The 137,070-nt window shown below is 31.9% G+C and overlaps 14 protein-coding genes across 21 annotated transcripts; 10 read left to right on the top strand and 4 right to left on the bottom strand.

The window, feature by feature from the left end:
- Positions 1–6,618: 6,618 nt before the first annotated feature.
- On the bottom strand, positions 6,619–7,809 carry LOC105767344 (putative F-box protein At3g25460). Its single transcript, XM_012586839.1, has one exon. It carries the CDS (start codon positions 7,807–7,809, stop codon positions 6,619–6,621), a length of 1,191 nt encoding a protein of 396 aa, XP_012442293.1.
- Positions 7,810–20,020: 12,211 nt separating this feature from the next.
- LOC105768598 (NDR1/HIN1-like protein 10) lies at positions 20,021–20,993 on the top strand. The gene has a single exon (XM_012588607.2). It carries the CDS (start codon positions 20,065–20,067, stop codon positions 20,881–20,883), a length of 819 nt encoding a protein of 272 aa, XP_012444061.1. The 5' UTR covers positions 20,021–20,064; the 3' UTR covers positions 20,884–20,993.
- A 5,466-nt stretch (positions 20,994–26,459) lies between these two features.
- LOC105768597 (uridine kinase-like protein 3) lies at positions 26,460–31,458 on the bottom strand. 2 transcript variants are annotated; one of them, XM_012588605.2, is made up of 15 exons: positions 31,368–31,458; positions 30,675–30,835; positions 29,902–29,993; positions 29,622–29,691; positions 29,291–29,409; positions 29,080–29,176; positions 28,791–28,870; positions 28,459–28,653; positions 28,280–28,363; positions 28,139–28,199; positions 27,882–27,942; positions 27,429–27,522; positions 27,256–27,328; positions 27,063–27,145; positions 26,460–26,971 (listed from the first exon to the last, which is right to left on the bottom strand). In XM_012588605.2, the coding sequence occupies exons 2-15, from the start codon at positions 30,823–30,825 to the stop codon at positions 26,783–26,785; spliced, it is 1,449 nt and encodes a 482-aa protein (XP_012444059.1). In that variant the 5' UTR covers positions 30,826–30,835; positions 31,368–31,458; the 3' UTR covers positions 26,460–26,782. The 2 variants fall into 2 exon arrangements, with proteins under 2 accessions (XP_012444059.1, XP_052486633.1); XM_052630673.1 differs by lacking the exon at positions 31,368–31,458 and having other exon boundaries at positions 30,675–31,237.
- A 16,635-nt stretch (positions 31,459–48,093) lies between these two features.
- LOC105768594 (kinesin-like protein KIN-14F) lies at positions 48,094–54,999 on the top strand. The gene is made up of 17 exons (XM_052630672.1): positions 48,094–48,315; positions 48,480–48,685; positions 50,087–50,250; positions 50,361–50,504; positions 50,751–51,110; positions 51,208–51,276; positions 51,435–51,659; positions 51,776–51,857; positions 51,946–52,041; positions 52,129–52,308; positions 52,394–52,500; positions 52,597–52,777; positions 52,867–53,283; positions 53,370–53,533; positions 53,619–53,795; positions 53,894–54,582; positions 54,677–54,999. Exons 2-17 carry the CDS (start codon positions 48,532–48,534, stop codon positions 54,807–54,809), a joined length of 3,342 nt encoding a protein of 1,113 aa, XP_052486632.1. The 5' UTR covers positions 48,094–48,315; positions 48,480–48,531; the 3' UTR covers positions 54,810–54,999.
- A 285-nt stretch (positions 55,000–55,284) lies between these two features.
- LOC105768595 (uncharacterized) lies at positions 55,285–56,588 on the top strand. Its single transcript, XM_012588603.2, has one exon. It carries the CDS (start codon positions 55,648–55,650, stop codon positions 56,533–56,535), a length of 888 nt encoding a protein of 295 aa, XP_012444057.1. The 5' UTR covers positions 55,285–55,647; the 3' UTR covers positions 56,536–56,588.
- Positions 56,589–57,331: 743 nt separating this feature from the next.
- On the top strand, positions 57,332–58,966 carry LOC105768592 (UDP-glucose iridoid glucosyltransferase-like). 2 transcript variants are annotated; one of them, XM_012588600.2, is made up of 2 exons: positions 57,332–57,852; positions 57,951–58,966. In XM_012588600.2, exons 1-2 carry the CDS (start codon positions 57,369–57,371, stop codon positions 58,823–58,825), a joined length of 1,359 nt encoding a protein of 452 aa, XP_012444054.1. In that variant the 5' UTR covers positions 57,332–57,368; the 3' UTR covers positions 58,826–58,966. The 2 variants fall into 2 exon arrangements, with proteins under 2 accessions (XP_012444054.1, XP_012444052.1); XM_012588598.2 differs by having other exon boundaries at positions 57,332–57,861.
- A 9,494-nt stretch (positions 58,967–68,460) lies between these two features.
- On the top strand, positions 68,461–70,134 carry LOC105767342 (UDP-glucose iridoid glucosyltransferase-like). 2 transcript variants are annotated; one of them, XM_052630671.1, is made up of 2 exons: positions 68,461–68,999; positions 69,098–70,134. In XM_052630671.1, exons 1-2 carry the CDS (start codon positions 68,516–68,518, stop codon positions 69,970–69,972), a joined length of 1,359 nt encoding a protein of 452 aa, XP_052486631.1. In that variant the 5' UTR covers positions 68,461–68,515; the 3' UTR covers positions 69,973–70,134. The 2 variants fall into 2 exon arrangements, with proteins under 2 accessions (XP_052486631.1, XP_052486630.1); XM_052630670.1 differs by having other exon boundaries at positions 68,461–69,008.
- Positions 70,135–72,332: 2,198 nt separating this feature from the next.
- On the top strand, positions 72,333–74,376 carry LOC105768593 (UDP-glucose iridoid glucosyltransferase-like). Of its 2 annotated transcripts, none has more exons than XM_052630669.1 (2): positions 72,333–72,884; positions 73,399–74,376. In XM_052630669.1, exons 1-2 carry the CDS (start codon positions 72,401–72,403, stop codon positions 74,271–74,273), a joined length of 1,359 nt encoding a protein of 452 aa, XP_052486629.1. In that variant the 5' UTR covers positions 72,333–72,400; the 3' UTR covers positions 74,274–74,376. The 2 variants fall into 2 exon arrangements, with proteins under 2 accessions (XP_052486629.1, XP_012444055.1); XM_012588601.2 differs by having other exon boundaries at positions 72,334–72,893.
- A 3,643-nt stretch (positions 74,377–78,019) lies between these two features.
- Positions 78,020–82,297, top strand: LOC105768591 (uncharacterized). The gene is made up of 6 exons (XM_012588594.2): positions 78,020–78,148; positions 78,488–78,762; positions 79,398–79,536; positions 80,025–80,117; positions 80,279–80,366; positions 81,269–82,297. Exons 1-6 carry the CDS (start codon positions 78,075–78,077, stop codon positions 81,554–81,556), a joined length of 957 nt encoding a protein of 318 aa, XP_012444048.1. The 5' UTR covers positions 78,020–78,074; the 3' UTR covers positions 81,557–82,297.
- A 283-nt stretch (positions 82,298–82,580) lies between these two features.
- LOC105768590 (leucine-rich repeat receptor-like serine/threonine-protein kinase RGI4) lies at positions 82,581–86,219 on the bottom strand. The gene is made up of 2 exons (XM_012588593.2): positions 83,275–86,219; positions 82,581–83,188 (listed from the first exon to the last, which is right to left on the bottom strand). The coding sequence occupies exons 1-2, from the start codon at positions 86,072–86,074 to the stop codon at positions 82,737–82,739; spliced, it is 3,252 nt and encodes a 1,083-aa protein (XP_012444047.1). The 5' UTR covers positions 86,075–86,219; the 3' UTR covers positions 82,581–82,736.
- An 11,664-nt stretch (positions 86,220–97,883) lies between these two features.
- LOC105768589 (protein transport protein SFT2) lies at positions 97,884–100,778 on the bottom strand. Its single transcript, XM_012588592.2, has 4 exons — positions 100,436–100,778; positions 98,522–98,789; positions 98,340–98,444; positions 97,884–98,189 (listed from the first exon to the last, which is right to left on the bottom strand). The coding sequence occupies exons 1-4, from the start codon at positions 100,618–100,620 to the stop codon at positions 98,079–98,081; spliced, it is 669 nt and encodes a 222-aa protein (XP_012444046.1). The 5' UTR covers positions 100,621–100,778; the 3' UTR covers positions 97,884–98,078.
- Positions 100,779–109,158: 8,380 nt separating this feature from the next.
- Positions 109,159–111,647, top strand: LOC105768588 (protein NOI4). The gene is made up of 3 exons (XM_012588591.2): positions 109,159–109,326; positions 111,064–111,249; positions 111,331–111,647. The coding sequence occupies exons 1-3, from the start codon at positions 109,321–109,323 to the stop codon at positions 111,373–111,375; spliced, it is 237 nt and encodes a 78-aa protein (XP_012444045.1). The 5' UTR covers positions 109,159–109,320; the 3' UTR covers positions 111,376–111,647.
- A 6,499-nt stretch (positions 111,648–118,146) lies between these two features.
- LOC105768587 (nodulin homeobox) lies at positions 118,147–125,770 on the top strand. Of its 3 annotated transcripts, none has more exons than XM_012588589.2 (17): positions 118,147–118,338; positions 119,142–119,193; positions 119,353–119,478; positions 119,567–119,725; positions 120,557–120,640; positions 120,720–120,848; positions 121,070–121,288; positions 121,687–121,815; positions 121,937–122,032; positions 122,145–122,306; positions 122,612–122,906; positions 122,994–123,119; positions 123,201–123,270; positions 123,691–123,754; positions 124,268–124,780; positions 124,868–124,902; positions 125,228–125,770. In XM_012588589.2, the coding sequence occupies exons 2-17, from the start codon at positions 119,152–119,154 to the stop codon at positions 125,751–125,753; spliced, it is 2,775 nt and encodes a 924-aa protein (XP_012444043.1). In that variant the 5' UTR covers positions 118,147–118,338; positions 119,142–119,151; the 3' UTR covers positions 125,754–125,770. The 3 variants fall into 3 exon arrangements, with proteins under 3 accessions (XP_012444043.1, XP_012444042.1, XP_052486628.1); XM_012588588.2 differs by having other exon boundaries at positions 119,021–119,193; XM_052630668.1 differs by lacking the exon at positions 118,147–118,338 and having other exon boundaries at positions 118,408–119,193.
- Positions 125,771–128,840: 3,070 nt separating this feature from the next.
- Positions 128,841–132,613, top strand: LOC105768586 (WEB family protein At5g55860). Of its 2 annotated transcripts, none has more exons than XM_012588584.2 (4): positions 128,841–129,185; positions 129,459–129,539; positions 130,072–130,251; positions 130,583–132,613. In XM_012588584.2, exons 3-4 carry the CDS (start codon positions 130,081–130,083, stop codon positions 132,362–132,364), a joined length of 1,953 nt encoding a protein of 650 aa, XP_012444038.1. In that variant the 5' UTR covers positions 128,841–129,185; positions 129,459–129,539; positions 130,072–130,080; the 3' UTR covers positions 132,365–132,613. The 2 variants fall into 2 exon arrangements, with proteins under 2 accessions (XP_012444038.1, XP_012444036.1); XM_012588582.2 differs by having other exon boundaries at positions 130,069–130,251.
- The last annotated feature ends 4,457 nt before the right edge of the window (positions 132,614–137,070 follow it).

Genomic DNA, 137,070 nt, shown 5'->3' with positions numbered 1-137,070 from the left:
TTGTCGGAAACAGTTCCTCTTTTAGAGTGGTAAGACATGTTATTTACTTGGGATGTTGTATAGTGTTGTGTGGTTCATCTGATGTTGGATGTGTTTTTTGAGGTTTCTTTTACCGCATGGGTTCAAGTTACAGTAGTTTTGTTGTTGTTAGGACTTTACTCTTCTCTCGTAATTCACAAAAAAAAAAAATTAAAACAAAACTTAGAATGTTGTAAATTAAAAGTTTCTAACTATTTATTTTATGTAAAAATATATTCAACAGTTAAATATACATTAATATATAGAGTGTATTAGATCGATAGGATAAAGATATCGATAGGATCAATATTTTCTAGTCAAATATTTTCTTTTTTGTCTGCATTTATGATTTAACAAAAGTTGATGTTTTTCAATGAAAATGCGAATCTCTGATTAATGGCAAGATTAAGACAATTAAAAGGAAAAAATATATATAAAAACATGTGGGGCATGTTGGAAAGTTGGTCATTGTTGTTGAGAGGGTGTTCAACAGAATAATTATCGTTTCAGATAGTCTAGAGGCAGTACAAGCTGTACAAGAGAGTACTACTAAGGTGTCGAATTCCGCTTCAGTAAGAAGAATTAATTCACAATTGGCTAATTTGTCACAATAATCGATTCAACATATTTCTAGAGTTTATAATAAAGAGGCCGATTACTTGGCTAGGATGCCAGTTAGTAACAATGGTAGTACTCAATTTTTTGTAATACCCCCATCATGAAAATAAACAAAAATCAATGTTTTCTTGATTGTATTAGTCCATGTTGACACGTAATTCCTAAATTCCACTCTAATTTATCAACCAGCAGTATTTATTTGAATATTATAAGATCTTTTGTCTAATTCATGATTATGACAGTCGGTCCATAGCATCCCAGGGCTTAACTATACCAATGGTATGTTCTAGTACTTTTCAACTGTATTTCAAGGAATACAGGAATCCATGATTATGAAGTTGGTCCATTTTCCACATTTTATGTCATTTCAGGAGAAGAATAAAATAATCTAATAAATATATTTATAAAAAAATTTATATAATTAAAATATAAATATAAAAAATTAAAAAGATATAGGTTTAAATTTTATTTCGTTAAATAATATTATTTACTTTGTTAAGTGAGAATATTTTCGTCTTTTCTGAACTGAGTTGGTAACTGGTTAACCTGTGATATCAACTCAATTAAAAGTATAAATGTTATGCAACAAGAACTAGCTTTATTTTTAAGAGACCATGCATGTAAGAAATTTTATATCTATTTTACGGTTTATGTTTGGAGTTCGAGGTTACTCCTCCCACTAATGTCGTTCCATTCTCTCTTTTGCTGTTGTTGATTATATCATATACAAGAAGATAATATTTTTAGAGATTTTTATGTATTTTTTTAACAATAATATAGTAAATTTCCATTTTATATAAGTAACAAAATCATATCATCATCTAATAACATAAAATATAAGTAACAAAAGTTATATATTTTGGAACTCAAATATAACAATGTTAACTTTTTAGTGCTTAATTCGAGTTTAAGGTTGACTTAATGAAAGTGAATTGCTAATACTATTAGGTTTTGAATTTTCATGATTTTGTTAATATAGAATAAATTTAATGTTGATTCTGAATTCGTTGAGTTTAGTTTTGCTTCATTCATCAAATATGGCCCAATAACTGTGATTTTATTTGAATTTTAGGATTGATTTGATCAAAGTTAATTTCTAATATTATTAATTTTCATCAAACCAGTTCTAAAACATGAATTAAACACTAAAAATTAACATTGTTACTTACAGTACCAAAATGTATAACTTTTGTCAAATACATATATTATATTCGACAAAAACAATACAAATACCACGTTAAAAAGTATCAAACTCATATACCAAATTATATATTAAATCTATAAAAGAACATTAACTTAAAAAGTATGTTTAGGAAAAAAATTGAACAAATAACAATCACTCAACTCATAGTATTGTTCATCTTGATCACTTGCAAAAGCTATGATTATGCCATGAGATTCATTATAAATCAATTAACTTGAAATGTTACGTTTTAATCATTTATATTATTGTTTTGTTACAAAGTAGTTAAGCTACCTCCCTAACAGTAGTCCTACGTGGCAGTCCAAATAGGTTTTAAATATAAACTTGGATGTCCCACGTGGCAGTCCAAATTAAATTTATTTAATTAAAAATCTATTTTCATCTTAGCAACTGGACATCCAAGTTGGCATTTAAAACCCATTTGGGCTACCACGTAGGACTACTGTTAGGGATGTACCAAAGTTTAACGGTAGAGTGATCACTCCATAGCAAAACGATAACGTGACTAAAACATAACATTTCAAACATAAATGACTAAAATGTAATATAAGGCAAACAAAAATGACTATTTTTATAAAATTTTTTTCAAAAATTTTGGGCAAAAGCCCTTTTATTGCATTTTCATCCACGGCATATATCCTTTGAAAATTCAATCACACACATATGTATATATATTAATTACAATTAAACCCTCAATTGGAGTAGTATGAAAGTTTAGAAGAATACTTCGTTTTCAAAGCCATATGCAGAAGTCCCTTTTCCCTGCTTTGTTTTTTTCTTCGGAATCAACCAATTCGTTTCTCAATAAAGTCATTGCAAACTTGACCATTTAAAATATCAAGTCGGCACAAAAATTCTCCTTTCGGTACAGGAAAGTTGGTGCTAAATACTATTAAATTCTAAGTTTGTGGGCTGGTGTTATATTGTTGTCCTTTGTATACTTTTAGGGTTGAATAATAAGGAGGTCAAAGTATTCTAGATTTAAAATTGGTTGATGAACGATTGATATGAGTATTGTTGCCAGTACAGGGAGATGTAGGTTCGAGTGCATCCTCCTATTTAAAAGTTGGGAAGCAGCTATGGGTAGTTCTGGGTATTGTGTCAAATGAGTAATACTTACATGACTTGTTTGTGGCAGAAGGAATTTTTTTTGTTTATTTTGAAGAGATCTTACTTTTTACAAGAGTTTTTACTTATCCTTCTATTTTCAAGTTTAAATTTTCACTTTATTTTATGCCTTAACTATTTTAACACGTATGTAGTAAATAAGTTTTTTCTCGTGTAACATAAGAGTTCATATTTATTAGAACTATGGCATAATGTTGTATTGTTGTCTCCCTCGCGCTGTACAAATCAATTAGGCAAAACAAATTGGTTTCGATAAGGTCAATCTAGATTAAATCAATTCGGGTTTTGAAATATCCGAATCATTTTAGTTCAAATCAATTTCAAGTTTTAATCAATTTGGTTTGAGGATCAAGTTTCGTGCATTAGTTCATTACCGGTTCTACTCACTTTAAGTTTAAACCAATTTTAGTCTTATAACTAGATGTTATGGTGAAATTGAGTGGTTCGAGTTAAGATTCAAATTTATCATATCAAAATTTAAATTAATGTGAATTTGGTTCCAATTGAAAAATGGTGGATCGCCTTGAAAAATGAAAGTCGGTAAGGGTTCCAAAATTAGCTGTGCATGCAACTGTGCTTTAGCCAAACGATAGCAGATAATGATAAATCATCTTCACCAATTGTTGGCTTTCTAAAAATAAAATTTTAATAATTAACTAGTTTTAAATAAAAATCGAAATAATCGGACCGACTTAAGCTGATTGATTCAGTCGACTAAAAGATTTAATGAAAAAAATATTACTAGATTTTAATTTTTTGCTAAATGTTAATATAATAATTTAGGGTTTAGGATTAAATCTTTTTAGTTCAAATCAATTTCAAGTTTAAGTCATTTAAGTTTCAATTTGTTTTGAGTTTTGGACATTCATGTTTGTGGATCAGGTTTCATGTATTAGTTCATTACGGGTTTGGCTCATTTTGGGTTCTAATCACTTCAAATTTGGATAATTTCGAGTTTAAATCAATTTAGTCCAAGTTAATTTCTAATATTATTAGCTCCTTATGATTTTTTATCAAATCAACTCTAAAACTTGAATTAAACACTAAAAAGTTGATATTGTTACTTTCAGGTACCGAAGTCTATAACTTTTGTCAAATACATGTACCATATTGGACAAAATGTTGGATGTGGTGCCCTAAGTGTAGTGTTTATGTACACTTGTATTTGTTTCAAACAGATTAGTTTAATAAAATTACCCATGAATTATATTAATACATTTTGTATATTGTCATCAATGGTTTTTGCACACAAAGCAAAATGAATGAAAATATTAGCTCACTGATTATCTAATACTTAACTAATACTAAGCGGTATTAAATTGTAACACACTTGTCCGACCCGATCGTTGGGTCCGAACTACAGGATGTCACAACAGTTGTCGGAGCAACTTTCGTCAAAACACAATAAATATACCAATCAAACAAACATTTATGACTTAAACACTTTCATAATATGGTTCAAAACTAAATCCGAGCCTTAGTCGAGCTTACAAAAGCTCTTTTGATGGCCCAAGCATGAAATAGGACCAAATTGTAAAATTTTAAAAATTTAAGTCCGACATCGTGACGCCATTTTCTCCACGTCGTGACATCGTCGAACAGTTTATCACGTTACGACGTCATGTCACTTGACATTGTGACATCACATATTGTCGGTTGACGTTGTGACGAGGAGATGTGATCGCCGGGACAATGACTGTTTTTTGCACAAATTAGTTCACTTGATACCTATTTCAAGCCATCTATGCCAATGACCCATTGGGTGCATAATTGCACCTCAATTCCTGCACTAAATTTTATGTAAGATGCACTAAATTTTTGACAAGATGATCATGAGCAGCTTATCGAATAAGCATTGATGCTTTATCATTATTGATTGCCTTTGATTTCGAAGCCTTGATTCAAGTGACTTATCATCTATTTATCAAAGCTTATCAAGTTGGTTTTATCTTGTTGATCGACACTATATATAGGAGGTTCGTTTCCTTTGTAAGTGTGTGACTTTGTATGCTAGGAAATCGAATAAGCTTACTCAAGTTCTCATTGGTAGATATAGGATCATTGTGTCTGAATTACGTTAACAAAGCTTAATTTTGTTGTTTCTTTTTTGTATTGCTTTTTACTTTTATGTACTTATGGTTTTTACTAGACGATTTGCAAGATAGGAAACAAATTAGAGGGCACCCTCTGATGCTTAAGTTAATAAAGCTTGAAGAAAATAGTAAAAAGGTGAGAACTCTGGTCTGTGGCCATACCCGGTCAATGTCGTGATATTGGTATTTACAAATCTTTTTAATGCTTGCTTGAGGTTGCTCTGGCTTGTACCCGGATGCCTCTGCATCTTCAAGGGCATTAAGTCATGTTTCATTCTGCTAAATGATTTGAGTTGGCAGAAGCTTGTCTTGTTATTTCATGAAGGAGCAAGGAGGGTGATGTGTATAAGCATTCTACGCTAGTGGGGATGAAGATTCCATATGATGCTCTTGGGCCTGTCCCATTATGCTTTCGGCTAACAGCCGGTATGCTCAGTTTGTTGAGAATATTTGTGTCATTAGGGTGTTGGCCTGTGCTATTAAGTATGGGTTTGAGCCCATTTATTTGGTCACTAACAATAGTCTCACCTACTAGCTAGTAGGTTTAAGGTGGCCTGTGCTAATAGCTAGTCTGGATTGAGGGGGCCTTATTTGAAACTTAAATATGGCATTAGCTATTACTATGCTGGTTTCATTCTTCATTTTTGTTACTTCTTTTTCTCTCATTTTGCTTCACTTTGTACATCTTTAGTGGAGGTTTCTATTTACCCTTTCATTTGATCTACCATATAAATCCTTGTGCTCCCTAAACCTTGGGAATTATTATATGTGTAATTTAATTTTAAATTAAATTAAAACAAACCCATCAGCCCAACAATTTCTTTTTTTCACTTTAATTCTTAAACTTGTCAAATAGATTTATTTTAGTCCCCAAACTTGAATTCTATGAAATTTTGATGATGTAAATAGTGTTACTCGAAAAGGAACAGATCGAACAGGCCGAGAACTGATCGATATAATAATCCAAACAAAGGGATTGAATCAATTAGCTCGAAAACTGCTTTGAATTGGTGAAAATCGAAAACAAGGATAGAAAAGTATTTTTCTTAATTACTGCTTTATATTTTTATGAATTTTTAATTATTTTTGGTCCAATGTTCAAACCAATCAAATTTGTTGAATCAATAAATGGTTGTCTAACTTGTTCAACCACTGGTTTAATTATTAAACACTGAATATGACATTATAAGATTATACCACATCATCAACTATTTTTTTTTCATTTTCAAGTGGTGATGTGGTAGAATCTCATAAGGTCATATTTAGTATATAATAACTGAACCGGACCGGACCGATGGTTAAAATTTTTTTATATATTTTAAGTTTTGGATCAAAATGGATCAATTAGCAAGTTCAAATATGCTAAAATATATAAAAAAATGTAAGATAAATTAAACCTAATCACCAAATTTAAATTCCAAAAGTTATTTATAAAAACAACTGAAAATCTATATATCATAATAAACAAATTTATAAGAATAATTAACAACCAAATTGCCTAAAAAGTAACCCAAAACAGGATCTAGAGGGAAAATCTTGCTTATTTTTGCAGATAAATCAATCCATCTCAGTCCTCCAACTAACAAGGCTGCTTCTATGGGGTATGAACTTTGTTACGTACTGCAATTTCATTTTGAATTCCTTCATCTCCTTGCTCTTCGTATCATACAAATAAATGAAATCATGATGGTCCCAAACGAAGTTCTCTATGGCCTTGAACATTATCACCTCACCATTTCTCCAGCTAGCAACTGCAACTAGTTTCATAAATTGGGGCAACTTCTTTTCTGCCTCCCAATTAGCAACGATGGAATGTTCCATTGACCAAACCTGTCTCCCAAAATCATTCAAAACCCATACATCGATTTTGGACTCGGAACCTTTATACACAAAAGCAAGCTTCTCATCCTTGGCTACTAAATCATAATGTTCCTTCATTATTGTTTTCCCAATGTATGGAAGTTTGGTTTTACTCACCTTTTCATTGCTTATATCCATGGAGAATATATACTTTTCTGAATCAACAAACCAGTGAAATACTTGACCCTTTATTGATACAGGATCCCTCCAAAAGAACTTCATATCTTCAAACTTATCTAAATCTCCACGACGTGGTTTTTCAACAGGCCATGGAAGTGGAACCTTTCTCCATGTCTTATCGGAACCAATTGTGAACACTTCGATTCCATATCCATCATTATTAATGTGCACCACTTTGTATACCTTTGTAAGTGGGTCGAACCCTAATGCTGAGCCGCAATAAGTATGCAGGATGCGCCCTGGTGCTCGGCCATGATATCCATGCTTGTGCGTACAACCAGAAAGGCAGTTTGGAAGAGTTAAACTAGTGGGGCCTGTCAACAAGTTCTTAACACACAGACTATTAACTTCCTTTGATATTGGCTCGTATACTAGAACCAGACCATTGCAACTGGACCTAATAATTCCCATTGAAGAGCCGAGATTAGTTAAGTTGAAGTTAAGTCCATCCATCTGCAAGAAACTTGTGTTGGTAGTACTACGGAAGTACCGGACGGACTGGATGAATATTCCTGGGTTATGATGAATGGCAGTCTTGTTCATGAACTCGCTGCTACTTATCAATCGATACCATGATTTATATACACACCTGAATGTCTTGTAGAGGAACTTTGGTGGGATTTTAGCAAGGATTTCAACCATGATGTCGTCGGGAAGTTCCGACAAGGTGCTTCTTTCTTCATCTTCTTGTCTCTTCTTCATCTCCATGTATACAAGTTTATGGAGCTATAAAACAAGAATACAGCTTACTGCTGAGATGGATGAAAACCCTAAGATGATGAAAAAAAAAAGAAGAGTAAATTGGGTTATATGTTTTGGGTAAATCTCTTATTTAAATATGTTTAGTTTATATAAAGAGGTTGATTTATGTTAGGATTATTATAAAAAGTGAGCTAAAGATTAATTAATTTCATTTTTTAATAAATGGATTAATTTTCTTTTAACAATATTTTAATTTTAGTTAGGGTTGATTAATTGAATAAAATTAACAAAGTAAATTACATTTAAGGTCACTTTAAAATAGAGTTTGTCTTATTTTGATCTATCTAATTCTTTTTTAATTTAGTCACTCTAATTGAGATAATTATCGAACTAGTCCTTGCTGTTAAAATTTCCGCTAGTCCACTAATAGATTGATAGTATGACACATTAACCAATTAAATAATGACACGTAACATTTTTTTTACTTTTGAGGACCTTTTTGTAATTATTCCAAAACATTTTATTCTTCTTTATATAGAGAAACTAGAACCATGAAAATGGTGGGGGAATAATTTATGTAGCTTACTCAGTTTTTTTGTAACACCCCTTAACCCCATACTATCGCCGGAATAGGGTTACAAGACATTACCGAACATATCGGATAATTTACAATTAAATTCACAAATAAATAACATACATATTATAATTTAATGATTTAGTCCCCTTCATGGACCTTCGAGGCCCAGAATACGTATTAGAAGTGGACCGGGACTTGTTCGAGTGCTCCGAAAATTAAAAAAAAAAACTCAATATAATCCCTTTATAATTTGTCTAACCTTCCTTGCAATTTCAAACCACAACCAATTTGCAACCAATATAACAACCTATACATCTCCACAATCAAACATGCCTAATTATGCCTACAACATTAATTTAACAATTTATCTACTTGATCATTCATAAATAATTTTTAATTGAACTAATAATTTCATTTATTTCTATTTTAGTTTCATGCCACATTTACCAGATATGCCATATTATTTCATTTCATACTTATAATCCATATTAGACATCCTTTTACAACCAAGGTTACAAGACTTAAGTACATAATTTATATAATAATATCTAAGTACATGCCACTTTTACCCAAAGAAAGGTTACATCACCAAATTGTCTTTGAAGTCGGGATTGATCTGGATGTTGAACCGGGACCTTTGATTTTTACTGACCTACGCACAGAAACAACCGTACGCTAAGTATTTCATACTCAGTGGTATTACCATAATTCAAACTATATAACTTTAATGAATTATAAATATTAATCATATAACATTAAACATGTAAAATTTATAACTCATAAGAACTAATTTACATTCAGTTTCATATTTCATATATAATAATTTATCAACAATATCATATATTAATAACTTGAATTTGATCAATTCATGAACCTTGGGTTCATGCTTTCAAATCTCACAATTCGACTAACAATTTATTTCTTATACTTTCAGTCGTACGATCAATCAAATTTATTCAATTCTCATATTTCGATTATTCACCCTATTAACAAACCCGGGTCTTGGTGGACACACGGATTCCAACCAAACAAACCAGTACGGCACATTGCTCCTAAAACGGTACTTAATACCTGATCAATATATCACTAACAGTATACAATACATAAAGTGCCTGAAACGACACACGTGGTGCCTAATACGACACATATATAGTGCATGATCGGCAAAGCCAATAAATTCTCGTACTCTTCCAATTAGTTAATAGGATATTCAAATCACTTTCTCAATTTCACTTTCAATATACAATTCAATTCGATACAATTTTCCACTTTCCAACAATATACTATCAAATATTCATACATAATCATACTTCATCTCAATTTCATTCATTTCAATATTGATACCTACCTTAAAATTTTACTTGCCATACACATAAATTTAAATATAACATTTAATAAATAGTAGTTTGAATTATAGAAATACAAATGAATTTCTGGTTTTAATCCTCGATAGCCTTCTCCTTTCCTTTGTGTGCCGATACCTCGAGTTCTTTGTTAGCTACGAAAATAATATTAATAATTTTTCATTATTAATACAACACTAATTTACAATAATTAAATTTCTTTTCAATTTATACTCTAATTCCAATTTAATCCTAATTAACTCATTTACTTTTCTAACTCAATTCACACTTCATTTCTACTTAATATCTTGCCATATTCAACTTAACTCCTCAGTGTTCATATTAAAACCCTAATTTTAAACTTCTTCTTTCAATTTAATCCCTACTATATAAAACTTATAACCTAGTTTACAATTTTAATTAAACCCCTAATTCATTATTTTTCAACATGAACCATGTTCAAAAACCTAAGAGCTTTCAAAACTTCAACTTAATTTCAACAAAACTTTATTCTCAAGCTTCTAAAACATTAAAATTAAGAAAAAAGGACTTAATTGACTTACCTATTTAAACTCCAAGCTTTAAAACCTAAATTTCCCTTTTTCTTTTCTTTCTCTTTTCTTTCTCCCAATTCGAATGCTTCTCTGTTTCTTTTCTCCTTCATTTCTTTCTTTTATTCTTTGAGTTTCTTTATTCTTTTATGTTTATTTACTTTATTATTTTAAGGATAGTTATAATAATAATTTTTGTAATAAATATCTATTTAATAACAAATATTTATATTACATTTGTACGCACGTATATTTTACACTTGTCTATTATCATCACCATCTAATTGTCCTTATTTTATTTATTTTTATTAATTTAATATTTTAATATAATAAAGATCTATTTACTTAAATAAAAAGTAATTAAATAAATATATTACAATTGTTCAAATATAATTATTACACATGTACATTTTTATTACCATACATTTGCTTTATTTTAATTTACTTCATAATATAATAATATAATATCAATTAAATAACTTAATTAATTAATCTAAGAAAAATCTTAGATTTTTCAATTCATTTGCCGCCTCAATTAGGACAAATGGCATAATTGCCATTTTGGTCCTTTATATTTTCTTTTAATCTATAATTAAACTTTTATCCTTTATTCAATTTAATCCTTTTTTGCAATTACTCTTAATTAAAGCTCACTACTAGACTCATAAATATTTCTAATAATTATTTACGAACCCATTTCATCAAGACGGAGACCCGATAATGTACTTTTTCGATGCCCGTGAATTTTGGGTCATTACATTTTTCATGTGATTATTTTTTTATAATATTTTATATAGTTGTGATAAATCCATATAAACAATATTTTATGCATTAGATTTTCGAAAATCAATTGTATTTCCACAATACTTCAGTAAATTAGGTCCACTTTAGTAAATATATTTTTACGTTTACTTTGATTTTTAAATTTGGTAAATAGATTCATTTTGGTCCCTGAATTTGGATTCTGTGAAGACTTGATGATGTGAATAGTGTTACTAGAAAAGGAACGGATCAAACAGGCCAAGGACTGATCGATATAATAATTCGAACAAAGGGGTTGAACCAATTAACTTGAAAACTTTTTTAAATTAGTAAAAGTTGAAAACAAGGACAAAAATCAATAGTTAAACAGCTTCAACCAGTTTAATAAAAAAATATTTTTTAATTATTTTTGGTCCAACATTCAAACCAATCAAACTTGTTGAATCGAAAAATGGTGGTTCAACCTGTTCAACCACCGGTTTGGTTATTAAACACTGATTATGACACTCTAAGATTGTATTAAGTCATCAATTAAAAATGTATATAATTTTTTAATTTTCTATTGATGATGTGATAAAATCTCTAAGTGTCACGTCATCAAAATTTTTATATATTTTAAATTTTAGTATCAAAAAGAAATTAGTTATGTGGCATAAAAATGAGCATATATAAAACTATGAGTTCGGAGAAAAATTGAACCGATAAAAGTACCCTTTATTGGTGTTCATGATGTTACTAAATTGATATTAGAACAATATTTTATTCTTATATTTTAAATATTAGAACAATATTTTATTAAGGCTAAAATTACATTTTATATCCATATAAATTACACTTTCACGATGATTTAAATTATTCAATTTTGAGTTACATATTTATTAATATTTTAATAATATAAAATTAAGATTTATACCAAAACAAAAAAAAATTATTATTTTTTTAAGATAAAAAGATAAATGATTTAATTCATTTTTAAAAAAATAAACAAGTAAAATCATGTTGAATGCATGTAATATTATGACTAATTTATATAAAATCAATTATCTCAAGTAGTTTGATTAATAATATAAAAACTAAGGGTGAGTTTGGATGGGCGGTGTGTTTACTTGCGGTTAGTGTAAAAACAACGGTGCCGGTGAGATTAGATACTGTAGCGATACTGTAGCGCGAGATAAAAAGTAACCGAAACACACCGCACTGCACCCAATCGCCCATCCAAACCCACCCTAAGAATCTAGTGTAGAGATGAGTTGGGTCGTTGTGGTTCTCATTTTGGGTCTTCTCTTTCACCCCCTTTGACCACCCAACAAAAAAGAATTTGACCCATTGATGGAACTTCTATTTCTTCATTGGGTTTGACACAACTTTTTTTTACTCCTAGATGTTCATAGTTTCCCCTTCAAAAGTGACATTTCTAAATTTGAGTTTGTTTCAACAATCGGATTAACTGGATGGATTGATTGAATCGAGAATCAGTTTGAAAAGTGACTTAAACCAGTTAGATCGAGACCCGGTATGAATTGACTAAAAATCGGTTGAACCGGTGGTTGGATCGAGATTTTTTAATTTTTAATAATTTTTAATCAGACTGATTGGATCGATCAGATCGATGAACCAATGATCTGACCGGTTCAACCCCCGATCCAGTTTAAAAAAAATGCTTGAGTTCTTATTAATGTAACCGACATTTGTATTTCTTTTGGGTTAAATACTCAAATTGGACTTCTCAAATGTTGTATATCCGGTTCCAAAATATGTTTTTTTTAAGCAATATCTTATTCAACTGTTTTGTATTTTATTTCAATCATGTTAGCATTTACCAGATTTTCACTACAAATTGGGCTAAAGTGCGTGAATACTTAACAACCAAATTGCCTAAGTTAAAGTAACCCAAAATAGGATCTAGAGGGAAAAATTTGCTTATTTTTGCAGATAAATCAATCCATCTCAGTTCTCCGACTAACAAGGTTGCTTCTAAGGGGTATGAACTTTGTTGCATATTGCAATTTCATCTTGGATTCCTTCATCTCCTTGCTCTTCATATCATACAAATAAATGAAATCATGATTGGCCCAACACAATCATCATATAGAAAGTGACAATCATCATCTTGGCCATTCGCATGATAGGGTGACCAAAGATAGCATTGTAAGCCATAAGGTGATCTACAACAAAAAATAAGCATACTCTATAGTAGTGTGCTCTCCATCTCCCAAGGTGACAAGTAGAGTGGTACATCTTTTTACATCTATCGGTTGATTTGTGAAACCATACAGCGAGCTTTCTTTCTTCAAAGCTTGCTCCTTCAACCTCATCTTACAATAAACTTCCCAAGTTAATACCTCAACAGCACTCCCACTGTCTACCAATATCCTCTTAACCTGAAAACATGCCACCATTGTTGTGGCTACCATAGGATCATTTTCCTATTCATCACAAATAGCATCCTCATCTTCTGTGCTGAACTCAACCCGTCACTTTTCCTGCTGATATGGCTTATTAACTGTACTAACAGAAATCACATTTCTAAGATAAGCTTTCCTCTTTGAATTAGAAGTCATCCATTCATCATCCATACCTATAATAACATGCACAGTACCCCTGACATGCTGCTTGCCTTTGTCTAAGCCTTGCGAACCCTGTCCCGATGTTGAAACGCCCTATGCTACAAACTCCTTCAATTTACCATTTTGGAAGGCTTCTTTGATAGCATCCTTTAAAGAGAAATAATCCTCCTTTAAAGAGAAATTTTCTTTATGATGTACCTCTGTGGCCTAAACCAATTTCACCTATTTCTATCTGTTGTGATAGTGAGACTACTTTAGCAAAGACATATAGCCAAATATATAATGGAAAGTCTAGACATATTGGATTAAGACATAGCTCTATTCAACAATTAATCTCTGATGGAGTGATCACTATTAATTATGAGAGGTCAAGTGAAAATTTGGCGGATCCTTTGACAAAAAATCTTGCTAGAGATGTAGTCAACAAGACCTCAAAAGGGAAGAGACTCAACTCAAGCCCATTAATTAAAGTCACCAATGATGGAAACTTGACTCAACGCTTGGTATAACGTCAAGTCTTGAGTTTAATGAGACAAAGTACATCATTAGTATGTGGCTGTTAGTAGAGGTGATCATGGGCCAGGCCGGGCCAGGTTCGGATCGGGCCCAAACAAAATTTTAGGCCCGATTTTTAAGCTAAGGCCTGGCCCGGCCCAAAATATAGGCCTAAAAATTTGTCCAAGCCCGGACCGAGAGAAAATTACTAAGCCCGAGCCCAGCCTGGCTCGACTCATATTAAATATTAAATATATATTATATATTTGATTAAAAATAAAAAAATATATATTTAATATATAATTCGGGCAGGGATGAGCCAGGCTCGGGCCAAAAAAGTTTTACTCGATCTTAGCCCATTTTCTAAACGGGCCTCTTTTTTTGCCCAAACCCATATTTTTGGCCTATATTTTTACCTGAACCCTCCCATTTTTTGGGCAGGCCGTCGAGCCGGGCCGGGTAGCCCAACCCATGATCACCTCTAGCTGTTAGCACTGTAAATAAATCCATCCTAAGATTAAAGTGCTAGGTACCCGTAATGATAAGGAAGGATGAGTAATGTACTTTTAATAGACCCATAAAATAAATATGTTAAGAGTGTTTTAATTACGAGAACACTCTTGATAAGATATACATATGTGAGTGGAAGTGTGGCCGCTTCTAGGAGCTTAAGGGTATGGCTCTAATAGCACTCATGAAAAGAAGACACAGACACATGCATAATAGTGTCCCTGGATACTATACATTGACCGATGTTGAAATCATTGTGTGAGATGTGTTTGGTTAATTCAATGGAATAGTTGGTTTAAATCTTAGTCTACCATACAATTTCGATTAACTTTAACACGTTTTCTCTAAGTGAAAGTTCAACCATAAGATAACTTTATTTATGCAAATTGATTTCCAAGAATATAAAAATCTAAAATATTTTGAAAATGGGAGATTGTTGGAACATTTTCAAATATTTATAGTGTTCCAATAACTACAAATGAATGAGTGTAATTAATCAGAAGTTAAATCTTTTGGTCATTGGTTAAGAGTTATATCACTTGATTTATGAAAAAGAAATATAACTATTCAAACAATAGTAGCAAAACAATATCACTGTTAACCAATCAATCTCGTCCCTTAATAGACAATAACTGTTCGCTAACCCAAACTCCTAAGCCCTATTTCAGGATGTTATAATTCCATATGAACGGTGTGTTCTTTTGTAATAATTTCGTCATTAGCAAAACTTTCATCAAAAAACCATTCATGAACCTTCGGTAATAACCGGCCAAACTAAGGAACTTACGGATCTCTGACACATTTTTCAGGGCTTTCCACTGCACAATAGCTTCACTTTTCTTCAGACCAACACGGATCTCTTTTGCTGAAACGATATGTCCCAAAAATATAACCTCAGACAACCAAAATTCACATTTGCTTAGCTTCCCATACAGTTGCTTCTCTCGCAAGGCTTGTAAAAAAATTCTGAGGTGCTTCTCGTGCTTGGCTTCAGATCTTAAATAAAATAAGATGTCATCAATGAATACTACTATTAATTGGTCCAGAAAGGGTTGGAATATGCGACTCATGAGATCCATAAATGCCACAAGAGCGTTATTCAATCCAAACGGCATCACCAAAAATTCATAACGGCCATATCATGTATGGAACGCTGTTTTCGGCCCATCATTGTCTTTCACCTTTAACTAGTAATATTTCGACCTAAGATCGATCTTAAAAAAGACTGAAGCGTCTTTTAACTGGCCAAATAGATAATCAATACGGGGCAAAGAGTATCGATTCTTAACCGTCAACTTATTCAATTATCGAAAATCAATACAAAGTTGCATTGAACCATCTTTCTTTTTAACAAAGAGGATTGGAGCTCCCCAAGGCGATATAGTGGGACGTATAAAGTCATGGTCCAGCAAACCTTGCAATTTTACTTTTAATTCTTTCAGCTTTGTTGGAGCCATTCGATACGGGGAGGTCGATACCGGGGTCGTACCGGGAAAGACTTCAATTGCGAACTCAACTTCTCTATTAGGATTATTATAAAAAAAATTGTTTAAAGTTAATTAATTTCATGCGTTTTTATGTATTGTTGAGTTTTATTATGAGTAAATCTTTTATTTGAGTATGTGAGAAAGGATTCTATGAAACAGGAGCGCCAAATCATCTTGTATCTCTTTCCAATTATTTAATGGCAATTCAACATTTGTTTTCCATTCTCATTGAACCACGAACTCGAAACCTGAACCTTGAACCCTAAACTCAAACCTTTTTTATTACAATATTTTTTTCCAATTTTGAAATTTTTTTTAACTTGAACACCGAACCTGAAACCTCAGCCTTGAATTCTAAACTCGGACCTTGAACCCTGAACTCAAACCTTGAACCCAAACCTTAAAACAAAAGACCAAATTTAGGGTTTAATATTTAGAGTTTAAAATTTAAGGTTTGGGTTTAGGTTAAGGTTTAGGTTCGAGTTCAGGGTTCGGATTCCGGATTCAAGCTTAAAAAATTAGAATGAGATACGGAATGACTTAGTGTCCCTGTTTGTCACAATCTCTTATTTGAATTTGTTTAGTTTATATGAAGAGGTTGGTTTATATTAGGGTTATTATAAAAAGTGACCTAAAGATTAATTAATATCATTTTTTTAATACTAGATTAATTTTCTTTTAACAATTATTTAATTTTATTTAGGGTTGATTAATTGAATAAAAATAACGTGTAACACCCTATATTCGTTTCAATCATTGGATTCGAGCTATAATGTGTTACATTTGTTGCCGGAGTAACTACGATCAAATTACCATTCGGTTTACAACTTTAAACGTTCCAATATTAATTTTCTTTTAACAATATTTTATTTTAGTTAGGGTTGATTAATTGAATAAAATTAACGAATAATAAGGTAAACTACATTTAAGGTCACTCTACAATAGAGTTTGTCTCATTCTGATCTATCTATTTCCTTTCTTTTTTTAATTTAGTTACTCTAATTAAGATAATTGTTCGAACTAATCATTGCCGTTAAAAATTCTTTTAATCCACTAATGGATTGATGGCGTGACATATTTGGCAATTAAATGACAACACGTGACACTTTTTTTTTTTTTACTTTTGAAGACCTCTCTATAATTATTCTAAAACAGTTTTTTTTTTCTCTGTATGGAGAAACCAAACCATGAAAATGGCGGGAATAATTTAATTAATTAAAATTTTTAAATGATTTTAAAAATTTTAAAACTAATATTTATTCAAACTTTTATAAAAATTTACAAAATTAACTATGCAACGCACTGGATAAAAATTAGTTCAAATATAAATTAAAATCCAATAATTAAACAGTTAAAATCATAAAACACAAAAAGAAATTAGATATTCATTTAATTAGTAGCTAAAAATCATCCCAAAAATTTGAAATTAATTGTTATTTTCATTCAGACTTATGGTTTGTATTTTTTATTGTTGTATATTTTAATTATAAAAATTAATATATTTTATTTTTGTTTAACAATTTTAATAATATATTTTTATATTTATTACATGAAACAAAAATTATTTTTTATTAAATTAAAAATAAATATATAAAACCATATGCAATGCATGTGGTATAAAAAACGAGCCTATATAAAATCCCTCCTTCCACTAAAATAGGTTGGAATGTCTGTATACCTAATCTATGCAGAGTAGGCGCTCTATTCAGCAATACGAAATGTCTCCGCATAATTTCTTGCAGTACTTCCCATACAATCGGCCCTTTTTCTCTAATTTTACTCTTAGCAACTCCTATGTTCGGAGCAAGATGTTGTCTAATTAGACCGCGAATTACAAATATTTGGAAAAGCTCTATTTCTATTTCGCGAGGCAATCCACAGCGATGTAATGAAAGTGAGGGGCCAACAACGATGACAGAACGTCCCGAATAATTGACTTGTTTGCCAAGCAAAGTCTCGCGAAATCTTTCGAGTTTAGAGAAATTTTTGAACCGATAAAAATATCTTTTATTGATGTTCATTATGTTACTAAATCGATATTAAAACAATATTTTGTTCTTAAATATTAAATATTAGAGAAATATTTTATTAAGGATAAAATTACATTTTATATCCATATAAATTACACTTTCACAATTATTTAAATTACTCAATTTTGAGATATAAATTTATTAGTATTTCAATTATATAAAATTAAGATTTATATCACAACAAAAAGAATTCCATTTATCTTTCTTTTGAAGATAAAATATTTAATTAATTTAAAATGAAAAATATAATGATTAAAAATATCAAATTAAAATATAGGGTTAAATCCATAACTTTTACAAAGTACAAAGACTAATAGTAAAATTTAACTAAGACGAAAACAGGATAGTAAAGGTAAAATTATATTTTACCCCAAAATGATAAAGTTATAATTTAATTCTTTAAAAATTATAAAGATACAAGCTATTAAAATAGTGAAATTACATTTTACTATCATAAAAATTACAATTAATTTCGAACCTTAAAAAGATTTTCTGACTTCGTCAACAAGAACCTTTTGATGATAAATTGATTGTAATCCCATTTTCTTCTTTTCTCAAGCCTTAAAGCATATAAGAATTTCTTTGACAATTCCCCTTTTAAGTGGTACCACTTTTGTTATGTATTTGACTATCAACCCTAAATCCTTAATGTTAAAGGTTCATCCCCTCTTGCTCATTAAATCCCACAACAAGAAAATGTCCACTAAATCTTTTCTTCATCTCTTATACTAGAAATTTCTTAATTTCTTTTAATAATTTTGTTAAATACTTATTTGACAAGAATCCGAACCGTCTGTACGTGTTGTGTCAATCTTAATTAGTACCAAACCCATTGATATGAAAGCAAAACACACTAATTACAGTTAAATTAGTTTTCTTAACATGGGATTGAATTGAAGGCAGAAAGTGTGACAAAAGTAGAACCATAGCCATTGATTTAGCAGACAATAACATCATTGAGTCACTGCTTGCCCTGCCCCATGCTCATAGTAGCAACCTTAACCACTAAGCACAACACTTTGTTTGAAAATATATAATATATGAACAGTCCAAAGATTGCTGCCAATTTGAAAAGCAAAAGCAAATTCAAACACAATTCCCTGCTGTTTTTATTTCTTTAAATCTAATCTCTTGCTTTTCCCAATCTCTATACATTATTTTATGCTACATTGGTCCCTACATCCACTCATATTTTCAAAAGCTTCTTTCTTTTCCTTTTCCCCCTTCTCTTTGCTTTCCTTAATCAAGGTTTTTCTAGAAATTATTTTCATGTTTTTCTAATGTATTTCCTTTTATCATAATCATACCAACCCCAATACGATAAATTCGATCTAATTCAACTCAATTGTAAAAATTACCGAGAAGTATTAAGTTTAGTAATAAGGTGTATTGTGCTCTTAAAAGGGGAATACGGATTTAAATATTAGAGATGATATTATTAAGTGGGACTGCTTCGAACTCTTAATATGAATCGTAAAACGAAAATGGAAGATAAAAAAGAACTTAATTATAAAAATCTCTTCCACCCAAACTCGATATGGATTTGAACTTGAAACCATCTTAACCCGAAAAATTGAAATGGTTCAAACTCAAAATTAACTTAAACACTTTTAAAACTTATAATATGCCATACCCAAAACCTAACTTTGTTCATTAATTAATAGATTTAGTCTAAATTTGATTGACATGAATATTGTTGTCAATGTAGGAGGACGTAGATTCGAGTGCGCTGAAATATTATATAAAAAAAATAAAGATATAATAATAAACGTGTTAAAATTTACCTTAAGTGAAATTTATATTTTCTTTAATATTATCACCATTATCATATTATGTCAATCATTTTCCACTATAATTCTCAATATATTTAAGCAAACATACATGCCCTCTTTTTTTATTTCATTAAACAAGTTTGTCTTTTACCCATCTTCCTTGAACCATGCTTTCCCCCTTACCTTCACCTCCTCCACCACCACCACCGCAATCTCCGTCACCATCTCCAACACCACCGTCAACAAAATATACGACTCCAATCTCCCTATCCCAAATCGTAATATCAAAACCAACAATAACCCAACAACAAGAAGCTCCATCTTCAAAAAAAGCAAACCCCAACACCGACACCGACAACGACAACGACAACACAACAACACTTGTGCGAAAATCACTCCTCCGACAACCTCATCCACGACGAACAAATCCATTAATATGGTGTTGTGCAATCATATGTTTGATCTTCAGCGTCATCCTCATCTTATTCGGAGTAGCAACTTTAATCATCTTCTTATCAATGAAACCAAGAATCCCATTATTCGACACACCAAATGCACGTCTTAATGGTATATACTTCGATACCCCAGAATATTTCAATGGTGATTTCACTTTCTTAGCCAATTTTTCAAACCCAAACAAGAGAATCGATGTGAGGTTTGAATATTTGGTTATAGAGCTCTATTTTCATGATAGGCTGATATCAACACAAGCTGTTCAACCATTTTATCAGAGGAGTGGTGAAGTTAGGGTTGAAGCGGTTCATTTTATATCAAGCTTAGTGTATTTGCCACAGAATTTGGGTGTGGAATTGCAGAAACAAGTGTTGAGTAATAGGGTTACGTATTTCATAAGAGGAACATTCAAAGTGAGAGCTCATATGGGTTTGATCCATTTTTCTTATTGGTTACATGCTAGATGTGAATTGTTGATGTCTAGTCCTCCAACGGGTGTTTTAGTTTCACATATTTGCAAAACTAAAAGATGAAATCATAATAATAATACATTTCTTGTGTTTGAATATAGAATTTGTCAATTTTTATGTAAAGAAAATCCTTGTAAACTTTCACAAAAACAAGAATTGCAACTATTTCTTTATTTTCCTTCATTACTTACCTTTTAGATAATTTTGATTCGATTTTTTTATGTATTTGGGTTAATTTTAAGTTCAATTATTCGGATTTGATGCTCAAGTTTTAAATTTGATTATGAAAAAATTGGTAAACTATATTATTAGTGTGTTTCTGTTTTGGTCACTCTAATTTAAAAATTCAATAAATTTAGCTATTCAACTTTACACATTTTGTCAATTTAATCCTCATTCTAAAAAATAAAAAATTGAAATACTTTAAAATATAAAAATTATTTAAAAATTAAATTTTTTGATCAAATATATAAGAATTTAAAAAATTATAAAATATATTCTTCGCTGCCACTAACCCTGTTCACGATACCACCCATTCCATTTTTCAAGGTCCTAAAAGCAGTGTAAATAGTTGAATCTGAATATAAAAATCTAAAAAGTAGAGAGACTAAAATCCTAAAAATACTACTACAAGGACTAAATTCCTAATTTTCAAAAACTATAGGCCCTCTTGTTTTCCTCTTCTTTAATCTTCTAGTTGTAGAAGCTCCTTCGTGATCTCATTTTCAATGTTTTAGAGTGCGAAATTTAGTTTCGGCTTCGTTGAATGTCTTCGGATTTTTGACTTAAATAATCAAATAGTATTTATATTAGGTTTAAGGGTGTAAAAAAATTTCAAATTTTTTCAAAGAAACAATTAAGTCCCTATTTTTTTTACATTCAATTAAGTACTTGAACTTTTAAAATGCATCAAAATGACCCTCAAACTTCAAAAAAAAATTTAAGTTCCTGCTTTTTTTTGTACTAAATTGGGTACTTAAACTGCTAAAATACATCAAAAAAGTTCTCAAACTTAAAAAAAAAAAAAACAATTAAGCCGCTGCTTTCTTTTGCACTCAGTTGGGTACTTTAACAGTTGACCGTTAAAGTTAATTGTCTCTAATTTTTTTCAATTAAAGTCACCTCGTGTCACAACCACGGCATGACATGTGTCAAAAAAATTATAAAAATTATAAAATTTTAATAAAAATATTAAAATTACAAAAATCGTAAAAAATATAAAGATGTGTAAAATTTTATAAAATATATAGAAATATAGAAAAAAATTATAAAATTTTATAAAATCACAAGAAAATTATAAAAGTTTGTAAAAAATTATAAAACCATCTAACCAAAAGAAGCATTTTATAATTTTTTTTATAAATTTTATTGATTTTTATTTTTTATCATTCTTCACCACATGTTACGCTATGCTGCGACACGTGATGACTTTAATTTAAAAAAATTAGGGGTTTAATGGGCAACAGTTAAAGTTAATGGTTAAATAACATTTTGATGCATTTTATATTTTTTATGATTTTTATAAAATTTTACAATTTTTCTAATTTTTCTAATTTTTAATAAAATTTAAATTTTTTATATTTTTATTAAAATTTAATAATTTTTATAACTTTTATTGATTTTTATTTTTATAATTTCTTTTCTTGCATATCACGCCGTGGTTGTGACATGGGGTGACTTTAACTGAAAAAAATTAGGGGCAGTTAACTTTAATGGTCAACTGCTAATGTACCCAATTGAGTGCAAAAAAAAAATAGAGGATTAATTTTTTTTTTATTTTTTGAAAAAGTCTAAGAGCCTTTTTGATGCATCTTAGTAGTTCAAGTACCCAATTGAGTGAAAAAAAAAGCAGGAGCTTAATTGCTTTTTTTTAAAAATTTTGAGGGCTTTTTTGATACATTTTAAAAGTTTAAATATCCAATTGAATGCAAAAAAAAAAAAGCAGGGGCTTAATTTTTATTTTTTATTTTTTGAAAAAATTTGAGGGCCATTTAGATGCTTTTTAGTAGTTCAAGTACTCAATTGAGTGCAAAAAAAAAAGCAAGAGCTTCATTTCTTTTTTTAATTTTGAGGGCCTTTCTGATACATTTTAAAAGTTTAAATACTCAAATGAATGCAAAAAAAAGCGGAGACTTAACTTTTTTTTGAAAAAGTTTGAGAATTTTTTACACATTGGACATTTCTTTACAATGTTTCGCTGCGTCATAAACATTAAGTTAAAATCTATTATGAGTGTACCATCATAAATATTTATTTGATTCTTACAATGATGCAAGATATTCTTTCTAATAAAAAGTTTAAATTTCATGAAGAGTACATGGATTTATAACATATTTTAATAATTTATTTTTGTTGGTTGGTTATTTAATTAGAGTTGAGTTAGTTGGTTATTCACTTCTAATAATTGATTATACTAAAATTATTGTAACTTTGTACATTTATTCAATCTAACCCTACTCTTTTATTAGAAGTAAATTAGAATTTTTCTAAAACTTATAAGGCTAAAGGGTCAAAAAGGCCTTAGTAACAAATTAAAAAAATTAATTAAGCCCTTTTAAAATTTAAAATTATTTAAAATCATAAAATTATAAACAAAATTTATAAAAAGAAGTTATAAAAAATATTGAAAAATAAAAATCTGACCCATTAAAATCTAATAGTTATAAGTTTTAAAAAAAATTTGACCCCTACTCTTTTATTGGGTCAAGATTGTTATTTTAATAAAATTTCAAAATTTTATAACTATTTTTATAAATTTTGTTTAAAATTTTATGATATTTTAATAATTTTAAATTTTAAAAGGGTTTAATTGGTTTCTTTTAAAATCTGTTACTAAGGCCTTTTAACTCATTAGTCTTATTATAAAAGAGTAGGGTCAAATTAAATAAATGCGCAAAGGTTTAGGGATAAATTTGTTATTATACCTTATATAAACACCAAAACAAACATTTAACCGTGCGCAATTTTAATAAAAAGTTTGTTTTGCTCACTCATCCAATATAGAGGGACTAATTTACCCCCCTTTTTTTTAGTAGAGGGATTAAAATGCAATCCAGAGTATAATAAAAGGGGTCTTGTGGTACTTTTACCTCATAATTTCCGTGATAAAATGAAATGAAAAGGAAAGAAAAATTGAACATAACAAAGGAATCTCCCAAAAGAAAATAAAGGAAAATAGAACATGAGAAAGGTTTAAGGCTTGCAATTTGCATGTTTAGTGAGCCATCAATGTTTTCCAACTTCTCAACATCACCGAACTCACACCTTAAAGCAATGAGATCACTCCAGCCTTCACCACCATAACTCAAGTACTAAACTTTCTGTCTGCAGTGCAAATACCAACCACACACATTCCATTTCCATTACATACATGAAAAACACCAAACATATCATTATACCAAAAAAAAGGTGATATATTCATACCTACATTCACTCCTTCATACATGCATATACACATGCATGCATGCATGTAAACTTGAGGCACTGAGTTTGTTCCTGTGGGTATTTCATGCACGCCATCTACCCTACACTTTTCAACCTTTATTATTCTTGGGGTGGCCAAATGTGGTGTAGGTAGGATGGCAAAAGCATAAGTTCATCGGGCATTTGCAATGCAAGAAACAAGGAAGAAGAAGAAGAATTATAGCAAAGAGAGAGGCTAATGGAAGCTGTAGTACATACAATTTGCGTAAATTCATGCATTCATTCCATCATTCATTGGTGTAATTCAATGGAGAACGGAAACAAATCATTTAGATGCCCCGTCAACAAATTTTTACCACCTCAATTTTTAACTATAGTAATAAATTTAAGAGATAATATAATTTATGGTCACTGAACTCGGAAACTAGGTCCATCTTGGTACTTGTACTTTTGTTTTTTTCATTTTAGTACCTTAACTCGGCAATTAGATCCAATTTAATCCCTGAACTTTGATTCTGTCAAGATTCGATAATATGACTAGTGCTCTTGGAACATGATTGAATTGGCTGGTCAGATTGATTGGATCGATAAGCAGCCAGCATACTAGTCCAAACAAAGGGGTTGAACCGATTGAATTGAAAACCAGTAAAAATCGAAACTTGAGACAAAAATCAATAGTTGAACAGGTTTAATAATTTTTTTATTTTTTAATTTCTATGAATTTTTAATTATTTAATTATTTATTGTTGGTATAGCAATTGAACCAATCAAACTGATTGAATCAACAACTAGTGATCTAACCAGTTCAACCACTAATTCAATATTCTAAAATTAGATCACGTAATCACTTGAAGTTTTATATAATATTTTAAACCCATCATCAAAGTACACCCCTCCAATATCACATATGTGCCTGGGTTTCTATAAGAATATATAGTAAAATAGTTCATTTTCTTTTTGTGAAATCCTCAAAATAGGTATATGCAAATTTCTACAATTGTAATGCTTTGATACCAATAATACTATGGTTTTAAATCGGATTAATTTGGATTAGTTTATTCTAATTAATTTTATGTTTTGATATTTTTAATTTTATATTATTTTGGATTCAGATATTTCGGATTTGAACTTTAGATGGTCGTGATAAATAAATTATTGGTCTCATTTTCTCTTCAGACCCTGATCTAAATTCATCACTTCCCCCCAATTACGAGCCTCCTATAAAACAATCCACTTTCACGTTTTAGGGCAATATTACTGAATATATATATTGTTATACCTTGTGTAGTGAATTTCGCAGACCTTATAGTGTTCCTCACGAACTTAACCGTGTATTCGGCTAAACATGTGCCTCCAAATGGAACCAACCACATTGCGAACCTAAATTAGTTTACAAACCCCGACTCGGTTAACTTTAAAAAGAAATAACTCTGCTAAGATTATGTGAGGACCATGTCGAAACTTAGAGTAATTAATTGCTAGTTATTTTAACATGTTTCATTCTAAGACGTCACATCAATATCACAGTCAAAAGTATCGAATCAAACTTTCACTCCCCTTCTCATTTTTTATTTCTCCTTTTAAACTCTCTCAGAAAATAAAGACCTCTTCCCCAACTCTCATTGTATCCTCTTTTATTCTTTCTTTTATCTTCCTCCCTTATTCACCTCATTGATTAATATTATATATATATATATATATATATATAGAAGTAAATTTGTACAGCTTCATAACAATAATATGGTCCCAATAAAGAAAAAAATCAGTAATATATTCCCAAACCCATCAACCAAAATAAATTGATTAAAATAATAATTTGAATTACTCTTAGGATAAATCATAATTTGAATATATTCAATAGCTGACTAATTACTCTTAACCTGAAAAATATACATTAAATGTTGAGCTTGTTAGAATTTTTCAACATATTATAACACTTATGTTTGGTGAGTTTTTTTTCCGGATGTTTTAGTGTATGAGTTAATAATAAATGGATTCAATTGGTAATATTTAATGACTCCTATGACTTGTTTTTAACAAAGAGTAGAAAAATTTTCGTTTATTTTGAAGAGGTCGCATTTTTACTTAAAATTTTTACTCATTTTTCTAGTTTCAAGTTTAAATTGTACTATTTTATGCCCAACTATTGTAGTTATTGTTAAAACTCTTTGTGTAAGATTGGAAAGGATACTCTCAAGTACAATACAATATACATATATAATGAAATCTCAATTTTTTTTATTACAAAAAACAACTGGGTTTTGTAAATACACATATGATGCTAATCATTCATAAAGTTGTTTTCTGTGTGTGTGAGGGGGTTGACTATGACCAGGTTATTCCATAACCCTAACAAGTTTGACCCTTTTTCATGTATTATCATCAAATGATATATATATATATATATATAAATAAATGTAAATGGCACCCCCTAGTGTGACTCAAAACGATTCAAGAAAGAAAAAGAAAATGAATTCAACAATGGCAACTCTTTGGTCTAATGACGTCAAAATTGTTTCAAAACTGATAAATGTGAAGCTCAGCATGACTGTTGCATAGGGGTCACCACTTTCTGGTCATCATCATCATCTGTTCCGAAATATCGGTCTCCAAACTCACCCATTCCGGGGATAACACAGAAATCTTTGTTTAAACCAATATCAATCTCGGATGTCACGATCTTTAGTCTTGGGAAGCTTTTGCAGACCATATGTACACCTTGCGGTGCCTGTGGAATCGAGTGATATGGTTATAGCGCTTAGATGATACGAAAATATAATGTGACAGCCATGAGATAGTAATCGTAAGAGATAACTTACAGATATGAGATTGAGAAATATGATGTTGGACTCTGGTACACCCTTTTTTATAAGCAATGAAATAGCTTGGACGGCTGAATTGCCTGTGTAGAGTAGTTTGCAATATGTTAAAACCGCATGATTATCGAAACAAACTTCTAGCTTAATGGTGTCCTTTACGGGATTTTAGTTCTCGGTTAGCACAAGAACGAACCTGTGCCTAGAATAGGATCCAGTAGTAGCACATGCCTTTTGGAGATGTCTTGTGGTAATTTTTCATAGATAAGCTAATCAAACATAGAAGCACGAAAGAAAAGAGTGAGAAAGAAAGTAGGCAAAAGAACAAAATTTCTTGCTTGTGGAAGAAGATATATAAAGTTTACGAACCTGTTGACCGTTGTCACCTTCCCTATGAATAAGAATCTTGCCAATCTTGATACCTTTGCAACATGCTCGCAAAGCATTCTCCATACTCTCACCACTATCATTAAATGTCAAACGGTAAGTAGTTAATGGTTTAAACAAAGTACATTCGTATAAGTTAACAACATTGATAGACACCACCCACTTACACCTCTCCTAAGAGTCCTAAGAGCTATCTGAAATATTTTTCCAACTCCCGACACTCAATCACCGTAAACTACAATTGTTTTTGTTTTAATTTAAGTTTGTCTACGGCAAAAGGAATGACCAACACCTTAATTTCTAACCATTACTCCCTATTATTTTTGCTCTTTCGAAAACATTCCCATCTCCTTGAAATTTTCCAAGCAAGTTATAAATCACACAAGCAATGAAGTTACTTACGAAGTGCTTTAAGATATTAGACCAGAATTGTACCTCCGAATAATAGAGACTCCACATAATCTCTTACAGAAATCCACACCTGTATATACAGACCCTGCATGCACAATAACACCAAAATAATAATTTATGATTGCTTCAAACTTGCTATAGTCCATAGCATAAAATCTATTTGTTAGTGCAAAACTCAATTTCAGAGAACATTACAACGAGAAAAATGGTAGTCAAAGTTCCTCTAAACCGAAAAGTACTTTATAGGAGGCCAAGTACTAGATGAAGTAACTTCAGCTTACCTGTAGGAGTGATCACCTGCTTCTCTGTAAATGGCAGATGTCCCAGCCCATGTTCAACAACCTAGAAAAGGAGGAGCCTTATATGAGTGAGAATCAAAACCATTTGAAGAAACCGGAAGACTCATTAATTACATAACCCACCAGACGAATCAATCGATCAGCATAAAAAACAAAGTCATGTTTCGTTGTTTGAGAGTCACGAATAAGGGTATGCATGCCTCGTATCTGCATAAATAAATAAATAATCATTAGCTTTTAACATTTGGAGCTCAATGCATGCAGTAAAAATTTTCAACCTTAGTTAATCAAAGAAAACATGCCTGAAAAGTTGATTGAATGACATATAGATTCGGGTAGATTTTACAGAGATCATGCTGGCCAAGCTTCGTCCTAATATGTTGTACAATCAAATCAATTGCTACATGATTATCTCCTCCTCGGGGAATGATGATATCTGCATATTTCTTTGTTGGAAGTATAAAGTCATCAAAAGCTGGCTTCACAAATTTTGAATACTGCATTAAAAATTAATTGCATGTAAATATCAGCTGAAAAGAGTAGCACCACCAAAAGAATACAAATCCGACACATTAGTAAACGAGATAGAAAAAATCTTATATATGCCAAAATATATAGGGAAGCACATTTAGACCTGATCAAGGACAGCACCAATATCTCTGCTCTTCCCAACAGTATCACGCGTTATTCTTCTTGCCAGTCGCACATCAGCATCTGCACTGAAATTTTTTCAATGTGAAGTAATAGCCCAAACTCAGTAACACCAACAAAGTAATGCGATTGGTATGTTCCCTAAAACATGCAAGTTATTCCATTTAAAGTTTTCGGCAATATACTTCTATATAAGTTATCGATAGTTGTTTTACATCAAACAAAGCATACAAATGAGTTCTCTTAGTGTTGTTAAAGTTTAATAGATTAACCTGTATCAACAAATATTTTCATGTTCATCAACTCTCGGACGCGAGGATCATGGAAAATAAGTATCCCTTCCAAAATTATAACATCAGAAGGATTAACCTGCAGAAAAATTTTATCATCAAAAGAGTTCGTATACTTCCAAAAACAACGAAGATGCCGGCCACATTTAAGACAGTGGCCAAGACATACATTTTGAACATTGTGAGACCTTACCCTTCTTACGGGAAAAACATCAAGCTTATAACTTTTGAAATCATATTTTGGAATATCTACTGCTCGGCCATGCCTTAAGTTATCTATAGAATCTAATAATTTCTCTGTGTCAAATGCATCTGCAGGAATGAGCCAATACGACATCAATAAAATCCGAAACAAACAGAGACCAAACAACATGCACACGTAAAACAGTCACATTTCCTAAAGACCAACTGATGAAAGAGATAAAGTACGAGTTTTTGTCGGTTTATAAGCATAAAAAATATATTAGCAGGTCATTGTTTTCTTTTCTGAATGCTTTGGATATCTGTTATAGAAAAAGTCTCACCGGGATGGTCAAAGTTGTATTCATGAACTCTTGCAAGTTCCTCTTCAGTGAGTTTGTGATAAAAGGAATCCTGGCACATTGCTTATGTTAAAAATGTATCCAATTGACCAAATACGATTCGCGACAGATAAAAAGTATCTAATTTTAAAATGAATTTAAGAGGAAAATAAATATCGAAACAAGTGGCTAAGGGAATGCGTGACAACATCTGACACTTTAGAGAGCTTAAGTTATTCAATAACTCTTAATAAAGCTACATTGGGAACTTTGGAGAAAATACCTGATTAACTAATACCACACGTTGATCGTGAAGTTGCTGAATAATCATATCACAAACTGTAGTCTTACCGGACGCTGCTCCACCAGCAACTCCTGAACCAAAAAATAATAGCCAAAGTTAAACAAGATAGAAATCTAAAGGAGAAAAGCTCTAAGTAATTGAAAGAAACCAATTCATTAACCAAATACCACATAGTATAATCAAAAGGCTTGCATCTTGGGTACAATGAAAACGAAAAGAGGTGATATTTTGTAGAATATTGTTGAGGGGATATCAACTCTTCGAGAGAAGTCTTCAAAGTGTCGTCCTCTAGGCAAGTTGTACCATGTTTGCAAACATGTTGCCTTTAAGCCTTGGTTGGTGGTTCATGCCATCCTGCCCGCCCCCAGGTCCCTCCATTATTATTCTCACGTCCTATGTTGGCACATTTCCCGAGTCTTACAGGTACCTATCTTCATCAATTAAGGCATTCCCATCCGTGAACTGGCTCTTGACGGAAGCTGAGGACAAAAACCCCAACACGGGGACAATACCTTCGATTGTTGGGGGTTCGGGGTTTTAGAGAACGACTCTTTGAAGACTTCTCCCAAAGGAGCCAATCCACCCTCAACAAATACTATATACTATTATGGTAATCGTTTCTTCAAAAAATAAAAATTAAAGAGGTGCTTGGATGTCCATAGAGTTTTTTTCATCAATCTTAAACAACTTTTGATCATTATTGCATCTAAAAAACAACATAAGTAATAGGAGAACAATATTTTTGAACTTACCGATAAGAAAAGGTTGATTATGCATATTTTCAGTAGCCGGTGAAATCATAGGCTTCTTGATATGTCTAGAATCCAAACCATCCATGTGGAACCCAGAAAAATGAACCCCAGAAGAAGCCTCTATCATATCTTCAACTGCTGCAGAACCCATATCCTTAAACCTACACATAATATAAGAGAAAACAAATATATGAGATAGAATATTATAGAAGCTAAATCCAACATGGACTATATTGCTTGATTGAATTGAATCTTAGTCCATTCATATTGCAAACAACCCCGTTACAGTAAATTCATTAAGAAGCTGAATCATCATAGAAACAACCCCAATAAAGATCACTCACAAACATTCAAACACAAGCACCACACATGAATCAAATCTCTAATACAACAAAACAGAGTTATACTTAACAACATTCAAGTAAAATCCACCACCAAAAAACAAGATTCTTAGCTTCAATCATGTGAATCTAGCATCTATATAATCTCTTCATAAACCCTAACACTTTTTGAAAGAATTAAAAATACCCAGATCAAAATCAACACACTAAACGCAAGCAAAAACAAAAGAGAAAAGAGTGAATTTCAAGCAAAGCTTATATATTTACTAGATCACTTAAAGCAGAACAAAGAAAAAACCAAGTAAAAAAAAAAAATTAACTAGTTAAATGAGGATTATTGAATTGAAATTACCTAATTCAATGGATTATTAGAGGGAGGGAGAGGGAAAAAAATGTTCTTTTTTAGAGAGTGGTGGTGAAATGTATGGGGAAATTGATTTTAGTTCAAGGTATTTATACTGTTTAAGAGTGAGTGAGATGTTTTGTGTAAACAATTTGTATTTGAATTTAAATTTGCATTTGCATTTTGGACCCTAAAGTTTTAATTTTTAATCAAAATGATATTTTTATTTCGGGTAAACTATAAAAATAGTCATTTTTATTTGCCTCAGATTAGATTTTAGTCATTTATGTTTGAAATGTTACGTTTTAGTCACTTACGTTATCTTTTTGTTACATAGTGGTCACTCTGCCGTTAAGCTCCGTTACCTTCTTAAGAGTAATCCAAATGGGCTTTAAATGCCAACTCGAATGTTCAATTGGGATCAGAATAGGTTTTCAATTAAATAAATTTAATTAATTAAAAATTTTAAATTAATTACACCTTGAACTAGAAAATAAAAATCATTCGTCTCTTTTTTTTTTTTCTTTTCCATTTTGACTAAAAAACTATTCTCATCTTAGTTGGACATCCAAGTTGGCATTTAAAACCTATTTGGACTGCCACGTAGGTTTGTTGTTAGGAAGAACGAAGCTTAACGGAAGAATGACTATTTCGTAACAAAACGACAACGTAAGTGGCTAAAACATAACATTTTAAATATAAATAACTAAAATATAATCTTAAGCAAACAACAAGTGACTATTTTTATAATTTACCCTTTTATTTACCATATATAGATCAATCCTATTGGATATATACAATCAATTACATGCAAAGTTACCCATTTTTCATATGCAAAAGAACATGTGCTTTAACTCCTCCATTTCACCAAGTAAATTAGTTTAGGTTAAAATATATCATAAGTTGTTATATTTTTGATTTTTGAGTTTTATCGATTTCGGGCAATTCATTCAAAAGGTCAGTTATATCTATATATTTAAATTAGTATATTGATTGATTTTAACAAAAAAAATTTAATTTGCTCTTTCATTTCACATACAGAGACTAATTTATTTAATTTTTTAAGTAAAAGGAGTAAAATGTAATTAAACTTCTAATACATGGGCCTTTATAGTAATTTCACCATTTCAAATCCGACATATTATTCAAAATTCAGCCAACTCATTTACCATCCCAATAAAAGCACCACCCCTTGAGAGGGAAGTACACGTGGAAAACATGGAGGATTTGATTGGTGTAGATTTTATTTTAGTTAGCAGTGGGCCCCAGTGGCAGGTGTATGGCCCATTCTTCAACGACTGGGCGTTTCCTTTCAAAGGTGGGTCCCTTCTCCCTATCGAATTATTATTCTCACAGCTGTCTTTCCCGGGCAAATGACCAAAAAAAACTTTTTTTTTTCAAAAATTATCGAAATGGGTCAATTATTTAATTATTAATCAAAATGGTTCATTTTCCTCGAAATCACGTTTATGTCAGCGCGATGTCAGGGTACGCACCAGAAAATCGCGTCCACGTCAGCGCGATTTGCTTACGTGGACACAAATCGTGCCCTCTAGGACGCGATTTGCTGACGTGGATGAACAGTTTCTCATTTTTAGCTTGAAAAACTTTGAAAGGCCATAACTTTTGGCTCGGTTGTCCGATTGAGAAGAATTTTTTTTGATTTTGAATAAATTTTCGAGATCTACGCACTGACAAACTGCCGAAGGCGGTTTGCCGCACTTTTCGTCGAAAAAGATCCCTTTTTGCCCCTAAATTTTTATTTTTTCGGTTAAAAATTGAATTTTGAAACATTCAAATCATTATTTTCCTTATTTTCCTTATTTATTTGAAAATTTATTCGAAATCAAAAAAAATTCGTCTCAATCAGACAACGAGCCAAAAGTTATGGCCTTTCAAAGTTTTACAAGCTAAAAATGAGAAACTGTTCATCCACGCCAGCAAATCGCGTCCTAGAGGGCACGATTTGTGTCCACATAAGCAAATCGTGCTGACGTGGACGTGATTTCCTAGCGCGTACCCTGAAATCGCGCTGTCGTGGACGCGATTTCGCGAAAAATAGATCATTCCAGTAAATAATTAAATAATTGGCCAATTTCGGTAATTTTTGAAAAAAAAGGGGCTTTTTTTGGTCATTTTCCCGTCTTTCCCACATTCATCGCCTTCTCTGTATGGTTCCTGTGGATGGGATTTATTTTTAGTCCGTTGTCGCCACTATTTTTACATTAATCGTAATTAAGCGTATGGTGCATCTAATTGAACTCTTAATCTTTTCAAGTTTTCTATTAATAAGATTATGTTATTACTTTTTTATTTTAGTCATCAAATCATTAAAAAATTTATAAAATTTTTATTATTCCGTAATTTAGTAATTGGATGATGGAGCGAGTGCTAATTCGTTATTAATTAAGATAAATATTAAAATTCTACATAAATTTTAATTTTTTTACTTTTATATAAATGAAATTTTGGTTTTATTCAAAATTCACAAAAAGCAACATTATAATTGAATTAACACGATTTTATGATAATATATTGCATACACAAATCAATTATATTAATCCAATATGAAAATAAATATATGTATTCATTTCTTTAAATGTATATAATCGAATCAAAATCAAAATTTAAGTAGATACATATGAACCACAATTGAAATTTCATATGTATAATCGCATCAAATTAAAGTTCGTGTATCAAATTTGATATTTATCCTACTTAATTTAAGATATAAACTATAGCTAAAATATTTATTTATTGTTTTATAAATTTATTTTAAGGATAACTTTAATTTTTTTCAAGAATTTCTAAAACTATATAAAAAATTAAAATTCTAAAAAACTTAAAATACCTAAAATTATAAAATAATCTAAAAAGGGAATTTTTTTTTCGACCCCAAAATTTGGTTCGTTTTATTCCAAAAGTGGGGTAAACTTATTCTTTTGAACCCCAAATTTTTCGAAGTAGGTTTTAGTTTTATTACATTGAAAAAAATATTTGCACAAAAAAAGAATCCTAAAAGAAAATGAGAAACACATTTCAAGCCCAAAATTTCCAGAGTTGGTTTTCATCGTATGAGGAGGTATCTCGTAATTTTTTGTGATTTTAGCACATTGGGAACACCTTGAATGAAAATTTTAAGTTTTTTAAGTTAATCTTATTTCCTTTTACTCTTAGTCTTAAGTTTTCATTTGTTTTAGTTTTCTTTACTTTTATTACGTGATCTAACACTTTCTTGCTTCTTTTGTTAGTAGGTACAATGATAGTTGTAGTTTCCTTCCTCCGTGCAACTTCAAATATTTGGTGTCGAGCTTTTTCTTGGCCTCCTTGCGCCTTAGGATTGTGTTGTTAGCGAATGAACACCAACATATCTTTACAAAAGTTTATTGTTGAATTCACTTTAAAATTTACAATATTTAATTTTTTTTTAATTTTATTCCTTTGCCTCTTAGAGTATTATTTCTTGTGAGTATTGATAGTGAGAAATTTCTATAACATTTTCTTTGTTGAGTGTTTGTGCTTTCAAGTTGCAAAATGGTTTGTACCCGTCGTGGAGATGATGATGATGATGATGAAAGGCCACAAGTTAAAAATGTGGCTAGTCTGACTGACATGAAATTATGGAGATGAATGACAAGTTTGAGGCTTTGTTTATTAAATTGGAGGGAACGTAACGACCAATGAGATCTCATGATGGCTACATAAGTAAGACGTTAGAGAGGTTGGATGCCCAATCATATGATAAAGGTAGCAATGTGAGAGATGAACAACCTCAAAATGACCATTATCAAGGGAGGCATGGACCTCATAAGTATGATTATGCTTCGGGTTATAGTGATTGTGAATAGCCTTCATTGGTTAAACCAAAGTTTTCGATTCCCTCCTTCAAAGGGAAGAATGATCTAAATGCATATTATGATTGAGAAAGCAATATCAAGCTCATGTTTGCCTATTACAAGTGTCTAGAAGAGCAAAAGGTACAATTGGCAGCCTTAGAATTTTCTGATTATGTCTAGAGTTGGTGGACTCAATTGTTGTTGAATCAATGAATGAACCTGAAAGATCGATTAAGTCTTGGGATGAGATGAAATGAGAAAGAAATTTGTTCCATCATTTTATCATAGAGAGAATCAACGGAAACTTCAACATCTTGCTCAAGGCACAAAGTCCGTTGATGGATACTTAAAGGTAATGTAATTGCTCATGGATTTTCTCATATTTGATATCCTTGAGCTCCAAACATGTGTGGATCTTGAGGAAGCACTTCAAAAGACCATTCAGATTGAACAATAGATTCAAAGGTAATTTAAGGCACAATTTTCGAGTTTTTCATCAAATTGTAGAGGTTCAAACTCTACTCCTCATTATAGGAGTTCGACACATTCCCAAACTCATGGGAATTGTATATTGCTGAAAATAGACGAGCTAAAGCCATTTTTTCTCCATAAGATCATAAATGAGCTCATGAGACTAAATGCTTTAAGTGTAACGGGAGAGAGCACTATCACATCGAGTGTCCAAATAAACGAATTATGCGTGTTCGAGACGATGGAGAATACACTTTCAATTCTGATTTCGACAATCTTAATGTGCTCGCTTTGGCTGAAGATTATGAAGAGGAGGTGTTGGAACCTCCTACTGATGGTAAGGATCTTTTAGGGTCCAATTGCCTTATTGTGCGATGCACCCTTAATATCCAAGCAAGGGATGATTCTGATGAGCAACGGACTAACATCTTCCACTCTTGATGTCTGAACAAAGGGAAACTATGTTCACTTATTATTGATAATGGCAGCTGTGCTTATGTGGTAAGCATTTTTTTGGTGGACTCCCTTTCATTACCTTGTCAAAACCACCCTAATTCATATCGTCTCTAGTGACTAGCTTCATGAAGATCTGAAGTAAAAGTGGTAAAACAATGTCTTATCACTTTTAAAATTGGAAATTATACTGATGATGTTTGGTGTGATGTAGTCCCAATGCATGTTGTTCATTTACTGTTGGGGAGACCATGGTAGTTTGGTCGAGATGTCGTTTACCATGGAAAATTGAATAGATACTCCCTCGTATTTCATGTGAAAAAGTTTACTTTATCCCCTTTGGATCCCAAAGATGTGTGCAATGATCAAGTGAAAATGAAGAAATTTTGTGAAGGGCTCAAAGTAGCAAAGTAAAAAGGTTGAGAGAAAAGAGACCATGAGTGAAAAATGCCCAAATAATGTCCAACTGGTACAAAAGATGCGTGGAAGTCCCCACTAAGTAAACAACTACTTCAATTCCAAGCTAAGAGAAAAGAGTGCATCAAAGTTTGTTCTCTAGGCTAGTTTTTAGCGATTTGTTTCTCCTTTTTTTAGTTCTTCTCCTTTGGAATAGTCTTCAACTCAATCTTCTTGGAGATCGCTGGTGAAAGTTCTTCAAACTTGAGGGGTCGATTAAAGTCATTAGTGAAATTTATTGAAGTTTATTCTTCAAGGAGTTCTATCTTTTTTTCTCATCTCACCATCATTACTATTATCTTCTATCATCACGAATCCTAAACATAAATAGTATAACGTACTTGCATAATATAAAAAAATAATTAAAGGGGAGAAAGGGGGTCCCTTTCAAAGTTTCAAGTAGAGTGGCAAATCTTGGTGTAGGGACCGTTTGCCTAAAATTTTTATTGGAAGACTCAGCCACCTGCTTTGGATTTTGTGGGTGGGTGAATGGTTGTGCTGTCTATTTCTGTCTTCCCATTTTTAATGCTTGCATCAGCTTTTTAATTTCTCTCTTTTCTTTATTTATATATTTTTAGAGTACAATATAATTTATCACTTCATTCAATTCGTATTCGTATTAAAGATTAGTATTTTAAAACTTGTAGATATATCTAATCTAATTTCATCCTGTATCGGTAATTTTTTCGATATCATTTAGACATTTACCAAGAAATAAAATATATGGACTGAGTCTTAATTTAATCGGTGTTGTGGTTATTATAATAATTAAGAGAATGTGGATTCAAGTGCACTTAAACTGACATTTTCCTCCAAATTAAGTTTTTAGCGGTTATGGGTGGGTTTGGGTACTAGTAGTAGTTATTGTATAAAAAAATTTATCATATTTATACATTTTTGAAGGACTGACTGAGTTGATGTTACTAGATCTGTTCATGGGACAAGTTATCCACCCAAGCCCAAAGGCCCGGTTGAATTTTGGATGGGTTTGGATAAAATTATTATGCCCAAAAAATTAGCCTCGTTTAAAATATGAGACGGGATTAAGCTTGAACATTCAAGGTCTGACCTTTTTTTTTAAGTTTCTAATGTTTTATATATTATATAATTTATAACACATAAAAATTAAATCTATAATGTAAACAGTAAAAAATGTTAGATGACTATATATAAAATTATTAAATTAAAAATAATATAAATTTATTTTTAAAATTTTTAAATATATATAGGAGGACTTAAAATAGGCTTAGGTTAAACATTTACAACTATACGTAAATTTGGACAAAATTTTAGACTTATATTTCGGGTTGGATCAGACTTGGGCTAGCATAAAATGTGTTAATTCATACCTAAGCCCAGGCCATAAATACCTTTAGGTGTCACCCATCAATCGAAACCCAACTCAGTTAAGAAATTATTAAAATCTCTTTTTTTTTAAAAAAAAAATAACAAACATTAACATAAGGGTATTTTTGTTATTTTATATTTTATATTTTATATTTTATGTAAAATCTTTAAAACAATGCACGTGATAGCATTTGAACTTTATAGCCATTATTTTCAATATATTAGCTTTACCATTTCAACCAAAATTTTATTTATTTTTATAAATATATTTGTTAAATATTTTTTAACACACATCATGAGTAGAGGTTTTTATGGGTTAGGCCGGGCTCAAGCATTATATTAACACAATTTATGCTCGTGCCTATCCATATATATTTTTTACTTTCCTACTCATATTTGTAAATGACTAACCCAATTCCATTTTAGGCCCACCCGTATGATTTTTTATTTTTTAAAAAATATTTTAATTTAATACTTAATAATTTAATATATTTTTTATTTATTAAAATTTTATATATAGGGATCTTAATATTTTGGTGTATTTACATTATAGTATTATATATTACTATAGATTTAGTTCTATGTGTTATAAATTATATCATATATAACAACATAATATATAATATATTATAAATATAAAAAAGAACCAGGTTAGGTCGAGCTTGAACATTTGAGCCCAAGCTTGGCCTATATTTTAAACGAGACTTTTTTTTTCTCAGATCTGTTTTCAAGCCCAACCCTCTCAAATTTCGAGTAGGCCTTCGTGCTTGGGGGAATAGTTCGACCTATAAATAGGTCTATGTCATGAGTATAGCATAATCTAATATGAAGAATGAGTTAACCTCCCTAACCTGGTCTAGACGTCATGGCTAAATTCAGAAGGCTATATTAGCCATCGAAATGACTAAGCTAACTTACGATAATTTTGAATACCTTAAATCGACTCATTTTAGAGAAAAACCACAATTGTACTTTGAGTTAGGTTTAAAACATTCATTTATTAGATCATCTATACTTAAGATTAATTTTATTGTTGATAGTGTTGTTTTAGAAGAACCATTTGTTTGTCGCTCTACTTTGTAAAAACTCGATATTAACTAATGCAACAGAAAGACCATTATTCATGTCATTTTCGAAATCTAGTTGCCTTATCGATTTTTTTTCAAAAACGGTTTCTTTACAATGCAGCGGAAATTGAAGAACAATATCAAATTTTACTTAAGCCAAATATAATGTATTTCGCGGTTATTATGCTTAAGTAATCCATGCATATAAAAATCCCTAAATGAAAAGTTACTAAGCCACAAATTAGAAATAATTAAAAATTACAAATCAAAACCAATAGAGACTTATTAATAATATTTAAAAAGTGACCGATGTTTGAGGTGATGCTTCATATGCTAAGTCCGGTCCTAGTTTCGAGGTTTACTTGAAAAGTTAAATACTGTGGGGCAGTGAGCTGATGAAAGCTCAGTGTGAGTTTAAGAGTTGTTTAAACAAACATATAACAATACAGTAATTAGACATAGGGACATCAACACAACAACCATAATAAATAGAGTAATTTATCAATCAGTGCATATATGCATTAACCAAAGACCATAAAGCCATCTCATGGAGTTTATATCAATAAGGCTCCGTTTGTTATCCTCAAAATAGTTTCTGGAAAATGATTTCTGAAAAATGATTTATTTTTCTAGAAAAGTTAATGTTGTAATAGTTCGTTTCTCAATGGTATCGAAAATAGTGGTTTCGAGGCCATAAATCCGACGATTGAGTTATCATTTAATATTTATGAGTTAAATATTGTATTATATTTTATTTTGATATGGTAAATTATGCTATTTGAATGAATAACTAAGTTTAAGTGGAGTGTCCTTAAAGTCAAGTGGGTTTAGAAAACAATGTATTAGGACCTCGTTTCTATAATCGAGCCCGTAAATATTTTATTAAATATTTATGGAGTGTTATTAGGGTCATATTAAAATTTGGTTAAAAATTTTAATGTTTAGATAGTTAATTAATTGGAAAGAACTAAATTATAAAGAGTACAAAAATTAAATTCTATTAGTTAAAGATGTTAAATAATTAAATTAATAAATCCACAAGGGTTTATGTGGCAATAATACCATAAGTAAATGGTATTGACAGTTGGTGGTTGATATTAGTTAATTTATATGTTATTTTAATAAAATAAAAAGTTAAGTTAAAATATACTAAAAACAAAAAGCAAAAGATTTTTATTTTATTGCTCTTCTTCCTCAAGCACAAGAACACCATTTTTGACACCAAGAGGTTCAGCCAAGCTCTCTCTCATGCATGTGTGAAATTTCGAGGTCCGTTTTTAATGATTTTTATGTTTTTGTGACCGTTTTAGTTTAGTCTAGTTAATCTGGGGGTCAATTTGTAGAATTGTTAAAATTTTAGGGACTTTTCATGAATAAGTTTAAGGTCTTTTTGAAGTTTTATGGTAGATTTTTGAGTTTGGTTATTAAACAAACATATTTTGTTAAATATTTTTTGATGATTTTAAGGTTTAGGGGCTTATTTATGAAAAAGGTATAATTTAAGGGAAATATTGTAAATTTTTTATAAATATGGGCTGTTATATGGTTGGGTAAAAATTGGCTAACATGATTTACGAAAAAAAATGGTGAAATTACAAGTTTCGGGTTTAGGGACTAAATTGCATAAAAGGTAAAATTTGAGGGCAATTTCATAAATATGGAATTATTATGATGACAGTGACTAAATTGTTAAACTTGAGAAAGTATGTGGATGAAATAATAGAAGTGAAATACACAGAAATTTGATATATGAAATAAAATATTGAGATAAGTCATGTGATTAAAGTGTAACAAGAAAGAATATTGATTTAATATGATTAATTAGTGAATATTGAACTTTTATGACAAAAAGGGACTAAATTAAAAAGTTATGAAAGTTTATAAGAAAATATTTGATAAGTGAATAATGTAGTAGAGAATGTAACATCCCAGTGCTTTAACTCGATATTTGGGTTGAATATAAGGGTGTTATAGTGAACAGAGCCTTATCAGTGTGGAAAATATTTTACGGAAAAAAAATTGGTAAGACATTTTACAGGAATAAGAAGGTAATTTTACGCTGACTGGAAAATTTTTTACGTTGATCATCCTATTTTACATAAAACAAACATCGAAAAAAGCTGAAAATATTTTCCATAAAAACTTGTACATTGAAACAAATGGAGCCTAAGAGTCCATATTAAACCATAATAGTATATATAACGGATTATGGGCATGGTATGATACAAATGATGCAGTGCAAAAGGTTCCTCCCCAACCATCTGTTATAAACCACGAGTTTCCTAGAACTCGTCTAACAAAATCCAAAATAGTAAGAGCCAAAGCTCGATGTGGATAAACCACCAAAACAATATTGCAGATAAAATTGTCGGTAAAAATGCAAAAAGTTGCTAGTAAAAATGCGATAAATTTGCCAATCTCCTCAAATCTCCGGTGCAGTGCATTGACAACAGTATTGTGGACTTTAAATGTTGTCGGATCTCCACAGAACTCCTTCATTAACCACAAACACTCACCCCATGCAGATGCAAAATGACATACAATCAGGGAGCAATTCATGCTACCAAAATCAATATTGGTACAATGACGTGCTACATGCATATCAATAATCAATGTTGGTGTATACATTGCATACTTTTCATTTAACAGTAACATTGGCATTCATACATGCTTTCAGTAACATATTCAATTTCAAATTTGCATATAGTCAGTCAACCCATTTAACAATCTCACTGGTATGTGACATACAATGCAATCAAGTCATACGAGTATACAATTTATAGAATGTCAAACATTACGCATGCATCCATTAACCAATATTCATGATATATTATCATTTCAAAATATGTCACAACCAACATTCAATAATCCATAACCATGGCATCCAAACAGGCAATCATAAATAGAAATTTTGCATATAAACAATCCCGATAAGGAGCCTAACCACTCAGTCAATATTTTAGGATACGTATATCGCTCGACACCTTTTATTTCTCTTAGGCCATTTGGACATGCTCGACCAGCAAGGATTTTTTTATCAAATTATATTTTAAATTATCAATTTGCAACCAATTATGCAAAGTTAGGACCCATACCTTAATTTCACAACTCGCAGCACTACGTTGTAAAATCCGCACTTTCGCACCTTAAACCTTAAACGATCGTTGATCCAAAAATAACATTAAAACGTTAATTTTACACTTAAGACCAGCCTTGAAACACCCCTAAGGGTTTGACCAAATCAATATTTCAATAACGAATTTTTAGATTCACAAAAACGATCAATCTTACATTGAAACAACGCCTAGCAAGAGTGCGAAAAAAATCTGACTTCACTGCTGAATTGGGGCGTTAAAATCAATACGTAAAAATCAATCTAAGGCCCTAGAACAATCGACCCAAAAGAGCAAATTTTAATTGGAATAATCCGCACTTACACTTTTTGTTTCCTAGATTTGAATCAACGACCTAAAAGAGATCGAATGCACACTCAATTGACAAATTTTGGAGTTGTTCTAAACAAGGAATAAGTGATGGAATGAGGTATCAAATAGTGCAGCAAAAGAAGGAAAAAATGGCAACCCCAAAAGTGGTGATCAAAGGGCGGCACACCACCACAGGCGACGGTAAAAAAGGAATTTTTGGCAACAAAATAATGATTTTGGGGGCTGGAAATAGCAATAAATTGGCTGTAAAAATAGCAGCAAAAATCGGCAACAAATGGAGAAGAGAAAAGGAGGGGAGGAAAGGAGAAAAATAAGCAAAACGACACCACACAAGGAGGAAGAGGAAGAGGAAGAAAAATATGAGAGAAAGAAGAGAGGGAGTCGGATGACTAGTATAATTAAGATAAAACCTTTAATTATCCAAATTAATCGGACTTTTGTGTTGGAGTCAGATTGAAATATCACAATTTAATTAGGAGTGAATGGAAAAAAGCTAGAATGAAAGAGAATTGTGAGCGAGGGAAATCAAACTCGGGTTTCTAAGCCAATTAGATCATCTCCTTACTTTCCCTGAACCATTAAGCCAATAACTCATTCTTGTAATAATTTTCTGAATTTTAAATTAAAATTTATAGCATGACAACTCTTGATCCACTAATCTGATTTCTTCTAACTCGATTTTCGAGATGTGACAATGAATATGTCAAAATTTATACAGATATACAACTCTTTAAATATTATTATAAAAAATATATATTATAAACCAACAAACTACACTTTCAAGGAGATAAGGCATGCAGGGTGAAACTAGAGGATTAGGCAGGGACCTTAGCTCCCAAAAATACAAAAATTGCCCCTTTAGTCCTTTGAGTATTTGCAAAATTTTAAATTAATTTAATGGTAAAATTTTATTTTGGCTCCTCTTAAAATATAAAATTAAATTATGTCCTCTCCAAAAACAAAAAAAAAAAGAATTATAGTTTAATCCCTTGAAGTTGTAAAATTTTACATTGATACAACGACGAAATTACATTCCGGCTTCACTCTTGAATGCATTTTTGAATTTTGAAGACGACGTTATCGAGAAGGATAACTATAAATCTCGAATATAAAGCATAAAACAGAATTACAAATATCCGAATGGTGAGATCAAAATCTATAGATCTTGTTCATTGAGCAAAGAATTAGCCCACTTTGGAACCATTGCATTAAGCTATGATTTTATTAAGCCCCTTTTTTAGTGTTGATTGGGCTAAGCTCCTCACAATAAATTGCCCAAAGTATAAGGAAACAGACATTATTATGTTTTTTTGTGGATTTATTTACTATTTGGCTTTTGAGTTATATCCCTTTTCCAATTCGGTACATAATTTTTTTTTTATCTCACTTTAGTACTTAAACTATCATTTTCATCTCATTTTACCCTAAATATTACAGATGTCTAATAAGAATGTGACACATGTCACATTCTTATTAGAAACCCTTTTTTTTAAGCTAAGCCGGGATGGAAATGATAGTTCAGATACCAAAGTGAGACTAAGAAAAGTTTAGATGCTAAAATGAAAAACGAGTATAGTTTAGAGGTCAAATCATGAATTGAGTCTATTTTTTTCGCAAGAGATTGTATTGAGGTAGGGGAATAATTGTAGATTCGAAGCTGAAATTTATTAGATTTCATCTTTTGAGGTTTTGTGTAGATATAAATACTTCCAAGCTATTATAATTTCAAATTTTGAAAGAAAAATGCAAATTCGCAGCTTGAGCTATTAAGCAAGTCGAGTTCAAATATCTCTCTAGTTTATAATGGAACTTTCTAGTATTGGTCCATTTTCTAATATTTGGTTGGAAAAGGTGAAATTTCGTGTTAAATTTGTTATTAGTCCTTATACTTTACATAAATTATGGATTTAGTCTATGTACTTTAATTTGGTCAATTTTAGATTCTATATTTTTAAAATTTTGTAAATTCAGTCTTGACCCGAATGGTAGTAGTTCAATACGCTTGGTTAAAATTTGCTATTAGTCTTATACTATATGTAAGGTTTTAAATTTAGTTCAAGCTTTTAATTGGATCATTCTTAGCCCCTGTACTTCTCAAATTTAGAAATTTCAATCTTGATATAAATAATAGCCGATAAATCCTTTAACGCCTTTTTTTCTTTTTGTAATTAGCACGTAAAAATAGCGATTTGCTACATCATATTTTGAAAATAAAATAACTTAATAAATTTAACCCATACCATTTTAGTCGATTAAAATTTTAAAATTCAAAAATATATAAACTAAAATAACCAAATAAAAATTAAAAAAGAAGAAGCTAAACCCACGATTTATACGTAATACATTCTCAAAGTGAGACACAAAGCTTTGGTTGGTTTCAACATTAATCCATTAAAATAATAATAATTCGTGAGTGTTGAATATGAATATATATTAATATGGTTATATTTAATTATTTTAAAATATTTTATATATTCATAGAGTTTAGCGTAATTATATTTTTATACGATTTTATTACTACACATAAATTTTAAAATTTTAAAATTGAAAAATAATACGTATTTAAACATATTTAAACTCATATTCTTCTTATTGTTACAACAATAACGATGTTAATCAAACTATAACTCTAATGATTGTATAATTATATTCTTTTAATCATGTTTGAATGCAGGATTATAAACACGAGACATAGAGTGACCTTGATCCCAAAATTAGTAAATTCTTAAACCCTAACCTAATCCCAAGATCATCTACCAAAAGGCAAAAACATATTAATTTCGGCTAATTCGGTTAACTGACTGAATTAACCAAAATATTTCGATTCGGTTAACTTTTTTTTAAAAAAAATTTGATTTAGTTGACGATTAAAGGATTATATAGTTTGGTTAATACTAGTTCAATCCGGCTAATAACTGAACTAACCGTTTGAACACCCTTACATTTAGCAGTAGCAAATTACTGTCACGTACATATATTACAAATGGACAATTCCTATTATTCAAATTCATGACTTGAATTGCGAGGTGAACAACAGTGAAAATATCATAGAGGTCTTTGTACTATAAGTCAGATTGTATTTTACACCATTTACTAAAAAATTGACAAATTAGTCTCTATATGTTAGATCAAAAGGTAAATTGATTATTCTATTAATAATTTCATCCATTTCTACTATTAAAAACTAGTCGCTATATGTTAGAATGAGGTACATGTGGCACACCTCGTGTAATTGTTTGGTTATTTAGTTAGCCACGCCAGTTTTTAATAGTAGAAATTGATGAAATTTTTAATAGAAATGATCAGTTTTTTGAGTAATTTTGCCATTTTTTGAGTAAAAAGGGGGCATAGGTTCTGATCATATCTACTCTTCTTGACACAATGCCTAGAACTACCCATAGCTCCTCCCTAACTCATAAATAGGAGGATAATGCATTTCAACGCACTCGAACCTACGTCTTCCTATATTGACAACAATACCCATACTAATCGAACTAATACTCAATCAACAACTATGAATTTATAATTATATAAAAAGTAACACAAAATGCTATAGAGATAATCCACTTTCTTTGGGTTATCAAATGTTGTAATAAATTTGAGCATAAACGCATGAATGTTACAATGGCAGACAAGACAAGCTAAAAGAATATATATATAGTGTTTGATGAAAGAGATTTTGGAGCATTAATTGAAGAAGTTAGTAGTAATAGTTTTTGTGTTGGGTTATTGTCTATGAATCACAAAGAATAGAACGGTTGATTGGAGAACCGGGTCAACCGGCTATTGTGTCATTCATGTTTGAAGCACAAAGTTTGGATCATCATTATTTCATCCTTTTATATTTATTCTACTCTTTTTAAAAAAAATCATTACTGTAGAAATTACATAATTTCGATTTAAAAAATAATTTAAACTCGAAAATCTAATTTAATTAACTCCAATTCAATTTAATTATAAAAAAATTAATATCCTAAATCCATTAAATCTGAATCCAAAACTGTAAATGACCTGAACTTAAAATGCCTGAACCCGAAATAACTCGACATGAAAAACTCAACTAACAGACGCAAATATTTCGAACTCAAAATAGTTCAAATCCAAACCTAAAATGATTCAAAGTGATTCAATCAACCTACCTCAATTGCATTTAATTTTATTTTGACCATTTTGAATTTTCTTTTGGTACAATCAAAGTTAATGGGATGTTAAATTCAGTACCAATCCCTCAAACTCTATAAATTTATAAGTTAGTCCATAATAAAATTATAGTTTAATCCTTCTAAAAATTCTAAAAATATAAATCAATACAATAATGAAATTATATTTTAGCTTTCACAAAAATAAATAATCTGATCCCGACATTCAAAAAAAATTCATTCTAACCTCACCCTTAAATACCAACATTAAATTTTAACCCCTTATTCCTTTGGGTTGGTTGTACTTGCTTATAAAACAAGTTTTTGTTGTATTCAATTTCATCCCCACCCTTGATCTTCTTTAGCCAAAAACAAAGAAAAAAACAGAAAGTAAAGAGGTAATGAGAGAAGCAAAGGGACCCAACGTTTTAATGGGGGATACAAAATGTACAAAAAAGCTAAGCCCTCTGCAATCATTTGAATTGAGGGATCCAACGTTCCAAATTGGACCTAACCCTACTTTTTATATTTTTATTTGCCTCTTCTTCATTTCAAACCAACCAAAAGCATACAATAAAATTAAATTAAAAATTCATATCCCAACGTATACTTCAGATTGGGGCCAACAGTACACAATATTCTAAACAATTCAAAAAGTTAAAAAGCACAGTGTTTTTAAATAAAGGGTATTTGACGGTTAGTATCAGATATCGGAGAAGAAAATTTAAATATTCAAAACAGTTTTATGAAAAAAACTGAATTATAAAAAAGAAGGAGATCATACATTGGCAATTTCAATAATCCAGTGACTTAAATGAAAACTTTTGAACAGTTCAATGACTATTTTGTAACTTCTTAAATAAAGGGTATTTGACAGAAAACCCAAACGTAGAGCTTTCGATTGATTATATTTTAATGACCATTTTGTAACTTTTTAAAATTGAGTGACTAAAACGAAAACTTAATAATAAATAGAGACAATGGGTGTAATTTATCCTTAAATGAAATGAGTGGTGGTGATTTTAATATTCTCAGGTGAATCTTCTCATATTTCTCACCTACTCTCAGTTATTCTTCACCAAAACCCTATGGATGCCCCTATATTGTTGACTAGAAATTTTAAAAATGTAAATAATAGTGGTGAGATATCATGACCAAATTAAATTATGGGATACATTTTTGGTTCACAAAAATGAATATAATCCTTTGATCCAGAAAATTAAAGGGTCCAATATTTGTGATATTTCTAAATCCAATACGTATAGCTATGTTTGCTGAATGCACGTTGGCATCTGTATTGATTACTGTTTCATGCTTTGAAATCAATGGCAAACTTAATCATCACAAAACATTAATCAAGAAATGTAATCAACGGTGTTGATACATGCTTAAATAATCACAAAACATTAAACAAACACCATATATATATATATATATATATATATATATATATATATATTCAATCTTCTTTTTGTCGTCTTTAATAAAATGAAGACACCAACGTTTGAACTTTGAATTTGAGGAGTCCTTTTCTTTGTTCTCTCTGTTCTTTTCCACTCTCCCTCACATACATACATATATCAGTTGTCAGATATCTACATCTATATCTATATCTATATCTATATATATAATATTATATATTGGATCGTTCAAAGTAATTAAACTGATTAGCTTCAACCCTTCAACTTGCTCTTCTCTCCAAGATTTCTGGGTTTCTGCCATTGTTTCAGTACCTCCCAAAGGTTTAGTGTTCTTTCTTAAGTTTCTTGTCTGAAACTGCTTGTTTTCTTTGAAGCATATATTGTTAGCAGAACTTAAGAAAAATGGTTTCTTTCCATGTTTTTTTCTTACCATCTTTTAAGTTGTTTACCAACATTGTTGTTTCATTTTTTTTTTTTTGGTCCAGTGATCAAAATCTTTCACAAGAACTCTTCTTGGGGGAAAAAGTGACTGATAAAATGCCTCAGCTAATCAACTCTAATTCAATTTTCACTTCTCCTTCCAAGAATCTCAAAGGTTTAAAGGCTTTACTCTCTAACAATGTTGAGCCTTCAAACACTGATGATGTCTTCAATGAAAATGAATTAGCTCAAAGAAAAGCTGAAGAAGCAGGTATATTCTACATACACACACATCCATCCATCCATCCATCTATCCATCCATACATATATAATATATATATATATATATCTTTCTCTGAGAAAGTTGCTTCTGGTATTATCATTAGTATTATTACTTGTTGATACCATCATAGTGCTGATTTAGGTCCACATCAATTGGATTGTTAGGTGTATATTTAATTTTTAAGTACAAAAGGGGTTGCATGAAGGTATTGTCTTTTAAGTTTTAGGTTCAATAGTGACATTCTAACATGTTTGAAGTTAGAATGTTTCAATAGTTGTAACCCTTTCCTTATCCTTGAACTACGATCTCGTTTTGTAAAAATCTTTTGTAAAAAATAAAAGAAGATCCACTTCTGCATGTTACTTTAGTTTTGGTGTAGGGTATTGGGACATTCCAACTCATTATTATCAGTGTCTCTTTCTCTTTTTCATCTTTTTCTTTTCCTTATTTTTGGGGCTAAATAGATGATGAGCATCAATTAAGCAGTTAATAAAAATTATGATGGTAAAGAAAAGGAACAAAGGGTAAATTGAGAAGTGCATGTGAAGTATTTGATGTTAATAATATGATATTTTAGAGATGAAATGATAGATGAGTAGAGTTTAGTTTTTAAGATCTTGCCAATGAGGCATGGCTCGGTTGGCAAAGGTGGAGGCTTTGGATCTTGTGCATTTAGGTTCGAGATCCATCATGTGCAATTATATGAGTGGGTCTCCAAGTCCCACCATGTGCAGTTTTCATATGTGAGTTCTAGTCTAGTTAGTCTAGTTTGTTGGCTTTAATCTGAACTGTACTAGTTCTTATTCTAGTTGTGTTGTAATGGTTTGGTTCTACTTTGTGATTTGTTAGACAATCCTTGTTGTAATAGTTTGATACTTCCTCGGACATATATTTGTTTTGATACTTTGATTGTATTTGTAACACTTTCAAAAAAAATTTTGAAATATGAGTCTTCATGATCCTCTAAATACATGGAAATAACTTGGAAAATTCTAAACATATCCATGTTCGGGCACATACTCTCGAGACCGAGTAACATAGGATCACATTGTTCTAATACTTTTAAGGCTATAACAAAGGAGCAATAGCTCAAAGTATTTTAATTGTTGTTCCAAATTGTGATTAGAGTTTAGGATCATATTGCTTGTGGGAGATTAATGAAATTTGGAGTCTAAAAACTTATGTTCTCTGGCTCTTCATTTTTTTTTAGTATCCATACCTGATATTCCTGTCTAACACATACATATGAGGATATGAGCTTTAAAGATCCTCCAAACACAGAAAAAACTGACATACCCTTGTTAGACACATATCAGTATCGGATACTCAAACCTGAGACCCGGTAACATAGAGAAAAAACTAACTGCATTAATCCTTTATGTCAATCAGCTTCAAGGAGGTACCAAGCAGCAGAGTGGTTGAGACAGATGGACCAAGGTGCATCAGAAACCCTGCCCAAAGAACCCTCTGAAGAAGAATTTTGCCTTGCACTTCGAAATGGGCTCATTCTTTGCAATGTCCTTAACAAAGTCAATCCTGGAGCTGTTCTTAAGGTTCTCAAATGGAATGCTGTCACATTTCTTTCACAAACTTTATTATGTTCTATCATTGTTCGAAATAAAAAATTGAACTGCTTCTGATTATGAAACTTGTTTGTATACAGATAGTGGAAAATCCAGTAATCCCAGACCAGTCAACAGAAGGAGCAGCACAATCTGCTATTCAGTATTTTGAAAACATGAGGAATTTCTTGGTAGCTGTAAAAGATATGCAGCTCTTGACCTTTGAAGCTTCTGATGTTGAAAAGGTTTCAAATTAGAACTTAGATATGTATTAAACTTATGTACTGTTTTCAGTTCTTCAGCCTTTGTAGCATACTTCTCTACCTGGCCTACTTTGCAATCCAAGTAGTTCAAGCTCCATCAATTATTTCTTTAAGAAGCATGTTTTTGCCCATTGATTCGAAATTTCCCGGCTATCTGCATTGTTATCTTGATGGTTCTATTTGCTTCAAGTATGCTGTTTAATGAATACAAAAAACTTGAATCTTCAGGGTGGTTCAATGACTAAAGTTGTGGACTGCATTCTATGTCTGAAAGGATATTATGAATGGAAGCAAGCAGGAGGAATTGGAGTTTGGAGATACGGAGGAACTGTAAAGATTACGGCCTTCCCAAAAGGGTCACTACCTTCCTTGATTGGAAGTGAAAGTGCCGACGATTCTCTGGATGGGTCAGATTCATCGCAATATGAACAATTATTGGAGTTTCTCCATCTCTCTAATGAAGTCACAATTGAGGAGTCCAAAACTGCCAATGCTCTAGCTTTTCTTTTTGATCGCTTCGGTCTTTGGCTTCTACAAGCTTACCTTAGAGACAGCAATGGGATTGAAGAATTCCCCTTGAATGCAATGGTAGGTAAGATCCTTGCCAAATTATCGATCTGTCTAAACCGAGTCAGTTCTTTGTTTTATCATGTAGTCCGGTATGATCTATTGATCAAATTTGCAGTTAGTAGATACATTAATCAGTAAGATCGTGAAGGACTTCTCAACATTGCTTGTTTACCAAGGAACACAGGTAATACGAACTTCAAACTGCCAGTATGCCACTGTCCTGATTAGTATTTATGCCTTGGAAAGCAAGTAACTATGCTTGTAGTTACAAGACAAATACCTTATTGTCATTCTCCCTGAGCTGAAATGATCTAATAGTTTCTTTTGTTGCTTCTTTTCCAGCTTGGGCTGTTTCTGAAGAAACTCCTGAAAGCTGACATGAATTCTCTATCAAAATCCAATTTTATAGAAGCCATCTCACTATATCTCGGTCAAAAGACTAGCCTGGCATCAAATGATGTCTCCAAGTTCTGCATCTGTGGTGGGAAACGAGACATTGTTCGCCGTAGCATTAGTCATTCTGCCATTAATGCAGACCTTCTTGATCTTCAGCAGAGAGAAATACAGGTTAGAAACTTTTTTCCCTTAGTAACTGATCTGCTATCATTCATTAGCTCGTGAATACTTCTAAACATACCTTAGACAACTGACATCCTGTTGTCTTATGTTTTATATCATTTTAGGACATCAAATTAGATTTTCAACAAACAAAGCTTGAAGTCAAACAGATTCATTCAAATTGGGAAGAAGAACTTAAGAGACTAGGTAAGAATCTTACAACCAAAGACATTACATATTCATTTTAACATGTTTTTGAATAAAATTATGAAACTGTATATTTTTCCTTTTTTAGTGCATCATATCAAGGGTCTCGAAGTGGCATCCTCTTCTTATCACAAGGTATTAGAAGAAAATCGTATGCTTTACAATCAAGTCCAAGACCTCAAAGGTTTGCATCTATGTTGGATACATGAACTGAATCTATGCTTGTTATGAATGGTTATTGACTTAAATCCTTTTTATGATGTTCAAACAGGAACAATACGAGTTTACTGTCGAGTGAGGCCCTTTTTTCAAGGCCAAACAAACGGACAATCAACTGTGGATTACATAGGAGAAAATGGAAACATCATGATTGTCAATCCTTTAAAGCAGGGCAAAGATGCAAGAAAAGTATTCTCTTTTAACAAAGTGTTTGGACCAACCGTCTCACAAGGTATTTTCCTATACAATATGGTTAAGTCTTTGTTATCCATCACGTCTTTCTTCTTACATTCATATCGTGATGGCATTATTCTCAGAACAAATATATGTCGATACTCAACCGCTGGTCAGATCTGTATTAGATGGCTTTAACGTTTGCATCTTTGCATATGGACAAACTGGCTCAGGAAAGACATATACAATGGTATATTCGTCAACCGTACTTGTGTATCCAACTGCACAAAGTCTTCTTTTCTTTCATCTAGCTTTAATTGCAATTCGTTTTCTTTGTTCTTCGTAGAGTGGACCGGATTTGAATACCAAGCAAACGTGGGGTGTAAACTACCGTGCTCTAAGTGACCTGTTTCAAATATCCAAGGAGAGATCAGATTTTGTTAAATATGAAGTTGGTGTGCAAATGATTGAAATATACAATGAACAAGTGAGAGATTTATTAGTCATGGATGGCTCAAATAGAAGATATCCTTTCACATTTACTTTCTTGTTTATATAGTTGAACTGTATAACTTTATTGAATCTGGCATACGGTTCACCTTAACAACCCATACATTGGATATTCGGAACAATTCTCAGTTGAATGGCCTAAATGTGCCTGATGCAAGTTGGGTTCCAGTTGCAAGTACTCAAGATGTTCTTGAACTGATGAGAACAGGTCAAAAGAATCGTGCTGTAGGTGCTACGGCTTTAAACGAGCGAAGTAGCCGTTCTCACAGTGTTTTGACTATTCATGTGTATGGTAAAGAGTTGGTTTCTGGATCTATTCTCAAAGGTTGCCTGCATTTGGTGGATTTGGCTGGGAGCGAGAGAGTGGATAAGTCCGAGGCAGTAGGTGACAGATTGAAGGAAGCTCAACACATAAATAAATCACTCTCGGCACTAGGAGATGTCATCTCAGCACTTGCACAAAAGAGTGCACATATTCCTTACAGAAATAGCAAGCTTACTCAAGTATTACAAGATTCTTTAGGTATATATATATACACAAATATATATACATATGTTTGAATTTTATGTTCTTTAGTTGTTCATATCTTACTTCTTTTTGTGTGATAGGTGGTCATGCTAAAACATTAATGTTTGTACATATAAGTCCTGAAGTCAATTCCATTGGAGAGACAGTAAGCACACTGAAGTTTGCTGAGAGGGTTGCTTCCATAGAACTCGGGGCAGCTAAATCAAACAAGGAAACCGGTGAAATCCGAGAACTTAAAGAAGAGGTGAGTTATTAAAATTTTTAAGTGCCATTGTTATATATAGTTTGGATGCAAAATTGTCTTATACCTTATTTAAACATTGTCATAGATATCAAATCTTAAACTTGCATTGGAAAAGAAAGAAGCAGAAGTAGAACAACTGAAAGGTGGAACTGCTCGAAGCGCGACTGAATCTCAACGAGCAAGAGCGGTTTCACCTTTCCATTTTCCAAGACGTAAGCCTGAATCATCTCCGAGACGTGGTGATGATAATAGAATCACAGAGGTAACTGAAGAAATATTGGACATTCAAAGTTCGACAGGAGTTTGTTGAATAATGAAACTGCTTACATCTATTTTATGGCTATATTGGATCCTTTTCAGGCTAGAAGCTGTTCTTCGGGTAAGCAAAGGAGGTCAAGATTTCCATCCGTGTTTGCAGACAAGGAGACATTTCCTAAGATGCCTATTCTAGCTGAAGAGAGATTACTGAGTGTAGTAAATGCAAGATCACCGTCTCCTCCTGTTCGGAGGTCCTTATCCACTGATAGAGGAGCCTTAATTAGAAGCAGGATCAAGGCTGACACAGTTGAAAATCAACCAGTCTCAAAAGTACCATTTCCGGCTAGAGTACCGGTTAACAAATCCTTAGCCAGTACAACCGTGATCCCATCAGTAGATAGCAACTCCTCCAGGGTTCATGTAAGTTCTCAAGAGATTTCCAAACAAGATAGCATCTCTGATAAACTTAGCACGACGAAACTGCATCCGGAACATGAAGAAGAGCAGTTTAGGCAAGCCCTTAATGTTAGACAAGGTGGAATAAGGAAAAGCAAGGCTGAGAGCAAAGCTAAAATGAAGCACCAACTGCCTACAAGACTTCATAAAACCGATGCAGCAGTCACATTGCTTTCTGAAATAGATGCTGGTGAGAAAATAGAGGAGCCTCGAAAAAGCGACTTCTCCGAGACAGAAAATGAGAATACACTCATTGGCTCTCTTACATCCAGCGCGTTGAAGACGAAGAGGTTTCGACAAAACATCACCAGGAATTCACAGAATGTTGAACCAAGGTGTACTTTCAATGCTTTCTTTTACCAATTTCCATTTATAAGTTATGATATACCATCAATTTAGTAGTAACGTACATTGTATTACCATGTGCAGGGGCTCAGTGCAAGCAGTAGAACCTTTTCTGGGAGAGAAAAACCGACAAGTAAAGGATGGAAGTAAAACTTTGATGCCTGAATTTCGAAGGAGCCGGTCATCACCTCGTGGGAAATTTTTGGTTTTGCCTTGATGATACTACAGTATATAGGGGAATTAAATTCTTGGAATTTGATATATTTTTAAAGGTTTTGTACAGTAAGTACTGAGGTTGGTGTTTCCAAATTCCAGGTTGCATTTGCTGATCAAGATATGTCATTGAAGCTGATTATATGCACACTTAAAAACATATATATATATATGATTTGTTTTACTTGAGAGAAGGTCTATATTTCATTAAATATAATCAAGGATACCTTCAAACACAAGTCATATGAATAAAATGTTAATCGGACTCGGTTATGAGTGAATAATTGCATCCATATATTTTTCAAACCAAATACCAGATAACTTATTTTTCATCCATTGTTTTTTTGCAGACAATCTTGTACACTACTGTTTTAAAGTATTGCCTAAATTTAGACATTGATTTAGATGGCTTTTAAAAAACTTGTTCAAAGGTCTATAAATAGTAATGGTAGAGAAAAACCAGAAAATTTTCTGTTTAAGATTGATAAACATTGACAACCTCAGTTTAGATGTAAAATTTGCGAAGTTAAACTTCCATTGTTACTAACTCCGAAACCATTAGCATGGAACCATTTCTTCAACTCATATATCTGCAAATTTTCAATCCATTAATACGTATTGGTTTCAATATATTATCTTCTAGTATATGGTCAGTTTTAGGCTTTCAGCTTTCTCAGAATAGCCTATTTTAGATGCATATCTCACATTCATGCAACATTTGAGGCTAAATGTCTCATCCACTTCATGCAGAAAAGAAAGTAGATTTGGATCATATCGGGTATAGCCAGAGCATTTGCTAACAGCTGCAAGTTTGAAACACCATTGTGCCGAGGGCCTCAACAATGTTAAAAAATCTCAAGGGAGCTGCATTACCTAATGTTCCAAGGCCACCGCCATCAACGGGGAAACAGAAGGAGAATCAGGTAACAACGGATAATGCTGCACAATGTTCAGTCACCTCTATCTACGGTGCCAATATTGGGGACTTGTACCGCAAAGTAACGGCTACATGGTGCAAAAGCCCGGTTAGCCATTCGTTTACTATAAGTGTAGAAAGTCCTTGTGATGATCAAAGCCATAATACCTGCAAGATTGATTTAAATGGATGGCAATTTTGGGGAAAAAAAGGTCTGAAAAACATCGAAATAGATGGCGAAAGGGTCGATATTTATTGGGATTTTCGAGAAACGAAGTTCAATGCTAGCCCCGAGCCTTGCTCAGACTATTATGTAGCAATGGTGTGTGATGAAAAAGTGGTATTAGTTATAGGTGACATGAAAAAAGATGCTTTAAAAAGAACCAAGAAAAAACTTTCCTTGATAGACCCTAACTTGTTGTGCAAGCAAGAGCATATTTGTGGGAAAAGACTCTTTTGTTCCAAGACCAAACTTGGTGAAGGGATACAAGAACACGACATTATAATCGAGAACTGTCTATCCGATCCCGATGATCCCGAAATGTGGGTTACCATAGACGGTACCACCATCATTCGAGTTATGAACCTTCATTGGAGGTTCAGAGGAAATGAAATAGTCACAGTTAACAAAACACCTATACAAATTTTCTGGGATGTACATGACTGGTTATATAATAAATCCAGTTCAAGCCATGGATTATTTATTTTCATACCAGGTGAACCGGATTCAAACTCTATCATCAACAGTGATGATGATTGCAACATAAATGTTCCAAAGTTTTGTTATGTTTTATATGCTTGGAAAACTGAGTAGGCATCATTCTCTTTCACGGTGGAAACTATAAACATTTGTTTTGGTTTGGTCTAGTTTAGTAATTGTATGTTACATCTATGTTTCCGGATTTGTATGTGAACTCAATATAGACCTAATGAGTGTATGTTAAGTTTTTTTAATATATATATTTATAAGATCATATCTCGATTATGTCTAAAAATATGTTGAAGATAAAATCATGGGTAATTTAATTAAAAATTCTATCATATGCGTATACGTGCGAAAACAAAATACTTAGAACATAAATGTTAGTTTAAAAATAATATACAATAAATAATGAAATGCTTGGTTTGGAACTAATTAATAATAACATATAAAATATATACAACATTAAAATAAAAAAATAAATTAAATTGTGAGTAAAATAAAATTTAAACACGTTAATACATCATATCAAGAATTCTAATTGCACCACAATTGGTTTAGAACTAAATCCTTCCACTTATCGAGCGGCTACCCAGCCCGACCCATGAACAGGTCTACTTGTAACATAAACTTAATCAATAATATTATCAATATATACAACAGATGAAGATAATAAAACATGCATAAAAAATTAAAATATAAATCTTATATTAAAATAAAATTTTGGTTTCAAATATAAAAAATTATAGAAAAATATTTTCGTATTGGGTTTATTTTCCACTCAAACAAAGACTACAGCAGGCTTTTTTGAAAAAGTAAGGGTCAAATTTGGTGTCCTGATTGACTATAGGAAAAATTAGTTTTTAATAACTAAATCTCTTTTTATTTATTGACTCCATTAGCCTTCGAGTTCTCCACCAGTAAGTCTAGAGAAAGAGAAAACAAAAATGGAGAAACAAGAGAAATCCGGTCATTTGGTGCTTGTTATGGCACCCTTCCAAGGCCACTCAACTCCCATGCTCCAGCTAGCTACTATCTTGCACTCAAAGGGCTTCTCAATCACTATAGTTCACCCTGAATTGAACTCTCTTAACCCTTCTAACCACCCCGAATTCACCTTCGTATCCATACTAGATAAGATCAAGGAATCTCAACTCTCAGATGAAGACCTTGCAGATAAGCTCAAGAATTCTCTAGTCTCAACTGAAGATGTTGCAGGTTCCTTGCAGAGTCTCAACAAAAACTGTGCAGCACCATTACAAAAATGCCTCGAAAACATTTTGCACTCTCATCACCATATTGCTGCTGTCATTTTTGACGCACTCATATTTTGCTCTCAAACTATAGTCAACGAACTGGGGATACCCGGGATAACTTTGCGTACAAGTTCGGCTACAACATTGCTATTATTTCCGGTACTTCCTCAACTTGGTGAGAAAGGTATACATACCACTTTAATATTTGGTTGCAACAAGTTGTATACATGATGATCATACGTAATTTTGGTCTGGGTTAAATTTGTGTTGCAGAATTAATGTCTGGAATTGAATCACCAGAGCTTCAAGCTCTGCAGCTTCAACGCTTACGAGCATTAATAGTACAGAATCCGACTCAAGCGATGATGGAGGTGAGGGCTGCATTCACAAATATGATTAAGTTCTCATCAGCTATAATTGTGAACTCAATGGAATTTTTGGAACTAGAAGCACTGTCAAAGGTAAGACAATACTTTCCTACTCCAATTTTCACAGTAGGACCATTACACAAATTAGCTCCAGCCATTTGCGGCTCATTATTGACTGAAGATGATAAATGCATCTCTTGGCTTAACAAACAAGCCCCCAAATCTGTCATCTATGTGAGCTTTGGTAGTATTGCCAACATTGATAAGCAAGAACTAATTGAGACAGCTTGGGGATTATCCAACAGTAAACAACCCTTCCTGTGGGTGGTTAGACCTGGTATGGTTTGTGGCTCAGAATGGATTGAATCTTTGCCAAACGGATTTGAGGAGAGTGTGGGAGAAAGAGGTTGCATTGTGAAATGGGCACCTCAAAAGGAAGTGTTGGCTCATGCTGCAGTGGGTGGATTTTGGAGCCACTGTGGGTGGAATTCAACCATTGAGAGCATTTGTGAAGGGGTACCAATGCTATGCAGACCTTTCTTTGGCGACCAACTCTTGAACACAAGTTACATATGTAATGTTTGGAAAATAGGCTTGGAATTGCAGAATCTAGAAAGAGGGAATACAGTAAGAACAATAAAACGACTAATGGTGGATATGGAAGGAAAGGATATCAGGGAGAGAGCTATGGATTTGAAGAAGAAAGCTGCTCTTTGTCTTATGGAAGACGGTTCTACAAGTTGTTCTTTCAATGGGTTAATAAAGCAGATATCAGTTTAAGAGTGTTGGGTTTAGAACAGAAGCAGACAAGCTCAGCTTGTGTCTTGTGCAGCAAGCCTCGATACTTGCTGAGCAAACAACTTGTTTCAAGTAAAAATAAGGAAGAAAAAGAAGAAAATGAAGAGAGTATTGATGAACAAATTCTGATTTCATTCATAAAAATGAGCAATGGCATAATGCCTATACATAAACCAAGCACTAAGCTTGTCAAAATCAGCAAAATGTTTACCTAATGGTTACCTAACACCACTAAGCATTGAAACTTGAAGTAATTAACTTGTAAATACAAGCAAAGCTGAATAAACAGCTCATCAATCAGGATATTACATCAATCATCAACCTAGCATAGTTGAAAATGAACTAAGATACATTTCATTAACTAAACATTACAAAATGAACAAAACTAGATCAATTTAAGCTTGCTGCAGTAGCTTCTGCCTTGCTCGATCTTCATGGTCTGCATGTTGGCTGGTGTGGCAGCATGCTGGCCAACTTCATCAAAGAGACATGAAATTAAACATCCTTGTAGTTCTACTTTGCAATTACCCCACAAACAAATACCCAATGAATTTCCCACGAAAATTGGCAGGTTGGATTCTCCCTACTTTCTTTTCTTCCACAATAAGTTGGTTCTCAATAATTTAATATATAACTTTATTAATCAGGATCTATGTCAAATCATCAAGAACAAATTTAGATGTAGAAGCGTACTTTATTACATCAAATCATCTCATCATCAATTATAAATTAGTTATTAAAGTATCTATATATATTTGGCTCATACTTTATTTAATAACTAAAGCCCGATAAACATTAACCAAATTAAATTATTTTTAATTTGAGCTGATCTTTATGATACTAAACAATAACTTAAAATTACTATTATTATATATGTGATGTCTACATTTTCCAACACTTGATACGTTTATGACGCAAATACCATTATGATTTGCCATTAGAGAGGCACAATAACTTTTAGGTGAACTCTAAAAAGATGAAGATAAATTAAACTATATTCATGTAAGTTATGCAAAAGAGGACCTAACGCTAGCCCGTGACAAGATAGGTCAAAAAAGCTTTAAATGTCTTATATATGTGTTCCTAGACTTTTTGTCTCATAAGATGTCGCTAATTTTGGCAAAAGTTGACACAATCTTATGATGAGATTGTAAAAGCAAAACCTGAAAGAACTTAAAATAATTGAAAACAAATCGTGATATAAACCTTAAAATAAAGTATTTTTGCGTTGTTATGAGAGAAAAAAAACCATATCTAAAATCATTAAATTATTAATAAATTTATACTTTGGTTAATCAACTTTAAAAAATTATAAAATAGTTATTAAATTATTTGAAAACTTTTATCTAAATGAATAGGTTGTTAAGTTTTTTTTTTTTTTTGAAGTCTGGCTAGTGAGCTCCACACGATACTTCAACAATCGTTATCATGACGGATCAGTATTCAATATAGCCAGAGCATTTGCTATCAGCTGCAAGTTTGAAACACCGTTGTGCCGAGGGCCTCAACAATGTTAAAAAATCTCGAGGGAGCTGCATTACCTAATGTTCCAAGTTCACCGCCATCAACGGGGAAACAGAAGGAGAATCGGGTAACAACGGATAATCTTTGCACAATGTTGATCTCCTTTATCTACGATTGCCAATATTGGGGACTTGTACATAAAGTAACAGCTACATGGTGCAAAAGCCGGTTAGCCATTCGTTTACTATAAGTGTAGAAAGTCCTTGTGATGATCAAAGCCATAATACCTGCAAGATTGATTTAAATGGATGGCAATTTTGGGGAAAAAAGGTCTGAAAAACATCGAAATAGATGGCGAAAGGATCGATATTTATTGGGATTTTCGAGAAACGAAGTTCAATGCTAGCTCGAGCCTTGCTCAGACTATTATGTAGCAATGGTGTGTGATGAAAAAGTGGTATTAGTTATAGGTGACATGAAAAAAGATGCTTTAAAAAGAACCAAGAAAAAACTTTCCTTAATAGACCCTAACTTGTTGTGCAAGCAAGAGCATATTTGTGGGAAAAGACTCTTTTGTTCCAAGACCAAACTAGGTGAAGGGATACAAGAACACGACATTATAATCGAGAATTGTCTATCCGATCCCGATGATCCCGAAATGTGGGTTACCATAGACGATACCACCATCATTCGAGTTGTGAACCTTCATTGGAGGTTCAGAGGAAATGAAATAGTCACAGTTAACAAAACACCCGTACAAGTTTTGTAACACCCCTTACCCGAGACCGTTTCCGGAGTCGAGCACGAGGCATTACGTAACTTATCTTACTAATTCGGAGCATAAAAATTTACATTGCAAATTAATTTCACTATTTACAGCAAAGCTGTCCAATCATGCAGCAGTTACTAAATTAATTATAACTCGAGCTACGGAACTCAAAATTTAATTCCGTAAATTTTCCATGAAACTAGACTCATATATCTTCCTAACATAAAATTTTTAGAATTTTTGGCTTAGCCAATTAGTACAGTTTATTAGTTAAATTCTCCCCTGTTTTACCACCTGACTGTCCTGACCTCTTGTCACTAAAAATAAGTTTTCTCACTGTACTATTTTCATATGAAGTTATTACTTGTTTCTACAGAAAATAGACTCAATAAGGAATCTAAGCATGTAAAATACAACTCATAAATATTTTTTTACAATTTTTAATGATTTTCTAAACTCAAAATAGGGGACTCCAAAAATAGTTCTGACCCTATCTTACTAAAATTCACATATCTTAAAATATAAATTTCCTTTTGCTACACGTTATTTTTCCATGAAAATAGACTCAATAATATTTAATTCCATATATAATTTACCCTCTAATTTATTTTATACCATCCTAGGTGATTTTTCAAAGTCACGTCACAGTGCTGCCTGAATTCTGTTTCTTTGCAAAATTCTATCCTTTCATTATTTCCTTGCATAATTTATCACCTAGACTTTCATAACAACAAACACCTTCATACTTAACCATTTTAATGATCATAAATCATCAAATTCTTACACATCATTCATTAGCAAAATCATAGTCACAAACACACAAAATAACTAAATCCCTATACATGCCATAACTCAAACGTGTTTCGACATAAAATACCGAGCAGTTGTGGTTGATAGTGTGGACGATCTCCGACTTCTTTAGGATACTTGAAGTAGCTTTTCAATACTATAAGAGAAAGAGAAATAAAAGAAGTAAGCATAAAGCTTAGTAAGTTTACTAGCAAATAAATAACCATATTTAACTTAAATAATTAAACTCAAGTCTATATCTCTAGTTTACTCTTTAGTTAATCTCATACTAGTTCTCTTACTTATTTACTTAGAATACTTGTGTGCATAACTTACTCAACTCTTGCTACATAGTTGAACATCAATTGATAGTATAATAAGTTCTTAACTCTTATAACTTACCTGAGCTTGCCATTTATGCTTTAAACTAAACTTTCATGAACATGATTCGTTTACAAGCCCGTTGAGCTACATTGGAATAATAAGGATACTCAGGTCTCTTCTGATAATAACATGCCAAAGCCATGTTCCAGACATGGTCTTACATGGGATGTTCTCATGTTGGTGCCCATGCCATGTCCCAGACATGGTCTTATAGGGGACCTCTCATCTCGGTGCCAACGCCATGTCCCAGACATGGTCTTACATGAGACCTCTCGTCTCGGTGCCCATGCCATGTCCCAGACATGGTCTTACAGGAGACCTCTCATGATCTTAAGGATGCCAATGCCATGTGCCAGACATGGTCTTATATGAGATCTCTTTACCCAAATGTCATGACATTTGTATCCAGTACCATCCTTATGTATCAACGGGACTTTTTAATTTTTATTCTCTATCATCTCATGCTTGGATCATCATCAAATAAATTCATAAAATAAATTCATAATTGCTGGAAAATAACAGCATTAATAATAAATATTGAAATATTGCATTTATTTACCGTAAACTTATCTCGGTATCAAATATAGTCCAATTCAACAACTTAGTCTTCAACTTTATTCTTCCCTTTGTCTAACCTCGAGTTTCGTTCTTTTTGATCTAAAATAGAAAATTTAACTTATTTAATACTCACATTCATCAAAACAGCCCTCCACTCTAACTTTTTCAAAATTATGATTTTGCCCCTAAACTTTTACATAATTACATTTTTTCCCCAATGCTCGGAAATTAAACTTCATCTCTTATTCTTATATTTTATGACATGCTGAACATTTTTCCCTTCTATGGCAACATCAAATTCCCACTCTAACATGTACTTATGAACATTAGGTATTTTTACCGATTATGTCGTTTTACTCGTTTTCGCTTAAAATCGCTTAACAAAAATTGTTTAACATAATTTCTAGCTTCATATTATATCATTAAACATCAAAATAAACACTTTTCACCTATGTGTATTTTTCCAAATAAAAACCCTAGGTTAAATTATTGCTAAAATAAGCTAAATTAAGCTACCGGGATCTCAAAAACGTAAAGAACATTAAAAACGGGGCTTGGGATCACTTACTATGGAGCTTGGAAGCTTGAAAAACCTAACTATGGCTTCCCCCCTTGCTGATTTCGTCCTAATGAAGAAGATGATGATTTTTGCCATCTTTTTCCCTTTTAATTATTTTTATTACTAGATTACCAAATTGCCCCTAACTTAAAAATTTTCTATTTCACTTATCTCATGTCCATTTTTGTCTACCAAGTTACCAATGGTCTAATTACCATATAAGGACCTCCAATTTAAATTTTCGTAACAATTGGGCACCTCTAACATGTACAACTCAACTTTTGCACTTTTTACAATTTAGTCCTTTTGACTAAATTGAGTGCTCAAACGTCAAAATTTTCGAACGAAATTTTCATGAAATCATTTTGTGAAATCATAGACCATAAAAATATAAGAAAAATAAAATTTTTCTCATCGTATTTGTGGTCCCGAAACCACTGTTCCGAAAACTTTGAATTTAGGCCATTACAAGTTTTCTGGGATGTACATGACTGGTTATATAATAAATCTGATTCAAGCCATGGATTATTTATTTTCATACCAGGTGAACCTATAAAATCCCTTACCCGTATCCAACACCGGAATAGGGTACGAGGCAATACCAGAACACATACATTTGTAAACATATTTAACCGAGTTAAAAATTTCATCTAAATTAAAACTCTCAAAATTATTAACATGCTTTTATAACTCTTCACAATATATCCTCAAAATATTATAATCTTAATAAATAGAGTCTACGAGACCCGATACATACTCATGCAATTCAATGCTTCATTTCCATTTCATTCAATTCGCAATTTCTCATGCTCACAATTTAAATCTTATCACTAGCAATTTCCATTTAATTCACGTACAATTCAATGTCACTAAGTTTAACACTAATACGTATTTACCATTTAACTCAACGTTTAACGATTATACCATTCATTAACACATTTATGAAATTCTCAATTTTGCAATGAAGATATCACTTTGGCTTAAATAACAACATCATCTTGGTATAAATACACTACCACTTATCCATTTGCTTTAATTCTTTTGGGCCCATTTGTCACTTACCATCTTAATCAAATTAGGGAACGGTTACAGAAAATTGAGTAATTCACTTCCACTTTGCCATAGTATAACTATGGTCTCACTTATGATCACTTATCACTTGTCCCTGATCAGATAAGTGTAGCTAGACTACCACTTATCATTTTGTCACTTGATCAGATAAGTGTAGCTGATGCTACCACTTATCACTTTGTCACTTGATCAGATAAGTGTAGCTGATGCTACCACTTATCACTTTGTCACTTGATCAGATAAGTGTAGCTAATGCTACCACTTATCACTTTGTCACTTGATCAGATAAGTGTAGCTAACGCTATCACTTATCACTTTCACTTATCACTTTGTCACTTGATCAGATAAGTGTAGCTAACGCTACCACTTATCACTTTGTCACTTGATCAGTTAAGTGTAGCTAACGCTACCACTTATCACTTTGTCACTTGATCAGATAAGTGTAGCTAATGCTACCACTTATCACTTTGTCACTTGATCAGATAAGTGTAGCTAATGCTACCACTTATCACTTTGTCACTTGATCAGATAAGTGTAGCTAACGCTAACACTTATCACTTTGTCACTTGATCAGATAAGTGTAGCTAAAGCTATCACTTATCACTTTCACTTATCACTTTGTCACTTGATCAGATAAGTGTAGCTAAAGCTATCACTTATCACTTTGTCACTTGATCAGATAAGTGTAGCTAAGCTCTCACTTAACACTTTATCACTTGATCAGAAGTACTCAAATCCGGCGTTCCACTCCATTTGATCATTTATTCAGTTTTCGCATTTTTATTTTATTCTCATTTCATCAATAAATATATATTTCATCATACATTATATAATTCATGAAATTAACATTTAATCATTAAATTTCAACCATATGAACTTACCAGGCTAATTTGCAGAAATACCAAGATACAATGGCATTTTGATAATTTTCCATTTTCTCAAATTTTTTTACCCGATCTTAATCTAAATTAATTTTTCATTGAATAAAACAACTCATTTCATGCAATTTGGTTATTTTTGACATTTTTCCAAAATTACCCCAAAAGTTTTACTTTTATTCAATTTAGTCCTCAAGCCCAAATCATGCAAATTAACCATTTGAAATGCAAATCCATGCTAGCATAATATTCATAAATTTATTTTCCTCCTCCTCCTCTCCATTCCACATCCTTAATTTACATAACATGCTTATAAGTAACATTATCTATAATTTCACTATTTTCTTGTAAATTTATTCAAAGATGTCCATTTGAGTCATAGCCACTAAATCATTTATATCTTGAGCTACAGAAATCCAAATTAATATCCGTAAATTTTTCCTGAAACTAGACTCACATATCTTCTTGCCATAAAATTTTCAGAATTTTTGGTTCAGCCAAATAGAACAGTTTATTCTTTAAAGTTTCCCCTGTTTTGCTGTCTGACAGTTCCGACCACTCTTCACTAAAAATTAATTATCTCATTGTACAGAATTTTGATGATGTTCCCGTTTATTTCATTTGAAAATAGATTCATTAAGGATTCTAATAATATAAATTATAACTCATAATTATTTTTCTTCAATTTTTGATGATTTTCCAAATTCAGAACAGGGGAACCCGAAATCATTCTAACACTGTCTCACAAAATTTATTATATCTCATGATTTGCAATTATATTGCTTACACTGTTTATTCTATGAGAAACTAGACTCAATAAAATTTAATTTCATATTTTATTCATCTTCTAATTCAATTCCCACAATTTTTGGTGATTTTTCAAAGTTAACCTACTGCTGCTGTCTAAACTGTTTTAGTGCAAAATTTTGATTACTAAGTTTATAACACTCTTATTTTCTTTCTCTACACTATTTCTCATCACTTTCTCTTATTTTCTCTTCATTAACATACCAAGAACATAAAACCTTATATAATAAAACTCTACATTAACATCAAGTTCATACCTTTTCAATAATATCGAACTCAAAAATATATTGAAATCTTGATGTTCTTATCTTGCTCAATTGATTTCAATCTTTAACTTGATTTTCTCTCTCCTCCAGCTTCTATTTCTTGAATCTAACTTGATATTCTAGCTCCCCATAGTCTCCTTGTCAATTTTCTCTCTTGGTGGCTATAGAAATTTCTTTGATTTCTAAGTGAAAATGGTGGATTTTTGGTGAAAGGACCAAATTGTAAAGAAAACAAAGCTTTCTTTCTTCTCCTCTTCTTCTCACGTTAATGCATGCAAAAATGGTGGGGATGGATGCTTTTCAGCCTTCTTTCCACATATATATACTAAATAAATTAATAATAATAAAATAATATCATAAAAAAATTAAATTAAAATATTAATAAACTAATATTTATTTATTTATTAATCTAAAATATCTCCAACATCATCATTATCTTCTAGATTTCTCTCTCTTCTAATTGACCATTTTGCCCTTCATGATCTTTTAAAATTCCATCCTTGAGTCATCACTTAATTTGGTAAAATTGTGATTTAGTCCCTCAAACTTCTTCACCTTTTTCAAATTGGTCTCAATCCATCCATTTTTCTTAGTTTCTAGATTATTCCACCCTTAAAATATTTACACCTTTGGTCCTTCAACTCTTTCATATTTGCACTTTAACCCCTCAAATTTTGAGTATTTACTCTTGGGCAACAATACTTTTCTCACTTTTACGATTTAATCCTTCCTTGCATTAATATGTCATAATATACTTCTCAATGTTGACATAACTCAAAATTTCCTTTTTGTTACTTTATTTCCTTATTTTACTATACCAAGGATAATATCTTACTGTAGAAATTTTCAAAATATTACATTTGTGGTCCCAAAATCACTGTTTCGACTAGGCCCAAATTCGGGCTATTACAGAACCAGATTCAAACTCTATCATAAACAGTGATGATGATTGCAACATAAATGTTCCAAAGTTTTGTTATGTTTTATATGCTTGGAAAACTGAGTAGGCATCATGCTCTCTCACGGTGGAAACTATAAACATTTGTTTTGGTTTGATCTAGTTTAGTAATTGTATGTTACATCTATGTTGTCCGGATTTGTATGTGAACTCAATATAGACCTAAAGAGTGTATGTTAAGTTTATATATATATATATATATATATATATATATATATTTAGAAGATCGTATCTCGATTATGTCTAAAAATATGTTGAACATAAAATCATGAATAATTTAAATAAAATAAAAGTCCAAGTAACACAATTTTTCAATGATTGTTTTATCTTCAGTATAATTTTTGTAAAATTGCATGCACAATACTTTGTTAATGAATTAGATCAAAACTTAGATATTGGTTGTTGTTTAATTTAAAACAACTTGATCATTCATTCTATTATTTAAATATATTTTTTATATATTTTATAATTAAATTGAAATAAAAATTATTATTCGTGAAAAATTCTATCATATGCGTATACGTGCGAAAACAAAGTACTTAGAATATAAATGTTAGTTTCAAAATAATATACACTAAATAATGAAATGATTGGTTCGGAACTAATTAATAAAAACATATGAAATATGTACAACATTAAAATAAAAATAAATTAAATTGTGAATAAAATGAAATTTAAACACGTTAATACATCATATCAAGAATTCTAATTGCACCACAATTGGTTTGGAACTAAATCCTTCAACTTATCGGGCGGCTACCCAGCTCGACCCGTGAACAGCTCTACTTGCAACATAAACTCAATCAATAATATTATTAATATATACAACAGATGAATATAATAAAGCATGCATAAAAAAATTAAAATATAAATTTTATATTAAAATAAAATTTTGGTCTCAAAAATGAAAAGATTATAAAAAAATATTTTCGTAAATTTCGTAATGATGTTTGATTGATTTTGACATTATCCAGTTTATTTTCCACTCAAACAAAGACTAAAGCAGCCTTTTTTTTTGAAAAATTAAGGGTCAAATTTGGTGTTGTGATTGACACCTTTTCAAGAAGCAAAGGAAAAATTCGTTTTTTAATATCTAATCTCTTTTTATTTATTGACTCCATTAGTCTTCGAGTCCTCCACCAGTAAGTCCAGAGAAAGAGAGAACAAAAATGGAGGAACAACAGAAATCCGGTCATTTGGTGCTCGTTATGGCACCCTTCCAAGGCCACTTAACTCCCATGCTCCAGCTAGCTACTATCTTGCACTCAAAGGGCTTCTCAATCACTATAGTTCACCCTGAATTGAATTCTCTTAACCCTTCAAACCACCCCGAATTCACCTTCGTATCCATACCAGATAAGATCAAGGAATCTCAACTCTCAGATGAAGACCTTGCAGATAAGCTCAAGGAATCTCTAGTCTCAAATGTAGATGTTGCAGGTTCCTTGCAGAGTCTCCACAAAAACTGTGCAGCACCATTACAAAAATGCCTCGAAAACATTTTGCACTCTCATCACCATATTGCTGCAGTCATCTATGATACACTCATGTTTTGTGCTCAAACTATAGTCAACGAACTGGGGATACCCGGGATAACTTTGCGTACAACTTCGGCTACAACAATGCTATTATTTTCGGTACTTCCTCAACTTGGTGAGAAAGGTATACATAACACTTTAATATTTGGTTGCAACAAGTTGTATACATGATGATCATACGTAATTTTGGTCTGGGTTAAATTTGTGTTGCAGAATTAATGTCTGGAATTGAATCACCCGAGCTTCAAGCTCTGCAGCTTCAACGCTTACGAGCATTAATAGTACAGAATCCGACTCAAGCGATGATGGAGGTGAGAGCTGCATTCACAAATGCGATTAAGTTCTCATCAGCTATAATTGTGAACTCAATGGAATTTTTGGAACTAGAAGCACTGTCAAAGGTAAGACAATACTTTCCTACTCCAATTTTCACTGTAGGACCATTACACAAATTAGCTCCAGCCATTTGCTGCTCATTATTGACCGAAGATGATAAATGCATCTCTTGGCTTAACAAACAAGCCCCCAAATCTGTCATCTATGTGAGCTTTGGTAGCATTGCCATCATTGATAAGCAAGAACTAATTGAGACAGCTTGGGGATTATCCAACAGTAAACAACCCTTCCTGTGGGTGGTTAGACCTGGTATGGTTTGTGGCTCAGAATGGATTGAATCTTTGCCAAACGGATTTGAGGAGAGTGTGGGAGAAAGAGGTTGCATTGTGAAATGGGCACCTCAAAAGGAAGTGTTGGCTCATGCTGCAGTGGGTGGATTTTGGAGCCACTGTGGGTGGAATTCAACCATTGAGAGCATTTGTGAAGGGGTACCAATGCTATGCAGACCTTTCTTTGGCGACCAACTCTTGAACTCAAATTACATATGTAATGTTTGGAAAATAGGCTTGGAGTTGCAGAATCTAGAAAGAGGGAATACAGTAAGAACAATAAAACGACTAATGGTGGATATGGAAGGAAAGGATATGAGAAAGAGAGCTATGGATTTGAAGAAGAAAGCTGCTCTTCGTCTTATGGAAGACGGTTCTACAAGTTGTTCTTTCAATGGGTTAATAAAGCAGATATCAGTTTAAGAGACATGAAATTAAACATCCTTGTAGTTCTATTTTGCAATTACCCCACAACCAAATACCCAATGAATTTCCCACGAAAATTGGCAGGTTGGATTCTCCCTACTTTCTTTTCTTCCACAATAAGTTGGTTCTCAATAATTTAATATATAACTTTATCAATCAGGATCTATGTCAAATCATCAAGAATAAAATTAGATGTAGAAATATTTTTTATTACATCAAATCATCAAATCATCTCTAATCATCCCATCATCAATTATAAATTAGTTATTAAAATATCTATACATATTTAGCTCATACTTTATTTAATAACTAAAGCCCGATAAACCTTAACCAAATTAAATCATTTTTAATTTGAGCTGATCTTTTATGATACTAAACAATAACATATAATCACTATTATTATATATGTGATGTCCACATTTTCCAACATATGATACGTTTATGACGCAAATACCATTATGATTTGCCACTAGAGAGGCACAATAACTTTTAGGTGAACTGTAAAGAGATAAAGATAAATTAAACTATATCCATGAAAGAGGACCTAATGCTAGCCCGTGACAAAATAGGTCAAAAAAGCTTTAAATGTCTTACATATGTGTTCTTAGACCTTTTTTCTCGTAAGATGCCACTTTTGGCAAAAATTGACGCAATCTCATGATGAGATTGTAATAGTAAAACCTGAAATAACTTAAAATAATCGAAAACAAATCATGATATAAACCTGAAAATAAAAGTATTTTTGCGTTGTTATGAGAGAAAAAAAAACTATATCTAAAGTCATGAAATTGTTAATAAATTTATACTTTGGTTAATCAACTTTAAAAAGTTATAAAATAGTTATTAAATTATATGAAAACTTTTATCTAAATAAATAGGTTGTTAAGTTTTTTTTTTTTTAAGTCTGGCTAATGAGCTCCACACGATACTTCAACAATCGTTATGATGGATCAGTATTCATTGATGAGTAGAAGAACATATTTTAAATCTATATTGATTTGATGGGATACTAGAACACGACATTATAATCGAGAATTGTCTATCCGATCCCGATGATCCCGAAATGTGGGTTACCATAGACAGTACCACCATCATTCGAGTTATGAACCTTCATTGGAGGTTCAGAGGAAATGAAATAGTCACATGACAAAACACCTGTACAAGTTTTCTGAGATGTACATGACTGGTTATATAATAAATCTGGTTCAAGCCATGAATTATTTATTTTCATACCAGGTGAACCGGATTCAAATCATAAACAACGATGATGATTGCAACATAAATGTTCCAAAGTTTTGTTATGTTTTATATGCTTGGAAAACTGAGTAGGCATCATTCTCTTTCACGGTGGAAACTATAAACATTTGTTTTGGTATGATCTAGTTTAGTAATATGTTACATCTATGTTGTCCGGATTTGTATGTAAACTCAATATAGACCTAAAGAGTGTATGTTAAGTTTATATATATATATTTTTAGAAGATCATATCTCGATTATGTCTAAAAATATGTTGAACATAAAATCATGAATAATTTAAATAAAATAAAAGTCCAAGTAACACAATTTTTCAATGATTGTTTTATCTTCTCTATAATTTTTAGTAAAATTGCATGCACAAGACTTTGTTAATGAATTAGGTCAAAATTTAGATATTGTTTGTTGTCTAATTTAAAACAACTTGATCATTCATTCTATTATTTAAATATAATTTTATATATATATATATTATAATTAAATTTAAATAAAAATTATTATCCATTAAGAATTCTATCATATGTGTATCGTGTGAAAACAACGTACTTAGAACATAAATGTTATTTTAAAAATAATATACAATAATAAATAATGAAATGATTGGTTCGGAACTAATTAATAATTACATATGAAATATGTACAATATTAAAATAAAAAATAAATTAAATTGTAAGTAAAATAAAATTTAAACACATTAATACATCATATCAAGAATTCTAATTGCACCACAATTGGTTTGGAACTAAATCCTTCCACTTATCGGGCGGCTACCCAGCCCGACCCATGAATAGGTCTACTTGTAACATAAACTCAATTAATAATATTATCAATATATATAACAGATGAAAATAATAAAGCGTGCATAAAAGAATTAAAATATAAATATTATATTAAAATAAAATTTTGGTTTCAAAAATAAAAAATATATATATATAAAAAAATATTTTCGTAAATTTCCTACTCGAATTGATGTTCCGGTTTATTTTCCACTCAAACAAAGACTAAAGCAGCCATTTTTGACAAAAGTAAGGGTCAAATTTGGTGTTCTGATTGACACCTTTTCCAGAAGCAAAGGAATACTTAGTTTTTAAGATCTAATCTCTTTTTATTTATTGATTCCATTAGTCTTCGAGTCCTCCACCAGTAAGTCCAGAGAAAGAGAGAACAAAAATGGAGAAACAACAGAAATCCGGTCATTTGGTGCTTGTTATGGCACCCTTCCAAGGCCACTTAACTCCCATGCTCCAGCTAGCTACTATCTTGCACTCAAAGGGCTTCTCAATCACTATAGTTCACCCTGAATTGAACTCTCTTAACCCTTCTAACCACCCCGAATTCACCTTCGTATCCTTACCAGATAAGATCAAGGAATCTCAACTCTCAGATGAAGACCTTGCAGATAAGCTCAAGGAATCTCTAGTCTCAAATGTAGATGTTGCAGGTTCATTCCAGAGTCTCAACAAAAACTGTGCAGCACCATTACAAAAATGCCTCGAAAACATTTTGCACTCTCATCACCATATTGCTGCAGTCATCTATGATACACTCATGTTTTGTGCTCAAACTATAGTCAACGAACTGGGGATACCCGGGATAACTTTGCGTACAAGTTCGGCTACAACAATGCTATTATTTCCGGTACTTCCTCAACTTGGTGAGAAAGGTATACATACCACTTTAATATTTTGTTGCAACAAGTTCTATTAGAGGTGATCATGGGTTGGGCAGCCCGGTCCGGCCCGACAGCTTACCCGAAAAATAAGAGGTTTCGAATAAAAATAAAGGCTCGAAATATGGGTTTGAGTAAAAAAAGAGGCTCGTTTTTTGGGTAAGAATTTTTTAGTCCGGGCCCAACCCGGCCCGAAATATATATTAAATATATATATTTTATTTTTAATCAAATATATTTTTTAATCAAATATATATATTAAATATTTTTTTTATAAAATTTAATATGGTTCAGGCCAGACTGAACTCGAACTTAACAATTTTTTTCGGGCCGAACTTGAAAAAAAATTTAGGCCTATATTCTGGGTCGGGCCGAGCACAGGCTTAGAAAACAAACCTAAAATTTTGTTCGAGCCAGCCTAAACCCGACTTGGCCCGGCCCATGATCACCTCTAAGTTGTATACATGATGATCATACGTGGGTTAAATTTGTGTTGCAGAATTAATGTCTGGAGCTGAATCACCAGAGCTTCAAGCTCTGCAGCTTCAACGCTTACGAGCATTAATAGTACAGAATCCGACTCAAGCGATGATGGAGTTGAGAGCTGCATTCACAAATGCGATTAAGTTCTCATCAGCTATAATTGTGAACTCAATGGAATTTTTGGAACTAGAAGCACTGTCAAAGGTAAGACAATACTTTCCTACTCCAATTTTCACAGTAGGACCATTACACAAATTAGCTCCAGCCATTTGCTGCTCATTATTGACTGAAGATGATAAATGCATCTCTTGGCTTAACAAACAAGCCCCCAAATCTGTCCTCTATGTGAGCTTTGGTAGCATTGCCAACATTGATAAGCAAGAACTAATTGAGACAGCTTGGGGATTATCCAACAGTAAACAACCCTTCCTGTGGGTGGTTAGACCTGGTATGGTTTGTGGCTCAGAATGGATTGAATCTTTGCCAAATGGGTTTGAGGAGAGCGTGGGAGAAAGAGGTTGCATTGTGAAATGGGCACCTCAAAAGGAAGTGTTGGCTCATGCTGCAGTGGGTGGATTTTGGAGCCACTGTGGGTGGAATTCAACCATTGAGAGCATTTGTGAAGGGGTACCAATGCTATGCAGACCTTTCTTTGGCGACCAACTCTTGAGCTCAAGTTACATATGTAATGTTTGGAAAGTAGGCTTGGAATTACAGAATCTAGAAAGAGGGAATACAGTAAGAACAATAAAACGACTAATGGTGGATATGGAAGGAAAGGATATCAGAAACAGAGCTATGGATTTGAAGAAGAAAGCTGCTCTTTGTCTTATGGAAGACGGTTCTACAAGTTGTTCTTTCAATGGGTTAATAAAGCAGATATCAGTTTAAGAGACATGAAATTAAACATTCTTGTAGTTCTATTTTGCAATTACCCCACAAACAAATACCCAATGAATTTCCCACCAGAATTGGCAGGTTGGATTCTCCCTAATTTCTTTTCTTCCACAATAAGTTGGTCAATTGTTCAACATGATGAGTTTCGAATACCACTTGTTATAACTCTAAAATTAAGATTTAATATAAAACTTTATTAATTAGGATCTATATTAAATCATCCAGAACAAATTAGATGTAGAAGCATACTTTATTACATCAAATCATCTCTAATCATCCCATCATCAATTAGAAATTAGTTATTAGAGTATCTATATATATTTGGCTCATACTTTATTTAATAACTAAACCACGATAAACCTTAACCAAATTAAATTATTTATAATTTGAGCTGATCTTTTATGATATTAAACAATAACATATAATTATTATTATTATATATGTGATGCCCACAACTCCAAATTTTCCAACACTTGATACGTTTATGACGCAAATACCATTATGATTTGCCATTAGAGAGGCACAATAACTTTTAGGTGAATTGTAAAGAGACGAAGATAAATTAAACTATATCCATGTAAGTCATGTGAAAAAGGATCTAACGCTAGCCCGTGACAAAATAGGTCAAAAAAGTTTTAAATGTCTTACATATGCGTTTCTAGACCTTTTGTCTCGTAAGATGCCACTTTTGGTAAAAGCTGACACAATCTCATGATGAGATTGTAAAAGCAAAACCTAAAAGAACTTAAAATAATCGAAAAAAATCGTGGTATAAACCTTAAAATAAAAGTATTTTTGCGTTGTTATGAGAGGAAAAAAAATATATCTAAAGTCATTAAATTATTGATAAGCTTATATTTTGGTTAATCAACTTTAAAAAATTATAAAATAGTTATTAAACTATTTGAAAGTTTTTATCTAAATGAATAGGTTGTTAAGTTTTTTTTTTTTAAAGTCTAGCTAGTGAGCTCCACAGGATACTTCAACAATCGTTATGATGGATCGGTATTCATTGACGAGTAAAGAACATATTTTAAATCTATATTGATTTGATGGTTAGTATCAGAGATAAAAGAAGAAAGTTGTTTGGCTTTTGATTCAAAGATTCCTGACGTTTAAAGTTGTTTCATGATAGAAAATAAATTGTAGAAGAAAAGGGAAATGAAAGCTTTCGATTGTTGGTGACGATAAGAAAAAAAAAAGGCTATACAACAATGATTTTGATAGTCCAGTGACTTATGTCGAAACTATTTTTTTGAAAACAAAAATATTTTAGGTTTTCGAAAAAATGAGAATTGGGAGTCGCCACCAATCTTTTATTAGGGTGTGATTGGATCACCTAAAAAACGGCTTTGGTCTACGAGTTTTAGAAAAACGGATCCGGGAGTCAGTTACGTACGAGGAAGGATTAGCACCCTCGTAACGCCCAAAATTGGTACCTAGTTAATTAATTAGTGTCTTAAGGTCGAGAATATGGAAAAATATAATCTTTAAAAAAACTTAAAACGTTGCGTATTAAGACCCTTTTCAATTCAAAGAAGCAAAAACGCCACACCCAATACGTTAGGGCACAACATTCTAATTTCCTCCAAAATAAATTAGGTCAGAATACTTAAACAATAAAACTTTAAAAGAACATCCACTCATCCAAGATTTAAGAAACCACACCCAATACGTTAGGGCACGATCCCTTTAGAATTCCAAACTCGGAATAGTTCCTTTACTTTAAAAGAACATCCACTTATCCAAGATTTAAGAAATCACACCCAATACGTTAGGGCACAATTCCTTTAGAATCTCAAACTCGGAAAATTTCCTTTATGATTTTTTTAAAAAAATCTCCATTTCGAGAAATCAATGCGCCACATCAAATACGTTAGGACACAACGTGTTGAATTCCCAATAATGAACTTTTATTTTAATTAAAAGAATATCCATTTTGAAAAGTTTGATTTTAAAAAAATCGAGTAAAAATGTAATGTTGTGCTACATTAAATATATAATGCAATAATACTACGATAGCATAGAAATAATGCAAATGTATGAACAAATAAATAACATAATGACCGCAAAATATTAAATAAACGGACAAGATAAAATATGTAAACCTAAATTAATAAACAAATGATTGAAATAAATTAAAAAATAAAAAAATACATGTACCCAAGAAAATATATAAATAATTAAATAATATCAAAATTAATAAAACATGTATCTAAAAAATATACAAGAAATATTAATTTTAAGGTATAAATACATACAAAGAAATATTAATTTTAAGGTATAAATACATACAAAGGAAACATTTTATATATACATATAATAATAACAATAATTTCAAAAAAATTATCGAAATCTGATTTTAAGAAAAATATGAAAAAGGACTAAATTGGGTAGCGAGGTAAAAATAGGGTGAATCCAAATAAATAAAGTCCGGAGGACCAAATTGAACACGCGGATTACATAGAGGGGCTGGAAGGGTAATTTTCCCTTCTCCTCTAAAACGGTGTCATTCAAGAAGGGTCAAATTGAAATTAAAATAAATTAAAGAGCGAATTTGAAAAAAATAAAAAAACCTAATTGTAAAGATATTTAAAGGCGGAGGGGCTAAAAGTGCAATTTGCCCCTCCGTGTAAAAACACGCGGATCCTGGGTCCGGGTCGGGTCAACGCGCGGATCCTCCCCCTCCAAAACGGCGCCGTTTTCAATTGGCTATTTAAGCCCAAAATTAAACCCCAAATTTCATTTTACTCATTTTTTTTTTAAAAAAAAAACAAATCTTTCAACAAAAAAACCTCTCAGCACTTCAGCCCTCCGACCATCGGTCGGTCATCGGACCATCACCGGCCACCGCGCCGGCCGCCGATCTCCGGCGCCGGTGCCACCGTTTGTGGTGGCCGGAAAAAGGGAAATTTCCCCATTCAGTTCCTTTGGCCTTCCTAAACCCGAATCAGGGTTCGGAGTTTTCAAAATATCAACGAAAAACGCCAAAAAGTCAAGGAAATGCTTCGGTTTCCAGCCACCGATCCTCGGCGTGGCTCCCTCGAACACTCCAGAATCAAAGAAAAGGTTGTCTCTTTCCTTTTACTCAGTTTATTCGCATGCAAATAAGTAAATGAAACATATAATCTAACAAGAGAATAATAAACTGTTAATAGCAACCTTTTGAATTGATTCTGCTTTCTTATTTGAACTCTGTTTTGGTTGTGAAAGTAATAGTATATTTTATTTCTGATTTCGAAAAAAATCCGATCCTTTTACAGTCTTAACAATAGCTTTATATAGCCATATGAAAAAGAATAAAAGAAGAAACAATATCTATTTTCTTTTGATTTGATTTGCAAATCTCTGACTTTATTTTCGTATACTGTTTGTTTCCATTTTCGTGCAGGTGAAGATCGGGGCTGATTTGGAGGCTTGCGGCGCTGTGGGAAACCCTAGGGTTTCTGTCTGTTTCGAGCCATGTTTGGTTTGGGCCACTGAATTTGGGCCATTGAATTTGGTTTTAGGCTTTGTGGCCCGTTTGTAATTTTTTTGTATTTGGGCCTTTTTACCCGGGCCAAAATCGGGTATTACAACTTAAATAAAAAATTTTAAATAATTTAGAGACTATTTTGTAACTTTTTGAAGTTGAGTAACCAAATCATAAACTTACCGATAATTGTGTGGTTGCTAAAAAAGGGCGCGTTTAAATTACCAGCCAGTACGCTGTCGTTTGGACACAAACTTCAGGTTAGGGATTTTAAAGTTTTAACAGAACTAAAATCTCTGAACTTGAAATTGAAGATTCTCAAAATGTCGATTTTTGCGGGTAATCTTAGCTTCAAAATCTCATCCACACTTCAGTTTCGAGTTTTCTCATTTCCCTGGTAAGCTCTCCCAGTCCAAATTTTGGGTTTTTTTTTTACTTTTTATATTCTCTGTTTGTTTCCTAGGAAAATGAAAGTGAGTGAAGCAAAGGTGGTACTTTGATTCACCTGTTTCACGTTTGATCAATCCGAACCCTAAGTTGACCTAATCCAATTTGATCATTAAACGTCAATGTAATCCGAAGTCGCCTGAACCCGAAATAATCCCAACCGTGACGACCCAACCCAAAAACTCGAATAACTTAAACTGAAACTGAAATTATCCGAAAATATTAAAACTCGATTTGTCCCAATCTAGATTGTCCCGACTTGCCTAGTTCTAAAGCTTTGACTTTTCAGGATGAATGGCAACAAGGCTATATTTTGCTTGAAAGAGAAGGAATATAGTTCATCAGTTCCAGTAAGGTATATACCAAAGAAATCTTTGGAAACTGAAGAGCCCGAAACTTCTTCACATTCAAAGGGTTTGAGTAAGAATGAATCTCGTAAAAGCGCTGCTTCGAATGTATTTGGAAGAAAGTTTACAAACAATGAAGGCAGTGTTATTGATAAAAAGTCGCAAACACGAAGCGGAATGTTCAAGAAAATTGCATTATATGATGATGTTCAGCAAGGTATGAATGATAGTGAACATGTTGTAGTATCTAATCCTAGTGGATTGCTATTGGGAATTGATGGTTTATGAGACTCTTGTTTGTGAACACTGATAAAATTGTTGATTTTGAACACGCAGCATTACGGATGTAATGGTCTTCTTGGATTGTATTTATATCCATGTATAGAAGTTTATACTGGTAATATAGTTTACAAGTTTTGTGCATGCGAATTGATGGTTTACGAGATTTGTGAATGCAAACATTGCTAGAATTGTGGGTTTCAAACTCACAGCATTGTGGATGTAATGGTTTCCCAAGTCGTATTTATGTCAGTTTATATAAGTTTACATTGGTAATAAAGTTTGCACTTCTTGATGGCTTACTAGACTCATGCGTGCGAACATCGATAAAATTGTTGTTTTTGAATTCACAGCTTTGTGGATGTAATGTTTTTTCTTTTTCTTTTTGAATTGTTTTTATGTCCATTTATAGAAGCTCAGACGGTAATATATGTTAGTTTGGGCTAGTGATGGCCTTTAAGATGGAAACACGAACACGTTACCAAGTTTAGTCTTCTTAGTATTTTTAGATTCATACGGTTTAAATCCTTATTACACATTGATTTGGGATAATTAAATTGCTCCAATTTGTAGGTGATGAAATAATGGAGAAACCTGTAGAGGCGGTTGAGGAGGTACCTCAAGGACAAAATATTAACAGAAAGAATCCGTTACAAGCTTGCAAGAGAATGTCAGATGCTGAGAAGTCGGCAATTGAATTACTTGCAGCAAGGTTAAAATGCTATTTCTTGGATATGAAATTCACTAATTATTTCACTATGTAGCGCTAAAAGTATAATGGAGGCCCTTCTACTAAAGGCCATATTGCATTTTGCTCCCTCTATTAAAAAAAATGGGCAAATTAGTCCCTGTACGTTAGATCAAAGAGCAAACCGGTCCTTCTATTAAAACTTTCATCCATTTTTACTGTTGAAAACTGATCCTTGTATGTCAGCATAAGGTATACGTGGCGTGCCATATGTAACTGTCTGGTTATTCCAACAGTCAGGTCAGTTTTTAACAATAGAAATGGATGAAAATAATGACCAGTTGCTCTTTGATTTAATGTACAGGAACTAATTTGCTATTTTATTAGTGAAGGGGGCAAAATATAATCCAACTCCTAGTATAAGGGCCTCCATGGTTCCATGGTACTTTTACCCTATGTAGTGTGTCCATTTTCACTAGTTCTTCACTGAATGCAATCTTCATTTTCTGCAGAGCATTTACCGCAGTAGAACTGAGAAAGAAACTGCTGGGCAAGAGATTTGATCCGGATATTGTCGAGACATTGATTACTGATTTACAAAATAGGTGTGTGGATTATAAGGAAAGATATCGTATTGACTTTTTCGAGGGTGTCGTAATTGGTTCTATATGTAATTTATTCAGTTATGTTAACTTTTCCTCCATTATATTGCTTTCGATTTTATCGCATGTTAAACAACTAATTCGACTATTTTGGCTTATTGTAGAGGGTTGATCAATGATAGTTTGTATGCGGAAGCATTTTCTCGATCTAGATGGTCCTCATCAACCTGGGGACCAAGGAGAATCAAGCAAGTAAGCACTCCTCTTTCGAATTAAAATTTTCAAGGAACTTCTTTTGTTTCGTAATTATGTTAAAACCATATTGACAAATAAGGCTTTGTTTGGTTGCTAGTACTAAGTTTCTCAGAAAGTTGGTTTTGATCCCTCTACTATACTAAAATTTGGGATTAGTCCTGGTACTTAATTTATTTGGCATAATTTGGACTAACTAATAATATTACAAAAGTAAGAGTACAAAATTATGCAAAATTAAAGTATAAGGGACAAGAGCTTAAATTTTAATATAGTAGAGAGACCAAAACTATAAGTTGACCATTTTAGTCCTATATGTACAATGAACTTGCTGTTTTATAATTGATCATAACATTTAGCCTCTAGGTTTCATTTGGGTTAAAGTACCTAGGAGGTCCTTATATTATAGGGATTGGTTCAAATTAGTCCTATTATTAAATGGATCAATTTAGTCTCTATACTATTAAAAGAATCAAATAAGTCCAAATTGTAACACAGTTAACATTTACTGTATAAAAGAATGTCTTGAAAATTATTTGTTTCAGTCGCAGTTCAAAATTCCAAACAAAAGATTTCATTTACAGAACCAGAAAAACTTTAAAAGATAGTTACTCTATTAAACAGTAAATGATAAATTTTAAACAATAAATATCAACTCTATTCCAATTTGATCTTAGTTGATTCTTTTTAATATGATAGGGACTAAATTGATTCACTTAATAGTAGAGGGACTAATTTGATTAGGCCCCTAGAATACAGGGACCTCTTAGGTACATTCACCATTTTATTTGTAATAAAAGAAACGGAAATAACTAAGGAAAGGAAGTAAAATGACTTGTTGATTTCTCGCATTTGATGTTTTCAAGCAAAAATTTTGAATTCTCATGAAAATGTTGAATCAGGCATTGTTCAAGAAGGGTATAAGTGAATCTGATGCAGAAAATGCGTTAAAACTAGTTTTCGAGGGTCGGGATGGTGACTCAAATGATGATCAGGAATCCCAACTTGGTTTTTCAAAGCTTTCAATGGATCACCTATTAATTCAGGCCTCGAAGCAATGGCTTCGAGGTCAAGATGTTCCCAAAGAGACACGGAAGTCAAGGATTGTTCGGTGGCTTCAGTATCGCGGTTTCAACTGGGGTGTTATTGGTTCTGTTTTAAAGAAGTTGGAATCTCAGTATCCTTCCTAAAGGCACCAAAAGCAACTCAGTTATGGTTCAGCACCCAGGGTTTGACTTTAGATTTTGACTTTAGATTTTGATATCCTTCCTAAAGGCACCAAAAGCAACTCAGTTATGGTTCAGCACCCAGGTTTTGACTTTAGATTTTGATACCCGTTGTTTGAATTTCGAAATGTATCTCGGGGAAAATATAGATAGGATCACTTCTTTGAAATGCCAACCCTGATAAACAGCTCATCTTAACTCCTAACATAAACCTTACCATAGTGCCCCATAGACTCTAGTCCGGATGTGATTACCTATATTGCTCCGAGTACTCGTGTCTGACACCCATGTCTTGTAAAAAAAAAAAAATCCATGCTTGAATACTCGTATTTGATGCTCACACCCATTTCCAATTAACATAGGCCATTTCTAACCTGTTGATACCATCTCGAGTCTTGACATTGATTAGATTGACCATTTTTTTTTACAGCCGTGTCGTTAGCTTATAGATGAATTCTTGATTAAAAAGCTTGTAAGAATTTGAGCAATTAGTGGATGTGTTTCATCTGTCTGTTTGTTGTTTTTTGAAATCTTGAGACAAAACATCAAAATATTGAGACAATGACAGTAGCCATTGCTAGTGGAGCTGCATTATCTTTAACATCTGTGGCTCATAATTCTTTTGCAGGTTGGAGCATTATATCATTATGGGACACTTATTTTGTTTTTCTGTGTATATTCAATTTATAATTATCTTGCCACTTATGTTCGACTTTATATCCGACATTTATGTTTGACGTTTTTATTCGGGTATGAGATATGATATAACCCGTATTCGATTCTTATATCCGAGTTTGAAGTTTGTTAGTAGCATGTGCTGTGCAGATTAGGACATATAGAGTGTTCCAAACTTAGGTTAGGCTTTTGCATTGCTGAAAGTAATGTCACTTTCAGACAGCACATGGACATGTGATGTAGGGAAGATGGGACCACGTGAGTTAAGCTAGGTTTGGAGACACAGAATCTCATTCTTGTAATAAAATTCTAATTGCTTAAATCCAACACTAATAATCGAATTCAAATTAAACCAAATAGGTTTTTGGTTTTACTGTTGGTTACATATGCTAATATTCTACATAAGGTGAAAGCTAAGTACTTAATTATTACAATCTACAAACATAGCTGCAACTCGAAAACCCCATCTTTAAAATTGGATCGAATCATTGGAGAAAGTAAACGAGCAGTTCGATGATCCATCCGCAACCACTATTTTGGATGGTGGTGATTGTGTTAAGGCTCCCTTTGAAATGTCGGTTTCGAACCTTAATGTTTCGAGATGACGGATTTCTTTGAGCATTGCAACGACATCTTTCATTATCGGACGATCTTCAGGTTGGGTGCTAACACAAAGGAACGATACAGCTAATGTCTGTAACATTTCATGCATGGCAGGATCAGCCCTTCCTTTGAGCTTTGGTTCTAGGATTTCACTCGGGTCTCCCTTGCTAGCCAAATGATCTCGAACCCATTGAACCAAGTGTGCACCACCTGGTAAAGTCGGGTCTAGTGGGTGCCTTCCGGTTAACACCTCTAATAGAACGACACCAAAACTGTAGACATCACTTTTTTCTGTAATACGCCGCATTGTTGCGTGTTCTGAAAGGTAACCATTATATATTAAAAAAATTAAAGATTAATCGAAAAAATCAAAAAAATTGGAAAAAAAAAAATTAAACAAATACCTGGAGCCATATATCCATATGAACCAGCTAAGTGTGGCCTCGGACTTGATTTTGAAACTTTATCATTATTATCACCATTGTTATTCAAAACTCTAGCTAACCCAAAGTCAGCCAAGTAGGGCTCATAGCAAGGACCTAATAAGACATTCATGGCTTTAACGTCACCATGCAAGATTGAAGGCACACAATCATGGTGCAAATACGCGAGGGCATGTGCTATGCCTAGCACGATGTCGTAACGTGCCTCCCAATCGGCTCCTCCCTTACCGCCACTGTGAATGAGCGAACTCAAGCTTCCGTTCGGCAGATAATTGTAAAACAGTAGCTTCAAATTCGTGTTCGAACCCCAACCGAGAAGCCTAACAATGTTCCTATGCCTGATCGAGCCTAGAGTCTTGATTTCAGAAGTGAAGGCCCCGTACTCTTCTGATGACCACATTTTCTTAACTGCCAACGTTTCGCAGTTCGGAATCGTTACCCTGTATACAACCCCGGAGCTCCCAGTGCCGATCACGTTGGATGATGTCAAGTTGTGGACTATGTCATCGATCGAGAAGTCGAGTTTCTGATACAGAGTCACTTCCCAAGTATAATCTTCCATAAGGCCATTGTTGAGAAATCGAGCACGGATTAACGCGTAGATAGCAAGTAGTACTAGGATCACACTGGCACTTATGAGGATCGACATCACTAGCTTCACTGCTGGTCCAACATGCCTCGAATGTTCAAGACCAGAAGAAACAACACCATTGGAGATATATAGGCCTTTGTTTGATTCAAGGTCACTTAATGGGAGTTTTCGGAAAAAAGATGAATTCGGCAACTCACCTGAGAAGTCATTGAAGGAGACATTAAGTGAAACAAGGTTTTGAAGACTTGTAAGAACATCTAACTTGCCAGAGAACTTGTTATGGGACAAGTCAAGTATTGCTAGCTTTGTAAGACCAGAGAACTCGGATGGGATTTTGCCCGAAAACCGATTCCAACTAAGGTTTAGAGAGATTTCGAGTGCCGGAATCTGGCCTAGTTCCTTTGGGATTTCACCAAAGAAACCATTGTCACCCAGGTTTACCAACTGGAGCTTACTGCAAGATGATATCTCGGTTGGAATTTGACCCGAAAGTCGATTCTTTCCCAAGTTAAGCTTAGTCAATTCACTCAAGGACCCAATACTATGACTCAGTTGACCTGTAAGGCTGTTGTCTGAAATGTCAACATACTGTAGGCTTGTAGGAAGAGTATCTGGCAAAGAACCTGCAAGTCCATTCGAATGGAGGTCAAGAAACTCGAGGTTTCGACATCCAGATATCGACAGAGGAATCCCTCCAACGAAACGATTCTCGCTTAAATCAACAAAGTTCAAGCCCTTCAGGTTTCCAATCTCTGATGGAATGGTCCCTGCAAGTCTATTACCGTTTAACCTCAACCTATACAAATTGGTACAGTTTCCGATTTCCGGTGGAATAAAACCAGATAAATCGTTGGCCAGCAGCAGTAACTTGGTGAGATTTTTCAACCCAAAAATGTCTTTTGGGATTGAACCTGATAGACTATTATAAGACAAATCAATAGCTTGAAGATCTTTGCACTGAGAAAGACTATCAGGAACATTACCGGTCAACTTATTTTGCCAAGCAAAGAATATAGTCAAACTATTTAGCTTGCCAATATCGACCGGAACCTCGCCGGAGAATGCATTATTATCTATCTCGAGATTAATCAACTCCGAACAGTTCAAGATTTCTGAAGGAATTGTACCTGATAACTGGTTAACACTCAATTGAAGCTCTTGAAGCTTCAATAGTTTCCCAATGCTTCTTGGTATGCTACCTGTAAGAAGATTCTCAGATAAATCAACCACCGTCAGCTCCGAACAGGTACCGAGCTCATCGGGGATAGTACCAACTAAGCTGTTCTGCCATAATAGTAAACTCTGAAGCTTGTTAAGCTGACCAATGCCCCTTGGGATTGAACCAGATATAGAATTCTGATACAAGTAAAGATTTTGGAGCTCACTGCAATTGCTAATCTCCTCAGGGATTGAACCCGATAATAAAGACGTATAAATAGCTACAGTTTGGACCCTTTTCAACATCCCAATTGATGAAGGAAGGTTGCCTGTAATGCTAGTTTCAGCTAGGCCTAACATCAGTAAGCTGGTGCAGTTCCCAATCTCTAATGGCAATTCACCATTAAGATCTTTATTCCCACCAACTCTAAACACTTGAAGCATTTTCAATTCACCAATACTCTTTGGTATTTCACCATTGAGTTGATTATCATAAAGCGTTAAATAAACAAGACCACTAAGATTACCCATCATTGATGGGATTTTACCTCCAAGATAGTTACTATACATAGCCAAGGTCTTCAATTTCTTCAGCTTACAAATTTCCATTGGGATTTCACCAGTGAGAAAATTCCCACTGAGATCAATAAAGTTGAGTTCATTATAATCACCAAACTCTTTAGGAATCACACCACTGAGATTGTTTGATGAAAGTATGAGGGTCTTCAAGGATTTCAAAGATTGGAAATTTGAAGGCAGTGAGCCTTGTAACTCCATTGATTTCAAGCTTATCTCCACAACATCTCCATTGGAATTGCAATGAACACCAAACCAGTTGCATGGTGTAGTGTCTGATGAATCCCATGATTTTAATGCAGGTTCGGTGGCGTTTAAGCTGTTCTTCCATGTTAACAAAGCTTGGCCTTGTTCATCAATGGAGTAACAATGATGGTGGAAGAAAAGGAAGGTAATTGAAATGAGAAAAAAGAGAGTGTTTAGAGTTGAAGGCATTGCTTAGAGAAGGAAACAAGTGATCTGTTTTGGGATTGTTGAGGGTGGAACACCATGTTTTTGTGTAGAAGAATTTTTTGTTTATAGAACCAAAAAGCTGAAGATTTTGAAATCCCCAAGTGCTCTTGTGTTTTTCCATCATTATTCTAATGGCTGTAATTCTTTAAATTAATATATTATCTTATCCACTTTATTTATTGAAATATTCGTAAATTGAGTTTTAGTTCGGTTGTTATTACCGTAATTAAGTTATTGGTAAACTATACTCAAACTCATAAACTATAAGTTTATGTTTTGATTACTCAACTTCAAAAAGTTACAAAATTGTCACTGAATTATTCAAAAGTTTTCATTTAAGTTATTGAATTGTTCGAAAATTTTTATTTAAGTCACTAGGTAGTTAAATTTTTTTCTAAAGTTTGACTAGTAAGCTCCAAGCTAAAACTCGATAGTTAGTACAGTGGATCGGTACCTATCAATGAGTAAAAGAAGATACCTTAGATCTAAGTTTATCTGCCGATCGATGTCGAAGATCGAAGAAGAAAGTTGTCTAGATTTTAGTTCAAGTTTCGTATCGTTCAAAGTCATTTCATAAAAAAAAAGAATGAACTGCAAAAGAGAATGAGAATGAAAGCTTTTGATTGGTGTAGGCAATGATGTGAACAGAGAAGGTCATGTAGTAGCGATTTTAACAACCCAATGACTTAAATGAAAACTTTTGATTAGTTCAGTAACTATTTTGCAACTTTTTTTTAAATATTACTCAAATCAATTATCAATTATTTTTATTTTTCTCCACCCTCAAAAAGATAGTTAAAATCTTACTTAATAACTAGAACTTAACCTAGTTAACCCGAACTTGAACATAAAAAGTGATTTGTCCAACTCGAATCTATATTTGAGATGACCCATGCAAGTAACTAAAATAATCTAAACCTGAAAAACTCAAGCCTCAAACTTGAACGATGCAAACACTAAACTCCCACGAAATGACTCGAAAATTTTAAAACCCGAATTTTAAGAATTAGATCAAGATAAGCATGGAATGTCTTAAGCATTAAATAAGGAGCAATAATGTGTTGTGTAATTAGCAAATATCCAAACATAAAAGTGGTCCATCAAATTTTTATGTGGTTACAATTCAGTTCCCAACCACGTGTTTTTGTTTCCAAGTAGACTTCAAGTTGCTTTTCAATGATTTATTATGAAGCTTTAAAGTACAGTTTTTCTTCTTCTTTTTTTTCAGATAACTTTTTTTTTCTTGTTTTCGAATGTGTTTTATGTAAAAAAAAAAATTACGTCTAAATTCACTAAACTATAAATTTACGTTTTGATAATTCGACTTCAAAAGGTTATAAAATAGTTACTGAACTATTTGAATGTTTTCATTTAAGCAACTGGATCATTAAGTCACGATTTGATTATTAATATGGTGAAATAGTACCCATTGACGAGTACAAGAATCGGTTTCTTTGAGAGAAGTCTTCGAAGTGTTGTCCTCGGAAACACTGATCCGATTCCTCAACAATGAAAGGTATTGCTCCCAGGGAGGATTTTGTCTCCCCTCCATGGTACGTTTCACAGAAGGGAGCGCCTCGACCGGCCACCCACCAATAGGCGATGTGATAGTCTCACCCTTGGCGGGATTCGAACCCCTGACCTATACTATATAGGTCAATTGTTGGGGTATATAGTACCACTTTGGCTAAAATGCCTTCCATTGTTGAAGAATCGAATCGGCGTCCCTGAGGACGACATTTAAAAGACTTCTCTCGGAGGAACCGATCCCTCCTCAACAAACATATATTTCAAATCCAAGCTGATTTGATGGTCGATGTTGAAGATTGAAGAAGAAAATTATTTTTTGATTCATAGATCAGTGAAGTTCAAAGTTACTTTATGAAAAAAAACTAAAATTATAAAAAAAGAGGGAAAGTTTACCCTTTAGATTGGTGTCGAACGTGAGAACAGACATACATAGACCATTTTAATAGCTCGAGTAACTTGACTATATCTTGAATTGAGATCGAGCTTGATAGTATTCTAACTCAGTTTGACTCGATTACACCCCTAGATAAACCATAATGAATTATTAAATTTATACAAATTAATTTAATGATGTTAATGCACTTTTTTTATTTTTAAAGTATCTATTTATGTTGTTGAAAAAAAGTATTTATATTTAATATTTTGAATATAAATGCAAGTATTTATGTATAATTTTACTAAAATTAAGTGTTATGCATATAACCACTTTAAAAATTAATTTTTTAATAAACTATTTTCAATAAATTCACATATGCAGTAAAATGTAAATTAGTTTAACATTTTAAAATATTTTTCTTTTAATATTAAAATTGAGTAAAAATATTAAGTTAAGGACTTAAATAAAATATAATAATTTAAGGAATTTTAAATATATTAACATTTTTAAATATATTTCTAAATTTATCTTTAACCCGACCTTCAATTAATAATATCAGACGTTACATGTATATAAGTCCAAATCGAACAATTTTCAAGAGTCTTCAATAATATCGATGTAAACTGAATTGATATACTTGATGTTTAAAAATATTGAATGATAGGACCACTCCAAGGTAGAATTTAAAGAAGCAGTACTAATTTTGCTATGCTGTCTGTATTGCTGAATCATTTTACCTTTTAACATTACCATAAATTCCTACCCATTTACTACTACCAAACAACAAATAATATATCGGTAAATTACATCTGATCATTAAATTATTAGTAAGCTTACGTTTTAGTTATTCAACTTTAAAAATATTACAAAATGGCTATTAAACTACTCAAAAAAATTATCTAAATTACTTTTTTATAATTAAAAAAAGTCTACAATTCGACGACCGGTGTAATGGGTCAATACCCATCGACAAGTAGAAGAACATACCTTAGATCCAAGTCGATTTGACGATCAATGTTGAAGGTTAAAGAAAAAAGCTATTTAGATTTTGATTTACAGATTGATAACGTTCAAAGCTATTTCATAAGAAAAGAAAAAAAACACTTAACTGTAAAAGAGAAGGAGAAGGAAAGTTTTCAATTGTTGCAGCCGGTGCGAACAGAAGGGGCCATACAACAACGATTTTAACAGTCTAGTGACTTAAATAAAAACTTTCGAATAGTTCAGCGAACTATTTTATAACTTTTTACAGTTGAGTGATCAAAGCGTAAACTTACTAATAGTTTAGTGACCTCGATATTCTCATTCCATTTACAGTTTGAATCAAGAATGATATAACTTTAGGATTCAAACTCAACTCAAATATGTGAAGAAAATCCCCACATTCACATTTTTCAACTAATTATTAATATATGGTAACAATTTGGATAATGGATTGGACCCCATGATGTTCATATAAATGGAAATGGTTAACATTAATTTTTCATCTTCAGCTACCCCACTACCAAGTTTTCTCAATATAAAATAATCAATAGGTCAATAGACAATATTGGAGCTTGTTCTTTCACAACTTTTGGCCAGCAGAGTTGATAGTTACATGACATCCTAATCCACAGTAAATTTAAATAAAATGGACTGAGGGAGGAAGGAGAATTAATTTTCCCCAAATGTGAAAAAAAAATTTAAATATAATTTAATTGATACTTACAATTATTTTTAAAAGGTATAATTTAAAAACATCTAAAATTCAAACATTCAAAGTCAGGTCACTTTCGAGGCATAGGTCAAGGTGGGCAAAAATCCAACCCATCCCGCCTTGTTACCATCCTTAAGAACAAAGCTTAAGTTCGAAGCTTAAAAATGACATTATTGGGAAAAAATATGCATGAATAATCTTTATACTAACATAACATTTAAAAGAAGAGACAAAGGGCATCCAAAAGCCTTAAAACAAACTAAAATGGTCCCCCTTTGTCCATTCTCTACTCTCTTTTTTTTGTTATTCTTTTATTAATTTTAGATTACTTCAATTTATTGAAATTAATTTTTAATAATAATGAGTTTTTTGTTTAAATTTAATAAAATAATAAATTCAAACTCGATTTATTAATCGATGTATAACAGATTATGACACACCCACGATTTAAATGAAAATAATACTTTGGTTAAAATGGTTAAATTGAGAGAGTATATACAGTTGGTGTTTTAGGTTCAAATCTCATCATAAACATATATTTTTTGGATTTTATATAAAGAGGTAAAATACCCTTAAATTTTCATAATTTAACAATTAAATCAAAACCGATTATAGATAACACCGAATTAACTTAACTCGAATATTAGCATTATTATTTTATTATGTCCAACTTCCACAACAATATCTCATAATATTAATTTCAATTTTGAATCCATTGGTATGAACATGCATTGATCCATACCCTATTGTGATTTATCTACATCTTCTTTAGTCACCAATATTTAAATTAAATTATTTTAGATTTAAATCTAAAATCACATTTCAGGCACTTTGACTTCATACCTCCACATGATGAACTTTATCTCTCATACAAATTAAATTGGAATCAAGGTTAGTAGGCAACAAATGGGTTTATTTAAGATTGATGATTTATATATATATATATATATATATATATATAAAAGGAGAGATCTATTCACGCCGTGTAAAAATTAAAATAATTTTATATATTTTCGTAATTATTTATGTTATTAGTATTTTAATGATTTAACCGTCGAATATATCAATATAATTATACTTATTATACATATAAATTTTAAATTAATTTGATATCTCTATCGTGTCGATTTAAGTTTTAAATTTAGATTTCATGTTCTTGGTATTATTGTTGGTTTTAGATGTGGGTTGCATGAGACTTGCACATGAGAGAGAGAAGCTTTGTACTATTGTACTTTAATTACAAATGTATGCCATGTGATGAGTAATTAAATTTAAAAAATAAAGCAAGATTCAAACAATTTAATAAAAAAAAAGTAGGGGAGTTTTATTTTACCATTGTTGATATAATGTGTAAAAAATTCACTATTTGAGAGAAGAAAATTTGCCAGTCAATGTCAAAGATCAGAGAAGAAAATTGTTCAGATTTTGGTTCATAGATTCATGACGTTTAAAGTCGTTTCATGAAACAGGACTAGATTATAAAAAAAGGTGGGAAAAGAAGGCTTTCGATTAGTGTTGGCAGTGCGAACTTACTAATAATTTAATAATCTTAGATGTAATTTACTGTAATTTTTTTAATATCTTTTTTTTAAGATTTATCTCATCATAAGTTACTGCTCTTTATGATACAAAAGTCTCGAATTATCCATAATCCCTTCTTACGCACTCGAACCCACGTCCTCTTATACTGGTAACAGTATCGATACCAATTGATATATATTTATGTTATATAATAATAATAATTTATGAATGATGATGGGCAAGAAATGGGCCCTAGAAGAAATAATGGACTGAGACAAAGGGTAATAATCAAACTCACCTTTTAGTCAATTTGTACTTAGCACACGTGCAATTGGATAAATCTAACACCATTACCATTCAATTTATTATTATTATTTAATTCTAAAAACCCTAACCAAACACTATAATGATGAACCCAAATTACCCTTTAATTTTTGGGTAAATTCTAAAAATAGTCACTTTTATTTATTTCTGGTTACATTTTAGTCACTTATGTTTGAAATGTTACGTTTTAGTCACTTACGTTATCGTTTTGTTATGAAGTGATCACTCTATCATTAAACTCCATTACCTCCCTAATGACAATCTTACGTGGCAGTCCAAATGGGTTTTAAATGCCAACTTAAATGTCCAGTTGTTGGGATGAAAATAGGTTTTTAATTAAATAGATCTAATTTGGACTGCCATACAGGAGTCCAAGTTGACATTTAAAACCTATTTAGACTGTTACATAGGACCGCCATTAGGGAGGTAACTGAGCTTAGCGGTAGAATGACCTTCGTAACAAAACGATAACATAAATGATTAAAACATAACATTTCAAACTAAAATGTAATTTGAGACAAATAAAAGTGACTAATTTTACAATTTACCCTTAATTTTTGGATAATAAATAGATAAAAATCCCAAAAAAGGGAAGTATTGTCTAATCAATCAAAGATAAATTCCTTTATCTTTTCATATTGGGGATCTTTATTTTCTCAAAAAATGGACCCTCAAATGGTCTTCTTTTTTGTGAGTTTACATTCATTGTCACTTAATTCTTGCCTAATGTTGTATAGTTTATGGGTCTAGTTTTCCTTGTAATCATGAATCTACAAATTATTCAACCTCCACTTATTTGAAAATCCAATTATGAAGCTTCAAATCCCAATATTTTTCTTTTTACTTTATTGGGTTAAATATTAAATTTATATATAAATTTTGGTTTAATTACAATTTGATACATAAATTTTAATTTGGTGTAGTTATACACATTTAAAGAATTGAATATGTACATTTATTTTCATATTAGAATAATATAATTGTTTGTGCATGCAATTAGAGGTGATCATAAGCCGAGTCGAGCCTCAATATATTTTTAGGCCCGTTTTTTAGGCCTAGCCCAAAAAATGGGCCTAGAATTTTGCCCAAGTCCGATTCGGGTACAAATGCTAAGACTTGAGTCCGGCTTGGCCCTATTAATTATATATATATATATATATAAATTAAAATATATATAACACGTCAAATACACTAAAAATATTAAAATAAATATTTCTTAACAAATTGAAAATAAATTAAAAATTTATTTATACTTAAATAACACTGAAATATGTGTAACTTAGTAAGCAAATACCTCTAAAATAGTAGCAAAATTATTAATAAAATAAGAATTATACAATATCCAAACAATTACAACAAAATAGTAGCAATATAATAGCGAAACGACACCAAAACAGTGACAAAACAACAACAAAAAACAACAGGATTTTTTTTTTTGCAAATTCGGGTAAATTCGGGCCGGGCCTAAGCTAAAAAAGCTTACTCGAGGCCTGGGCCGTCTAGAAAATGTGCCTTGTTTTTTTACCCAAACTCATTTTTTGAGCATATATTTTTACCTAAACCCTCTCACATTTCGGGAAAGCCTTAGGGCCAGGCCAAATGGCTTAACTCATGATCAAGTCTACATGGAATATATCAATATAAAATAATATTAATTCGATAATATTATTAATAATTTATAAAAATTAAAATTATATATTCAATTAAAGTTTTTTTTTTTTTTGCCTATAAAGAGATATTAAAATTCCAACTTTAATTTTAGTCGGCTGATTTAATTTTCCTGTTTTTCTGCCTTTTTTTTGCAACTTTTCTTTTCATCTCCTTTCAAGTAAAAGCTCAAATTGAGATTTTCTTTATATAGAAAATATGAGCTTTATTCCCTTGGGTCATTAACTAATGCCAATCTCCTTTCATTTCTTCATATATTTTTTTTGTTAATGGACCCCTTTTGCTTCCTATAATTCTAGTTATAAAAATGTTGAATCGAGAATCGATCGGTATATTAATTTAGAATAATATAAAATTCGATTAATCAATACAGATCAATTTAACCAGCAATCAATCAGTGGGATTGACCTTTTTTTTAATGTGATATTCGTGTTATTTTCTTATCCAATTTTGATACCCTAAAATTAACATTATTAACTTTTTTTAGTGTTTAATTCGGATACCGAACAGATAAAGAGGTTGCATTGCAATAATAAAAACAAAGGGCTAGGTTTGGTGATAGCATAAGCTCCATATTTAAAGGTCAAATCATTGTCCCCTAATCACATTTTTGTTTTCCTAATCTTTCCCTAATTTCAGGCTGTGGGTTCCCCACATATCTTCTCTTTCATAATTATGGGTTTAAAGTGATATCAAGCTCTTAAGACTTAAGCTTTGAAGCTCTCAATATTTGGTCAAATTGTGTGTACTAAAGAGATTAAATTAATTGGTAGCCTCAACCTAATGGTGTATAGGTGTTTGTGACTCACAATTTCAAAAAGTTTTTCAACTCTAAACATAAAATATTGAAAACTAATGTTTGGGATAAATTAACATTTAGTCCTTGAGCTTTGTAATTCTTTTCAATTTGATTTCTAAACTCTTTTCTTGGTCCAGAGTTTGGCAATTTTTTTATACTTTGACCCTTGAATTTAGATTCCGTTAAAGTGTGATGATGAGATATTATGAAATTATGTCATGTTATTCTCGAAAAGTTTTACATAAAATCTAAAAATAATACAAAATGATAAGGAATTTTAAATTTTATAAAATTTTAAAGTGGTGTCATGGCATAATTTTAGAATGTCACATAATCATATTTTAATGGAATAAAATTCAAGGATCAAATTAAAAAATTACTGAATTTAAGGACTAAATAATACTTTTTCCTTAATTTTTATAATTAAAATAAATAAAATATTATATTATTTTTATTATTAATTAGAAATTTTGGCTTGAATTCAAGATTCTCCAATCTAAAGCATGATTAGATTTGCTGGCTTGACTTCGAGAATGTGCTATCTAAAGCATGAATAGATTTTTTTTATATATAATATTGAATCGAATTTAAAAACTTTAATATAAAATTAAAAAGTTTAATATTCCGAACCCGAAAAGGTTTAAACCAAAATAATTAGAATAAGTGATTTGAAATGATTTGAAATAACATAAATTTGAGAAGATCAACTCAAAGATCTCGATTGGAAAACTCGAACGATTTGAATTCAAAATGACTCGAACTTAAAATTGATCCAAATTCAAATTACTTAAATCTTGAAATGATTCGAACCTAAAATAATTTAACAGTAAAGTACACTTAAGGTTGCTAAAGTATTAGTATGTTTACGTTTTGGTCACTAAATCTTAAAAAGTTGTATGGCCTTCTTTATTCGAACCGCTTACTCAAACCGAAAGCTCTCCTTCCCTTCTCTTCTATTGTTTATTTCTTTTTTCATGAAACAGTTTTAAATGTCACAAATCTATGAACCAAAATACAAAGCTCTTTCTCCTTCAACCTCCAACATTGACCGTCAAATTGACTTAGATTTAAGGCATGCTCTTCTACTCGTTGATGGGTACTAATCCACCGTACTAATCGTCAAATCATCGCTTGGAACTCGCTAGTCAGACTATAAAAAGAAAACTTAACAGTTTAATTATTTAAATAAAAATTTATGAATAATTTAATAACTTTAAAAATCTAAATTGGACTGAATCCTTGATCTACCCAATTGATAGGTGTAAGCCCTAATCGATGTAAATTAAATTTATTAAACCGAAGGAATAATTAACCCAATCTTCAGAAAAGATTCCATCGTTATTTTGCTTTGACACATAACATGTTTGCATGTGAATCAACTTTGTTGAAAATTCCAAATTTGAGAGATTATGTGTTTAAACTATAATATCGTAATACTAAATTAATAGCTCAAAACCAATAAGCGGTTGAGTGTAATGGTACGGCACATTGCATTTTTAAGGAGAGAACGTAAGTTTAAATCTTGGAGGGGATAGCCACAAACCCCAACCCTAAACTGTAAAACGAACATGCATGATATAAAAAAAAAATCAATAGATCAAATCAACATGCAAAGATTGATGAAATTAATCATGTTATTTTGCTTCTTGCTTTAAACATCACCCACAATAATCTTTTTTTTATTGCTTTTAGACTTTTTTTTTCTTAATTTTTTCAACAGAAAGAAATGTGAGAATGATAACTTAATTGCTATGAGCATTGTTGCCAATACGGGAGGATGTGAGTTTGAATGTATTGAAACGCATTATCTTCTTATTTATGAGTTAAGGAGGGGTTATGGGTAGTTTTAGACACTATGTCAAAAAAGAAAAAGATATGATTCGAACTTATAATAAATTTATTCAAAAAAATGTGAGAAGGATTGTGAAAAGTGTAATTTAATACCATGTTTCCAAATTTAAAAAAATAAAATTGGGAATTTTCCAAAATGTGACCTTTTAGTGGAAAAAGACATCAAATTTAAATGTGTGTTTATTTTACCATAACAAATTTTCTATTTTTTTCACTTTTGTGTTTATTTTGTGGCAAATAGTTTGGTGAATAAATAATTATTTAGAGTTATCGAATTTTTTAAAAATTATCTTTCTCTTTTGAAAAGCGTAAAACAATTTTTTTAATGAAAACTTTCTTATTAGTAAAAATTAACTTGAATCGAATAAAATATTATTGTCCTAGTATTTCTTAAATTTAATTTTAAAATATCAAAATTATTGATCCCAAATATTTTAATGCTAATAATATTATTTAATTATTAATATAATTAATATTGTTTACAATTTAAATTAAATTACTTACTATTATGATTTTATTTTACTAATAAATTAAAATTAAAATAGTATTATTAATAAATATTTAGTCAAAAATATTTTATAATATAGATACGAATCACATTTAAATTTAATGTGTCCCTATTCTTTCTTATATATGTAACTTCAAAATTAAATTTTAATCTGATATAGGTTTATCGGATTATTATCACGTACATTATAGTGAAGAGTAAAAGTTTTGCATTGATTATTATTCACTATAACATAAATCATAGGAATGTTCAAACGGTTATTACCCATTTCAAACTATTATTAATCGAAATTCTAAAACCCTAAATTTTGATTAATTCAATTAATTAACGAAATAACCAAACCTTCTTTTTCAAACATGAAAATAAATAGAATGACAATATTTTTATTTGTTTTAGTTTAAAAGAAGACAAAAAAAACATAATAACACTAAATTTTACATTAAAATATATTAGCATTACATTAAAGCAATATTCATGAATATTGTTCTTCATCATATTTTTTCTTAGGCCCATCATACCAATTGTTAGAGGCCCATCATATCAACTTACTAAGTTTTAGTTTAGTTAGTATCAACATTATTACAGATGTAAAAGGACATAAGTGCGTTGAAATGCATTTATCTTTCTATTTAAAGGTTGTAAAGAATTACGAGTAATTATCAATTTTAACCAAAACTTGAAAATTCAACTCTGATAAACTCAAATTCAAACTCAACCTGATTTGATCATAAAAAGAAAATCAACCTAAACTTGATTTGATCCAAACCAAAAGCAGCTCGAAACCAAAACTCGAACCCAAATGAATTTGAACCATAATGACTCAACCAGAAAAAATAACTAAAATGATCCAAACTAGAAACAACTTGAAATAACTCGAACTTGAAATTAACCCAAACCCAGAACTGACATGAACTAAAATGATCCGAAAATTTTAAAAATTAAATTGACTCAATCAAAATTGACACAACCAAAACCAACTTGACTCGCCCAATTGACAAACTACACATATGGCTAGAGATATGTGTCCAACATGAATATGTTGATTTCTTTTTAAGTTTTTCATGTACAGCTACATAAAGCACATAACATGGGCAATGGCAGCTTCATTTTGCATCCAAGATCCAACATAAAACACTACACAATAAATCAACAAGAGCGCCTATGTAACTCGGGCAGAGCACATTAATGAAGCCAATAGGCTCAACGTTCACCCTTCAACAGTTTTAGGTCATAATCTTTGTATGAAAATGAACTAAAAACCTATGTGCTCGGACTCTTCATTTTCTTGAAATACCTGTGTCCAACACTCATGTCGAACACACAGATATGAGAATGTTACCTTCAAGGATCCCCTAAATACATGGAAAAATACTTAGAATATCTAACCATACCTGTATTGGACATATCTGTATCCGACCGAGTCTGAACAACATAGCTACCCACTAAACAAAAGAACCAGAACCGTGGATACTTAGGCTTAAGTTAGGATATTGTATGAAAATATGAGTGGCAAACTGGTAACGAACCAAAACTAAGTGCATTCATCTATTAATGGATCCAAATTTTGATGCAGATAAAAGGTACACTTTTTGCGGTTTTTCTTCAGAAAATACAAGAAAATGACAGCATGGAAGCAACAAAACATGTAACTAAGACCCTTTAATGACTCAAAACAAGTATACAAGTCAAAAACAAAGGTGGAAGGTGGCCAGGTCACCTGCCAAAACAGCTAGTTATTGAAGAGGTAAGAGCCGATGTGAGAAATTTCAGCCCGGCAGATCCACCAGGGAAGTAAGAGATAGCGTAGTAAGCAAGTGCAAGAACCTACAAGGTTCGTGGAAACAGCAAGAATTGATTTCAAAACAGGATGATCATGCAGGCACTAAGCCAATAACTATATATCAGACGATGATTCGATAAATCTAACATGTTTAAGGTAAAATAATCGAACAAAAATGACAGGGTGCATTATACCTGTAACACAGAAAAGAGAACGGAAAGAATGTAGCTGTGAAGCACCATGGAAACATATATGGTACCCACCATACTTCCAATAAATCCCAGTGTAAAAGGAAGCCTCTGCAGCAATGGTGTGAAACATATATATTAGATATACACAATCGAAGAAGAAAAAGAATTGAAGTATAGCGTAATACCTCTTTTGATGACATGTGAGCTAACTGATTCTTTGGGCCTCTTAAAGCAAAGAATGATCCGATGATAAAGCCACATCCAAGAGTAAAGCATATTGCAAATTTTTGGGGCATGATCACCATGACCGGCAGAAACATGGTAAAAGCAATGAAAACAAAAAAGATCCCGCTTGCCAGAAATAAACCAAAATAGAGAAGTGCTTTTCCTGAAGGAACACTACTCGTGGCAGATTGGAAGTTTCCAGGAATATCTCTCACACCTTTCGAAACGCTGGAGCACCGAGAAACAAACAAAAAATACATTAACAGATAAAACAAAAAAGGAAATGATCTTATGACATAGAGAAATCAAGATTAACGTGGTCATCGCACTCGTAAGTCCTGAATCGAAACATTAAATACCATGGTTCATTACATTAAAGCATCACATAATTGAAGGTTCTCTCGAGCACTAAAACTCCAATCAAGCAAGCTGGCTTAGGCTTAGTTCTCCATTGTTGTTGTAATTGAAAAGTGCTTTTAGAAAAAAGTGTTTTTCAAAAGTGCTGTAAAAAAGTATGGTTTGTTAATTTCAAGTGTTCTTCATCGCTGCCAAAAATTACAATGAGAAGTTAAATTGACTATTTTAGACATGATGTTGGAAAGTAAATAATAGATTAATTTAAATTATATTTAAAAATTTATATAATAGTACATAAATATAAAAAGTTAAATACTTTTAAATAATTACTATAAATTACTTCTTAAATTTTAAATTAAGCATAAAAACTATACTTTGCTAAAGTGTTGCTTAATTATTTATGGATACATCAAAATTCATTAAAGATGATAATATAGCAATAATTGTTAATATTAATTTCACCTAATGACTACTCTCCCACCAATTGTTAAATATTTAATATTAAAATTTTAAAATAAAATTCAAAAAGGAAATAAGTGAGCAGAAAACCTACATGTTGTTAGAAGCATGACCATTAAAATGGGATGTTTTGGTAATTTTATTACCTAAACGTGATACGCAGAAGCTAGAAGCAGCTGTATACCACACAGCTGTTTTTTTTCTCAAACACACTGCGTTTTCCATTGCTTCTGCTGTGTAAAAGTGCTTTTACCATGGCAAAAGCAATGAAGAACGGCCCCTTAAACTATATAACATGAAGGAATCCTATCCAAAACATGAACAGATATGTTCTTCATTGTCGACTATGCAGTTTGATAAAGACAAATTAAGACCATTCTTTGGAATGGCACATTATGACATGGCTTTAAACGGCATGATCCGGATAAGGAAGATACCACACTGTTAATTCATCATTAAACCAAGTTAAAAATCCTCTTCCACTGTGAGTCACATCGTTTCCGACCCATAACCCACCCGTCTAAACCATTATTTGTTTACTCTAGAACCACCTAATGCCCTAAATCCTATGTTTTTTTATCCTATAACACTCAACAGAATAGAGAAAGGCCTCGAACCAAGGGTTCCATACATATATATACATAACATACAGATTCATTTCCACATATCTATCATGCAAAGAGATGATTGCTACAAAATCATACCACCCTGACTTTACCCATATCCTAAATCCTAAAATTGATGATAAATCAACAAATAACCATAATTCAACAATCAATTTTAGTAGCATCCAACAATAGCAAAGCAAGTTCTATTACTAAATCAACATGCTTTAAAATCCCAAAATCCTAAAGCCCTAATTCCCATAAAATCAAATACCCGAGACCCATCATCCAAATCGAAATCATCTAGTAAAACACATAAACGCAATGCTAAACTTGCAATTGCATAAAAATAATCAAACCCCAAACTCAAATCAACCCTAAAAAACACGTTAAAAATTGAAGCTTTAATCGAAATTTCCCAGATCAAAAAAGAGGAGTGTGATGAGGGCTTACACGTTGAAGGTACCAGAGACAGTATCATTGGCAGACCTCATAGCAGACTCAAGATCGAACCCAAACGCAGAGCCATCTTCCGATTCTCTTGAAGCTGCATAAGAGTTCCAATCAGCTAAAAGCGATGATCCTTCTTTTCCCTGCCCATCATCTGCACTACTGCTCCCTGAGAACCAAGCTTGCATCTTTTTTATGGGGTTTCTTCGAAAGCAACAGGTCTAAAGATTCAAAATTTTCCGTGGGTTTTATTTATTTTTTATGGATTATTTAAAGCTTAAGTGCAAGGGAGTGGTGAGGTTTGCTGTGTGAGAATAACTGTCCCCCCATGGAACTTAGAAATGAAGAAAAGGTGGAACTTTTATGTTTTTCCGTTGTTGCTTTGACAAGGTAAGAACGGTGCCGTTTCTGTGAAAAGCTGTTGTATATTGAATAATTCCGTTGGTGAATGGAATAGTGAATGTTTATTATATTAAAATTGAGTCCAATCTCGATACCATTAACACATGTATTCAGAGAGAACAATAGAATAGCGGATGGATTAGTGAAGATATCGTCCTCAAGACCGTCGGATAAAAATATATTCAAGTAACCATCAGATGAAATTCTTCAAGTATTGCATGATGATTTTATTCATGCACTGTAATCTATTTTAGAGTTAACTTAGTTTAATCTTTCTTTGTACCAAAAAAAGAAAAGAAAAAAGTATCCAATCTTTTAAGAGTTACTAACATAAGGACTAAATCATTCAGAATATCATATAAGAACCTAACATTTATAAAAATACTCAAATGAAGGTCAAACTTTTTAAAATGGTTAAATAAGGCCATTTCTTTTCGAAAGTGCTCAAATAAGAACTAACCATTTTTTAAAATGTTTAAATAGAGACTTCTCAAATGTCATATATTAGGTTACAATTTTTTTTCTTTTATTTTCAAGTAATATCTTATTCAAATCATGTGTTTTATTCTAAATATGCCAATATTCACCTAATATTTACTATAGCTTGGGCCGAAATGCGTAAAAAGCTTTTGTTTGAACATTTTTGTAAAGGTCAGGCCCTTTATAACAACTTTAAAAGGGGCGGCCTTACATAAACAACTCCTAAAAGGTTAGGCCTTAATTTGAGCATTTAACCTTATGTTTTCAATGTTCTTTTTTTTTTCAAGATTTCCATTAGAAAGGACAATGTACTATAAGAGGGAAAGACTAATATATCATCTATCAAGTCTAATTTTGGAGATGTTTTGTTTTGAACATTGGAGCAGATGACTCCTAGAAAATAGAGATATATATGTGACTGACTAGACTAACAGTACATCAGACAATACTCGAGTAGAAAAGATCTTAGATCTGTTTATGGATATATTCACTTGTGATATTCATAGTGTGTCATACCTTAATCCTTAGTGGATGATGGATTATGTATGTGTGACCCGTATACTGTGATGTCCTAAGTTCAAATAGATAAAGAATCGAAAGCTAGTGCTTTGGGTATGCAACTTTTGTAGTATGTACCATCATTCACAATAGTAGAATTCATAACCCAACTAATGAATTGAATAGTAAACGTGGCCACAGGTCGTTTGTCTTTGTGATAAATGACTTGATTATTATTTGATAGTAATTGACTTTTCATGAAAGAAAATGTAATGGTTACTATGAGATAAAATAGGATTATATTGTGATAAAAATATCCTATGAGGGTAACACACTTATGAAAAGGTCATTGGATGAACACTGATTAAGTAGTTTTTATAATGACAACAAATTAGGAAAAGCTCGGTCACGATACTATAATGGAATGACTTCGTGACTAAATAAGTTTATAATTAATATGCAAAAAGCTGGAATTTAATTATCAATTATTTGAGCTCTAATTATATATGTCCAATTGGTTCCTCCACTAGCTCGTGAAACCAGTAATGAATTGCATGTAACACTAAATGAACGGAAATGATAAAGTTAAATAAATTGGTCGCATGTATCCGTTTTCTCATTAAGTATAGAAATGACTTGAGAATTAATTTAAGGTGTCAAAATAGAATGTCGATAATGGCAAGAAAAAATAGAGAAAATTAGAACACATAGATTTTACATAGAAACCCTTTTGGGGAAAAAAACACGAGTAGAGGAGAAGAAAATTCACTATGTTGAATTCAAATGATTATAAGGAGTATAGACTGCATCTATTTATAGGCTTAGAAAACCTTATTCTAATCAACTTCTAATAGAAGTAATGCAGTAAGGTTGAAATACCTTATTCGAACCAATATCAACCAGAGGAAGTAAACTTCTATACGGATCCTTGTGCAGCCTGTACCGTAAGGGCCTCCGGCCTTCACACCCCTAGTTGTGACCCCAATCCAATATCTTACTTATTGGGGATCTACGATGGGCAATATTTTATTTTAATAAGAATTTGGGTCACAACCCTAACATAATGTTTTTGAATTATTGTTTAATTAGAATTAAACAATTAAAGTTCAAAAATTAAATTAATCTAATTAGTCATTATGAATCCATTGAATATAGAAATTAAATATATTTCTGTATAGATTCTTCTACGATAAAGTTGTTACGACTTTAACGAAATTGGAATTGAGTTGAGAAAATTATTTAATTAGAAAATTAATTTAGTTAATTTAATTAATTTAATTAACCAAATCCTCCTCATATGGTAAGTGAGGCGACAAGCCTAGTAATATGTACTAGGTGTGTCGCCCATCACTCTCTTAATTTAATCATAATTAAACTTTCTAAACTCTTTCTATATAAAGAGAATATTGGGTCATTATTTTACATACACTTGAATTCAATAGAAAGTTGTAGAGAAAATCATCTAAAGGGATTATTGTGTCACATAAATAATGTAATCGGTAAAATAAGAAAATTGAATCAAAATTAAAATTTAATGTGCATAAATACACCAAATTAATGCTGATATGTAACATTACAAATTAAATAAAATTTTATGTATAGTTTTGATATTTACCGAATCAAAATCTACAATATATTTCTATTTTTGAATAGATTTGTATGCCACAAATTAATCTGAAAATTCCTATATCCATATTTATCCATATTTAATTTATAATGTATTTTAATAAATTTTCACGTATTATTTTTTAACAATATCATTATAAGTTACGGTCACATCTGCTATTTTGACATAATGTCTAAAATTACCTATAGTTCATCCTCAACTCATAAATAGGAGGATAATAAGTTTTAGCACACTCAAACTCACGTATTTCTATATTGACAATAATACATATTCTAATTGAGTTAAGACTTAGTCGATAAGACTTATGTTTTGGGTTTATCTAATTGTCTTCTCTTTCCCGAGAAGAAAAATTAAAATATCTCAGACCCAAAACACTATTAATATTAAATAATATTTTTAATGTTATAATAATAAAATATAATACTAATGAGCATCTTTTATACTACTTTACAAACTTTGGGGTTGGCATTTATTGTATTTTAATAATTAATTAATTTGATAATTTTGTTTTGGTAAAGTATAATGATAAATTTAGTCCTCAATGTTTATATTTTTCAATTCGATCCTTATTCTTTTTAGCTAAATTAAACTATTAATTTTAAAAAAGTCAAATAGCTTTTTCTTAACGAAAATGTTGATTAAAACAAATATTTTAAAATTAACAAAAAAACAAAAAAAACATGAAGTACTCTTTGATTACAATGTGGGTTGCTATGTTTAAAATTTTAACGTTTTAATCAATATTTTCATAAAAAATAAATTTGACATTTTTAAAAAATTAAGGGTTAAAAGGACTAAATTGATAAAAAAATATGAAAATTCAAGGCTAAAGGTTTTCTTTCCTTTATGTATAAACAATCCCAACTCAGATTCTCAATTTAAACCAATTCTTTTAAAATTTAAATATTTATGAAAATTAAAAAAAAAAAGATTTCATAAGCTATTTATATAAAAGCGCGTAGTCTTTTATTTATTTTTATTTCCAAATAAAAATAATAACATAAATTTGATATTAATAGATTTTGTATTTAAATTAAATTTATCATTTAATTAAAAGAATAATTAATAAATTAAATCTCAAAAAACTGTTTTCCAAACATTGCCAGCAAATCACTTGTCCACTGTCACCATGCCGTTTGCCAGCTCATCTTCCCGTTACCGTTATCTGTTCCTCTTCCACGTCTTCGCCTCATCACTACCTACATTTCTCCTTCAAATGTGAATTTATTTATAATTTTTTAATAGCTTTTTGGCTTAGTACATTATTTGGTATGTAATACCTTTATAGTTGACCCGATTGTTAATCTGGATATCGAAATATTACATTTGTTGTCGAAGCAACTTCAAAGAAATTCGGTTCGATTCCTTTACGATTTTAAGCTAACATGATCAATTGATGTTTATAATAAAGTTTCAATTGATTTTTCAGGCTTTAATCGAGCTTTCGTTAGCTTTTTCAATTATTTCGGGTCAAGTAGTGATTAATTTGTAAATTTTTAAAAAATACAAGGGTAACGATGCAACTTCAGGAATCTCCACATCCTGACGTGACTGCTTGACTTGTGCTCGTCGCAACCTTGGTTCTGTTTTTGCCCTGTTTTCCATTCTTCAATTTATCAACTAGGACGTCATTAATTCATTTTATAACTCTTCTATTATTTCACTCCTCTTACTCTCCATTCCACGTCCTATATGTACACGTATTTATATAATAATCTTTGACCTTCAATATGGCATACTTATATGTAACATTAATTATTCTTTCGCTCTTTATACATATACTTTTAACAGAACTGTTTTCTTGAATAGTAGTTACTAAATTATTTATATATTGGCCTACAGAATTAGAAATTAAGATCTGCTTTTTACTTTTGAAACTAGGCTCAATGAACTTTTTACCATAAATATTTCAGAATTTCTACTTAAGCCAATTAATACAGTTTTTTCTTCATATATTCCCCTGTTATGTTGTTAGGTAGCTCTGACCCTTATTCACTAAAAATTAAATATCTTTCAATACAAGTCTCGTATTATGTTGTCATTTATTTTCCTTGAAAATAGACTATTAAGCTTTTAAGTTCTTCTAATATCATTATCCATGCTTTTTTTTGAACAATCTCATTATAGGCATATTTACTTTTTTTGACACAATGCCTAGAACTACCCATATCCCCTCCTAACCCATAAATAAGAGGATAATGTGCTTTAGCACACTCAAACCCACGTCCTCCTATATTTGTAACAATGTCCATGCCAATCGAACTAAAACTCAATCGGCCATTTCATTATCCATACTCAATAATCATAAACATATTCAAATATCATACTTAGTCACTTGTAACTCTTGACATTCATGACTCTCTTCTATATAAACATAAATCTTACAATAATTTAATTTAATCACCTAACTTCGAAACTTCATCATCATAGTAACTTCTTAATGGTTTATCTCACTTTAACATCAAATTAGAGGTAAACCTTCATGAATTCAATAAGGTGCTTACCTATTTTCTCCCGCGAATTCAACATTTCTCTTTTCAATCTAAAGTTTTCCTTTATCTATTTCTTTTTCCCCTCCCATTATCCTTCACTTTCTCTTCACTTCACCAAGCTTTTTCTTCACGTTCTTTTTCAACTAGTTGATTTTCATGGCAGAAAACAATCTCATAACACCGTAGGATGTGAAATTAGGCTATGGTTTTAAGGTAGCACTCAAAGAAAACTCATGGAAGATTTTCTCTCTTTTTTCTTTCTTTTCTTTCTTTATTCTCTCGCTTTTATTTTTATTTTTTTCTATCTAGTTGCTGCCGTCCCACCTTTCTCCCCTCTAGAAGTCTCTATACTTTTCTTTTATTTCAATTTTAGTCCTTGTACTATCAACCAATCAAATTCCACCACATTTCAAGCATTATTTCCATAAATTCCCCATTTTTCTTTACACCTCATCACTTACATATTCTAACCTCATGATTACGTCTCCAAATATAATTTAATAATGGAAAATTTGCACTTAGGTCCTTCACCCACAATTTGAAAAATTACACTTTAGTCTCTGTACTTTTCCATTTTATTCAATTTAGTCCATATTTCGATTTTCCAACTTTATATATATCAATATGTCTCCATTTCAAATTCATTAAAAATATTTACAAAATTTTCACCCATTTTCTTAAAATGGTAAATTTGCACTTTTTCCTTAACCTTTTCAGATTTATATTTTATCCTCATACTTTTTAAATTTTTACATTAGGGCCACAACACTTTTCATATTTTTACAATTTAGTCCCTTTCTTAATTTAATACATTATGCCATACTTCTTGATTCAACTTTCTTTAATTTTATACATTATTTCACCAATATTTTTATCTCGTATTATTTACAACCAAGGGGTTTTGGGATGTTACAAGGTACTTGTGTTTGGCACTTTTTTTAATATGGTACTTGTGTTTTTTTATCTAACGTGGCACTTGTATTTAACAAAAGTTATACATTTTGGTGACTAGAGTAATTATGTTAACTTTTGAGTGTTTAATTTATGTTTTAGAGTTGATGGAAATTCATAATTTACAATTAATATTAGCAACTAATCATCTCGAGAGAAAAAAATCATAGTCATCATATTGTATTTAAGCAGACCTTAACCAAATTCAAATTGGTAAAAGTTGTCAAGTTTTGAAATTAACATGGACAAATAAGTTTAGGGACCATATTGAGAAAAGTTGTTAAATTCAAGAACTAAATGTTTTTTATCCCTCAATTATATGATACACAGTATGACATAAATATAATTAAATATAGACTAGATTATGAAGCATCCACGGTGTGGGTGAAAAAATTATGAAACAAATATACTTATTAATTATTTTTTTTGTAAAATCTAGATGATGCTTTAGTTAAAACGGTAAAGTTTATTGAAATTTATAGTGTATTTGGTTCAAATTTCATTATCCGTAATTTAATTATTAATCTATAAAAAGATAAAAAGATAAAACACTCAGAATTAAATATAACTTACTTTGAAAAAAGAATGAGTTATTGGTAATTTTCTAACTGAGTTGGATCTCGATTGATGAGTAACAACAACTCAATTAAGATTTTATGAGTTTTTTTTGGGTGATTTTCTAACCGAGTTGGCATTGAATCAGCCATTTTGGACAATTCATTTTGTTTCTTTTACGATACATAAAGACTAATTATTTCAAAGTTCGCGGTTGTCCCTCCCAACAATATCGTCTCCAAGGTTTGAACCCAAGTCTTCTCTTAAGAGTGCAATATATCTTATCATTACACCAACGCTTATTGATATATAAATTTAGGAGAAGGGTCCACTTACACTAGTGTAAAACTAAATTTTTTTGTATGATTAATAATTTAATGATCCAACAGTTGAATTCGTCGATATAATTGTATGTTTCATGCATATAAATTTATGATCAGCCCAATATTTCTATCATATCGATCTAAAAGTGTATATATTAATATTTATTGAGCAGTTAGATTTTTTACATAAAATAAATAGTTAAAATAATAATTTATGTCAAATTTGACATGCATGATCTATATAAATGGAATATGAAATATGACGGTTGGATCTTTAAAATATTAATCGTACAAAAATATATAGAAGAGTTTAAAACTACTATAGTTTTAAGTATTATGCCGATGTAATTTGATCCCTACCCATAAATTTATATACTAATATTATATCAAATACAAACCTTAAAGCATAATATAAAACATGATACTAATTTAGAGATATTCTTGAATTAAATTAGATAAAAGTACCATAGAAGCCTTTGTACTAAGAATCAAATTGCACTTTGCCCCCTCTATTAAAAAATGGGTAAATTAGTCCCTGTAGATTAGACCAAAGAACAAACTAGTCTTTTTGTAAAAAAATTCATCAATTTCTACTATTAAAAATTGGTCCATGTATGTCAGAATGAGGCACACGCAGCAAGCCACATTTAACTATTTTTATTTTGCCAGCAACGTCAATTTTTAGTAGTAGAAATAGATAAAATTTTTAATAGAAATGATTAGTTTGCTCTCTTTTTTTTTTGTTCAAAAAGAAAGTATCAAAGCAAAACAGAAACTTATTTGTTTTATCTTGTCATTGAGTTGGGAGCTTCAACCACTACAATATTATACATCGCCTAGCAAGGTTCATCAAAGACTTTCCATTCAACATTCATCCTCATGGCAAGGTTGGCCATAACGTTCGCTACTCTATCCTTCTGTCTTGATACATGTACCACGCAAAATTCCTCCATTCATTCCAATAAATCCTTCACTCTCCCCCTTAATAAGTACTGATCTCGAGTATGACCGCTCAATAGGTTAATTGTCTCTATACAGTCCATCTCTAAGACAATATTCTTAACTTCCTCAAAAGCCCCCCCACAACTCAGCGTCCAACACTGGGCAAATCTCTAATTTGCTTTTTAATCTAACATACAGAGATTAATTTGTTCACTTTTTGAGTAAAAAGAGTAAAATGCAATCTGACTTTTAATATAGGGACCTCTATAGTAATTTTACTAATTAAATTACAATTTAAAAAAATAAATATTTCCTAAACTTGGATTGATCCCCATATTAGCTTGAAAGCTCGATTCTTGGACAAGACAATGCGAGATTTTCTCCCACCCATTCCCATTAACCGTCAAAACTAACGTCGTTTAATCAAACCCCATTTATTTATTTATTTATTTTTTGCCATTCCTCTTTCCAGTGTCTCATTTTTCCTCTCGAAAAAAATTCCTTTTTTTCAATCTTCTCTCCCTAAAAAGCTTCCATTTTTTTCCTCTTTAAAATCCCTCTATTTCTCTCTTTCTTCACAACAACAACAAAAAAGTTTCAATTCAATCTCAATTATTCATGTCGGTATGTAATGTTTTTGGTTTTCTTTTTTGTCTTCTCATTTCGTTAAAAAAAAGCTTAGTTTTTGGTGTTTGATTTGATTTTTCTTTTATGGATTTGAGCTTTGGATTGTTTTGATTCATATCATTTTTGGGTTTTTTTGTTCTTTGGTTTATTATATTGTTTTGATTGATTTTTGGGCAAGTTTTTTTTTAGGATTAAAATTTGATCCTTTTTTATTATCTTTTATATGTTTTCTTTGGTGAGCTTTTCTGGGAATTCGTTTTGAACAATTTTTGTTTTTAATATGTATAGCATTTGAGCGATTTGTTTATGTAATAATTTTATGGTTGGTAATTTGATATTTTCTTTAAAAGGTGATTAAACATTGAAAGATAGATTTATATTAAATGAAAAATGGCATTCATTAAAAGCAAAATGGGTGATCTGTTAATGTACCATTAATTTTGAATATAGTTTTTGATTAACCATTGAAGCCACTATAGGATCATTCATGAAAGTGAAGTTTTGCTTAAGGAAATTTAGCTTTTATCATAATCATATAAATTTGTTTTATGGGATCTATGGCAATGTTTTATGCTTGGATTTTCATTAGTTTTTTTGATAGTTTTATGTCACTTCAGGGTTGATATTTTGGTAGATTCCTTTCTATCTTGTGATGAGTTAAAACTTTTCACTGTATCCTCCATGAGAAGTATAATGGAGATTCTTGTAACAAGAATTGAATTATATTCTGTTCTTCTATTTAAAAATGGCTAAGTTAGTCCCAGTTGGTTAGCAGATTAAAGAGTAATCTGATTCTTCTGCTAAAGTTTTCATATTAGTCCTGTACTTTAATGTGCTACATGCATCTCATGCTGACATACATAAGCAGAATGATTAATGTGCTCTTTGATCTAATATATAATCTTTGATCTAATAAATAAGTATTAATTTATCTACTTTTTAGTAAAAACGGTAAAATATAATCTGACTTCTAATATAAGAGCTTTTGTAGTACTTTTACCCTTTTATTGCTCATTTTGAAGGGTTATATTTAAACCTATATTATAATATCAAAATTTGGATGTATTCAAATTTTAAAGTTCTTTTTTCATATATATATATATATATATAGGATTTTTGGGGTGTCATATTTCCGTACTCATGTGCCGGAAACGAAAAGTCGTATCAACGTAGGCTTTAATGTCTAATTGATTGTATTGTGGCTATGTAGGCATGTCTTTTCTTTTACTATTCAACCCACCTAACATCTCCCATGGATAAAAATTGTCACAAGTCAATGGCTGTATAGTTGTTTAATACAATTATTTCTGTGAACCGATAATGAGGTTTTGGTTGGTTTTAAGTTTATTTTTCTCGAAGTATATAGAGATGAGTATAATATGACCTCAAAAAGACTGTCCAAATAGTTATGCAAAAGCCTTTATAGTAGCCTTATGGTGAACATTGAAGAATGGTCTATCGAATGCTCTAATTCCTTGTACCGGTTCTTTTCGAGTTTAAGAACCATCAAGTTAACCTTGTTTTACTATCAGACTATTGTTTGCTTGTTGATGAGTTTGGTATTGATATGTATATGATGGAGAACTCTTTAGGACTAAAAACTATGGCCAAGTTGTTATGATGTGCGATTGAATATGTTGTAGCTATTGGTTACTTGGGGGAACCTTAGACATGCTTTAAATTTGTCTGTTTGGTTATGAGGATGTTAATGGGTGCATTGTACTTTCTGCTTAGGAGGACAAGGGTCGTCCATTACCGAAATTCGGTGAATGGGATGTCAACGATCCTGCATCGGCTGAAGGGTTTACCGTGATTTTTAACAAGGCAAGGGATGAGAAGAAAACAGGTGGCAAACCCGAGTCACCAGCAAAAGCTGATGCTCACGGTAAACCCGGAGCGGATCCTAGCAAACCCCAGAGTGTAAGTAAACTTCATACACTTCATTGTTGCATTGTTGCCATCTTTGTATTATTGTTATTAACTGAATCCGTTCTTTTTCAGAAGAAATGGCTTTGCTGCGTTCAAGCACCACCGGCTGAATCTTGATGAAGTCCGGCATGTATACGAGCTTTCACAAGTACATTCAAGCCCCTCACCATGGATTCTTAGACAAAGATAAGATTTACTTATGGTGGGATGGGGATAAAAAAAGATAAACACACATACTGTATCTATATGTACTAATTTGGTGGGTTATTGTATTATTAGAAGCTGAGTTTATTTGTTGTTGTCATTTGTCTTGTTCATGTTATAAGCTGTAAAGCTTTTATGGACATTCTTTTCTTCATATCATACGAGGGATTCGCGTGTTTGTCAAACGACTCTTTCTTCTTCTCCTCTCTTCTTTTCACACACATGTATTTATGTATGTATATTTTCGTGGACATGTCATCGGCTGATAAACGAACTGTACGGAATTGATGTGTATATTTGGACATGGATATATATAGATATAATATGGTGAAAAACTTGGAACATATTGTAAAGTTGTGCGGTTAGTTATTGCGGTGGGGACGGTTCACATTGTGTGTGATGAGGAAAGTTGTTTCTTTGGTGGATCAATGGGGTCGTTTGGCTGGGAATTTTTAGTGGAGTCCGCTTCAGTTCGTTCTCTCCCCCTTTTATTTGACGGTTAAGGGGATATTTATAAGGGAAAGGCCCCATTCATCGAGCTTTGCCACCCTAGGGTCCTGATGGATTTAACCTAAAAAAGCCTGTCAGATGTGACTATTTGATGGGTGTCTTCAAGGGATCTTCTCAATATATCTTTTGCAAATTGTATGAGCTTTTACAACAAGAGCACTATTTTACCATAACTTGGCAGGGGTATAAAAAGGAACCTTTAAGATGAATGCCCTTATGTTAATGGATATACTAATTTGATTAAGAAAACAAATATGGGATTGGGGAGTCTTATTTAAAAAGAGTTAAATTTAATAAAAATATATAACTTTTTCACTATTAAATGACTACTAAATTTGAACTTTCCAGCAGAATTAAAAAAAAAAAAAACTAGAACCGGGCCATGGATGAGTATTGAGTACACCAAAAAGGCATATTTTTGAAAATTTAATACTTTTTTATAATCTAGTTGGTGGTTCTTTGACTTTCTTCAACCTGACCAATGGGCTGAGGAGTTTGCTACTGTATGACAACAACTAGGGTCTTTTGATTTGTTTGTTCACTGCGACTAATGATTACTTTGAGACTATGACAACACCATTGGGCCAATGAAATATTCATCAAGTACGAGCAAAAGCTCGGGTGGCATATGGATATTATTCCATGGCTTTTCATTAACCAAGCTTGCTTGTAATGCCTGTGTTGAAAAACCTGCTTAGTAAAGGGAAAACAATAGAAATCATTAGAACATAAGGTATAATAAGTTCGTATCAACCAGCTTTATATCACTAACTTTTTATTCATATCTCAATGTTGACAACTTTTGATTTTTCCGCAAGAACAAAAAAATTGAAAAAGCTTGTTTACTACAACCCTTCTTTATCTTCATCAAATTGCTCCCTCGCACATACCACTCATATTCACCATGTATGCCTCCTATAAGTTGGTTGCATCAACAGACCGACCTGCAGGTTTGTTCATCCTTTTTCCCACTCATCCTTCTTTAGATTTTGCAGGCTTGTCCTTGGTAAAACCTTCATCATGTTGGCAGCTTATACGTGTAGGAGTTACTGTTGTTTGTTCCTGTGATTTTGAAAATTGAGAGGTTGAAACACCTTCTACCAATGTTGACATGCAAACATACACTCGTACGTGTAAAAAATGTGGTTCAGTTTTCGCAGTGACAGTTCATTGCAATATGGATTATAACAGAGGTTTCAATTATAGGAGACGTGACCTTGAGCCTCTAGCCTTCCATATGCAATATGTTGGTGTGCCTGATGTGGAGAGTAAAATGTTATACTATGAGAATGACCTTTTCTGCATGGTCAAGGGAGTCCTCTTGGAAGCATTCAATGACATGGTGATTTAACTATTTCTTATTTTAAATTTTGCTTTTGTTATTTAATGATTTTGTTTTCCTTTTCTTTTTGGAGATAAGCAGCATAACAAGAAAACGGAGCCTTTGGATTTAGAACTGATTGGTGAAGATGATATCCATGGTGCCATCTATACCGCCCAAGTAAAAGTGGTCGGCCAGATTTTTCTTTAGGTGGGAACAGCAGGACAAAACCAGGCCGTTGATGTTAGAATATCTTGATAGAGATGAACGAGAACAATATTACCGATTCACATTAATTACTCTAGTAATTCTAGTTTTACTGGAGTGCTTCATTGGGCCACCAAGGCTTCAAGTAAATGCGCTTCTCCGTATGTTCCATGAGTCGAGCTAGTTCAAGCAGGTCAAATGAGTATCATTTAATCACTTGACGTTCTGTTCGCAATAGTCACGGGCTTTAATCCGTATGTTAAATACTTGTAACTAAAGTTAGAAAATGACAAGTTATTTAGGGTGTTGTAATTACACATTTCAAGTCCCAGTCTAGCTCCATTAAACTTTATCCTCTCCTATTTTCTGTTGTTAAAATTTATTATAACTTCCTATACTCTTTATAAATTTAAAATTTAGTCTCTTTACTTTTTAAATTTTAACATTCAGGTCCAATTTTAATTTCTACATAGTTTCTAAACTCCCCAAGGTTTCTACTGTTTCCTGGTTAGTAGCAACCTCTACTTTGACCGTATATATCGAGCCATGGGGTTCATCTCTATCACATATTCTAACATCAACTGCCTAGTTTTCTTGTTATACTGCAAAAACAAAACGAAAAAGAAACTTAAAATAACACAGGTCTTACTAACGATAAACCTGCACAATTTCTGCACTCCCCAAGGTTTCTATTGTTTCCTCGTTAGTAACAACCTCTACTTTGATCGTATATAGCGAGCCATGGAGTTCATCTCTATCAACATATTCCAACCTTAATGGCCTGGTTTCCTTGTTATACTGCAAAAACAAAAAGAAAAAGAAATCAGATAAATGTCTGTTTGTAGCTCACCATCATTAGAAGTAATATGCATCAAGATCATAGACATATCTGGAGGAAGGTCTGCAAATGCAATTAACTTATAGTTAAACATGGTGAATATGAGTGGTGTGTGAGAGGCAATGGAGAGTGCAATCTATGTATACTGTGATCAACAACTATTATGTTCTAACAAAAACACACTAACAGAAGTTGCTGCTAATTGAGAAACTAACAGTTATGTATTCTTACTTGTTCTTGCATCTGATAATCTAAAGGATCTTCAGCTTTGAGTTCTCTCTTCTAATGAATGAAGATTTAATTTATTTATTTGTAAGGTTGGAAGAGATAATGAATTTCAAGTTTATGATGCTATTTTGCTAAATCATGTTAGTTCATGTAGCACAATTAGTAAGAGATCCTTACGTTAAAATACTTGCAACTAAAGTTTGAAAATCACAAGTTACTTAGGGTGTTGGGATGGATGTTGGGCTAGATCTTTGTTGGTCATCATTTATCATTGAGGAGCTTCAACTTTGAATTGACCCAACTGACTAAACTTTTCAATTTATACATTTCATGCCCTAGTCTAGCTTAGAGGTCATCATGGGTTGGGGCTACCCGGCCCGGCCCGACGGTCCGTCTGAAAAATGGGAGGGTTCAGGTAAAAATATAGGTCCGAAATATGGGTTTGGGCAAAAAAACGAGGCCCGTTTAGAAAACGAGCCGGGACTCGGGCAAAATTTTTTTGGCCCGGGCTCGGCCCGGCCCGAATTATATATTAAATATATATTTTTTATTTTTAATCAAATATATATATATATTTATTTTTAATCAAATATATATTTTTAATATGGGTCCGGCCGGGCCGGGCTCGGGCTTAGCAATTTTCTTTCAGGCCAGGCTTAGATAAACTTTTAGGCCCATATTTCGGGCCGGGCCGGCCAAGGCCTAGAAAACAGGCCTAAAATTTTGTCTGAGCCTGACCCAAACCCAGCCCGGCCCGACCCGTGATCACCTCTAGTCTAGCTCCACTAAACTTTAGCCTTTTCTATTTTCTGTGGTTAAAATATGTTAGAACCTCCCATACTTTTTGTAAATTTAAATTTTAGTCTCTTTATTTTTAAAATTTTAACATTCAGTCTCATTAATTTTTTCTTAAATTTATTGGTATAACATTTTGATATAAAAAGAATATTCATTTGGTACTAAAACATGATATTGTAATAAACCTGAATTTAACAAAATAATTACATAAAATTATATTCTTCCTTTTCATCTTTAATAAAACTATATTTAAAGAGTTGAATGAGTTGGATAATTGAGTACTTACTCAAAATTCTTTCTTTTCCCCAAAAATGCATTTATATATATTTTAATATTTTGTTAAATTTAGAAAATACTCACATATAAATTAGACTCGTGAAATTTGAATCTAAACATAAAAGACTTGTAAAAATATCATAGAGGCCATTATACTAGATGTTAGTTTACATTTTGCCTCTCTGAAAAAAGGGCAAATTAATCTTTATACGTTAGATCAAAAAACAAATTGATCTTTTTTGTTAAAAATATCATCCATTTTTATTGTTAAAAAATTAGCCCCTTAATGCTAACAAGAGGTGTACGTGGCATGTTACATGTAACTGTCAGATTATTCCATCAAACACATCAGTTTTTAATAGCAAAAATAGATGAATTTTTTAACAAAAATATTTTGTTCGCTCTTTGATTTGATGCAGAAGGACTAATTTTTCTTTTTTTTAGTAAAAAGGGGAAAAAGAATTTAACTTATAATACAGGGGTCTCCATGATATTTTTACCCAACTTTACTATTACAACTAAAATGGGTAAAAGTATCATAGAGGCACATGTTTTAGATCAGATTATATTTTGCTCCCCATTTACTAAAAAGATGGTAAATTAGTCCTTATATATTAGATAAAAACCAAACTAGTCATTCTTTGTTAAAAATTTCATCTATTTTTTCTTGTTAAAATTGGTGCAATTGATAAAATAATCAAATAGTTACATATGATGTGTTATGTGTACCTCAATTTGACATACACATATAGGTCTTTAATAGTAAAATGAATAAAATTTTTAATGAATGATCAATTTTTTATCTAATATATAAAGACTAATTTACTCATTTTAGATTAAAAAAGACAAAATATAATCTGAGTCCTACTACAAGTGTCAATGTCACTTTTACCACTAAAATCACATTTAATTTTTATATAAATTTATTACATGTTTTAATTTACCTTAAAATATGACTTGTTTTACTTTTACCTTCTCATGCAATCGCCAACAAGCTTCTTTTATGTACGTTTTTCTTGGGCAAATGACCAAAAAAAGTCTTTTTTTTCAAAAATTACCGAAATAGGTCAATTATTTAATTATTTACCGGAATGATCCATTTTCCGTGAAATCGCGTCCACGTCAGCGCGATGTCATGGTACGCGTTAGGAAATCGCGTCCACGTCAGCGCAATTTGCTTACGTGGACACAAATCGCGCCCTCTAGGACGCGATTTGTTGACGTGGATGAACAGTTTCTTATTTTTAGCTTGGAAAACTTTGAAAGGCTATAACTTTTTGCTCGGTTGTCCGATTGAGACGATTTTTTTTTATTTTGAATAACTTTTCGAGATCTATGCGCTGACAAACAGCCGAAGGCGGTTTGCCGCACTTTTCATCGAAAAAGATTCCTTTTTGTCCCTAAATTTTGATTTTTTCGATTTAAAATTAAATTTTGAAACATTCAAATCATTATTTGTAGTGTGTGTATATGTTAATAGTTATGTACAGAAAAGTCAACTGAATATAATTTTATATTAAATTCATTTAAGTTCTTCTCAAACGACCAATGATTCTAATTGTCTTAATTATATGAGTTACCGATGCCTTTGCCTAAGCACAATCTATCATTATGCAGGTTGCTTTTCCTAACTTGGAGAAAATCACAATCTGCCATTTGAGGAACGCAAAGAGGATATGGCACAGCAAATTTCATAAGAATTCCTTTTCTATGCTAAAAGAGTTGACTGTTGAGGAATGTGATGTGCCATTTGAATCTTTTTTGTACTTGTTGCTATTGATTCAAAAAAGATTCAAACTTATTACCAACAAGATTCGAACCAAGATACTAAGGGAAAAGAGCAAACATCTTAACCAACTAAGCTAAACTAATTAATTGATATATTATAAAAATACTGTTATTATCTTAATTATATTACTTACGTTCTAACGATTTATCGAACCTATTCCATACACGTGTCAAATCAGAAGAAATAATACAACAATTCTGTAAAAAAAAATTCGGTGTTTACTTCAAATAAAAGGAAAATAATGATTTGAATGTTTTAAAATTTAATTTTAAACTGAAAAAATCAAAATTTAGGGGCAAAAAGGGATCTTTTTCGATGAAAAGTGCGGCTTCGACGGTTTGTTAACGCGTAGATCTCGAAAAGTTATTTGAAATCAAAAAAAATTCGTCTCAATCGGACAACCGAGCGAAAAGTTATGGCCTTTCAAAGTTTTTCAAGCTAAAAATGAGAAACTGTTCAACCACGTCAGCAAATCGCGTCCTAGAGGGAGCGATTTGTGTTCACGTAAGCAAATCGCGCTGACATGGATGCGATTTCCTGGCGCGTACCTTGACATCACGCTGACGTGAACGCGATTTTGCGAAAAATAGATCATTCTGGTAAATAATTAAATAATTAGCCCATTTTGATAATTTTTGAAAAAAAAGGGGTTTTTTTTTTTGGTCATTTGCCCGTTTTTCTTAGACAAATCCACCCTCTAGTACTAATCAAAATTACAACCCAAAGGAAACGAATTCTGGGCTGGGGCTAGCCAAAGTACAAAGCCGAAGAGCGGCTGCTACTCTCCAATGCTAGCGGTTCTTCAAAATTTGATTTTGACCCTTTCTTTTTTTTTTTTTTCCAAAATTTTCTTAGGGTTTTTTTCCTATTCGGTTTCAATTTGGGTTTTCCCAAAGTTTTCCTTTAAAGGTAAGTTTTTTTTTCCCTTCCCCCTATTGTTTCCTTCACTTATTGTCTGTTTTATTCGGGGTATGAGTTGGTTTACTTTTGTTTGTTGAATGTATCATTTCTTCGAATTCATTTTCAGTATTGAATGATTTTAGGTTTTGGGTTCTATTTTTTTTTCAAGACGCTGACTTTTTGGTCAACGACATGTTTTTGTCATTAGGTTTAATTAGTGTAGATGCATGTTTAAAAATCTTGGAAGCTGTTTTAGTGAAACAAAAAAACACGGGGATGATGAATTGGAGGGTTTTCTTTATTTTTTATCTTTTATTGTTAGGGACTGATTTTGGATGCTTTTGCAAGTTTCAACGCTATATTATAAGTATGTTGAATCTTGCAAGGTTGAATTTTTTTAGCAATGGCTGGTTTGTGGTGCAGCAATGAGGAATTCCTTATAATTGAATGGTTTTACCATGTAGCACACTGCTTTTTTCTTTTTGGTGATACTATTTTTTAGGTTGAATTGGGTGTATGATGCATGTTTAGCATTCTTGAAAGATTTATTAATAATAGTAGTGAAAATAAGAACATGGGAATGATGAAAATGGAGTAGGGATTACTTTCTGGAGCACTATTAAGTTTCAATGGCTGGCTGGTTTGAGAAATGGTGGAGAATTCTTTATAGTTGTCTTGTCTTCTTTGTTAGGGACTATTCAAGCTCTTCTAAATAATCGAATACAATCTCTGTAGTTATCTTATGTGGATGAGCCTCATGTTTAGTACCAACTATGCTCTTTAGCCTTTAGTCATACATTGTTTGCTGCTAGGTTTCTGAACATGAGGCAAGGCGAGGGAGAAGCAATATCCACTGTTGAACAGGTTGGTGTTCTTATCCAAATTGCATGTTGAATTTGCATATCATCTCTTTTTCCCTAGTTGCCCTTTGCCCAACGTTTTGGTTCTGTGTTTTAACCTATAAAAAAGAAAAAAGGAAGTTGAGTCCATCAGGTTCTCAGATGTGTTTTGCTTTATGAGCAGGCAATTGACTTGATTTCAGTGGTTAAGGAGATTCATGGGCTTAACTCACAGGAGCTTAATAAGTTGCTGAGAGACTCTGAAAATTTTACCATTCTCTTTGTTACTGAACAAGGTTTAGATGTAAAGGTACAAGCACCTCATTTCATTATTGTCATGATAGCATTCTTCTGCTTTTCCACTGAAACATCTCATATTGCATTGTGTTATCTTTCAGATTGACGTGGAAAAACTTGCAGGATTTCTTCCTTTGCACCTTATTGCAGTGCTTGTGTCATCTGATAGAGATGAAGCTCTGCTCAGATATTTATTATGTGGCATCCGGATTTTGCATTCCTTGTGTGAATTAGCCCCTCGCCATACTAAACTTGAGCAGGTTGCACTAATTATACACATCTGGTTGTTTTTCTATTCTAATAATTTTAATTCTCTTTTTGTTCCATTATTTGCTGCGTTTGTTCTTGAATATAACAAGGACTTGATACAAATTGAACTGCAATAAAGGGACAATTCCATTATATCTCTGTACTTTTCTGTTTTCTTTGGAAAAATGTTAATACATCCAAATGAAGGCTGGAAGAGGGATACTGCTGCATAGGATAAATAAGTCACCGCTTAACTGTCAACTGTTTTCATTTCTTTCATTTCAATGCTTGGACTTTGATCTTAGTTATAAGATTGAAATCATTCTTGGTTATGAGGGATACTGTAGGATAAATAAGTTTAGCTCCTTAATTTTAAACCTTCCTCATGTTATTGCATCCCGTATTTTGTTCTTTGGACTTAGTTATAAGATTGGAAATATATTATTTAGATATAACTTGGATAACAACAACTTATATTCTGCCTCCAGTACTGTAATGCTTTATATAGATAGCAAGCCTCAGCAATACCTTGAGATCGACATACATCCTTGATTAAGTCAAGAATAAATTTGCAACATCTTGCAAATTTCTAAAGGACTTCAAGTTTAAGCTGCACCTTTGCTCTATGAAGGCCCTTAACTTAAAGACAGAACTATGGTTATTGCAGATGGTACTTGTTTAGTACTATAACTGCATTGTTTACTTTATCTTATAACTCATTCTAATGCTTCATTTTTCTTTGTTCACCTGCCAATCTACTACATAACGTAGAAGGTTTTGAAGATTTTTTGTTACTGTGGGGTTTTTTTTACTAATCTTTTGTACTTCTATAATGTTTACAGATTCTGCTTGATGATGTAAAAGTATCAGAACAGCTGATTGATCTGGTCTTTTATGTGCTGATTGTTCTCAATGATTATAGACAGGTTCTTTTTATCCTTTACTTCATGTCTTATCTTCCTCAAATTTGTTTTTATCTTTATTCCAACGTGCTTCATTTTGTAGGACATCCATGATTCAGGTCCTGTGCCAGTTTTGCTTTCTGCACTTGTTGCATGTAGTTTTTATCTATTGACTGGATGTATATCTTCACAGTGGCAAGATCTGGCTCTTGTGATGGTGGCACATCCTAAGGTATGACTGAGTTGACATTATTATGAACTTATTTGAGGGAAAATGAGATGGTTTACATAAAGTTGTTTATGGAATTACTATGCACGGTATTACTCTTATCTTTATTAACTTATTTTCTTTACTCACCACTTCCTTAGCAATTCATGACAATACTATATAGTCTTATTGAGATCTTCAATCCATCATGTCTGTTGACCTAATTTATCCAAATTCCATTACAGGTTGACATGTTTATGGATGTAGCTTGCAGAGCAATTCATTTAGTTGTCAGGTTTCTCCAAAACAAGCTATCTGTTCAGCATATCGAAATTTGTGTCAAGTCGAGTTCAAGTACTGAATCAATGGTTAACTATCTTTGCCAACAATGTGAGGCTTCATTACAGTTCCTTCAGTTGTTGTGCCAACAAAAACCGTTCCGGGAGCGTATACTGAAGAATAAGGTTTGCATATCAGCATATCATTTATGTATTCATCTGGTATAAAGTAATGTATTAAGAGGTATTACCTGCATGCCTTTCTTGGTAGACGTAATTTGTTTTAGCCAAAATTTTTATTTATTTACTGGCATTCTCTTGTGGAAAACAAGAGGAAGATTATTAGTCAAAAGAAACTGAGATCTAAAATGTTAAAATTTTCATTTAGGCAATAAAAATAATTATGGTTTCAATAAAGCGTACTCATCGTAATTTGTTAATAATTGTATGGAAGATCTTCAGGAGATCCCCGTGAAGGTTTGAGTCCTATTAACTTTACTTATTGACAGTATTTTTGTGATCCACTGGGATTTATTGTATTTTTTAATTAGACCAATGTGATTTCATCTTTGGTATTGCTTCAGGAACTCTGTGGCAAAGGTGGTATTCTTTTTCTGGCTCAATCCATCCTGAAGTTGCATGCGCCAGATTTTGCAGAATCCTCCGCAATTGTGGCTGCATTATCTAGGCTGAAAGCTAAAGTCCTGTCAATTGTAAGTCCTAGGCTTGGGTATCTGTTTTGGCTATACATGTGGAGGTTTGAGATGTTTTAAAATCTTCTATGGCTCCTTTTCAATGTGGCACTAACGTAAATGAAGTGACCTATTTATGCAGTTATTGCATTTGTGTGAAGCAGAAAGCATTTCTTACCTTGATGAGGTTGCCAGCTCTCCAGCAAGCCTGGATTTGGCAAAGTCTGTTGCATTTGAGGTTAGTTTTTGGATGGTTATGCAACTTTTTCTTTATTTTTTTGGATAGAGAATTTTACTGAGAATTGTCTACCTAGATGTTTGCCTTTAATACAATAATCATAATGAGGCAGGTCCTTGAGTTGTTGAAGACAGGACTTAGTAAAAATCCCAAGCATCTCAGTGCTAGTTCTGATAGAACCTATCCTATGGGGCTTCTTCAACTTAATGCAATGCGTCTAGCTGACATCTTCTCCGATGATTCAAATTTTCGATCATACATCACTGTGTACTTCGTAAGTTATTATGGTCAGACTTCAAAATTTGCTCCTTAGGTTTTTGGAGATGCTATATCAGGACTTCTGAGACTGCTAGTAGAATGTTATTTTCAAAGATATGGTAGCTATAACTTCTCTTTTACTAGTTTTTTTAATCAAAATTTGCATAATTCCAGAGGATGAAAACCTTATAAACTTTTGTGGCAAAATATTCGAACTTTTTGTTGGATTGTCTTGTAAAGTTGACACATTTGGTGTTCTATTATCCCTTGTCTGCATGCTTTATGGTAAGATTTGTGACCGCCTCTTTTATGCTCCTTCAGACTGAAATTTTGAGCGCAATATTTTCACTCTCTCATGGAGATTTTCTGTCCATGTGGTGTTCTGCTGATCTCCCTGTAAGGGAAGAAGATGCTACCCTGTATTATGAAGTATTTGCTGCAGCTGGATGGGCTTTAGATTCAGTTTCATCATTGGATCTATCGAACACATCAAATCTGGAATTCACTTTTATCCCAAACAGTAACATGTCTCAGGCTTCCTATGTGCATCAAAGAACATCTTTATTTGTCAAAATAATTGCAAATCTTCATTGTTTTGTTCCAAACATCTGCGAAGGTAAATTTCCACCTGAGTGATAGCAAGTTCCTTAGGAAATTTGTGGGATTCTTTTATGTTAATTGAATTATCTGTTTTAATCCACAGAGCAGGAGAGGAACCTCTTCCTTCACAAGTTTCTTGGTTGCTTGCGGATGGATCCATCTAAGCTATTACCGAGTTATGCCTTCATCACTGGTCCACAGAAAGCTTCTGCTGTTCAGAGGAACCTGCGTAAGTATCTTGTCGAACTTGGTTTCTTTTTTCCTCTTTGCAAAATTTCTCTTGTTCCTTACGAGTAACCTGTTTATGTAGGTTCCCTGTTGAGTCATGCAGAATCTTTGATTCCTACTTTTCTGAATGAGGATGATCTGCAGCTCTTGAGGTGATCTGGGGTTCATGTTTTATTTATGAAATTCCTACTAAGTAGCATTAGAACTTAGTAACAGCTTGCTATATTATGCTTTCCTGTATAAACGAGCACCGGTTTCTTTCAACACCACAAAAATGTTTGAATCACCACATTCAACAGATGAGTATTCATACTAACTAAACCTTAATATAATTTCATCTTGTGTGGCATCTTTTTGATATGCTACCATGAGTGATATAGTTCATTTATAAAACATCCTTAAAAAGGTTGTCCATACAATTTTAATTTTCTAGCAAGTGTAACACATTTCAGAGGCTTTGTTTGCTGTATTCAAATTGATCCATGTTTCAAGATCATTACTACCCACTTCTCTGTTTGAGTTTATGGATGGTCCGACATTATTGATTTATCTTCTTAAATGCTCTTTTTCAGAGTATTCTTTGACCAATTACAATCACTGATGAATCCTTCTGAATTTGAAGAAAACCGAGTTCAGGTAAACCTTCCTTATCTTATAAATGATTAATATACTGTTCCTATCTTCGATCCCTCTGTTGTTGGTATTTTTCTTCGTTGTTATACTTTGAATGTTTTGAAACTATCTGCTTCTTTTAAAAGATATAGAAAAGTACATTTGAGGAGTCAAGTTTTCAAAATCAATTTGCCAGAACAATAAGTGAATGTTGGAAGTTCATTTGTTTTACAGTTAAATTACATTTAAGAACCTTATTTTGGTAAAGCAAATTTAAATAATAAGTGTCAGTGGTTCAAACTTCAAGCCATGTTTGACAAAAAATGTTTGATTGGTGAGACAAAGTAAGACATAAGACAGATTTAGCTCCAATTATATTTTGGACCAGTGAACATTGTTATAATAATACCATTTCTAGCGAAATCTTTAGTGTCAGAAGCTATTATTTTGGCATTGATGCTCATGAAATCTCTTGCTTATTTTTCATTTTCCTTTATCTTTTAAATCCAACACTTAGCAATGTTTTATAACTGATAGGATGATCGAAGTTTAGGGGGTTGCTCGTCTCCTTTACTAAGAAGAGAACCTCCAAATCTTAATAATCGAAATGGTAACCTGAAAGAAGAAATGTCTGAGAATTCTGCTTTCCAAGAAGAGCATTTTTATGTCAGAAACAGTCATATGGATCAAGCTGATGGTGTAACAAGGCGAGACATGATGGATGATAAAGATAAATCTATTACACCTAGTGGTTTGAAAGAGATTGATAGAGATGTGCAGAACGTTGAAACAAGCGGGTCAGATACAAGTTCCACAAAGGGTAAAAATGCAGTTGATAAATTAGCAGAGCGTCACAGAGAAAATGCAGATGTTCGAGAAGATGAAAAAGTTGAAACCGTTCAAACTGAAGAAAAGCATAGAAGGAAAAGGAAGCGAACTATAATGAATGATGAACAAGTGACGATAATGGAAAGGGCCCTTCTGGATGAACCTGAAATGCAACGAAATACTGCTTTGATACAATCATGGGCTGATAAATTAAGTCATCATGTATGTAAAATAGTTCTAGACATTTATTTTTGATCTAAAGTTAATTTGGTTATTTATTTGAAATAACATGCTTTTCTTGTTTTGCAGGGCTCAGAGGTTACATGTTCACAGCTGAGGAACTGGTAAGGAAGACACCTCTTGTAGTATTTTACATGCCAAGAGTTCTAGAAACTCTTCTGAGATTATGAGGTAGCTTCTTTAATGATAAAAATAAAGAATTGGGGAAAAAACAGAAATTCAGAAAGCTTATAGTAACTGGTATGCTAAGAGTTCTATGGTAAGAAACACGTATTTTGTTGCTTCAAAAGCATCGATTGGTATAATTCGCGTTTATTAGTTAATTGATTCTGTTGATTAGCAGTCTTTTTGCACATTTTTTTAAGTTCAATTGGTACTAATTATTTTATTGCCATGTTCAATTGGTACTAATTATTTTACTGCCATCAGGCTCAACAACCGGAAGGCTAGGCTGGCACGCTTAAGTAAGGATGCTCGTCCCCCTCCCGAGCCTGACAACGCTTTTGCGGGAAAGCAGGGTGGGCCACAACAAGGTCATTCATTAAGAGCCCCTGATAGTCCTGGTCAAGAGACTACCCCATCGAATACCAGAGGCACTCGAAGCATGTCAAGAATGAACACCAGTGAGAACCCAGTGGCTCCAGAATTTGTTGATTATGGTGCTGCAGAATTTGTTCAGTGCAAGCCAGGTCAGTTTATAGTGCTTGTAGATGGAAGAGGTCAGGAGATTGGCAAAGGAAAAGTGCATCAGGTGCAAGGCAAATGGTGGGGAAAGAGCTTGGAGGAATCAGGGACGTGTGTTGTCGATGTGGTCGACCTAAAGGCTGATAGATGGGTGAAGCTACCCTACCCATCTGAATCCACAGGTACCTCATTTGAAGATGCTGAAAAAAAGCTTGGGGTAATGAGAGTTATGTGGGATTCAAACAAAATATTCATGTTACGACCTCAATAAATTTCAGTCTTTGTTGATTTTCTCTTTCTCATGTCACTAGCAATGAAATATAAGCCCATATAGCTTCGATCTCACAAACTCATAACAGGTAATCCATTCCATGTTTTTAGGACAATACCCTTTACTTTCATAAACTAAAATTACCCCCCTCCGAAATGAAAAAGAATATATAATCCAGCTAGGTAGGAAATAGGAAGGTGGACTTACCTTTTGACATGCTAACCTATGTTACTCGGATTTTGGTTTGACTTGTTAGATATGTATGTGTCTGACATTGATATGTTTATTAGCTATGTATGTGTCCGACATTGATATGTTTATGTTCTTTTGGAGTGTCTTTGGAGATCATATCTCCTACTTGTGTCCATGAATGTGTTGAATATAGGTGTTGGACAGGTAAAAGTATCATGGCGGCCCTTGTATTAGGAGTGGATTGCATTTTGCCTCGTCTATTAAAAAAAGGGCAAATTAGTCTCTTTACATTAGATTAAAAAACAAATTGGTTCTATTAAAAAAATTATCCATTTTTACGGTTTAAAGTTAGTTCATGTATGTCAAGATGAGGTGCATGTGGCATATCAAGTGTAACTGTCTGATTATTTATTAGTTATGTTAGCTTTTTATAGTAGAAATAGATGAAATTTTTAATAAAAAAGATCAATTTGCTCTTTAATTTAACATATAAGGATTAATTTATCCAAGTTTTGGGTAGAAGGGAACAAAATGTAATGACATAGGTATCTCAATAGGAATGAAGGGATTTATGAAAAACCAAACTTAATGACAGAATCTGAACTCAAGTTTTGGAGGTTCCTTCTTTACTTTTTCTGCTTCTTTCTTCTCATCAAGGAGATTAAGTTTTAGTCAGCATTGTCCCCATATTTCTTGTAAAAAGCAAAGGTGAAAGTTGAAGTTACAGCTTATGTTATGGTCAGAAGTCCTGAAATGCATGACATCCTTAGGGTTGGGTCCATTTACAGGTCATAAAAACTGTTTGCAGCACTATGAGATTGAGACATTGGTGATTTTTTTTTCTTTTAATATTGAGCAATTTGAGGCATTTAAGACTATTATTGCTGCCCCCACAATCAATTGAGGAGCCTAAAGGTTTGGTATTGGACAGACAATGAGAAAGAATTGTACATAATGAAGTTTAGATTCTTTAATTTGATGAAATTATTTGAGGGCTTTTTAGGGGTTTATGTTGTGTTTGTTGCCCCCAAAAAACCAAAAACCAAGGGGTGTTTAAGAAAGTTGCCACTTCATCCTAATCCAAACATGCCCTCAATCTAATGTCGAAATAATTTCATTTTTACTCTCCCATCATTTCACTTGACAATAAAAAATTCCCTTCAATCCAAATGATTTTCATTGGTTTTTTCACCATCTTTTTAACCCTATCAACTCAATCAGTTAATCCAAATGGACAAATCATTTCAATAACCAAAAAAGGGGGATTTCTTTATAAAAGATTGTGACATATGACACAGGTTTTTGTGCTAATTTACTCGTACTTTTATGATTTTTCAAAAAGGTCCAATTAGTAAATTATATTCAAATTTATTAAACTATTAGTAATTTTATAATTTGATCACTCAACTTAAAAGAATTACAAAATGATAATTAAACTATTTGAATTTTTTTTAAAAATGTTTGGTTAGCGGGTTCCAAGAGACGATTCGACAATTAATACGGTGGATATGTACCTATCGGCGAGTAGAAGAATATATTTTAGATCCAAGTCGATTTAATGATCAGTATTGGAGATTGAAGAAGAAAATTGTTTAGATTTTGGTTCGTAAATTCATGAATTTCAAAGTTGTTTCATGAAAAAAATTAAATTGTAGAAGAGAAAGGGAATGAGAGTTTTTTATTGGTGTAGACGGTGCAAACAGTGAAGGTCATACAATTCTAACAATCTTGTGATTTAAATGAAAACTTTCGAATAGTTCATTAACCGTTTTGTAATTTTTTGAAGTTGAGTGATCAAAATGTAAACTTAGTAATAGTTTAGTGACATTGAGTGTAGTTTACCCTAAAAAATAGGGATAAATACCAAAACTATACATGAACTATGTTTTCATGTGCAATTGTATATATAAACTTTGATTTTGTGCAATTTTATACGTAAAATTTGGATTTGATCTAATTCTTGTAAATTATTAACACAATTATTGATATAACATCATTTTATGTTTATATATTGCATACATAAATAATTATATTGATCTAATATAAAAATAAATTGATGTATTTATTTCTTTAAATGTGTATGAATAAATTAAAATTAAAATTTCAAATATACATTTAAACCACAATTAGAGTTTCATGTATACAATTGCACTAAATTAAAGTTCATATATACAATTGCACATTAAATTAAAATTTATGTATAATTTTGATATTTATTTCCCAAAAAAGAGAAAATGGTGTAATGAAATTCAACAAAATAATTTTAACAATGTTAACAGTTGAATTTGAATTATAAAATCTAAAAATAAAAAATTAAATCCATAAAAATAAAAGTATAGGAACTAAATTTTAAATTTACAAAAACAAAGGTATCTAAAATAAAAAAAGTAGCCGATTGAGTTTTAGCTCGATTAACATAGATATTGTTGTCAGTACAAGAAGATGTATATTCGAGTTCACTGAAGTGCATTATTAAAATCTATAACGAGGTAGTTCAAAAACAAAAAAATATCTAAAATAAAAAATATATAAAATTTTGCAAAAGAAAGAAAGAAAAATATAAGAAAACAAAAGGGATTGAAGACAAATTACAGCATGTGAGAGAGAGAGAGATCATATATAAAGGAAACAGCATCAGCCAACAAGATTAATAAGTGAACTCTTTTGAACATTTTTTAGTCATTTTCCTCATTTTTGTCACTACTCTCTTCTCCTCGGTGGTGGACTGAACGTGGCATCCCCCTTCCCCGTTCTACTCATTTACTAGTATCTTTCAGACAGAACTACCCTTTCATTTTAAGACAAACTACAACACTGTCCAAAAAGTACAGCCTTGGAAACCACATTTCCTTGTCTTTATCTCTCTCAATCAAAGGAAAAAAAGGAACAGTCTTTCCCTCTTTTCTCTCTCTTAAACAGCCTTTTTGCTGCTATATGAAAATTTTGTCTCAAAGACAGCTTTCGAATATTCAAGCTTTTCTCTCTCTCTAACTTGTATCAGTTTACCATTTGAATCCTTCAATAATACTAAAAGTGAAAGATAGTAAAGCTCTTCTTTTCCAAGAAGCTCCCCCCCTTTTTTAAAATCACATTTTCTTGGGAGATTCTTGTAAAAAGTTTGGATTTTCTTGGTGGGTTTTGGATTTTAAGTTGAAAGATTGAAAGGGTTTTTTGAGTTAAAAAAGTAGTATGACGATCAAGGAAGGTGATCATGAAGATGTAAATGCCTTTTAGAGAAAGGTGATTATTTGATTTTTGATTTGACCCTTTTGAGTTTTGATGATATTTCTTTTGTTGTTGGAATTTTTGTTAGTGTTTTTTTTTTTGTTGGGTTTAGCTTTTTATATGGTAAGTTATTTGTTCTTGTTGTGCTTTTCAAGTTTTGGCTTTTGCTAGGTTCTTTCCATTTCTTATTTCTATCAAGACTTGAAATGTCAATTTTGTCATGTTCTTGAATTCCCAGAATTTTTTTAAAGATATTTTCTTTTTTTCCCCCCTTTGATCTTGAGTCAGGGTTTTCTGGGAAAAAGATTAAAGCTTGGCATTCTGGATTAGGCTGTCTATTTGTTTGAAGATTTGAAAAGGATATTTAAGGTATGGTCAACTTCACTCACAGTGTTATCTTTATTATGATGTTGAAATCTTGATGCTATTAAGTAATTTAAAATTGTAATCTTAGTTTCATTGATGTTACTTTGTGGAGTTTTGGCTTAATAAGCTATGAATCTATGTTACTTGGATTCGCATCCGAGTGTCGGATATGGATGTCGGATACAGGTACTTTTAGGACAAACTATTGATCCTAACAATATAGCTGTGAGAAAATGCAAGAAGTTGTTCCTACTCTAGTATGTGATTGTGCTTTAGCATTACTTATTTAAGCTATGATAGATTTAGCCCTATGGGTTTGTGAGGGTTTTACCGGGCGTTTAGGTCATGATTTAGCCGGAACAACTGGTTCTTGCATGCCTTGATTCAAAGCGAGATAATTTCCTGCCACTACCATATAAAATTCATCTCGAGTGCATTAGATTTGTTTGAGATTATAGTTTGCATTGTTTTGGCTGAGACATGTTTGGTTGTTGGATGTTCTGTATTGTGATTAATGCTATTTTTTTCTTAGTAGGAAAGCATTATGGTTGCAAAGGGACGCCAGGATGGCACAGGCTCTGCAAAAGTGGAGGTTGGAGAGATAGATACTAGTGCGCCTTTTCAATCCGTTAAAGATGCTGTCACTCTTTTCGGTGAAGGTGCTTTCTCTGGGGAAAAACCCGCCATAAAAAAGTCAAAAGCTTATTCTCCTGAGGTAAATGACTCTTCAAACTTCTCTTCTTAACCTGAAATGTTGTTTCAAGATGTCACAGTTTGAAACTTTTGAGATTTGGATATGATATTTATTGCATTTTCATGTTTTTCTTTTGCTTTTATATTCGGATATGATATTGTTGGATACGGGTATGTGTCCATTATGGGTATGTTCAATTCTTTCCATGTATTTCAAGGGTCCTTGGAGGGTTTATCCTCACATTCATGTCCAAATATTTGTTGGACTGTTGGACATGATTGCTTCAAGTAGAATGAAGAGTTGGGGCAACATTGTTTAATTCTTGGTTTTTTCTTATTTTGTTGTTGAACAGAGAGTAGTGGCAAAGGAGACACAACTTCACGTGGCTCAGAAAGAGTTAAACAAGTTGAAGGAGCAACTAGAAAATGCCAAGACAACGAAGACTCAAGCACTCGCAGAGCTTGAAAAGGCTAAAAGTATGGTGGAGGAACTGACTTGCAAACTCAAAACCATTAATGAATCAAAGGATTCTGCAATCAAGGCTACAGAAGCTGCAAAGAGTCAGGCAAAGCATATTGAAGAAGCAAATTCTGATATTCTCCCGGGACCTGATGATGCTCGGAGCCAGGACTTGGAAACTTCTAGGGAGCAATACATGGCTGTGATTGCTGAACTTGATGCTGCGAAACAAGGATTGAGGAAGCTTCATCAAGACTGTGATGCATCCTTAGAAGCGAAAATTACAGCCATCAACTTGACGTTAGAAGCTAAACATTCAGCTAAGGCTAATATCGAGAAGATTGGGGAACTATCTAAGCAAATTTCATCTTTACAAGGATCAATTGGACAAGTGAAGCTTGCATCTCTTGAAGCACAGCAAGAACAAGCTAAATTTTTTGCCGAAAAGGACACACAGAGAGAACTATATAAAGCTACCATTGAAGATTCGAGAAAGAAGTTGCTTGCTTTAAAGAATGAATTTGACCCAGAACTTACGCGAAATCTTGAAGCACAACTGTTGGAAACAGTTAATCAGATTGGGGATTTGCAGAAGCAGATGGAAAATGCAAAGGCTTCTGATTTGGAGTCTGTACGAATTGTTACTTTGGAACTGGATGGAGCTAAAGAATCACTACAAAAAGTTGCTGAAGAAGAGAACTCGTTGAGAAGTATGGTGGAGTCTCTGCAGTTGGAACTCGAGAATGTGAAGAAAGAGCATTCAAAACTGAAGGAGAAGGACGTAGAAACGGAGTCCATTGCTGGGAATCTGCACGTTAAGCTTCAGAAAAGTAAATCCGAGCTTGAAGCTTTCCTTGTAGAGGAATCGAAAACAAGGGGTGCTTGTGAAGAAATGTTTTCTACCCTCCAACAGTTAACAGTGGAAGCGGGAAATGCACGGTTAGAAGCAACAGAGATGAAGAAGGAAGCCGAGAAATTAAAGTTGGAAGCAGAAGCTGCAAGAATTTCACTTGAGGAAGCCAGTAAGCAACTGAAAGCTGATTTGGAAGAAGCTGAAGTTGCTAAAGAAGCTGAGATAAGAGCACTTGATCAGATGAAGATGCTTTCCGAAAAAACAAGTGCTGCTCGTACCTCGACCTCGGAATCTGGAGCCAATGTCACTATCTCCAGGGAAGAATTTGAGGCCTTGAGCCATAAAGTGGAAGAATCCGATAATTTAGCTGAAATGAAAGTGGCAGCTGCCATTGCTCAAGTGGAAGCTATAAAGGCTAGTGAAAGCGAGGCCCTCAAAAGGTTAGAGGCGACTCAAAAAGAGATTGAAGACATGAAGGTTGCAACTGCCGATGCTTTGAAGAGGGCTGAGATGGCTGAAGCAGCAAAGAGAGCGGTGGAAGGGGAGCTCCGTAGGTGGCGTGAAAGGGAACAGAAAAAAGCAGCTGAAGCTGCATCCAGGATCCTAGCAGAAGCACAAATGTCAACTGAATCATCCCCACAACACTATAGACTTCAAAAGCCGAACCCACCAGAGAAAATTCAGGTACATAAGTTGGAAAAAGAGAGGTCTTCCATCTCGAAAAAAGTCCTTTTACCTAATATCAGCGGTATATTCAATCGTAAAAAGAACCAAATCGAGGGTGGATCTCCTTCTTATCTACCTGGTGAGAATCCTTTCTAATATTTTTGTACATTTATCAATGTTTTTGTTTGTGTGCATCTGTTTTGAGGAATTTAAAGTGGAATATATCCAAGGATTAGTTTGCAAGTACCATGGATTCCCTGTTAGGTTAAAACATGAATGCCGATGAAGCTTCGGTGGCAAGCAAACTTCAGGCCTTAAGAACAATGAATGGATGCTAGCATCCTCAATGATTTGTTCTTGGAGTTTTGGAACATGTTTCAAGTGAGGCTTCTTTTCATTTTGAGATTTTTGATGTTACAAATTTACATGCAACCTATGAATCATTTCTCAATAGAGAAAGATACATAATAATCAAAACTCAGATTTTGAGATTCGAATTTCAATATTTGTTCATTTTTAGAAAAAATATTTCAAAAATATGATTGGTGTACAATAACACATTTTGCTGGATTATGTTATTAGTCAGTCGTGGATTTAATTCTCGTACTTTAATTTGGTCAATTTTTAGTCTATTTATTTTTCAAAATTTGAAGTCTTGGTTTTCACTAAATTAAAACTGTTAATTCATTAAGTTTTGTTATTTTAAAATCTAATACGGTGAACATGTTATCATGTGTAATCTCATGTCGGCTTGTTAATTTCACATATTGCTCACTAAAATTCAGTTAATAGACTAATGACTCGTTTATGTTAAGATCGAAATTTCAAAATAATTTGAAAGTATAGGGGCTATGAATGATTCAATTGGAAAATATGAGCTAAATCTATAATTGTACATATATAGTACAAGACTAGTAATTGATTTTAAACAAATGGATTTAACTTTTGCTATTTGGGTCAAAAGTAGATGAATTAAAATTAATCAATTAGAAAAGTACATGGTTTAAAATTGATCGAATTAATGTATAGGGACTAAAATCACAATTTTCTCAAGGTACAATGATTAATAACATTTTGTAACATTTTAAAAATATTTGGCTTAAGAAGTCTTCAAAGTATTCTTAAAACATCAATTAAGCTCCTTCAAACTTTTTATACTCAATTGAGTCCTCTCATGGACAAAATTTATTAATTAAACCCATTGATTCTTAGATTTAAAAGTTGATGGTTAAATCCGAATCTTGTTGATATAGTTGTTAACGATGGTTGAATATGTCTGTAAACTTTTATCATTTCAGTCATTGCCATTACATACTTTTATTATTTGTCATTCACCATTAATTTGTCATTACATATATTCATTTTACTCACTCAATTTTAGTACGTTTTATTTTGGTCACTTATTTTTTTAGAATTAATTTAAATTTTTTAAAAATCCGAATTTTTACATGAAATTAAATTATTCAACTACTGACATGAAACCATATTTTTCATGTATAACTCAATTCCATGTAAAAACACAGGTTTTTCCTATAAAATCAAGATTTTCCTTTTACAAAAAATAAAAATAAAATGATAAAATGATATTTCCTCTCAAAATCTAAAGCTTCATTTAGTTTAAAAACAGGGATTTGTTTTCATTTTATTTCCTTGAAAAATAGAAAACATTGAAGAACTTGTGAATCTCATTATGTATCCACCATTATAAGCAATCAATTAAGTAGAGCATGCACCAAATTGTGGATTAGTAAAATGAAAGAAAAATGTAGTTGAGAAGGGATAAATAAAATTATGCAACACTTACACAAATACTCATATTTATATTATTAAAATATTTATATTTTATACTGTAAAACATTTATTACTAAATATTTATAAATTGTAATATGTTAATAAAATATTAATATAGAATTTCTAAATAAAATATTAAGAATATTACTTAAATATTAAAATTATTATTAATGTTATTTTTAGAAAAATTATAATATTTATTATATGATTAAATATAAATATAAATGTTTATAATACTAAAATTATAATATTAAGAATAATATTTTAAAAATTAAAGGTATAACTTTATTATCAATATAATAATATTTGTCTTTGTTCAAATTACTTTTTATATAAAAATCGAGTTACTTATAAGAAATTATTTTCGAAAAATAACATACGCTTTTAAAAAGGGAAGACAATTTTAAATAAAGTCATTTTTGGACTTATTCAAATTATTTCCGTTGACCAGTAACTTTTTAATATATTTATTTATCATTTAATTATGTTTAAATAAAATTGTTAGTATTTATTTATAACTCCTCTACTAGTTTTTAATTTGTTCAATGATGATGTGTCATATTATCATTTATTAATGATATATGAAACTCAATTACTAACAATGCATGTGTGTTGGATAAAAAGCAAATGGATGAACCCCATATATTGGCCTGATGGTTAGGGTGTTCATCGTTCCAGGTGTGGCTTGGGTTTGAGTCGCGCTAGTTGCGTTGCTGTTTAGGGCTTTGCCCTTCTCTTGTAATTCACCAAAAGAAAAAGCAAACGGATCATTTTTGTCAAAAATTTCATTTGTTAAAAACTTCAATTATGTAACTAACGAAATAACTAGACAGAGTAAGAAAACAAGGGCCAAATCCACAACAAATTTCATTGTCATTTCCAGACAATATCAATTAACATTGCCCCACCAGCTTTGAATGGACTCAATTTCATTATTATCTATATATAGATAAAAAGAAAGAAGACAATACTATAGATAAGAGAAAGCATTATAGGTAATTTAAATTTATTAAATATTATCCAATTGAGTCTTAACTCGATTGGCATGAATATTATTGTCAATGTAGGAGGATTGGGTTCGAGTGTAATGAAACACATTATCCTCCTATTTGTGGGTTGAGAAGGGACTATAAATAGTTTTAAACATCATGTAAACAAACAGATATGATCAGAAACTTGTAATGAGATTATTAAAAAATTATTAAATATTATATATAAGATCCAGAAATTTTAATTTCATCTTTTAATTACTGCTAAGACTTAATTAGTGTGTGAAAGACTGAAAATTGGGTATCCATGTATGACCCACTTTGACTTGTTCAACTTTCTTTTCTTTTCTTTTTTTTCTAGAGTTTGTTCATACCAAATTCTTGAATGCACTATTTAAAAGTCAATCCCAAAATTTAAATTTCTTTGAAATTGCACTATGCAATTTTAATTATTTTAGTATAATTCTGATTTTAGTCTCGAAAATTTATGATTTGATCCCTTTATTTTACTTGATATAATTTTTATCTTTTTATTTTATAATATTATTATTAGTTCTAGATTAATAATATTGGTAATTGCTATCGCTAAAGTGATGACATGAAAAGAAAAATATTGTTATCCAATAACACAATTAGGGTCACATGAAAATTCAATCAACCATATTAAACCAATAATAAATTTACATGTCACCAAATACTTAAAGTTGTTGTTTTTATTTAATTTTCACGTATCACTTCAACGACAAAATATTTTTCTCAACCAACAACAATAACTATCGGTGTTATCAATTTAAATTTACTAATAATTTAATAAAAAATATTAAATTATGTCAAATTAAATTTGAGAGATTAAATTACAATATTTCAAAAACTAAAACCATAATTAGCTTTCATCTTTAAACATTACAGAGCGGTTTCATAATCCTTTTAAAATGATGAAATCATAAATTAATACATGATAAAATTATATTTTGACCTTTCAGAAAATTATAATATACTCATATTTGACACTCACCTTATATTTATGAATATATTAGAGGTCATTAAATTATGATTTTTTTCAATCTTTCAACTATGAAAAGTTACAAAATAGTCATTTAACAATTCAATTTTATCTTTCTTAATCACCAATTGACTAACATAAAAATGGAAATACCCAAAATCTAAGTTAGTGGGGTGATCAAAGAATACAAAATTGAATAGTTGAGTGACCAATTTGTAACTTTTATAGTTAGTGACGAAAAATGAAATTTACTATTTTGTAATTTTTTATAATTAGGTGATATAAAATTATTAATAATTGGGTAGATACTAATAAATATAGAAAGGTTGAAGATGGAAAATGTCTGGTTATAGTATTTTATATAAATAACATAATATACAAATTATTAGCTTTATAAAGTGAAATCAATGAGTTGAATGATTGCTTGGTGTTGGGACGAATGAGAAATATGAGAAAACAAGGGCCAAATCCACAACAAATATCATTGTCATTTCACGACAAATATCAATGAACATTGCCCCACCCTTTGACAACACCCACCTTTGAATGGACTCAATTCCATTATCTCTTCATGTTGTAATTACATCATCAAAGGATCGATGTTATATCAATTATTAAAATTGTTAGTTTAATCGCTAAATGACATCTCAAATCTTGCGTAATATTATTTAAAATAAATGTTTTAAAGAAAAGTAAAACGTTACCGCATAACTTTTAAAAGTAAAAACTAAAGATAAAGGAAAATCGAAAGAGAGAGAGAGAGAGCGACATAGCTTTTGTAAAAGCTCCGAAAATCTCAAAATCAAGATTTTTACAATATTTATTTTTCTTTAAACTTTTCATTTTTTAAACTATGCCACGTAAGATTTGACATCTTATTTAATGGTTAAATTAATGATTTTAGTAATGAAGGACCTTATTGATATAACCTCCATAGTTTTTTGTTGCATTTAAAATGTTTTAAATTTTAGATGAATGTTATAGTTTATGGATGTATGGTGTAATTAATTCTTTATTAAATATCATATTTAAAGATAATGACATGAATTTGTAATGACCTGGTTTCCATTTGTATCAGA

The sequence above is a fragment of the Gossypium raimondii genome, chromosome 5 (assembly GCF_025698545.1).
Source record: "Gossypium raimondii isolate GPD5lz chromosome 5, ASM2569854v1, whole genome shotgun sequence".
NCBI classification, from domain to species: Eukaryota; Viridiplantae; Streptophyta; class Magnoliopsida; order Malvales; family Malvaceae; genus Gossypium; species Gossypium raimondii.
Note: the sequence above shows the minus strand (reverse complement) of the source record. Positions and strands in the feature narration are given on the sequence as shown.

What these genes read in the sequence shown, in the direction of transcription:
- LOC105767344 (XM_012586839.1), bottom strand. Translation starts at nt 7,809, where the DNA reads ATGGAGATGAAGAAGAGACAAGAAGATGAAGAAAGAAGCACCTTGTCG.
- LOC105768598 (XM_012588607.2), top strand. Translation starts at nt 20,065, where the DNA reads ATGCTTTCCCCCTTACCTTCACCTCCTCCACCACCACCACCGCAATCT.
- LOC105768597 (XM_052630673.1), bottom strand. Translation starts at nt 30,843, where the DNA reads ATGTGTAGGTTTAAGGATATGGGTTCTGCAGCAGTTGAAGATATGATA. An exon ending in ATGTTTTTCCCGTAAGAAGG is followed by an intron (nt 29,177 to 29,290) that starts GTAAGGTCTCAC and finishes ATTTTTCTGCAG; the next exon opens with GTTAATCCTTCTGATGTTAT. An exon ending in TTGGTGCTGTCCTTGATCAG is followed by an intron (nt 28,654 to 28,790) that starts GTCTAAATGTGC and finishes TTTTTAATGCAG; the next exon opens with TATTCAAAATTTGTGAAGCC.
- LOC105768594 (XM_052630672.1), top strand. Translation starts at nt 48,532, where the DNA reads ATGCCTCAGCTAATCAACTCTAATTCAATTTTCACTTCTCCTTCCAAG. An exon ending in ATCCTGGAGCTGTTCTTAAG is followed by an intron (nt 50,251 to 50,360) that starts GTTCTCAAATGG and finishes GTTTGTATACAG; the next exon opens with ATAGTGGAAAATCCAGTAAT. An exon ending in TCAAGTCCAAGACCTCAAAG is followed by an intron (nt 52,042 to 52,128) that starts GTTTGCATCTAT and finishes ATGTTCAAACAG; the next exon opens with GAACAATACGAGTTTACTGT.
- LOC105768595 (XM_012588603.2), top strand. Translation starts at nt 55,648, where the DNA reads ATGTTAAAAAATCTCAAGGGAGCTGCATTACCTAATGTTCCAAGGCCA.
- LOC105768592 (XM_012588598.2), top strand. Translation starts at nt 57,369, where the DNA reads ATGGAGAAACAAGAGAAATCCGGTCATTTGGTGCTTGTTATGGCACCC. An exon ending in TCCTCAACTTGGTGAGAAAG is followed by an intron (nt 57,862 to 57,950) that starts GTATACATACCA and finishes TTTGTGTTGCAG; the next exon opens with AATTAATGTCTGGAATTGAA.
- LOC105767342 (XM_052630670.1), top strand. Translation starts at nt 68,516, where the DNA reads ATGGAGGAACAACAGAAATCCGGTCATTTGGTGCTCGTTATGGCACCC. An exon ending in TCCTCAACTTGGTGAGAAAG is followed by an intron (nt 69,009 to 69,097) that starts GTATACATAACA and finishes TTTGTGTTGCAG; the next exon opens with AATTAATGTCTGGAATTGAA.
- LOC105768593 (XM_012588601.2), top strand. Translation starts at nt 72,401, where the DNA reads ATGGAGAAACAACAGAAATCCGGTCATTTGGTGCTTGTTATGGCACCC. An exon ending in TCCTCAACTTGGTGAGAAAG is followed by an intron (nt 72,894 to 73,398) that starts GTATACATACCA and finishes TTTGTGTTGCAG; the next exon opens with AATTAATGTCTGGAGCTGAA.
- LOC105768591 (XM_012588594.2), top strand. Translation starts at nt 78,075, where the DNA reads ATGTCGATTTTTGCGGGTAATCTTAGCTTCAAAATCTCATCCACACTT. An exon ending in CGAGTTTTCTCATTTCCCTG is followed by an intron (nt 78,149 to 78,487) that starts GTAAGCTCTCCC and finishes TTGACTTTTCAG; the next exon opens with GATGAATGGCAACAAGGCTA. An exon ending in ATATGATGATGTTCAGCAAG is followed by an intron (nt 78,763 to 79,397) that starts GTATGAATGATA and finishes TCCAATTTGTAG; the next exon opens with GTGATGAAATAATGGAGAAA.
- LOC105768590 (XM_012588593.2), bottom strand. Translation starts at nt 86,074, where the DNA reads ATGCCTTCAACTCTAAACACTCTCTTTTTTCTCATTTCAATTACCTTC. An exon ending in ATATGGATATATGGCTCCAG is followed by an intron (nt 83,189 to 83,274) that starts GTATTTGTTTAA and finishes GTTACCTTTCAG; the next exon opens with AACACGCAACAATGCGGCGT.
- LOC105768589 (XM_012588592.2), bottom strand. Translation starts at nt 100,620, where the DNA reads ATGCAAGCTTGGTTCTCAGGGAGCAGTAGTGCAGATGATGGGCAGGGA. An exon ending in GTCTCTGGTACCTTCAACGT is followed by an intron (nt 98,790 to 100,435) that starts GTAAGCCCTCAT and finishes TCGGTGCTCCAG; the next exon opens with CGTTTCGAAAGGTGTGAGAG. An exon ending in CTCACATGTCATCAAAAGAG is followed by an intron (nt 98,445 to 98,521) that starts GTATTACGCTAT and finishes CCATTGCTGCAG; the next exon opens with AGGCTTCCTTTTACACTGGG.
- LOC105768588 (XM_012588591.2), top strand. An exon ending in ATCCTAGCAAACCCCAGAGT is followed by an intron (nt 111,250 to 111,330) that starts GTAAGTAAACTT and finishes GTTCTTTTTCAG; the next exon opens with AAGAAATGGCTTTGCTGCGT.
- LOC105768587 (XM_012588589.2), top strand. Translation starts at nt 119,152, where the DNA reads ATGAGGCAAGGCGAGGGAGAAGCAATATCCACTGTTGAACAG. An exon ending in AACAAGGTTTAGATGTAAAG is followed by an intron (nt 119,479 to 119,566) that starts GTACAAGCACCT and finishes GTTATCTTTCAG; the next exon opens with ATTGACGTGGAAAAACTTGC. An exon ending in TGTTCACAGCTGAGGAACTG is followed by an intron (nt 124,903 to 125,227) that starts GTAAGGAAGACA and finishes TACTGCCATCAG; the next exon opens with GCTCAACAACCGGAAGGCTA.
- LOC105768586 (XM_012588584.2), top strand. Translation starts at nt 130,081, where the DNA reads ATGGTTGCAAAGGGACGCCAGGATGGCACAGGCTCTGCAAAAGTGGAG. An exon ending in CAAAAGCTTATTCTCCTGAG is followed by an intron (nt 130,252 to 130,582) that starts GTAAATGACTCT and finishes GTTGTTGAACAG; the next exon opens with AGAGTAGTGGCAAAGGAGAC.